Source organism: Malania oleifera, chromosome 12, assembly GCF_029873635.1.
Source record: "Malania oleifera isolate guangnan ecotype guangnan chromosome 12, ASM2987363v1, whole genome shotgun sequence".
Taxonomy (NCBI): Eukaryota; Viridiplantae; Streptophyta; class Magnoliopsida; order Santalales; family Ximeniaceae; genus Malania; species Malania oleifera.
In genome coordinates, this window is record NC_080428.1 from 77,932,807 (window position 1) to 78,047,503 (window position 114,697).

A 114,697-nucleotide genomic window follows, 5' to 3' on the forward strand; every position below is an offset into this window, starting at 1 on the left:
AAAACCTAACTGTCCCTACCAAAAACTTACCCTTCCAAAGAGGGCAAACAACTGATCTAGATCAGCGGGGCTTTTCCCGCTCTCCTATCAGGGGCTCCTGAAAAATGTATAAGATTTAGGGGTGAGACACCTCTCAGTAAGGGAAATAAACTAATACCAGTGTGTGGCAACATGAGTATTCTGTGTTCTACATATACCATACATAACATATTCAATACTGTTTATCAAATATGGGAAAACATATGCATATCAACACATAGCAGAATATACTGCATTTTCATAAACATATCTCATCTCATACACTAATAATAACATAAAACAATCCTGGTAGGTTAGCTGGCTGTTGTCATGTATTACCCCCACATAACTGGGTTGTGTGGCCCGAAGGCGGGACCTGACAATGGTTGGCCGACCACTGCCAAGTCAAACAGCAATCTGTACGTCCGATGGGTCTACCCAGACTGATCCGTACACTAGGGGCGATAACAGCACACTTCTTGAAAATAACCACATCGACCATCCAATCTCACACCACTCCGTACAGCGGCGTTAACACAGATATCATGATCACGAGGACCATGGACACATAGCAATGGTACCGTGCAAGTGCTAGCCTAGACCAAGCCAACCAGGTTCTGATATCATATACATATACTAAAACCGTGATACATAAATATCTCATATCATTTATTTTCACATCAATCATATCATTTTACATATATACGTGTATCATGAAAATCATCGGCCCGTACGCCGGTATTACACATTTTAACATAGCACGGCCCGTACGCCGGCAAATCACATAGCACAGCCCATACGCTGGCAAACCACATAGCACGGCCCGTACGCCGGCAAATCACATAGCACGGCTCGTACGCCGGCAAATCACATAGCACAGCCCGTACGCTGGCAAATCACATAGCACGGCCCGTACACCGGCAAATCTCATCCACATAGCACGGCCCATACGCCGGCAAATCACATATACATATAAAAATATCTCGGCCCGTATGCCGGTTTTCCATCATAGAAATCCATATCGTCCCCATTCCAAAAAAAAGCAGTATTTCACAACATTTTTATACTCTTGCCACACTAAACAAATTTTCTACGTATTCAACATATCATCATTTAAACAGTATTTTCCAAATGTAAATCATATATATAAATATATTTATTTTTCCTGAAACCAGATGCTATATATATATATATATATATATATATATACATTTTCTCAAAACAAAACTAGCTTAGTTTATCCCCTTACCTGATTCCTGAAAAGCCCCTAAGAAAATCTTCCCCGTACCCACAAGGTTCTCAACTCAATACCCTGAAAATGAAAACTCACAGAATTAAAGTTTAGTATTTTCGTACGTACAATATTTTCTATAACTACCACTAAGTCAAATTCGACTTAAAAAGTCTTACCTCAACTTAGGGATGATTCCCAACGTTCCCAATCAATACCCTGGAACTGAAAATTTCCAGTATTAAAGTTCAGTATTTTTACGCGTATATTACTTTCTTCAACTGTCAAAAATCCAAATATTGAATATAAAGCCTTACCTTGGATTTGGGATGAAATCCAACTTCGTTTTCCTCACGATCCGTTCCGGCAAACTTGTAGAGAACTTCGCTAGGAACGTCGTGGTGGTTTCGATTTGTCGATCCGGCGTAAAACTAGCCCGGAATCGAAGAAAGAGGGTCGTAGGAGAGAGAGAGAGAGAGAGAGAGAGAGAGAGAGAGAGAGAGAGAGAGAGCACTTCCAACAAAAAATATCCAAAATTTGATTTCCAAAGCTTCTTAAAGAAGCTTGTGCTAATTTAATAATATATATATATATATAATAAATCTTAAATAAAGTAAAGTAAAGTAAAGCTTCTTTAAGAAGCTTTCATAACTTTTATATCTATACACACACACACACACACACACACACACACACACACATATATATATATATATATATATATATATATATACATGCTTTAATATTTATATATATATATATTTGTTCCTTATCATACTGTTCATTTTACTTATTAATTTAATTAATTTATTTTATTTTATTATTTTATTATTATTATTATTATTATTATTATTATTATATATATATTTTTTCCGGTTACTACATTCCTCCCCCCTTAAAAGAATTTCGTCCTCGAAATTTACTGTTTCCATACTCGCCATCCTTTAATCAGAAAAAAGGGTCTACTCATTTTATTACCTACCCTCACTTATGGCGGAGGAATACCGTGGTTACATCTCGAGTCTTGGAAGATTACATATACAAAAGAAAAACCATTCTCTCAAAACTAAAGTACTACACTATTCAACTATTACATGTACCTACAACAGAAAACTACTTAACTATTTACATTTATTCACTCAGACTTCTTGAAATAAATGCGGATACCTCTGCTTCATCTGCTCCTCAGACTCCCAAGAAGCCTCTTCTACTGCATGATTCCTCCACAAGACTTTTACTTGAGGAATCGTCCTGTTACGTAGCTCTTGCACTTTCCTATCCAGAATCTGTACTGGTACCTCCTCATATCCCAGTGAATCACTAAGCTCCAACTCATCATAATTGATGACATGAGAAGGGTCTGGGACGTATTTCCTCAACATAGCAACATGAAATACGTTGTGAATCCTGGACAATACAGGTGGCAAAGCTAGCCTGTAGGCTACCGGTCCCACTTTATCTAGAATCTCAAATGGACCGATAAACTTAGGACTAAGTTTACCCTTCCTCCCAAATCGCATAACCCCTTTCATCGGAGCTATCTTCAAAAATACGTGATCACCTACATCAAACTCTAAATTCCTGCGGCGATGGTCGGCATAACTCTTCTGTCGGCTCTGAGCTGCACTGATCCTGTCCCTGATAAGACGAACTTTATCACATGCTTGCTGAACCAGCTCTGGCCCCACTACTCGCCGCTCACCCACTTCATCCCAAAACAAAGGAGAACGACATCTCCTACCGTACAGAGCCTCAAATGGTGCCATGCCAATGCTAGACTGATAACTATTATTATACGCAAATTCTACTAATGGCATGAACTGAGTCCAACTACCCCCAAAGTCTAGTACACACGCTCTGAGCATGTCCTCTAATATTTGTATCGTCCTCTCAGTTTGCCCGTCTGACTGAGGATGGAATGCCGTACTAAACGATAACTGAGACCCTAGAGCCTCCTGCAAACTCCTCCAAAATCGTGATGTGAATCGTGGGTCTCGATCCGATACAATAGATACAGGCACCCCATGAGAACGTACTATCTCCTGAATGTAAATCTCCGCTAAACGGCTGAGGGAGTAGCTGATCTTGATGGGAATAAAGTGGGCGGTCTTTGTCAATCGATCAACAATCACCCAGATGGCATTATGACCATGTAACTTCGTCGACAGTCCTGACACGAAGTCCATCGATATGTGATCCCACTTCCACTCCTGGATGAATAACGGCTGCAACTGCCCTGCCGGTCTCTGGTGCTCAGCCTTTACCTGCTGGCACATCAAACACTGTGCTACATACTTAGCAATCTCTCTCTTCATACCACTCCACCAGTATGACTCTCGCAGATCTCTGTACATCTTCGTACTACCGGGATGAACTGTATACAAAGATCTGTGAGCCTCCTCTAGAATAGTCTTCCTGATCTCAGTATCGGCAGGAACACATAATTTAGAACGGAACTGCAAAGCTCCATCATCTGCGATACTGAACTCCTCCCCCTGCCCACTCTGTACTCTGTCTATCACCTTCACTAGCTCTGGATCTTCCTTCTGGGCAGCTTTAATTCTCTCCTGCAGGGTAGGCTGTACCACTAGGCTGGCAATACATACTGGGAGATCACTCTCCACCAACTCTATGCCGAGTCTCTCCAGATCCATTATGATCGGATGCTGGATCCCCATAGCCGCCAACACTGGCTCCCTGGATTTCCTGCTCAACGCATCAGCTACCACGTTTGCTTTCCCTGGGTGATAACTGATGGTACAATCAAAATCCTTAATCAGCTCCAACCACCTTCTCTGCCTCATATTCAGTTCTTTCTGCGTAAAGAAATACTTCAAACTTTTATGGTCAGAGAAGATCTCACACTGCTCACCGTACAGGTAATGCCTCCAAATCTTCAGTGCGTGTACCACTGTAGCCAACTCAAGATCATGGGTAGGGTAGTTTTTCTCATATTCTTTCAATTGCCTGGATGCATACGCCACTACCCTGCCATGCTGCATTAATACACATCCAAGTCCCTTCAAGGACGCATCACTGTAAATGGTATACCCCTCACCCCCACATGGGATGATCAACACTGGTGCTGTGACTAGTCTCTGCTTCAGCTCTTGAAAACTCTGCTCACAACTATCGTCCCACTCAAATCTAACATTCTTCCTCGTCAGTCGTGTCAAGGGTCCTGACAAAGCTGAGAATCCCTCAACAAAACGACGGTAATAGCCTGCTAGCCCCAAGAAACTCCTGATCTCTTGGACATTTCTCGGTCTAGCCCAATTCACTACAGCCTCAATCTTGCTAGGATCCACAGAAATACCGCCTCCAGATACAACATGCCCCAAGAACACGACCTTCTCCAGCCAAAATTCACATTTACTGAACTTGGCGTACAACTTCTTTTCCCGAAGTGTCTGCAAAACCTGCCTCAAGTGCGTCTCATGCTCCTCATAGTTCCTAGAATAGACTAGTACATCATCAATAAAAACAACAACAAACTGGTCGAGGTATTGGTGGAAGACTCTATTCATCAAGTCCATAAATACCGCAGGAGCATTCGTCAAACCAAACGGCATCACTAGAAACTCGTAATGCCCATACCTAGTCCTGAAGGCCGTCTTTGAGACGTCTTCTGCTTTCACCTTCACCTGATGGTAGCCAGATCTGAGGTCAATCTTCGAATACACCCGTGTACCCTGGAGCTGGTCAAACAAATCATCGATACGGGGTAGAGGATACCTATTCTTGATTGTCACTTTATTTATCTCCCTATAGTCTATACACATCCTCATAGTCCCGTCTTTCTTTTTCACAAATAAAACTAGAGCTCCCCACGGAGATACACTGGGCCGTATGAAGCCCTTATCTAGCAAATCTTGCAACTGATTCTTCAATTCTGCTAACTCCACTGGCGCCATTCGATAAGGTACTTTAGAAATCGGCGCTGTACCGGGAGGTAGATCAATAGAGAAATCCACCTCACGGTTGGGTGGCAAGCCTGGTAACTCATCTGGAAAAACATCCACAAACTCCTTCACTACAAGCGTGCTAGCAAGTTTCGACTCATTCTCTGACATCTCTTTCACAACCGCCACAAACCCCTGACAACCACTTAGCAGTAATCTCCTGGCCTGAATAGCTGAAACTAGCTGAGGCGGGGATTGTACATGTGACCCTACAAACTTGAATTTTGCTTCCCCTGGGGGTCTAAATATCACCTCTCGTGCACGACAATCTATGCTGGCAAAATTAGCCGCTAGCCAATCCATGCCAAATATAACGTCAAATCCATGCATGTCTAACACTATCAAATCAACAGACAATGTTTTCCCCTGAATCTCTACTGGGCAGTTGCGGAGTGCCCTACCACACCTCACTACCGACCCAGTCGGTGTAGATACCAACAATTCAACATCTAATGATTGTGTTTCAGCCTCAAATAATTTAATACACCCCAAGGACACAAACGAGTGTGTAGCTCCTGAATCAAATAATGCAATAACTTTAAAAGAAAGCATAATGACCATACCTGTCACCACGTCACCTGACGCCTCAGCCTCACTCGGCGTCAGAGTAAACACCCTGGCTGGAGCCGTATTCCTCTGCTGGCCCCCCCGTGGTGCCTGATAACCTCCCCGGTATGGTCTAGGAGCTGGAACTGCATCTCGTGGAGTAGGGCAGTCTCGTACCATGTGCCCCGATCTATCGCAGCGATAGCACACCGGAGCTGCATCTGGCGGGGTAGGACAATCTCGCACTATATGTCCCGATCTACCGCAGCGGTAGCACACTACATCACCAGCTCGACACTCTCCCCAGTGTCTCCTACCACAAGTCTGACAAACTGGAGGACCCTGCCCTGTCTGCACCTGGAGTCCTCCCGTCTCCTGTCTCCGCCCTCTACCATGATTACCTCTCCTCCACTGACCCGGCCTGTGACCCTGCTGGTAGCTCGTAGATGCAGATCTCTTCCTCTGTCCCTGCTCATCCGCATCAAGACGCTCACCAATCTCTGCCAAGGCTGCCCTGTCGACCAACTCAGCGAAGTCCTAGATCCGCAGCACCACCACCTGCCTGAATATACTCCGCCTCAGGCCTCTCTCAAACTGCCTCGCCTTCTTTACCTCATCAGGAACAATGTATGGGGCGAATCGAGAGAGCTCGATAAAACGTGCTGCATACTGCTGGACGGATAGCTGCCCCTGCTTCAGACTCAGGAACTCTTCTACCTTAGCCTCCCTCACAGTAGCTGGAAAATATCTGTCAAAGAACAGATCTTTAAACCGGTCCCATGTCATAGCTATTGGAGTCACCCTCTGCTGCTCTAATAGTCTCACCGCAGTCCACCACCTCTCAGCCTCTCCTATCAATTTATAGGTGGCAAAGAGGACCCTTTGTTCCTCAGTACATTGCAGCACAGCCAAGATTTTCTCAATCTCCTGCATCCAGTTCTCAGCGGCTACTGGATCAACTCCACCTGTGAACGCCGGAGGATTCATCTTTGTAAATTTCTCTATAGTGCACCCATGGCCTGTAGATGGACCACTCTGCTCCCTCGAGCTCCTAGCAATCTCAGCCATAACTTGCTGAGCCACGCTACGTAATACCGCATCAGAGTCGGTCCTAGCTGCACCTAATGGTCCTGCTCCATCACTGCCACTCGCATGGGCACTATTTGCTTCTGGATCCATCCTGGAAAATAGCAGTTGCAATTTAGTAATCCTATCCTCATAATTTACCCACCTATCCTCACCACTCATCTCAACATTTCTAACTCATTGTTAATCCCCAGTCCTACATTCTAGGAACACAACCCGACAATAGCTTACTATGGTTTTCCTGAAATCGTCACCCCAGGAAAAACACAGAAACTACCACGGAAGTCCTGCTTCTAGACTGTAGAACAAAACCTCAAATCATTTCCTAAACTCTGGTATTGTTCCTGCTGCACTCTAAAGTCTACAGAACCTAGCAACCTAGGCTCTGATACCAACTGTAACGACCTGCTCTTTTTTTTCACATATTTTTTTTTATATATAAATAAATTATCATCACATCATACATCCCAACTCAGCAGGTCACAATCCACCTGGGCCCGTGGGCACCAGGGATATAACAAAACATACAGCAGAAGCCTACACAGCAGAAAGTATAAAATCATATACATCTCATCATAATGTGCATAACACATACCAGAGTCACTACAATTACTATCTCACAGTATATACATCTCAAAAATGAAATCTAGGGACAATCCCCCACAAAACCTAACTGTCCCTACCAAAAACTTACCCTTCCAAAGAGGGCAAACAACTGGTCTAGATCAGCGGGGCTTTTCCCGCTCTCCTATCAGGAGCTCCTGAAAAATGTATAAGATTTAGGGGTGAGACACTTCTCAGTAAGGGAAATAAACTAATACCAGTGTGTGGCAACATGAGTATTCTGTGTTCTACATATACCATACATAACATATTCAATACTGTTTATCAAATATGGGAAAACATATGCATATCAACACATAGCAGAATATACTGCATTTTCATAAACATATCTCATCTCATACACTAATAATAACATAAAACAATCCTGGTAGGTTAGCTGGCTGTTGTCATGTATTACCCCCACATGACTGGGTTGTGTGGCCCGAAGGCGGGACCTGACAATGGTTGGCCGACCACTGCCAAGTCAAACAGTAATCTGTAGGTCCGATGGGTCTACCCAGACTGGTCCGTACACCAGGGGTGATAACAGCACACTTCTTGAAAATAACCACATCGACCATCCAATCTCACACCACTCCGTACAGCGGCGTTAACACAGATATCATGATCACGAGGACCATGGACACATAGCAACGGTACCGTGCAAGTGCTAGCCTAGACGAAACCAACCAAGTTCTGATATCATATACATATACTAAAACCGTGATACATAAATATCTCATATCATTTATTTTCACATCAATCATATCATTTTACATATATACGTGTATCATGAAAATCATCGGCCCGTACGCCGGTATTACACATTTTAACATAGCACGGCCCGTACGCCGGCAAATCACATAGCACAGCCCGTACGCTGGCAAACCACATAGCACGGCCCGTACGCCGACAAATCACATAGCACGGCTCGTACGCCGGCAAATCACATAGCACAGCCCGTACGCTGGCAAATCACATAGCACGGCCCGTATGCCGGCAAATCTCATCCACATAGCACGGCCCATACGCCGGCAAATCACATATACATATAAAAATATCTCGGCCCGTACGTCGGTTTTCCATCATAGAAATCCATATCGTCCCCATTCCAAAAAAAACAGTATTTCACAACATTTTTATACTCATGCCACACTAAACAAATTTTCTACGTATTCAACATATCATCATTTAAACAGTATTTTCCAAATATAAATCATATATATAAATATATTTATTTTTCCTGAAACCAGATGCTATATATATATATATATATATATATATATATATATATATATATATATACATTTTCTCAAAACAAAACTAGCTTAGTTTATCCCCTTACCTGATTCCTGAAAAGCCCCTAAGAAAATCTTCCCCGTACCCACAAGGTTCTCAACTCAATACCCTGAAAATGAAAACTCACAGAATTAAAGTTTAGTATTTTCGTACGTACAATATTTTCTATAACTACCACTAAGTCAAATTCGACTTAAAAAGTCTTACCTCAACTTAGGGATGATTCCCAACGTTCCCAATCAATACCCTGGAACTGAAAATTTCCAGTATTAAAGTTCAGTATTTTTACGCGTATATTACTTTCTTCAACTGTCAAAAATCCAAATATTGAATATAAAGCCTTACCTTGGATTTGGGATGAAATCCAACTTCGTTTTCCTGACGATCCGTTCCGGCAGACTTGTAGGGAACTTCGCCAGGAGCGTCGTGGTGGTTTCGATTTGTCGATCCGGCGTAAAACTAGCCCGGAATCGAAGAGAGAGAGAGTCGTAGGAGAGAGAGAGAGCACTTCCAACAAAAAATATCCAAAATTTAATTTCCAAATCTTATTAAAGAAGCTTGTGCTAATTTAATAATATATATATATATATATATATATATATATATAATAAACCATAAATAAATTAAAGTAAAGTAAATCTTCTTTAATAAGCTTTCATAACTTTTATATATATATATATATATATATATATATATATATATATATACATGCTTTAATATTTATATATATATATATTTGTTCCTTATCATACTGTTCATTTTACTTATTAATTTAATTAATTAATTTTATTATTTTATTTTATTATTTTATTATTATTATTATTATTATATATATATTTTTTTCCGGTTACTACAATTTCTGTGTGGCTTGAGAATATGTGTATAGTAAAGAAACATGTTTTACAGTTTTCAGTACCATGATTATACAGTTTTCAGTACCATGATTATACAGTTATTAGTACCATGATTATATAGTTTCAGTACCATGACTTACAAATTACAGTTCAGTTCACAAATACAGATGATACAATTACAGTTTATTATAGTGTCATGGTTAATACAGTTATTACAGAATCATGGTAAAAAAGTTAGTTGTATATAGAAATATATTATATAGTATCAGACCCTATTGGACCATACAACAGAGCACGGTACTGTAGCTACATACAGTTTACAGAGTGCAACCACCTATTCAGATAATACGTGGTAGTAGGTCGATCGTATAGTGCCCTGACGTGGATAGGCTTCCCATCAGATATGGGTTGAGGAGGGCAAATCAAACCGAGGGAGTATAGTGGTTTACCCTAGTCGGCTAGCCAGGGTAGATCCGGCCTACGGGTCGCACAACCTTGTCATGAGGGGTTAAATCATGACACATAGTTATCCACAGGGAAGTTTTCAGTTATTATTATGTATATACAGATTTACGGAGACAAAGAATATATTTATGTACATTAGAAGTATTTTAAATAGTACCCTAAAATACTGATATGTTAAGTAACATGGAAATGGTGGTGGTTTCTATTACTTGTACTGTATTTACAGATTCAGCTATACATGATTTTATAGAAACAAATTTTCATATTATTGTAACTCATCTGCCACACACTAGCAATAACATATTTCGTCTTACTGAGCGTTGGCTCATCCTAATTATTTTAACATTTTTCAGGTGATCCAGGTAAGCGAGCAGATCAGGCTCGCAGATAAAGGAGCTTCAGTATTGCCTTGATATTAGAGTGAGTATTTTTGGGAGTATTTTTATATAACTTTAGCCAGTTGAAGATATTTCTGGGGAACAGTTATATATGTATATTTTGGGAAACAATTTACCACTCTTGTATTGTATATAATTACATATGGTTATGTTTGTTTGATTTATGATTCTCGGTGCTTAGGTTGATGATTGTGTTTAATCCAGTATGGTATCAGAGCATGTTAAATGTCATAGTATAAAAAAAAACCATTTAAATAGTAGGTCGTTACATACAAAGTTCCAGGGATAAAACACAGTTATGTATATGTATACAATTTTACAGTATATGATGAGTATAGTATGATATTAGCAGTATGAAAAGTAGAAAATACAGATGATACAGTTATATTTTAAATTGTGAAAAGAAAGATATGTCTTACAGATATACTATTGTATTACAGTTCAGTTGTTATTTGAACAGTATTCTTAACTTAGTTGCCAGACACTAGTAATAACATATTTCCACTTACTGAACGTTGACTCACCCCATGACTTTAACATTTTTCATGTGAGCCAGCTGGGTAAGCAGATCAGGCTCGTAGATAGAGAGTATATTGATTACCCTAGTTTAGAGGGTAAGTTTGTGTAGGGTTTTGTATTTTGGGGCAGATATTTTGGAGAGAGATGTATTTTATAGTTATGGTTTAGAAATACAGATTGCTGGTATTGTATGATGTGTATGAATGCATGGATTATGTTTTTGTTAGATAGGTATGATTTTATATTCAGATTTACCTCGGTGCCTTTCGAGGCTCGAGTTTCATAGTAGGGGGTATCAGAGTAGTTCATATATATAAAATGAATGATGTAAATTTTGAGGTCGTCATAGTGGATGCACCAATTTTGCGCCGGTACGATGCCATGAGAGTTGAGGACTAGCCATGTGCCGATGGTGACGTGTTTCACGGGTTGGCTATGGGCCAATGCCGTATGTCGCGGGCTGGCTTTGGGTCGAAGGGTGTGACGACACTGGGATTTCTAGATCATGTGTGCGTGCGTGTATGCACTGTTGTGAAAATAGTACTAGGACTGCATTTAACTGTATATGTGTTGCGTCATGATAACACTCAAATGCCACACACCGATATAACCTGTATTATTCTTTACTGAGAGGTGTCTCACCCCTATTGTACGTACATATTTTTTAGGTCCTTCGAGTAACCGAAACTAGCGTCCTTGTGTTGGGAGCATAGTGACCAATGTACTGCAGGTAGCGCTTAGGTAAGTGCTAGGATTTTGGTTTTGCGGGTTGCCATTTTGAGATATGTTAGGGACCCAATTGTACGTTGTTTGATGGAACCTTAATTCTGTTCTTGTATAGACTCTGGTATGGTACTGTATGTATATAGAATGACATTTTTCTGCTGCGTATATGATTATATGTGGATGCGTATTGGGTGCCTGGGAACCCCACAGGGTCGGACCCTCATCCATTGTCTTGTATCTTTGGATGGTTTGTACGATACAGGGACATGTTCGATTACATTTTCACCCTTGAGTCTCATTTTCGGGTTCGGGGCGTGACATTAGTGATGAATCCTTTGAACCGTCACTAATAGTATTAAATAAATTATTTTTCATATTTTTTAAATAAAAAAACTATTTGTGACGGTTTACAAAACCATCACTAATAATTGACTATTAGTGACAAATCCTCTGAACCGTTACTAATAGTGTTAAATAAATTATTTTTATATTTTTTAAATTAAAAATTTTTAGTGACGATTTAAAAAAAATGACACTACTAACTGGCTATTAGTGACGAATCCTCTGAACTGTCACTAATAGTACTAAATAAATTATTTTTATATTTTTAAAATAAAAAAAAACTTTTAGTGACGGTTTTATAAACCGTCACTACTAACTGACTATTAATAACAAATTTTCAAAATCGTCACTAACAGTATTAAATATATTATTTTTATTTATTAATAAATACTACTAGTGACAATTACTTAATTGTCACTAATATGTGACTTTAGTGACGGATTCAATTTGTCACTAATACCCTAATAATCATCGTTAATATTTTCTTGAGATAATTTTTGCGTGAAATTGGATTCCTACGATAGTTTGAGCGGGAAAATCGGTTTTTAGTGATGAAAGTATTAGTGACGGTTTTAAAATCGTCACTAATATCCACTTTTAGCGAAGAAATTGAAATCATCACTAATACTTTCGTCACTAAAAATTAGTTTTTTTTGTAGTGCATAGTAACCAAACACACAAAATCAAGCACACAATCACAAAGAGAACGCCAAGATTTAGGTGGAAAACTCTTTTGTGTGAAGGGAAAAACCATGAGACCGAAGTCCAATTCCAATCTTCCACTATTTTAAAATGCTATGTCACAACAGGTCTTCCCTAATTAAAACTAGAGGCATACATCAACAACAATCATCAAGAATCACAAATTCTTAACATAGAAAAATAATATGAGCTATTATCATCAAGGTAGAATCAAACTTGACTAAGAAATTGAGAGGTCTCACCCAAAATAGAGTCTACTGTCCAAGTTATGAAACCAAAGTTACAAAACTCTAAATGACAATAAAACCGAACAAAATGAAGAAGGAAGAGTCACCAACAACTTATCAAAATTTCAGCTCAAATAGATGAGAAATCACTATCCAATTGTTATGTTCAACCTGACTGCACAGACACCTTTAATCCTGAAATTTCAATAAATTATTTTTTTTTATTTCTCATTGTTTTCTTGGTAAGGGTCCACAAAGCTTCATTGCCTGCAGCAATAGCTTCCCAAATTAAGTATTTATACTTCTCCAAAAATGATCCATCATCTTTCAAAGAGAGCCACAACCACCTAATTAAAGAATCACTCCATTCCAAGAAAACAAAGTGAGATACCACACTAGTCTGCGCTCAAATATAAATTTCACTTTAAGCATTCGTCAAGACGTGGAAGATGATTATTTTACGTGGGAGGAAAACCCAACAACATTCAATGTAGGCACGTAGGAATTAGACTTTTGCCTGTAATTTTGTCCCAAGCAAGAGTGCGTTGTAAGTCTCGCAGACTTGGAGCAGCGGCAGTTGCAGCCAGCAGGCAGCAGGTGCAGGCGCCCAAAAACCAAAAGCGGCGAGGAGAGGGGGGACTTGCTTGTATCGTCGAGGCTCGTGGCAGCGTCTCCCCCTCCCCAGTCCCCATGCATCAATCTATATTCTAATCCTATTAATTTCCAAAGACAACGTGGCCCCACCCCAAGCTTAGCCCTTAGCCATCCCTACCTCCTCCATCTCCGTGCATTGCTTGGTGGGTTTGTACCCTGGCCCAGAGTGGAGTGCACATTCTAATTTTCCTTCCTTCTTCTTTCCCGGTGGATTCCTTTCTTGAGGGGTCCCGTCCTGCAGCCAATTCCCCGCCACGTCTACTCTACAAATAGTCCCACCTCCATCATTATTTATTTGTTCCCCCTTCCCTTTATTTATTTAATTATTGGATTAGGAAAAAAATGCCCGGATATAAAAACAATATGTTAATTATTGCGTACCTAATTAATTAATTAATTATATAAGTTTATGAAATATTAAGAGATCAGCAGGGTCCGCCCTCCACGACTCCACATATGCCGTCTTGGATGTAGCACTGAGCACTGTAGGGTAGTTCATGCATCCAGCTTCAATGTAACATGCCATTTCTATCCATTCGTTATATGTATATATATTTAAATTTCGTCGTTAATAAAAAGAATCTTAGATTTTGGTTTCCAATTCAGTCGTGTAATTTATTTGGATTTGTTTTAAATATAAAAAATGAATTCAGCTTTAATAATTTTTTTAATAATGTCGCCGGCTTTATTTTTTTTTTTAAATATTCTAATTATTGTGTAATATTCTTGCTCTTATTTTAATATTTTATGTTTAATTTATATTGAGTTATTGTGTAATCTATCTCTTTTCTATATCTTTAATTTTAATTCACGAATCACAAGTGTGCGCGTGAAACAAGTCATAAGCCAAAAAGAATTTAGATTTCTTATAAGCGAAAATAAGATAATAAAAGGAAAGAAAAAATACGATAATAAAATAAAGAAAAGGGAAGAAAGTCTATTTAAAGGAAAGAAAAATAATACCAATATAAGAAGGAAAAGGAAAAGAAAGTGGATTAAAAGGGAAGAAAGTAAACCTATTTCTTTTATAGTTATCTTATTAAATACTTCTTAAAAATTAAAAAAGCAAGTGCTGTTTAGTAATTTTAATTAATAGATAAATTTCTTCCTACCACCAAATTTCTCCAATTTTCAGACAACATTATTTTTAGGAGTAAAAAGAGTTATTATCATCTAAATTCATTATTTTTTAAGAAAATTTATTTTATCAAATAATAACAAAAATGTATTTCTCTATTATTTCTCCTTTCTTGCTTTATCTTAGCAAAATAAGCAAAAAAAAATTAATGTGGTAATTAAATTTTCATAATAACAGTTTGAGGAAGAAGTGATAGACAGATTAATAAAAGTTTATTCAGTCTAAAAGTGTTCTCTTGAAATCTTTTCAATATTTCTTTTTATTCAAACACTATTGTGTGAGAAAGTCCAAAGAAGCTCATTGAAGAGAGATATTATTTAGTGGAATTGAAAGGTTATCTGGTACAATTTCATATAACTTTAAAAGTTTTTATTAATTAATTCTTCTTCCGCCTCTTTTCTTTTGCTCAAATTTTCGAGTTTCGACCAGGTTCAAATTCTATCTTCTAATCCCAAAATGGAATTTTCCATTTTCACATGTGAGTAAGTGTTGCCAGCCAAACACCACAAAATATGGCACTAAAAATATCCTCCAAAATATCAAAACATAAGAAGGGCAGTTGCGAAAATTCCTACAGAAACAAGGGCATATAGTGACCATTATTTTAAATATCACGGACCCAACGCCTTCTCGCTTACCCTCCATCGTTCTTTAACCTAGGCACGTGACAGTCCCGTGTTACCGACGTTTTTGCCAGCGTGGCCGGTTTACCCATGCTTGCCGTCTCGTTATGTGATTTTACCAGCGAACGAGCCATTGGATCGGTTATAAGGCGACGGACCGCTCATTTCCTCGATACAAAAAGTTCGGCCCCGCGAGCCATCTTCTTCATTCGTGCATTCTGCGTTTCCTGAAAGTTGAATCGAGGTATCTCCGCGAGTTCGATTGGTGTTCTTTAGTTGTGTGATCAGTTCAATTCAATGAGGATTTGCTTGGTGCTGAGGATTTAGCTTGCTTTGGCTGTACTGCAGCTTAGATTCGAACTAAGTTTTTTACATGTCTTTGTTCTCCGAAACGTTGGGGCCTCTCCGCAAATTTTTAGATTTCAGTTTTGTGTTCATTCCAAACGAGCTTGAAATTAATGAAATCTAGCGTTTAGTTTTCTTGGCTACTAGACGGACAGTTTGGCTTTGTGATGATGGCTTATATGTCTGGTCCAGTTTCACTGTTCGCACTCTTTAGAATCTTCAATGCCGACACGAAGTCTATAAAATTTGCTGTGGCTTTGTATTTTGGTTATTTGACATGATTCTTGAATTTTTTTTTTTGTTCGGATTGCAGGAGTGACTGATCGGAGAACATGAGCAACTCCATCGGCCATAATTTACTTCACCATCAGAGTTTGCGTCGGCCTACTGCTCCAGAGCATCAAGTTCTATTCAATTCTTCTGGAATCACTGCGAGCGGTTCGATTCAAGCTCAAACAGCGAAGCAAACTCGGAAGTTACCCATATCCACCAAATTTTGGGGAAACAATTTAAATGCGCCGAAAGCAAAATTACCGACGGGAACAAGTCGCCCGAATTTTGTCAGTCCTCAGGCCGTATTAGCCATGGATCCGGCACCACAGGTATTTTTATTCTTTAAAAAGGAAAACATTGCCTTCTGAGTTTATGGTCTATATAATTACTCCATATGGGTATGCCTATGGTTTTTCTATTGAGTGACGAGACAGAAATTCAGGGTGCAATTGTACTGTAGCCACGATTTTCTTTTCCCCACCTTTTGTTCTGGTTGCTACGACTAGTACCGAGTTTAATCGTGTGGAGTTGGACTTTGTTTGGAATTTCGATTTTGACATTAAAATCTAGTTCTTTATGTCATTAGACTTTTACTCTGCGGAATTTATACCCGATTCCAACTCTAATGGAATGTCACAAAACCATAGAACTAGAAATCCAAGCTTGGGGAATTCAACTTCCGGGGATTGTTGGTTTTCTCAAGCGCAGAAAAATCACAGAAGTGATGTTGGCAAATTACTTTTTTTTTTTTGCCCCTTTCCATGCACGGGAAATTTTGCTACTTTCACTTTCTTGTCTTGAATTCAATGAATGCATTTTCAAAGATTTTACAGAGAACAACTACTATTTTCTCAGTTAAATTCCCCAAAGGCATATTTGTTACTTGTAAAGCTGCTCACTACTAATATCTCTATCTCACAGTGAAGTCTCTACTTAAGGACAACTTGTCATCAATGGAGTCTCTTCATCTCAATTTTCCCCATTCTATGGATTTTTGAGTAATTTCATTCATTAATATCCATTCTAAAGTTCACTAATGGTTTTCAATGTTTTCATTTTTATCGTCACTATTGTCGTCATCATCATCATGATATCTTTCAAATACCTGTATTCTGTTGCAGAATGCTATTTTGGATCCAATATTCCAACTATATTCACCTTTTTTAGATGATGCATAGTTCCTTGGAAAGTGATATTAATGACCCTTTTTGAAATTAAATATCTATACTGTGTGTCTATTTAGTTTTGTTTTTCAGCAAATGATAGTGAATGCAAATTCTCTTCTTCATCAAGATTGTATGGAAAGTTTAAATAGTATTGCCTATTTCCAATTTTTAATTTTATTCTCTCCTTGTCTTTGAAAAAGAGTTTCACTTGGTCCTTTGATAAGCTTGCTTTTAGCGTTTCTAGACATCTGTATATAAGGCCTTTCTCATAAGATCTGTATTGAGCATTAGCTGGATAATGCTTGATTTGGTACAACTTTGCGCTTGGAATCATGTTCATATGAGTTGATTTTTGGAAAGCTCGTCAAAGTGGTGTGTATGTGAGTAATCGGTTTATATGTGTTTGTTTTGAATATTTCTTGTTTTGGCAGCTTGCAGGGAAATTCAACCTTGATGAAAATAGAGAATTGCGGGTAAGTCTATCTTAGATGTTAGACTTTGAGCCAAACAAGATATTTGGAATTAGGCTTTATTCAGTTGAGTTGAGGTACTCATAGACTCTTAGTTTGTTCTAAGGCTGAATCTAACATCGAAAAGATACATATTGACATAAGCTTCATCCGTAGGTTGATGTTAGTCCTTCGACTCCAGGCTCTATTTCACAAGTAGATATTCAGGTCACTAATAGTAGTGGCCGTTTGCTTCTGCACTGGGGTGGGATACATGATAAAAAAGAGTATGTTTGCCTTTTGTATAAATAATTTCAATTGGTTCTCTGGCTTTCACTTCTTTGATTTCTGGTAACTTCTTCCATTGTGCTGTTTTATTTTTAGGAACTGGGTGATCCCTTCTCGACGCCCAGATGGAACCATTGTATACAAGAACAAAGCTCTTAGAACTCCCTTTGTCAAGGTAAGTTCTGAAGGCAATAAATGTCATTCGTGGGTGTTTGTCATTTGAATGGCAGAATTCTATTGATATTTCAGTTGTTTTTTAGGCTGGCAGCAATTCCTTCTTGAAAATAGAGATTGATGATCCTGCAATGCAAGCTATAGAGTTTCTCATACTTGATGAAGCACAGAATAAATGGTATGCTTCCATTAGTTTTTCATTTTTATTAAGTTTGTAATTGTTTACACATTGTCTTCTGAAAATCACTATATTCTTTTTTAAAAAAATTGTTGGTAGGTTTAAAAATAAGGGTGAGAACTTCCATGTTAAGTTGCCAAAGAAAGAGAAGCAGGCTTTGAGTGCTGAAGTTCCCGAAGATCTTGTACAAATCCAAGCATATTTAAGGTGGGAAAGAAAAGGCAAGCAGATGTATACTCCAGAACAAGAGAAGGCAAGTGATTGGTGCTTTATAAATTAGTTACAATATAGTTAAACAATGTGGATCATCTGAAGCCTAATGTAACCGGGTATACTATTTTAACAACTTTCTTGTCCTTTACCCCATTTTTGTGCAAATCCATGCTCTAGGGCCCTAGGCCTCTTTGGTGTAGTGTTTAGTTGTAAAACGTATAACTAATTATTTGAATTCAAATGGTATGTTAATGCGTTTGCTTTCATGTTGTCTGTCTTCTGGAAAATATATGTAAAAATCTAGCAAGTGTTAAAAAAAAGAAAAGAAAAGAAAAGAAAAGAAAAAGGGTACTTCGGAACATACTTCTTATGCCACTAGAGGCACTTTGAATGCGTATGCAATTAACTTATTGGTGTTATTCATATATATATTTTTATTTTTTTATTTTTTTTAAAAATAAAATCCATTAGTCAAATACATCTTGGAATAGACATCATTGATACATGATCAGAAATAAAACTATGAAGGGGTTGAGGGAAAACAATATTCCAGAAATGGTACCCAAAACTGGAATGGCCCTAATTACCTAAATAATATGCTGTCCTGTATTCCTCTATAAATATGAGAAACTTCAACTGCTCTAAAATGAGATAAGTATTTTCCTAATGTCCTACAATGGAGTCCACAACGTTCAGCAGCCTTGACTCATTAATCAGGCAGTCCACAATCAGTTTAGAATTCTCTTCAATATGAACACCTGAAATTCCTTTTTCTGTAGCTACAGTTAACCCATCTTGCAAAGCCTTACATTCTGCAATATGAAAGTGTCTAATAAGGTTACCAGGAAAGTCCTCTTAACAGTAATCCCTGTTGCAGTGCTAGACAAAGAATACAATCTAGACCCATCGAAATTCAACTTTGGGAAAGGATGATTATGTGGTGAGCGGTGACTACTTTGTTAGGGATGAAGGGATCACTAGATGAAGAAAAGAGTGGAAAGAAATAAGACTAAAACCAAAAAGAAGGATCTTGTGTTTGTAAAATTTCAAGGATTTTGCATATTGTAATAGTCAAATAGGAATAGATACTTTTTTCTTTATATCATTCCTTATTGTGGTTAGCATGCCATTGGAGCTTTGGTTTTCTACAGATATCCAGTTGAAAACCTGTTCCCTCATATATCTTTTGTTATTCGTGTCGTTGTTTGTTTATCTTCACCTCCATGTAGAAAAAGACTACACATGAAGGGGAAAGGGTTGGATGTTGACCGAATATAAGTTGTTGGCCCATTCTCAATAAGTGTATGCTTTTGGTTTTGGGGCCAAACGGTTGATCAACAACAACAAAGCAAGACCTTTTCTCTGTGCACTCGGTTCTTTTGTAGATGCATTTCTGAGGACCCTTGTTGTACTAGGAAGTCTCTTCTATATCTTGGAGACCTTTCCCTTGTACGTGGGTACCTGTATCTCTTTCTTGAGAACTGTCTTTGGTCAGGAGAAGGTTGTGTAATTTTCTCCTTGGTGATTTTTGTACCTTATGGGGGACATTCCTACCCCTTCTTTTATTTCAATATTTCATTGTTGTTCTCTGTCTCATTCTGTTGAGGCTTGACCCTTTTTTACAGTCTGTTCATATGGGGGGTTGGGGGAATTTTCTTGTCAAAGGCCAGTCATTACCCTGTTCCTAGCTGTGGTTCAACACCACTTTTTCAGCTACTGAATCTTGATGGATGAATGATGATGTGAACTTATGGCTGCAAATAATAGATCTCTTGAACCCTTGTCTGATTAGGAGTTTTAATTATTTAATTTTGACAATTTATATTTCTTGTTATTTTCTTTGATTTGAGAAATTTAGACCAGAAAAAAAATATGAATACATAATAAAATCTAAAACATGAAACCAATTTTTTTTTTCTCCTTGGAATAAATTTTAATATTTTATTGGAAAAAATAATTTCGATTATAATTTAAATCATGGTGCATGCACAACAATGGGCCAATAGGCAGTCTGCACAAATTGCAACTCAGCTTAGCCTGATTGGAAGAGGCATCACAGGATTAATCTAGGATTCATTTTATTTGAGTCTTCTGCTATTTGGATGCATGCTAAAAATTTTCCACTCTGTGTAGACCTTCGGAGCATTAATGGTTCTGATTCCTAGCATTAATTCCAAGTAAATATTATTCCAAATATTGCTGTCATTTGAAATGACAGTTTTGTCTTCGGTAGACTTGTCACTTAAGCTAATTACTTCTTTTTCACTATAGTATAATTTACTTGTTGCAGAAGGAATATGAAGCAGCTCGAACTGAGCTCTTGGAGGAAGTTGCTAGAGGTACTTCCATACAGGATCTTCGAGCAAGGCTAGCAAACAAAAATGAGAAAAGTGAAATAAAAGAACCGCTTCTTTCTGAAAGCAAGAGCAGGGTGTCTGATGATCTGGTTCAAATACAAGCTTATATACGATGGGAGAAAGCAGGGAAACCCAACTATTCTCCTGAACAACAACTTGTATATCTCCAATCTCATAGGCTTTTGGTTCTTGAAGGCTGTCTTTTTCTTAATCCTTAGTACTGTTGTGGAATTAATGGGCATTAGCCACCTGTTGTTTATATGTCACTGCTAATAGTAAATTTTAACTTGAAAGTGATGTCTCATAAACAGAGGGAATTTGAGGAGGCCAGAAAAGAGTTGCAAATTGAATTGGATAAGGGCACTTCTCTTGATGAAATTCGGAAGAAGATTACCAAAGGGGAGATAAAAACCAAAGTTACAAAGCAATTGCAAAGTAAAACATACTTTACTGTTCAAAGGATTCAGCGCAAGAAGAGGGACTTCATGCAGCTTATCAGTAAGTATGCTGCTGAACCCATTGGGAAAAATATTTCAATTAAACCAAAAGCCTTGTCAGAAGTGGAGCATTTTGCCAAGGAAAGGGAAGAACAAGAGGGTGGTCCTATTTTGAACAAGAAAATCTTCAAGCTTTCTGATAAAGAACTTCTGGTGAGACATGGTATTGATGTTTCCCATTCCTCTGGCAAGAAATCCATGTTGCTCAGATTATTTTAATTTTTTGTCCATATTCCCATTTTCAAGGTACTTGTATCCAAGCCTGCTGGTAAGACAAAAGTTCATCTGGCAACTGATCTTAAAGAGGCAGTTACCCTTCACTGGGCATTATCAAAAAAAGCTGGAGAGTGGCTGGTGAGATTTGAGCATCTTTACATTGTGTAGGAGAGAGGTCGTTTGAATGGATAATATTGTTGATTTTTAATGTCTTTTTTTACTACGTTTCTGTTCATCAGTTGTGTGATGTATGCATACCTTGCAGGCACCACCTGCAAGCAAACTGCCTGTGGGTTCAGTTTCTCTAGATGGAGCAGTTGACACACAATTTGCTAGTACATCTTCTGTTAATCCTCCATACCGGGTGTGCTGAGAGAAATTTGATTTGGTCCTATGTGACTTCCTTGTTAGGTTTATATGAGAATTAACATAAGATCACTTTGAATAAAAAATCTTCTCGTTCTCAACTCAAATTGCAGGTCCAATCCTTAGAAATAGAGATTGAAGAGGATGATTTTGTTGGGATGCCATTTGTCCTTGTTTCTGGTGAAAAATGGATAAAGAACAAGGGCTCAGACTTTTATATTGAATTTGCTGGAGGATCCAAGCGGGTCCCAAAGGTTGCTTCCTTTTATTTCCTACATGGGCATCTGGTTCCGGTCTATATTTTTTTGGTTATTATTGTACTTCATTTAACATGACATTCCGGATTTATTGATTGGACCTTTTTCCCTTGAAAGGATGCTGGTGATGGCAAAGGGACTGCTAAGGCTCTGTTGGACAGAATAGCTCAGATGGAAAGTGAAGCACAGAAGTCCTTTATGCATCGGTAAATACTATCTCACATATTTCACTGGGGAGCTTAGTTAACCTAATGAAACTTTCTCTTCCATTTATTTGATTTACTTGTAATTCACATTTTGCTGGTAAATTTTTGGTTTGTCTTGTGGATCTGTAAACTTAATATTGTTGTTACTTTTAGTGAAATGAGTGGTCTGAAGAAATGATGCTGGGGCTTTAATTAACGTTTCTGGATGGTGACAGTTCCCAACTACATGCTTATCTAGTGTTTGTTTTTCATTTGCATGTAATTTTTTAAAAACCAGTTGAATAAGCTTCTGCTTAATCTTGTCATTTAGATTGTTTGCTGTCCTGTCACAATTCAATGGGGCTTAAAGCAAGATCAACATAGGAGACATTGATGGTATGCGTAGAACAATAAGGCTAGTGGCATGCTATTATGTGTTAAGTTTTATGGAGTGAAAAAGAAAGCCCTCTAATCGATTGACTCTCTTCTTTGTTGTCCAATTTTCCTTTCATCTAACTTTTCACTATTATTGTTTCCATGAACTTACTCATTCTTCCATGCTAAGGGAGGGATTGGGCAACTATAATTCCCTTTTAACCAAACCATTATGGATAGATTTCTATTTCCTAGCTACATAGTTTAAATTTACTGTGAAAAAAACTTATGCTTTAATATGTAAGGTTGCTTTGCATTTCAAGATATATTTTGCTTAATTGCTTGTTTAACATCTAGGTTTCTCTGGATCTTTTTGATTTTGGTCGCTGTTCTTTAAGTGATGACATTTCTTTTTCTCAGCTTTAATATTGCAGCAGACTTGCTAGAGCAAGCCAAAGATTCTGGATTATTGGGTTTTGCTGGGATTCTGGTGTGGATGAGGTTTATGGCTACAAGGCAGCTCATATGGAATAAAAACTACAATGTGAAACCACGGTATAACTCTCATGAGACAAATAGACTAGGCATCAGGATGGTTATTGTCTCGTTTGGGCTTCAATGACTTCCACCTATAAACTTTTTCACCTAGATCCTCACGTGCCCACAGCATTATAACCATGAATATGTATATTCTGATTGCGATCATTATTCTTTTCCTCCCATGGGTTTGGTGCAGTGAGATAAGTAAAGCTCAGGATAGGCTTACGGACTTGCTCCAGAATATTTACATAAGTGATCCACATTATCGAGAACTTTTGAGGATGATAATGTCTACTGTTGGTCGTGGAGGTGAAGGGGATGTGGGACAACGGATTCGGGATGAAATCCTGGTTATACAAGTACTCGACCACCTTTTCTAATTTCATTTTTACTTGCCATTTTGCATGCTTCGTCTCTCCCTTTGCATGTAAAACAGTTGTTGCAGTTAACCAGAAAAATACATATATTATTTTTGGTTGCTTGTAGAGAAATAATGATTGCAAGGGTGGAATGATGGAGGAATGGCATCAGAAGCTACACAATAACACCAGTCCTGATGATATTGTAATCTGTCAGGTATTGCTGGTGTCAATTTAGGTGAACTTCCCTTTTCTTTTTCTCATTTTTTTTTTTTTAAATTATAACTTCTCTCATAACCAATATTATTGTAGGCATTAATTGATTATATTAAGAGTGACTTTGACATCAGTATTTACTGGAAAACCCTGAAAGCAAATGGAATAACAAAAGAACGCCTTCTCAGTTATGATCGTGCTATACATTCTGAACCAAATTTTAGGAGAGAGCAGAAGGATGGCCTTTTGCGAGATCTTGGAAATTACATGAGAACTTTGAAGGTTAGTTCCATAAACCTTCCTGGTTGAACTTTTGAAGCATCATATTTTTCTTTGGGTAGCCTCTAATGATATGATAGCTGTATCCTGGTTATAAGTTAAACCATACTTGAAATTATGAAGTTCTAACTTTTTTTTTGCAAATGGTAAGATGATTATATTAATTAAGGGAAACCAATAAAAAACTGTTCTAGCAACCAAAACCATAACAGCCCGTCGGCTAAACAGACTGTAACAAAACAACAAACTGAGAAATTGGTGCAAACTACTAAAATAAGAAAAACTATCTTAGTCTTTCATATTTGATAAAACTTCCTGCTAGACTTTACTTACAATAGCCTCCAGATCAAAAGCAGTGCAGACTCTATCTGCCAAATTTGATGTTAAAAATAACTTATTTTGGATTTTTGACCCCATAAGCCTCCAAATCAAATGCAATCTGATCGTAAAGAAAAGCATTTCTTGCTCTCCAAATTTGGTAGATAATAGCAGACAATGACAGCTTCAAGCAATCATTTTTCTCTCCTTTCCCATTGAAGAGATCCATCTCAACTCTTCATTACATGATTCATTACTTCTCCTGATGCTAAATCTGGCATAAGTTTCAGTATATACTTAATATGAAGCTTCACAGCTGAAAAAAACATATTCTTTGTCTTCTATGAAGTTTCCACAAATTCTGCACATTGAATAGTTAATTATACCCCATTTATGCAATCTATCCAGAGTATGAAGACTCTTCAAAATTGCCAGCCAGGCAATAAAAGAGTGTCTTGGAATATTCCTCTTAAACTATATCACTAAACTCCAAGAATTTGGAGGATGCTTTTTCTTTATTAGATTCCAAGATTAGTTGAATGAGAAGTCTCTTGAGGATGTGTGAAGTGTGAACCCACATATATTTATCATCAGTTTCAGAAAGACGCCTGACAGGTTATTTTTTATTTGCTCAGCATTTTGTGATAATCTACTTGGCAAATCCCAACTCCCATTTTTGTAAAAATCAGCAACTTTTGCATCCCTTTGCATGCTCAACTCATATGATCATTGAATTTAGCAATGATACGAGACAAAGGCATCCATTTGTCAAAGAAGAAAGTTTTCTTCCCAGTATCAAGCTTTATTTTGAATCATCTGTATGATGACTATCTAATCTTCAATTTTTTTTCCCAGGTACTTGTGCTATTCAAATTTGACTTTACAGCCCAGATGCTCTGCTTCTTTAACTTGTAGGTGTAAATCAAAACAGTCCACAGGAAACCTTTCCCTGAAAAAATGTACCAGAGGAGCTTTATTGCTGCTATATGCCTCCAATCAGATAAGGATTTTATGCCAACTCCACCTTCCTCCTCCAGACAACATATATCTTTCCATTTGACCTTACTTCCCATTGAGTTCCAATCATTAGCTTTCCAAAGAAAATAATTTTAAAATTCTTTCTAATTCCTGCATTACAGCACTAGGGAGAAAGAAGACTGCAGCCCAATAAGCTTGAATATTTTGTAAGATTAGACTTGATCAATTATAAGAAGGAAATTTATGAGACAATGAGTATATTTTAGCTGTTATTTTCTTCTCTAGAATATCACAGCCCATTTTCCTGAACTCTTTTTTTTACCAAGGGAAGACAAGATATTTAACAGGAAGAGATCCTTTTTTTATTCCAAGGCACTTATTATTTGTTGCACAGTTTCCTTAGATCACCTGAATAGAACATCTCTGACTTTAAATTTCTAACTTGTAATATTGTAAATTTCCTGTGATTTATAAAAATCATCATTGACTACTTGACACACTGTTACAGTCCATAAACTCTGATGTAATTTTAATATAGTTTCATATATATATATTTTGCATTCAGTCACAATCATATTTGAAGTATTTAGTGATAGTGCTTAATCATGATATACCCCCCTTGTATTTTTTATGGGCATGGGGCTCATTGTTTTCCCTGTGAATTATGGTATCACATATAACTCCACTCCATTTTAATTAATATGCAGGCAGTCCATTCAGGTGCAGATCTTGAATCTGCTATTTCAAATTGCATGGGTTATCGAGCTGAGGTAATATCCGTTATCCATTGTTCTCTTTAGATTGTTGTCTTGTTCTTAGTGTGAGCTGAAATTTTATTTCTCTTCAGGGCCAAGGTTTCATGGTTGGAGTGCAGATAAATCCTATATCAGGCCTTCCATCTGGATTTCCTGTAATATCTCGACAATTCTTTCCATGGTGCCATCTATAATATCACATAATGAAAACTAACTGTGTATATGCTTGACTAAACCTTTAATCAGGAACTTCTACAGTTTGTTCTAGAACATGTTGAAGATAAAAATGTAGAAGCCCTTCTTGAGGTGTCAGAATTTTGGTTTCCACAATTTTTTTTTATTGTTTCCTTAATATTTCAACCCTGCCTCTCTAGGTTGACTTTTTAAATTGGGGTTATTGCATGCAGGGTTTGCTAGAGGCTCGTGAAGAGCTTCAACCATTGCTTTTCAAAAATAATGATCGGTTGAAGGATCTTTTATTTTTAGACCTTGCTCTTGATTCTACTGTTAGGACAGCCATTGAAAGGGGATATGAGGAGCTGAATAATGCTGGGCCAGAGGTATATCGTGTTGGCAGCATGTATTCATTTTTTTTTTTTTTTGTTTGCTATAAAAATATTTCAATTTTCTAGCCCTTATTTTAACAAGTGTCTAAGTTTTTCAATTGTCTTGAGTTATTATTATAACTTATAAGCACTTTGAAACATGTTATTGATCAGCCTGCCTACGCATTATGCAGAAAATTATGCACTTCATCGCGCTGGTTCTTGAAAATCTTGCACTTTCATCAGATGATAATGAGGATTTCATCTATTGCTTAAAGGTAAGATAAGAATCAGTCCTTTTACTTTTAGAAAATATACTGAATTGGAAAGACCTGATTTGAAAAATTTTCTGTGGTGGGTGACATACGAGAAGAATAAATGCCAAATAGAAACTAAAAAATTGAGGTGTACTCGAAGTTGTTTTCCTGTCATGCTATGCATTTTTATTGAAATTATGATTACCTTGTCCAAGAAATGCAGCTCACCTGGCATACTTAATATTTTTTGTTTATTATCAAGGGATGGAATCACACGTTAGGCATGTCAAAAAGTAGAGATGATCATTGGGCATTGTATGCAAAGTCAGTTCTTGACAGGACCCGTCTTGCACTAGCAAGCAAGGCAGAGTGGTACCACCAAATTTTGCAACCATCTGCAGAGCACCTTGGGTTGCAGCTTGGAGTGGATCAATGGGCTGTATGTTCTGAATTGTATTAACATTCATGATTCCACTCTTCCCCACAAAAAAGTGTTGCAGATAGCTAATGCCTTAAATTTGTCCTTATAACCACCTGAGCAGGTGAACATATTCACTGAAGAAATTATTCGTGCTGGATCAGCTGCATCTTTGTCCTCTCTTCTTAATCGACTTGATCCTGTTCTTCGCCAGACTGCTAATCTGGGAAGGTTGGTTTAAATGTCATTAGCTACACAAACTTAATCCTCTTGAAACCTCCAAGAAGTTAGAAACATTAATTCAACTGTATTTTTTTGAATTACTTCTGATGCAAATTTATTCCCCAAAAAGGTTTGATTCTGATGACTAGTTTCTTAAAAATGAAGTTCATAGTGCCATTTTCACTGCATGCTATGGAATTGGTTAACCTCCTAATTCAAAATTTTCTGGTCTGAAACAGTTGGCAGGTTATCAGCCCAGTTGAAGCTACTGGATACGTTGTTGTTGTAGATGAGTTGCTTGCCGTTCAAAATGAATCTTACAAAAGGCCTACAGTTTTGGTTGCAAAATGTGTAAAAGGAGAGGAAGAAATTCCAGACGGTACAGTTGCTGTTCTGACGCCTGACATGCCAGATGTATTGTCTCATGTTTCTGTGCGAGCAAGAAATGGCAAGGTAAGTGTCTTTCATATTGCCTTTTTCCTTAACTCAGTGACTAGCACGTGATAGTTGACCATGTTATTTCCATATTGGCAGGTTTGCTTTGCTACATGCTTTGATTCTAATGTTCTGGCTGACCTTCAAGCAAATGAGGGGAAGTTGTTGCACATAAAACCTACATCTGCAGATATAGTTTATAGGTAGCATTATCCACATTTTAAATTTAATGTTGGAAATGTTTATATGACATCATTTATGTGTTAATAACAAAATGATGATTCAATTTTTGTTCATTTATAAATTCCGTTGTTTCCTAATATTTGTACTTCAGAGAATTCATTTCTCCAAGTTGTATACCAAGAAATGGAAGTTAAACTTTCTCTTCCTTTGTGTTTAATCTCAGCGAGGTAGAGGATGGTGAGCTAACAATTGCAAATTCAACCAACGTGAATAAAGATAGTTCTCTCCCACCTTTAACTTTAGTCAAAAAGCAGTTTGGTGGTAGATATGCTATATCATCTGAAGAGTTTACAAATGAACTGGTTAGCATTGCAAAATCTCCTTTGCTTTTTATTTTTTTATTTTTATTTTTAAGAAAGGAACACTATACAACTTTCAAGTTGTATCCACATTGAGTTCATGTTTACAGGTTGTTTGTGCTTTTCCTAGGTTGGAGCTAAATCACGTAATATATCATATCTGAAGGGAAAAGTACCATCTTGGGTTGGGATTCCTACTTCAGTTGCCCTACCGTTTGGAGTTTTTGAGAAGGTTCTTTCCCATGGTTCAAATCAGGTATTCTTCAGCTTGGACATGCATTTCATGCGTCCATGTATGTGCATATAAAATATTCTAATTTCCCTTAATTAACAACTTGTAGTGTTCAACTAAGTTAAGTAGGTAATAAACATATACTGTACTAGGAGCAGTAATTTGTTGACTTGTAATCAAATTTATTCTAATGGACCGAGGATTCACTCAGGGCGCTTTCCACCTCCTCTTCTGCCATGTTTCTATGTGAGAGGATCTCACTTTTCCACTAAATTCTCTCTCTTTCCCTTAAATATCCTTGGGACTAATCCTACTATGTCAGATTTCTAATCTGATGGACTAGCTATTTCCACCATACAAGCTGCGTCGAAGTGTTATTAGAGCAAGTTCCTTTCTTGGGTTCGCTACTAGTTCTTGCTGCATTCTTTTAGATTTCATTTGCTGCATTCTAGAAAACCGTTGGGGGTATTTGGTTTGCGACATCTTTCAACATCCTTGGGAATGACATCACATTCTCATGTTTGTTGGATATGTGAATCCTATGTGGCAGGCATCTTGACATTCTTGGAAATGAAAGATTCCCACAAAACATGGGCATCTCATTCTCTGACTCCTCCATAGGTAAGTTTCATGGGAATCTGATTTCCGTGGGAATCCATTTTTTTTGGTCCAAACCGCTCATGTTGCTTTGGCAAGTTGGATAACAATGCCCCTATAACCTAGTACCATGACACTCTACTATTTTATATTATATTTAAAATAATAAATTATTAATAAAGTGAAAGTAATTTTATTATTGTGTTTATTAATGCCTAAAGCTAAGGCAGTGCAGAGCTCACTTCATTCACTTGTTGATTCCAATTCAATCAGAATTTTCATTTGATCATTAAATTTGTGTGGGCTGAGGATTCATCCAGTGTCACCTTCTATATTCTCTATCATTGTGTTTTTGTGCTGAGGGATCTCACGTTGTCACTTTGTCACTAATTTCTCCCAAATTCTCTTTAACATCCCAGAGACTAATCCTACTCTGTTGAATTTTTAATCTGACATATCTTACTATTTCCATCATGCACAGTTCGTCATTAGCCATCAAAAAAAGAGAATAAAATTAAGAGGAGAGAGAATATATTAAAGGGAAAAGAGAACTTGAATCTCTACATTTGAAGGGATAATTTTCTTGTCTTTCTTTCTTTGTTTATTGCTCTCCTACTCCGCTTCTTCTAAGCTCAAGACTTTTGGTTACACAATTTCATGATAAGAGTACCTAACAAGATATTTTAATGCATGCACTTGTGTGATCACAGGATTTTTTTAATTTTTATTATTAATGAAATAAACTTGCAATTTCTTGCTGTTTTGGAGAAAAAAGTCAACAATTCACTGCCTAAGAGGATTTTTTTTTGTATCCCTTGACATAATGATCATGTGAATCGGAAGTAAATTCTTTAAAGCACTAGAACATGGTAAAGTGAAACAAATTGCCTCCTTTCCTCAATTTCAAGGAAGAGTGCTCTTCAACCTTGAAAAAAAAAAACAAGTAGTTTGGGGTATCCTTAACATGCCATCTCATGGGTATGGAATTTGTCATCATGGAGTTGTGAAAGGAAGCAACATGAGTAAAATTTTATAAGATGTCCACAAAAAATACAAGCTTGTCTTGTAAAAGTGGTATTTTTGATTGTGTCATTTAATGGTATTGCATTTGGGTTTAAGTTAGTTTTGATGGATCTAGCTGTGCACTTTGGTCTATTTTGTGTAGGAAATTATTTCTGCTGAGCCAAAAGGTGCAAATTGGAATAGTGCATGAAAACCCCTAGTTTAATCAGAATTTGACCTTACACCATTTCCTAATTTTAGTAGTTTGGCACATGCATATTTAGAGTTTCAGAACTAAAGTTACAATCGATTTCCTTCAGGACTACACCTTTTTGGGACAGTTTGGAGACCCAACTTTATGCCTATAGTTTGAGCTCATCTGTTTGAACCACATGACCTACCTCCTGTGATTTTGAAGCCCATGAGTCTAGTTTCTGAGGGAGAAACTTCTGGCTCAATTAGCTTTTGTTGGAGGAAATTATTGAGCATTTTGTACAAGTTGCTCCTATAGTGTTTGTAAAGGTTATGCCTTTTCCTTGACTAAGGTTTGGACTTCCATTTTTGAATCGTGGGGGCATGAAAACATATTTTAAAGACCATATGAAACCAAATTTAGTATCAAAAGGGATTCAGGAGATGATCCTCTTCTATTGGATTTAGGTTACCACAAACAAACCTTCACTTTGTTTCACATTTCTCTTAATTTGTAGTACAAAGTAATCTCTCTTTTTTTATTTTTTTATAATTTTGTTGCTGCTGCTGTTACTACTACTACAATGACCATATGAAACCAAATTTAGTACCGAGAGGGGATTCAGGAGATAATCCTCTTCTATTGGATTTAGGTTACCTTGAACAAACCTTCACTTTGTTTTACATTTGTCTTAATTTGCTTTATTGTTGTACTATTAGTACTACTACTACTACTACTACTACAACTACTACTGCTACTACTAGGTGGGGTTGATTATATGAATCCTTTTCAGCACCAATCTTACTCCTATTCCTACTACTACTACTACTTTTTTAGACAAAAGGGGCGAATTCAAAGCGAACTTTTGTAAGTCTTCTCTTGAAATGTTTACCAAGCACAAAAACACTCCTAAGCACAGTAGCACAGTTCTTAGCACCAATCTTACAACTATTATTATTATGATTATTATTCAATAAATAAATATGAAAAATTTTGACCCCACATTGCCTAGATGGACCATGAAGTATGACATAACTTTTTAATATTTCAAAACAAAAAAGGGCAAATCCAAAACAAACTTTAAGGCTTTTCTTGAAATGTTGACCAAGCACAAAAACACTCCTAAGCCAGTTCTCAGCCCGAGTCTTAGATCCTTTTCCCCCTCCCAATATACCTTGTTTGATTCATTTACCCACATATTCGCAGCCCTTGCCTTCCTATCCTCTGTATGACAAAACCCCCCCAAAATAGAGTAATGGAACTTTCCTGACTACCATCTTCATGAAACCAAAAGAAGAAACACTGCCTTTTCAAGAGGGTCAGCTAAAACACCTGTCATGATCATCTACCATATGCTTGGTCTGCCCATGCTTGTTCCAACATTTATCAATCGTAGGCTTGTCTTGCCTCAGTAAATGCACTTCCTTACATCTTCAATGCTTGCACATGTACCATCACCATGGCTTTTGCCTCTACAACCACCTGTTCATCTTGTAGATCCACCTGAGAAAGAAGTTGATACCACAGCAGAACTTTCTTTGGTTATGTGGAACTACTAGAAGGCAATGTTGCCCACTACACTTTAGCTCAGGTGCTGCTAAAGGAGGGCAATGTATCACCTGTTCACCCCTAAGAATCCGCCTATGAATGCCTTGATGCTCAAGATTGAGCCCACCTAAGAATTGGTTCCACATAGAATCTAGCTGCTGCTTCTACTGTTCAAATATCACTCTTAGCAAGATGGTCGACGTTTAACTCCTCCAGTGTACCCCATAGAGCACCATACTACTTGCTATTAATCCTGTAATCTTGATGCAAGTTAAAAATATTTTCATACTACTGGTGAACCCAGGTTACGTTCTTATCTGGTGAATATTGCACTCTTATTACCTCCATGCTCCTTTAACAACCTTATAGAACATGAAATTGGCACCAACTTGAGGATTCCATATTGTCCCATAGTGTCACGGTCCGACTTTTTCACACCGTTGTGAAGGGCCGTGCGGCGCTAGCTAAAGCACTCTTGCTTAACTAGCCAGCCTATTGTTTACCAACATTCATCCACAAAGCACTTTCATTAACATTCAATCAGATAGCAGCGGAAATAATAATCAATTCATGAAAGCCGTGGCAACCAAGCAGTAAATATTGAAGCAAACGTAATTTATTAACAAATCCTCCGTTGACATGTTGTACTTAGTGAGGGAGGCAAGTAGGCTAAGCACGTTGACAATTGCTAGTGAGTTTTACAATGACTGAAGAACACTCACCCTCCTCTAAAGAGCTTTCTAAGCCATTCTCACTCTGGCACTAGGAAACATCAAAGTGACCGAGGAGTCATACTGCCTTATTTGGCTTACAATGAAATAAATACTAGAAAATAACCCTACATTAGTATTTACATGATGGAAATCCATCCCAAACACACGAGATAAGCAGTCATAGGCAAGCATAATGCCCTGAACAAGCTTAGCCCGTGACATTCTCCCCCACTTATGCGGTCGACGTCCTCGTAGACTTTTGGTGATAGGTACACTTCAACTTTGTCCACGAATGGCTTCAAATCTTCCACGGAAATCCTGCTGATTTCTTTATCATCAAGGCACTTCCACTTCACTAGGAACTTCTGCCGCTTCTTCCTTCAAGATAGGAACTTTCTGTCTGCAAGGATCTCTTCAACATCATGTCTGTCAGGTTGCACTGTCTTCAACTCTGCGCTGTTTGACTGACTTCTGCTCAGGTTGTTGGTGTTGGCGTTGAATGGCTTGAGGCATCTGACATGAAACTGCGGTCTTCTCCCCTTATCTGCCCACTTCTTCATCTGCTTAGAAGCTTTCTCCAGATAGGCTTGGGCAAACTTTGCATTTAGTCTCCATTTTCTGGTGAATATGTACGCCCTGGGACTCTTTCGTCTGTACGGCTCGCCCACTGTGTGAGGTAACAGTGGCAGCTGGCTTGTAACAAGCACAAAAGGGCTCTTGTTGGTTGTTGAGCGCCTTTGGGCGTTGTCACAGAATGGAGCCACATCAAGTAGTTGCACGCCATTCTTCTGGTTGTCGTTGACAAAATGGCACAAGTACTCATCTAGCAGCTCTCTGAATCTCTTCATTTGTTCGTCTGTCTGTCGATGATAACTCGAAGAGATGTCAAGGTGTGACCTGAATATCTTGAAAAACTCTATCAAGAAGTTGTCAGTGAACATTAAATCTTGGTCACAAAGAATAACTTGGGGAAAACCCCAATGTTTCACAACAGTCACAAGGAACAATTGTGTCGTCCCCTCTGCCGAACAGTACTTTGGTGCGGCCATGAAAGTACCATACTTCTTCCGCTCCCCTTTGTCTTGTTGGCAAGTGAGGCAAGTTTTGGTATAATCAACCACATCATCCCGCGTGTGTAGCCAATAATACCTCCCCAGTAGTCCTGTTATTGGAGTCATTCTCCCCAAATACCCCTCAACGAACTTCCTGCAGTATCTAGTAAGGCCAAGAAAGGAACGCAACTCCTTCACTGTCGTGGGGATCTTCCGTTCTTGAATCATCCTTACCTTCTCCATACCCCTCCGGATACGACCTTGTTCAACGACTTGACCAAGGAATTTGTTGCTCCGCCGAGCGAAAGAGAAATTCTCCTTCTTCACATTCAGACTGTTTCCCTTCAGCCTGTCGAACACCTTCCGTAGATGCTCTTCATGTTTCCTCTGAAACGACACCAATGCTCCCAATGGTGTTTTGGAAGGGCGAACACATCCCGCTTCCACTTCATCAAGTTGCTTCCCCAACTCTACTATCTCAAGAGGCACAATCCGACATGGCCCTTTAGCAGGTGGTTTCACTCCTGATAACAACTCGATCTCTTGCTCCACAGTCCGTCGTGAAGGCAAATTATGAGGCAGCTTATCCAGCAACACCTCCTTATACTCATCCAACACCGCTTGGATGGTCGTAGGCTCCAGCTCTTGGCCTACTTCTCTGTCTACCACCACCGTGGCTAGACGTGTCTGCTCACCCTGACCCAATCCTTCATTGAGTTGTATGGCTGAAAGGGACTTCCCGTTGTCTCCTTTTGTTGCAACGACTTGCACCATGCACGAGTGATCTCCCATCAGACACAGGGAACCAGCCGAAGGCATCAGCACTGCCCTCGTCCCTATTAGGAACTCCATTCCTAGAATGACTGGATAGTCATCCAATGGCACCGCTGTAAAATTCGCATGACCTTCCCACTGGCTAAGCTTTATAACCACTTGCTTGGCTACTCCCAGAGTAGGCTGGGCTACAGAGTTAACTGCTTTCACGCGTCCTGTATCCTTCTCTAAGGATAAGTTGAGTCTCCCTGCTTTCAACTGCGAAACAAAATTATGAATAGCTCCCGTATCCACCATAGCGCGAGTACTCTTCCCATTTATCCTCAAGTCCACAAACATTAACCCTTTTGCTCGTGTAACTTTCGGTGTTTTTGCTTGCTTTTCCAATGCGTTCACTAACCGCACTGAACCCACCCTCGGGGCATCATCCTCTTCCCCATCGTCTTCCACTGCCTGTTCTACAATGGAAGCCTGTAAGGCATTAAGTGATGCTTTGTGAGGGCACTCAAAAATTCTATGAGGACCTCGACACAAGAAACACTCAATTTTACTCTTCCCCTTTCCATTGGGTGTGTTGAACCCTTGAGACGACGAAACTTCCTGTGAGGTTGATGATTTAGAGTCGGCTCCCCCACTCTTGGGTTTGCCATTCTTGAAAGACTTTCCACTGTTTCCCTCTCCGCCAAACCGTTTGGACGAAGCGGTCTCATCACCAGCATAGTCTGTCAAGCGCTCTGCAGCCGCTTGTGCAGTTGACAAGTCTTGAACCCTTTGCCTATGAAGTTCAGTTCTTGCCCACGGTTTCATCCCCTCTAGAAAATAGAACAACTTGTCCTTCTCCGACATATCCCGAATATCCAACATTAAAGCAGAAAATTGTTTCACATATTCACTGATTGACCCTGTATGCTTGAGATCTCTCAGTTTTCTCCTTGCATTATACTCAACGTTCTTAGGAAAGAATTGGGCCTTGAGCTCTCTCCTCAAGTCTGCCCAACTATCAATCACACAGTTTCCATTTTCAATTTCTCTGTACTTGGTACGCCACCACTGTTTGGCATCACTAACCAAGTACATGGTTGCAGTATCCACCTTTGCCTGTTCTGAGGCCATCCTCACAACGCGAAAGTACTGCTCCATATCAAACAAGAAGTTCTCTAATTCCTTGGCATCTCGGGCACCCCCATATGTCCTGGGTTCTGGCACATTGGTTTTGCTAACTCCCGGGAGTGTTGGAGTTCCCCATAGCAAGAACCATCACATTTACCTTTGCATCCAGATCTGCCATCCGGGCTTGCAAAGTTTCCACAGTGTGGCAAAAGTCCTCTGACATGTCACCTATCAAACCTGCTTGATGTTTTTGTGATCCCCTCACTTCATCAACAAGTTCTCTCATCTGGGCCACCTCCGCGGCCATAGTGTTGGTTGTTTCCTCAACCTGTGCTTCCAGCACGCTGATCCTCTCAGCATTGTTTGGTGCCATGGTCACTTACCAAAACTTTCCAAACCCAACAACGAAGGCAATCGAATTCACGTAGCAACTCAACCTTGGGCTCTCACCAAGTGTCACCGACTTGGCTCTAATACCAAATGTCACGGTCCGACTTTTTCACACCGTTGTGAAGGGCCGTGCGGCGCTAGCTAAAGCACTCTTGCTTAACTAGCCAGCCTATTGTTTACCAACATTTATCCACGAAGCACTTTCATTAACATTCAATCAGATAGCAGCGAAAATAATAATCAATTCATGAAAGCCGTGGCAACCAAGCAGTAAATATTGAAGCAAACGTAATTCATTAACAAATCCTCCGTTGACATGTTGTACTTAGCGAGGGAGGCAAGTAGGCTAAGCACGTTGACAATTGCTAGTGAGTTTTACAATGACTGATGAACACTCACCCTCCCCTAAAGAGCTTTCTAGGCCATTCTCACTCTGGCACTAGGAAACATCAAAGTGACCGAGGAGTCATACTGCCTTATTTGGCTTACAATGAAATAAATACTAGAAAATAACCCTACATTAGTATTTACATGATGGAAACCCATCCCAAACACACGAGATAAGCGGTCATAGGCAAGCATAATGCCCTGAACAAGCTTAGCCCGTGACACATAGCCATGTTTTCTTGAGATTGTCACTCAAAATACTTCTCAGATGTCTTTTCCTCAAAGAAAACTGCTATATTGTGCAACCAGATAAAAGAATTCTCTTGTTTGGCATTACAGTAGTTATCTGAATAGTTGAAATCAGGAAGAACTTGGAAGGGACACCTTGGTATTACTTGATGTATATTTACATCAGTTTACTGTTGGCCAGCTGAGCCATACACGCAACAAGAAAGAAGAGCAACCACACGACCAACAGGAATAGACACATCATAGGCAGAAACAGGACAGACCAGAACAGGCCAGACATCGACCAAACAATTGATGAAAGGACCACGAACTGATCAAAATGATCTTCTAGTCACGCAATTGATAAAAAAATGTTCAGCCTGCAGTCACTGAGTCACACAGGTTCTGCCTGTTGTATTGATCACTGCAGTACTGCTAGTGACATGCCATCATAGAGCAGCAATATATCATGGAAACCTATCAATCTCTTCCATATGTAAGAACCCATTAAAGAGGGAAGGAACACAGAAAAAGCCTTCAATCTTGATCAAAAACTGTTCTTCAACGATCATTTCGTCTGGCTAAGAGTAGAAGCCAAACATACTGCTGCATAGTCACAATAACTGCTGCATAGCCACCGTAAGAAAAGAAAGGGGGAAATTCTAATTGAGTCTCAAATCCTAGATGAGAAGAAACTGTGAGAGAAAGGAGAAAGATGAAAAGGACAAAATCAAATAGGTGTGCCAGTTAATACCATGCTCTGTGTGTGTGTGTGTGTGTGAGAGAGAGAGAGAGAGAGAGAGAGAGAGAGTATATTGGAGCAACCACTAAGAATCTAAAAATTATGTGATGAATTCTAATATTTCTTCACAAATAAACCTGTCAAGAGATAATATTAAGACTCTTAACAGCTTTGGAGGCTCTTGAGTTGCAAACTAAGAGAAGGGAATGTAAATAAACATTCTGAAGACAGTTTTTACACTGTGGGATGGCGTGGTGTTGTGCCTTTTAGCTTGGGAGAGAGAGAGAGAGAGAGAGTAGATTGGAGCAACCAATAAGAATCTAAAAATTATGTAATGGCATCTAATATTTCTTCACAAAATAAACCAGTCAAGAGAAAATATTAAGACTCTCAACAGCTTGGGAGGGCTCTCAAGTTGCAAACTAAGAGAAGGGAATGTAAATAAACTTTCAGGAGACAGCTTTTACACCTTGGAATGACGTGGTGTTATGCCTTTTAGCTTTAGTGAACTCAAATAGTCTTCAAATAGTTGGGTAGGAAACTAGAGGAAAGTGTATGCGGTTGAAATGCATCTATTGGTAAATTATAGTTGGTCCTCAGGATTACTTGGGTTACTTTCTGATATGCAGGATTTATGCACCTCTACTGTGGGAAGCTTAAATGTGAAAAGAGGAAGATAGCTTTAAGGTTGCATTTGGGAGCATGGATTTTGGGCTTTGGATTTGGATTTATAAGAATTTGGACAAAACTGAATGCAATTTTGTACTACATTTTGTCCAAAACCACACAAATCAAAATCGAAGGCCTGAAATCTTAGCTCTCAAACACATAGTAAGTGGTGAGTTATAGTTTATAGAAGAATTGAATACATTTTCAAAAGAATGTGAAAAAGCTAAGCCTATACTCCATTGCAATGATCCGTTGTAGTCAACATCTGAATCCATGGGCTGGTCACTCACAGAATTATATTATGTGGTCTTTGCTGCATTGCCTAGGTGTTTTAAGAGGAATGAGAGAAGGTTCCATCTTCTTTGCATGCATGATTTATGGTGTCTTAAAATCAACGCAATTTCTGCTTTCAATAGCAATGTTTTAAAAGGCGAAAGCATAAGGTGAGGTATTTTACCCTCCGCAAGGCGAGGCGTAAGCCTTAAGGCATTGAGGTGTAAGCATTTTGGGACTGTGTTTTTCTAAATAATTAATAAATAAAATCAATTTATATATAGTAAAAAAATTAGAAATAATGGAGAAAAAAATAAAAACATAATTTTAAATATCATGTAGGCCAAGACATTACAAAAAAAAAAAACCAAATTAAAGCATCACAATGTGATTCTAACTTCTAAGAATCAAAAGCAGCTGCAGCGAACAAAACTGGAGAGAGCAAGAGTTGAATAGTCGTAGCAGAGAGGTTGTAGGGGGTCGCTGAGAGAGACGAGAGGGGTTAGAGGATCACTGGAGAGAGACAAGAGGCTAGAGGAGTCTTCAAAGCCAGACCCTAGCTTGTAAAGAGACGAGAGCTCCGAAGGGATCGTCTGAGAGAGACTATCCCTCGGAAGCAGTCAACGACTAGTCGGAGAGAGGCGAGAAGTTGGAGGAGTCTTCAAAGCCAAACCCTAACTTGGAAAGAGGTGAGAGCTCTGAAGGGGTCGTCAGATAGAGACGATACCTCGGAATCAGTTGACGACTCGTCGGAGAGAGGTGAGAAGCTGGAGGAGTCTTCGAAGCCGGACCCTAGCTTGGAAAGAGATAAGAGCTCCGAAGGGGTCGTCAGAGAGAGATGATACCTCGGAAGCAGTCGACGACTCTTCGAATAGAGACGAGAAGGTGGAGGTGTTGTCGGAGAGATACGAAGCTTTGGAAGAAATAAGCTTCGTGGAGAGAGAGGGGTTTTGACGCTCGTCAAAGCCCTATCAGCCTGTTAGTTGCTTTTCTTTTTTTTTTTGGTATATATAACTCAGGTGCTCCCAAAAGGCGTATGCCTTCCCAGTTGAGGCGTAAAAGGCGCAATTTTTTCCCTGAGGTATGCGCCTTCTCCACTGAGGCGTACGCATTTGAGGCTTTACGCCTTAGGGCGTTTTATACTCAAAATGCCTCAAGAGGCGCACCTCACCTATGCCTTTTAGAACATTGTTCAAAAGTAAGATAGTTATTTTGAAAACCAAACAGGACATATTTTAGCTATTGTTCTGTTCCAGTTCTGCAGATCCTATGTTCTACTGCTGTGCATCTGTAATTCTTGTATTTTATTAAAAAAAAAAGACCTGATGAATATAAATATATATATATATATTTTAGTCCACACATGCTTCATATTATTAAACTTGTTGCTTCTAATTTGGCAGAATAACCTCCCTTTCTCCTTCACACACGCGTGCTCTTATTTTTATTGGCAGGCTGTCGCTAAAAAGGTGAACATACTGAAGAGAAAGCTAGGGAAAGAAGAGTTTAGTGCACTTGGGGAAATCCGTGAAGCAGTTCTACAGCTTGCAGCACCACCCCAGTTGGTGAGTCCTTTTGCACCCCTGATCAGTGAGAGAATACTGGTAGGGCTAGTTTGTATTTTTCTAAGAACATAATATAATATTGTTGGTGTTGGGTTTTATAAAGTAAATATTGTTAGTGTTGGTAAAAATCATGTGCACCATACAAGCATAAGCAAACAGAGGTTTAGGAAAAATTATCAGCAAGAATCCACCATATACATGATATTTATTGTGGTTGATCTGTTTCACCTTCTCCACATCCTTGGATTGAGAGAAGCTTCACTAACATATGCAGAATTAAGGTTACGATCTACAAAGGATTATTCAGTCAAAGCTCGCTCTCTTGGTTTGGTACTGTCCAACCCACACACAAACCCTCACATCTTTGCCTTTGGCTCTATCGGCTTCTCTCCTCATAATCTCACAAGTCACAACCTCACATGGTAAAGCACCACATTTGCAGTTTAGTGGCATGTCAAACAATACCCTAATGGTTCCTTTCCAGGTGCAGTTTTACATCATGCCAGATGCTTCCTATGCATCATAACCTAATGGGACCTTTCCAGGGACAACCCCCCACCTTTCCAGGGACAACCCCCCACACTTGATCTGAAGCCATCTTCCATCTTGAAGCAGTCTCCTATTTTTGAAGATCAGCCTATCTTGTCTCCAAGTATCCTGCTCCAACAGGGAAAATTGGGAAGAGAGCCCTACCAGCTGTCATAGCCTTTACTTATCTGTATGTTGGTTTGTTTGCTTGAAGAAATTTGGTTAAAAAATCACTTCAAAAGGAAACGTGAAACTATGTTCTATCCTTCAAATTGGAAACTTCAAAAAACTAGTCAAACAAGGAATTTGAGGCATGTTCTAACATCACGAGACACGTATAGTTCTTGCCATGTTTTATTTAGGATCATATCAGAAAGGCATGTAACCAAGACACTCCCCCCCCCCCCCCCGCCCCGGCGCGAAAAAAATAAAAAATAAAAAAAAATAAAAAGAAAAATCAGGTGGGGGTACTGAAGGCTCTAGATGAGAGAAGAAAAAGAAAGTCTTACCATCCAATGAAATTTGATAGTTGGACCATAGTTTAAATATTGTTCTCATTCATTTGCAAGTATATTGATGTTTAGTTTATAAGCTTTGTGTTCTTAATCCTTTTGTTGCTTTGTGTCATGGTGAACATAAACTGGAGATTATCAAAGTGGTGGTATTTCAATCAAAAGAGTAACTCTAATGGCCTGTAGGCATGATGTTAATATGAGCCAATAGCTTATGGGAAGAGTTTTTTCAGGTGCAAGAGCTGAAGAGCAAGATGCTAAGTTCTGGAATGCCTTGGCCTGGTGATGAAAGTGAGCAGCGATGGGAACAAGCGTGGATGGCTATAAAGAAGGTTAGAGTGGTTCTCCTTGTAGGTAGGATTTGCAAATGGCTTGTTTTTGAGTGCAATAAAAGTCTTTTTTATTCCAATTGCAATCTATTGCTTTAATCTAGAGTGAGAATTTGTCCTAAAATTCAACCCTATGCCTTTAATTTCCTATTCTTCATTTGATGTTGAGAGGATTGCATTTGTCCTTGTTTCTAGGGGTGATTAAAATTGGCATTATTTCCTCACAAATATGCTTTTTTTTTTTTTTTTAAATTTCCGTATAACTAACTGGTTTATGCTACATGCATGCATGCATTAACAGTTTGTGTATATTACATTTAAGATTCAACTTCATGGAGCAATTTTTCTCCTAGTAATTATAATTTGTTGCTTTCCTTTTAAATTTTGTATGTGTCCTTTTCCTTGAACAGTTCCCAACAGATCAAATTCTGATGTTCCTTAATTAGTAACTACGGGCACTAAGGAATTCTAATATCTTGAAGCATACAACTGATTTGTTCAATAACAGGTCTGGGCTTCAAAGTGGAATGAGAGAGCATACTTTAGCACAAGAAAAGTTAAATTAGATCATGATTATCTTTGCATGGCAGTCTTAGTTCAGGAAATAATTAATGCTGACTATGCATTTGTCATCCACACTACGAATCCATCCTCTGGGGACTCATCGGAGATATATGCTGAGGTAAAATATTTGTACTTCTATTTTTTGTTCACAAGTTGAAGAAAAAATATGTTTATCTATGTTTCCATCTGGCATAGGTGGTGAACGGTCTTGGAGAAACTTTAGTTGGAGCTTATCCAGGTCGTGCTATGAGTTTCATCTGCAAGAAAAATGATCTCAACTCTCCTCAGGTCATTTGTTTCTCTCATTAGGATTTTCAGGTGAAATACAAAGGAATGTTGATGATAACTAAATGCTACAATTATCGGAGCTAACTATTGATAGTACTAACCATGGGAACTACATGCATGGTATAGTTGGCCATTGTGTGTGTACACATTGACAAACCTAATAGAATATATGAATGTATGCCTGTTCATTTAATTGTCAATGTTTTTGTTCATGAATCTGAAAAAATTTCAGGTATTGGGTTACCCAAGCAAGCCTATTGGCCTTTTCATAAGGCAGTCTATTATCTTCCGATCTGATTCCAATGGTGAAGATCTGGAAGGTTACGCTGGTGCAGGCCTTTATGATAGGTAAAGTTCTGCAAACCTCTATTCCACTGATACATCTACTATTCCACTGATACATCAACCTTGCAGGCAGAAATATTATTATTGGCATTTCATTGTTTATGGTTGCTACAATTTTTTTGAACTGGAATTATAGTATCAACGATGTAGATTTTGTTATTTTTCTCCCCACCAAAGGACTCTCCAGTTTGAATGTGATTCACAACCGTTTCTTGAATCTTGCTCGCTTTGCTAGCCTTCCATTTTACCCATTTTTAGAAAATGTCTCTCAACTATATACTTCTCAATTACCGTCATGGGCTCTGTAACCTTTCGTGTATGGATTTAGACTCCTTGTAATCAAAATGTCCTTGTTTTGTCGCCAATTTGAGCTGCTTCTAGAATTTTGGCCCCACTTTTTTCTTCGTGAGTGCTTGTTTCCTTGGTTACTTCATAAATTTTCGTTTGGGGATCATAACTGGTATTACTTGTGCTAACTGGGGAGATGATGTATGAGGAGTTGATATACCATGGAGCACTATTGCCAAGGCCATTTGCCTGCTTCTGTTTTTGACTTGTTTCCAGTGAAACATTTTTTCAGCTGTTGTAACTAGCCATGGATGTTTAATCAGCTTTGGCTATTATCCTTTCAAAAATAATTCATTTGGCCACAGGAAATGCCCCTCTGAACAGATGGCTTTTTAAACTGCATTCTTTCATGTGATGATGGGAGTTTTGAAAACATTTTATCTAGTGGATTCCAGTTGGCAAGTCTTTCTTTCTTTCTTTTCTTTTTCTCTTTTTATTTATTTATTTATTTATATTTTGGGGTGAGCTAGGATTTTGAGGCTTCAAGGTTTATTTCATGATATTTTCATCTTATTATATATGTATGATTAGTTTATTTCCTTTGAAATTCACATATGCTGATGAATGCAAAACCACCTTCTGCACAGCGTACCAGTGGATGAAGAAGAGAAAGTTGTACTCGACTATTCATCTGATCCATTAATCGTCGATGGTAACTTTCGACAATCTATCCTTTCCAGCATTGCTCGTGCAGGAAGTGCCATTGAAGAACTGTATGGATCTCCACAAGACATTGAAGGTGTGGTCAGTGATGGGAAAATATATGTCGTCCAGACTAGACCACAGATGTGATTTCGATTCTCTCCCTGTTGGGTTTTCATAAAACGCATAGAAATGGGTATTTCCAAAAGTGAGACGGTGATAAACTTTGTTGTCGATCACTAGATCACTACCTTTATTGTCCCTGCAACTGGGAGATATTGCTGCATGGAAATCACCCAAACGTCAGATATTTGCAGATCTCTATACCGGCCTGCAGGTGCGTGCAAGATTATGAGTTAAGATGATTGTATTCCAGTACTGTTATTCTGTAAGGTCAGCAGGCTCTGTTGTGGTTGGACCTTTTACTTATAAAGAATGGTCAATCCAATAATAAAATTTACAGGCAGTTTGCTGTTGTCTAAAAAAAAGAACTGTTGTAGTGCAAATCTGAGAAAGCTGCTTACTCGATTTCTTTATTGCTCCTAAATTGGGCATAAATTTTAATTTTACAGGGCTAAATCTAGTCTAAGGATCTTCTATTTCATTCAAAGAGAAGGAAAGCTTGACTTGAAATTCTCATAGGTACGATTCATGCTAGGCCTTGGTAAGAGCATGTCTTGACTAGGATGTCACAGCAATAGCATTTTGTGTGGATTTTTTTTTTTTTTTTATCTATATGCTGCAAACATGAACGGATTCTAATATCATCACTAGTTTTTATTGAGGAACTGCTTGAATTGGTGTTGATAATATCTTTTCGTGAGTAATGTAATATGGGGGAAAAAGAAAAAAGAAAAAAAAATGCAGGTTTGTATATATGGAGGGATTAGTGAAGCTTTTGGGTCATGATGTTCGTTCTTGAAGCCTACACAACAAGAGCCCTCTGACTGCTTGCAAGTAGTCTTAGAGCAGATTGTCCTTACTTCTACAGTGTTACTGAATAAAGGCTTTAGTCTTTCGAATCGTCTCACCCATGATTAGGAAATGTAAATGAGTACCCTCTTATCCGTTATTAGGAAATGTAAATGAGTACCCTATATATGGATGGCCCAAAGTGACTTGAGCATTGGATCATTTTTGTCCTAACGTGTGCCAAACGTGTCTGGAAGGACACTCTCAATGCTAAGTAAATGTACACAATACCCTTCTTTTTTTTTTTGGAAAAAGAGGTTTCATTTCCTATCTTTATTAGAAAACTCTTCACTTATGACGGAAAAATATCATAGTTCCAACTTTGATACTTGGGAAAAACAAAATCAAACCCTAAGAATCTAAAATTGACTTAACCAACTTATTCAAAATCAATAAATCAATGACCAACAACCAAATAAATAAATAAGAACTAAACAACTATAAGTGGAAAACAAACAAAACTTCGGATGATCTTGAGGAATAAACCAACCACTCCAACCTTCATAACCACCAGCAAAAAGCATCACGAGCACAAGGAAGGAAATTCCAACAAATCCAATCGAATCATTCTCCTGATTTGCTGTGAAAGCTCATCCTGACAACTATTTAATCGAGATATACCAGATTCACCCTACTTAGTAAAGAAATTCACACTTTGACTTGCCTCCCTGTAAACACGTTCCACTTTTTAATGTATGTCTCTTAATGCTTACACAAGCTCTTCCCACAATTCCTATAAGTTCCAAGTCGAACACTTCCTAGAATTAATCCACTGAACCAACAAAGCAAAGTCACAGGCAATCCTCATTTGATCAAATCCGAGATCTTTGCACAGATTAATCCTTATAATAATAAACGCTTTCAATTCAGCCATATTATTGGTTCCATGACCCAGTAATGAGGAAAAAAACTGCTTTAAATAATCTTCTTTCATCTTTTATCACGCCTCCACCACTACAATTACCTAGGTTACCTCTACAGCTTCCATCCACATTCAACTTAACCCAACATATCCCAAGTTTACACCATCTGACTACACGAGGAAGACGAACCCTCACATTTTTTACTTGAATATCCAAAGCACAAAAGGCTGTAATATCCGTGCAAGAAACAGGTCCACATTTAGTTAAATTGTCTGAAATGGATCTCAACCAATATTTAATATCAAGTCACACAGTTCTCATCGAATCATGAATTGATTTCATCCTGGCTCTACATTGACAAGTTCAAAGTCTCCAAATGATGAGACTTGGTATGAGACCTACCCAAATGTCTAACTATGAGGCCCGTCTTGTACAACTAAACCAAAAATTAACTCTGGCTTTCCATGTATTCGTTGCCATACAACTAACACCCAACGCCACTGCTGCTTGTCTCCAAACCTCTTGAGCAAAAGATCCTGTGCAAAACACATGATTTAGAGATTCAATATTGACATTTGAACAACAATCACACCGAGAGGCCATCTGAACACTTACTTCTTGAATACAAGTATCAACCAGAAAACAAGCGAACCAAAACTTTCACATACAAATTGACACCTGTTTTGGCAACATAGGATGTCAGATCCATTTTGAAATTAAGAATTCCTCTTTATGCTCCCTTATATTTCCCAAACACTTGTTGTGGTAAATTTCCCATCTGTTGAAGGTTCCCAAATTACTGTATCTAGACCCTCCTTGCAAGAAATAGTAGAGTTTAGAGTTCATGACTTTCTCAGCCTGTTCTTCACCCAACAAATCCACTAATAAATCAACATTCCACCAATATCTATCCCAACAATCTCGTGTTCGTAGCTTATGGTTTCTGATTTTTTGAACCTTAGCACGAAGGGGACTAGAGGCTAACCATTGATCAAACCAGAAAAAGGCCAACCCTTCTTTAATTTGAACACGAACATGCTCTAATACTTCAGGTTTCACACGAGCAATCAATCTCTAAAATTTGGTTCCTTTATTCGACTTTATTTCTCTCAAGTGGTGTCTATTATTCAAATAATTGGCTTTAAAGAATTGAGTCCATAGATTATCCATAGTTAACAATCTCCACACAAACTTTATATGTAATGATTTTTTTTACTTCCTCAAAATCCCTAATACCCAAACCACCCTCACAAACAGACTTACATATATTAGGCCTGGAGTACCATTTCCTTTTTCTTTTATCATTTACTCCACTTCAAAAAAAATTCTATAACATAGAATTTAACTTTGTGAAGACAATATTAGGAATGTCAATTACCGACAATTGATGAATCGTCATTAATGATAATACATGCTTAATTAAAACTAAGCGGCCCCTTTGAGATAAAAGTTTAAATTTTCAACTCGCTATCTTTTTTCTCAATTTAGTAACTAGAGGCTTTAAACTATGGGCCGTAAGACGACTCGATACCAAAGGAACACCCAAGTATGTAGCAGGGAACCCTCCTTCCGCAAAGCCAGTCATCCTTAGCAAGGATCGCTTCCGAGCATAAGCAATTCTCTTTGACAAAAAAAATACTTGATTTGTCTTTATTTATCATTTGGTCAGATCAATCCTCATATTTCTTAAGATTCTTGATAAGCATTTGAATGAAACTTCTCTTACTATTGGCAAAAATAAGAATGTCATCCGCATAGAATAAGTGAGATACCAAAGGCGCCCCACAAGGATGATAGCAAGCCCTTATCTTATTCTCCATAAATTTTTTCTTTAGAAGTCGAGAAAGAACTTCCTGTAACATAATAAATAGATAAGAAGATAGAGGGTCTCCTTGGCGAAGTCCTCGAGAAGGTTTAAAGAAACCTTTAAGTGTTATTTGTCATAATGGAGAATCAAGGAGAGGAAACACATTCTGCCACTAAACCACAGAATCTCTGGGAGAATCCAAAACTTTTCAGAACCAAGTTTAAAAAATCTCAATCGACCCTATCACAAGTCTTAGCCATGTCTACTTTGATCATTATATTTCCACCATTAGACTTTTTATGCAAAGAATGAACCATTTCTTGTGCCAATGTAATATTTTCAAATATACTTCCATTGGGAATAAAAGCTCTCTGCTCCGAAGAAATTAATGCAAACAATAAACCTGTCACCCTTGTAACAATAATTTTTGAAAAAATTTTGTAGATAACTTGTCAAAATATTACATTGGCACTAATAGGCCCGAACTTGTCAAAATTCTGAAGATTCTGACTTTTGGGATTAGAATAATGTAAGATGCAGAATAAAATATAAGAAGAGGAGACCCAATAAAAAAAATCTCTAACTGCATCGATCACCTCTTTTTTTACAATTTCCAACAATCATGAAAACAAGCCGAACCAAAACCATCCGGACCTAGCCTATTATTTCTCGGGATAGAAAGAATAGCATTCCTTATCTCCACCTCGGACGGAGCACAACAAAGAGCAATATTCTCCTCTTCAGAAATCATAGGAGATATAATATCATATTACCCAAATCAGCTCTCTTATTTTTCTTTTTTTAACTTAATAATAGGGTTTGGAAACGAGGAAGTTGCTCAGCAAAAGGGAATGTACACAATACCCATTACCCAAATCAGCTCTCTTGTTTTTCATTTTTCACTTGATGATAGGATTTGGAAACAAGGAAGTTGCTCAGCAAAAGCATATACGAATGGCACAATGACCCCAACAAAGCGCCCAAGGCAAATCGAATCCCCGTTCCTTTTTGGAGTGTCTGGCTGTGGTCATGAGCCTGCTCTTTCGGGGTGTGCCTTGTACAGGTGCACCAGGAAAAAACTTGGGAGCACCTGGTGAGGAGCTTAAAAGAAAAATAAATAAAATAAAAGCAGTAGTTTGGAGGGAACCTGGGGAGTCAAAAGACGCGAAACACTGATAGGTTGGTACGGGTTCGGGGGCTCTGGGGAGAAGTATGATGAAAGGGGTGGAGGAGCAGAGCACAGTGATGGTTATGGTGCTTATGGATGCCTAATTAGTCAATTCCCACTTCTTCTGGTCAACCCTAGTATGCTCACTCTGCCCCTCCTTCCACCAAATCATCCAGGCTTGTTTGGATGTGCTTTCCTTCCTCTTTCCCACTTTCAGCTGCAATGATTTTAGTCATTGAATTGAATCAGCAGACAAAAAACAGACTGGGCAAATACCAATTCTGTTCCCCTGTTTCTTGTCTTCCCATGCTTCCACTCTTTTCACTTCAATGCCCTCCAAAGTTAGAAGTTTGATAGAATTACAAAGGCCAACCACGTAACGTGAAATTCTCGGTGAATTTATTAGTAGGGTAAACAGAAATTTGGCTCGTTTAGTTTGAACCTTATATGCCCATTGATAATACGTTTGGTTAATCCTAATGTAAATGTATGTTTGATCCAATACGAAACTAAAAATGAAAGTGACCGTCTCGAATAATATCTTTTTCATTGCTTTTTAAATCGTTAATTTCAATACATGTACCAAAATCATTTTGACATAAGTCCGACCTTTGAGTTGTGGGTAGGTCTGTAAGTACGTGAATGGTTTAGAAGGGGGTATTGAGGATTATTCAATAAGAAAAGTACTGAAGAGTGTCATTTCTGCGACAATTACATTGCATCTATCATACTGTGAGAAATATTTTTTTTATAAAAAAGGTAAATTACACAATTAGTCTTTGCAACTTTACTTGACTGCACTTCAAAGCCTAATTTTTCTTTATATATGTTTTCTTTGAGTTCCCAAGCATAATGCAAAGATTATTACCTCTAACAGTCAAAATTGGCTAATAGACATCCGTGCATTAGATAAGAGATTGAAGTGCAACTAGCAAAACATCAAAGGAATAATTAAGCAATTTAGCCTTTTAAATTTATTTTGACAAGCACTACGAACTAGGTAGGCCTTAGAATTGTATACAATAATAGCAACTATATATAATTTCTAGCATGCATGTTTGACAACAATTTGATTTAAGAACGTAAGTAGTTAGGTTGTAAGTCAACAATTAATGGTTATATCAAGTTTTAGTTGAAGAAAATATGGTTCCTTTTGTGTATGCCGAACTCCATTTGTAGCACATAAGCAAAACTTGCTTTTATATATATAAACTCCATTTAATGACATAAGCAAAACTAGCTTTTATATACATAAAAAGCAGCGACAAAGATTTTCAAACACATTAAATAACTATTTGACTTAAAAGATTTTAAGTTTTTAAATTATGACTAGCTGTGCATATCAAAACCTTGAGAAATTATGTATAAGGAAAAAAGAAATGGCACTTTGATTTTCTTATCCCTTTTCCGCAACACATCACCCAACTAGGTCTTAGACTCATCGACACTTGCAACAATAGTTTTAAGCATGTCAATTTGATAGTTTACATTATAGACCAACAAGGCATATCAATTCTTGATATGTAGTTTTCCTTTCTAAGCCCTAATACTACAATGGCCCTAAATGTGATTCATCAGATAAAATCCAATGTCACCAAATCTAATATGGTCTCTTTAGTCTTTACCCTGAATCACCTTTGATATACCCCTCTCGGATCAAAGTTTTGAACCCTGAAAAACTCAAATATGAAAGTCTTCCATCAGCTGTAACTGGGCGGCGGGTTAACGTGGGTATTAATTACTTCATGGGCACATTGTATCACAATCAACCATTATGGACAAGGAAAGACGTTATTGATCAAATTAAGATTATAAATCAAATGCAAAACTGAACTATCGTGGTGTGTCCTCCCCTCACCCAGCAATGTGAAGGGAATCCGGTTTATCCTGTACTTGACATGAGCAGCATCATCATGATGCACATGATCACTCTCTCTCTCTCTCTCTATACATATATATATATATATATATATATATATATATATATAGCAGTAGGATTGGCCCATGAGATGATGCCCCAAGCATGCCATTCACCCAATTCCACCAAAAAAAAAAGGGAAAAAGAGAAAAGAAAAGAGAAGTGGGTAGCTAGGTAGCCAGCTAGCGAGAAATTCAGAATTAAAACAATTCCCTTTTTCCAGGCTTCCGGCAATTCCAAATTAATTTGCCACCCTCACAAATGATGGGTTTAGGCATATGATCCCCACTTGGACGGTGGGGGCTCTCACCCAACATCTTCCACACCTTATGTCTCCTCTCTCTAAATTAATTTGCTATCCCTTTTTGGGATTTAATTACTATTTGCACCCTCACACATATATTTTCCCTCATAGACACAATCATTGCTAGCTTAACATCCACCACGCATTCCTCTCTCTCTCTCTCTCTCTGTCAACCACACACACACACACACACTCACACACGCATGAAAAGTAACATCAAACCATTCCATGTGTTCAGAATTAAGCTTGCCTTTTATTGATACCTTCCTTTTCCCACTTTCAAGAGCCTTTTGCATTTATATATATATATATTACATTCTTACATATTAAAAAAATTGAACAGCAAGTGATCGAGTACTGCAGAAACCCCACATAAACTAATTAATGTAGAATCAATTATATATATATATATATATATATATATATGCTTATTGTTGAATGAGGTAAATAGTAAGATATACTTGATGAATTAATTAACAAATATACACTTTCTGATCAGCAAGGTCGATGTTGTTGGTGTGCGTCCATTCAATTAATTTGAACGTACGAGCTACATATGGGCACAGCCACTCTTTCTCATGATTCTATTCTCTTCTTTTCATGAGGATCGTCTATAGCTAATGCTGTTCCCTGTGTATTCCTACCTCTTTTTAACTATTCCAAAGTGCATTGGATAGATATATGCTGCCTTTGATGTTATTCCAACAACTAAAAAAAGTGCAATTTGGCTGCAGCAGCAGGTTTATCTTTTAATTTGATCCCACGGAGGTGGTTCCTTTAATCTTTCTTTCAGTTTAATTTCACTTTATGCCTTGTTCCTTAATTTCATTGGTTGCATGCCCTGATGATAGAAGGAATATATAAAAAGAGACAATGAAATTCAACAATTAGGCATGATTCCCATTTAAGATATATACCTTCCTCGTATATGTATATATAATATTGGATACTTGCTCATTTCTCAAGGTTAAAAAATTTAGAACCTTAAACCTTCAAGGATGCGAACTTTGACTATCACAATTAATGTCTCGTAACCCTTCATTTGGTTATGCAAAGTGAAGTGAAGATAAGAGGGAAAAGAATAAAAAAAAAAGAAGTAAATCTTCTCTGTTTCTTTTTTTACATTGGTTTAAGTTACATAATGGAAGAGGTAATCCATTTCGCATCTTATATCTTTCTCATCCCTTATGTTATGAACTTTAACCAACAAGATGTCCCCTCCTTTTCGATAAAATATAAATATATATATATATATATATATATATATATATAGAGAGAGAGAGAGAGAGAGAGATGGAAAAAAAAAAAGGATAAAAAGGGCTCACTTTGTTTCTCTTTTAATTGGAGGGAGTAGAAAGAAATTAAGAGAAAATTTTGAAGCATTCAATTGATTTTTTTTTCTACCTTATTAAATGAAATTAACAAAGTAAAAAGAAACTAATTTCTTTATCTTTTCTCTTGTCTCCAACCAAACGCATCCTCAAAACATTGTTTATAACTTCTTTTATTTTTCCAATATTAATGCAACTGGTAAGAGCATAAGATCCCAAATTCCAATCACATCAACCTACAGTATGTGTCCTTCCATATGTGCCTGGTATGAGAGACAATTATGGCAAAGTTAGAGAGGGAATCCTTTAGAAGTTTGAATGGAAGCCCACTAGCTACCTCTGAAAGTTGACCAAAACCAAAACCATCATCATAATAATTATCTCATGCATGCATATTTTAATTTCCTTTCTTTTGAACTTTAACCCACTAAGTCTAGTGTTGAACCTCTCTCTCTCTCTCTCTCTCTCTCTCATCTGTTGCTGAATTACTGTACTCTCAAGTTTCAAGGGGCTTCTAAATTACCAATGAAAGAGGGTCAAACATGAGTCCTCAAAAAGCCAAGCTTTGGTTCTTGCAGGGGCTTTCAACATCAAACACACATGAAAAATGGGCCTTCATGGTCAAACTCAAACCCAAATTAAAGCTGCCCCTCTGGGCTTTCTAAAAAAAATAATTATTTATAATCCTGTCAACTGACTTCTATAAAACCGCTGAAAAAAGTAAAACTGGTCGCTCAATTGGTCAATGCAATTTTCACTTTTTGCCTTTGGTGGGCTCAGATTTGGGCCTTGGTAGGGCCCGTGCTCATTTCAAATCGTTGGAGACGGCGTCTCATGGCCCGGCCCGGCCCACGAGATTTCTACGGGATATTGCGCGAGTATAAAGTGCAGGCTGCGCGCCTGCGCCGCCCCCACGCCAACGCCGATCTTTGCTCCTTAAACATTAATCACGGTGATAATATATTTTTACATTTCTTATGTGTGTGTGTGTGTGTGTGTGTGTGTGAGAGAGAGAGAGAGAATTTATGAGTAATTTTTTTTGTTGTTGTTTATAATTCTTTATGGTCAAACATTTTAATATGTGGATATTTATTTTTTTAAAAGTGGAATTTGGTGTCGATATTTCGAGGATTTAAGAAGTTTGACCATTCAATCTAGTTGTATAGCATTGTTGTAATTATTTTTTGATAAAATATCATTGAAGGGCACAGCATATAACACCTACGGAAAAATGGATGACGTGAAAAAATAGCATCACAACAGCATATTTTTCTATAATTTGACTTTTAAAAGTATTTCATTAATTACGAAAGTAAAACTTACTATCGCAAGTAATATATATATATATATGTATGTATATATATATATATATATATATTATAAAAGTTTAATTCAAACTATTCATGCCTTCAATAAAAAAAGGAGCATGATTATGTTTTCTTGACCAAAAGTATTTTAAATGTCTAAATCACACAATCCGTGTCTTAAATTTTAAAAAAATATATTTAAAAAATAATTTTGCTCCCATCAAACGAGTTAATTGTATCACTCATTTTTAATTATACATTCATGATTCATGTCATCTTCATCACAAAACATTAGTTCTCTCTGCAAATTAATGGAAATATTTTCAATGTTTTTTCGAAGCACACATGCACGCTTGACTGTACGCGTATGCAAAGTTGAATCATTTGATGATGAAATTATCATATAAACTCCCTCAAACCAATGGAACAACAAAACTATGGGTCCCAAAAATGTTGGATTGTCGTGACTCCACTGGCAATAAATTTTTATTTTGAATACTTTTTAATTAATTATACAGTGTTCTAATTATAAGCCATGTTTTTTTATGTTTTTTTTTTACAAGTATTTATATGTTATTACCCTTTGTTGAACAATATTATTTTGGATCTATGCATGTTCATCTAAAAGCAAAATAATAATAATAATAATAATAATAATAATAATAATAATAATAATAATAATAAAACAACCATAAAACCATGTGAAGGATATTTATTCAACCATGACCCTTTCACATTTCACTTGTGTGCGAAATAAGGTAAATAATCATTAAATATTGTTTATTGTTATATTTGTTTTAATGAACTAATATTTATTTTAGTATTTAAATTAAAATTTAGGATATAGAATTACCTAAATTTATCTAACAATATAAGGATTAGACATTGTCATAGAAAATTGACCTTCTACATTTTGCAAAATAAGTTATTGTTTTTTCTCTAAGAGAAATTAATTAATTTCTTACAAAAATTAATTGAATATTAATAATATAATGAAAATTAAAATATTTTTGGGATGGAATAACATCTTAGTGAAAATATTTTTTCCCCAAATTAATGAAATTTAAATGTATCACTTATATTTTCAATAATGGGCAACACATTGCCTTGAATCGAAACATGCAAGTTGAATATTTTGATCGTAAAATTATTATATAAAATTCACTTTGGTTAGTATAGGTGAGTTTCAGCCAGTCCAAAAAGGGTTCCAATCAGGATTGTGGACCTAAGAATGTTGGATTGTCCTTACTCCATTGATTAGATAGCTTTGTATTTTAATTATTTTTAAATGTGGGGTTTTCTCACATGCTTTTTTTTTTTTTTTTTGTAATTATTTTGTTGTTCCCCTTTATCGAACATTAATATAATTTGTAACACAATTTTTTTTTTTTCTTTAGAAAGAAGATCCTAAATGTACTTTAAAATCGATCACACGCTCTTACCAATGTTAGAGAGAATTGTTGTGGAATAAAAATATCAAATGACCTCCGATGAATTTTCTGATCTCGATCACCTAAAAAAGAATGAAAGAAGAGTGGCTTGGAGGACCCAAGGTATATTCCGGAGAATTACTCTAATGCCTAAGTAAGGAATTGCTCCAGAGAGGTTGTTAGCAATAGTAAATTTGGATTGAAATAAGATATCTTAGCCTTTTCTCTGAGTCCCTATTTATAGTGAAAGAATTTGACCCGAGAATGAAATGTCATTTATTGGCGAATTATGGTGCAGGCGTGAATCGCTCCGACTATTACCCCGTTGGCGTGGATTGCTTGGTCATTATAAGGTGGGCGTCAATTGCTTTGGCCAGGCGATTGACTTGGACAGTAACTGCCCTCATTAATGTTGTACTCTAGTTTCCTCTAAGTAGGTGATATATTTGGGGTATATCAGTTGCCCCACCTTTAGTTTCAAATTTTGAAGTTTGTTTCCATAGTTTGAAAGTTGTTCCCGTTAGGCTTTATGGAGCATAGTTGTGTTTGATTCGGATGATGACCCAATATGAAATGTTGCGTGGTTTTTTAATGAGAGATTTCTTACTCACGCTTAGTCCATGAGTGCTACAGTTTGGGCCGAATTTTTTTTCTTTTTTTCTTTTTCTTTTTTTTTTTTACACCCTATTTGGTTGCTTCTTTATCTATGGCTTGCCAAGCCAGGTTTGGGGTGTGCTCGAATTACCTAAGCTGATCCTGTGGAGCTTTTGGCTTTACCAAGCCGAACTCAAAGGGGCGTCGGCTGGTCCGAGCCGATAAGGAGGCTTGTTAGGCTTATTTGAGCAGATCTTGCGGCGCTTCTGGCTTTACTGAGTCGAAATCGATGGGACGTTGGCTGGTCTGAGCCGATGTGAAGGGTTGTTCGACTTATCTGAGTCAATCTTGCGACGCTTCTGGCTTTGCTGAGTCGAACTCAATGGGGCGTCGGTTGGTCCGAGCCGATGTGGAGTCTTGTTCAGCTTATCCGAGTCGATCTTGCGGTGCTTCTAGCTTTGCCAAGCCGAACTTGATGGAGCGTTAGCTGGTCCAAATCGATGATGCCGAGCAGGTCTTCGTGGGGCGTTTTGTGCGGAACAGGTATCTGTAAGGCATTTGTACTGAGCCACTTTTTGCAAGGCATTTCTACCTAGCAGCTCTTCGGGAGGCATTTGCGTTGAGCATCTATTCGTGAAGCATTTGCTCCAAGCAGCTTTCCGTGAGGAATTTGTGCCGAGCAACTCTTCGTAAGACATTTGCACCAAGCAACTTTTAGTGAAGTATTTGCGCTGAGCAGCTCTCTGTGAGGCATTTTGTGCCAAGCAGCTCTTCATGGGGCTTTTGTTTTGAGCCTCTTTTTGCAAAGCATTTGTGCCAAGCAGCTCTTCGGGTGACATTTGTGTCGAACATCTTTTTGCAAGGCTTTTTGTGCCAAGCTGCTCTTTGCAAGGCATTTGTGCCGAGCAGCTCTTTGGGTGGCATTTGTGCCGAGCAGCTCTTCGTGAGGCATTTGTGCCGAGCAACTTTTTTCAAAACTTTTGGTACCAAGCAGCTCTTTGCAAGGCATTTGTACTGAGCAGCTCTTCGGGTGACATTTGTGCCGAGCAACTCTTCGTGAGGCATTTATGCCAAGAAGCTTTTTGCAAGGCTTTTTGTGCCAAGCAGCTCTTCAGGTGGCATTTGTGTTGAGCAGCTCTTCAGGTAACATTTGTATCGAGCACCTCTTCGTGAGGCATTTATGCCAAACAACTCTTTTTTGTCTTCAAGTCTTATAAGCGTTGCTCATTAGTTATTTATTGCCTAATGAGACGTGCTCATCTTTTGGGCTATCTTCAGGCCTTATAAGCGTTTCTCATCAGTTTGGCCGATCTTCTTTATCTGATGAGCCGTGCTCATCTTGAGGGCATCTTCAAGCCTTGTGAGCATTACTCATCAGTTGGGCCGGTCTTCACTGCCTAATAAGCCATGCTCATCTTCTAGGCATCTTCAGAGTTCAGGCCTCATGAGCGTTGCACATCAGTTGGGTCGGTCTTCGTTGTCTAATGAGTTGTGCTTATCTTTTAGACTTTCTTCAGGCCTCATGAGCATTACTCATTAGTTGGGCTAGTTTTTCTTTACCTAATGAGTTGTGTTCATCTTTTGGGCTGTCTCTAGGTCTTGTGAGTGTTGCTTATCAATTGGGCCGATTCTCTTTTACCTAATGAGTTGTGCTCATCTTTTGGGTTGAAATCAAGTAGCGCGACAGAGAATGAACTTATAGATATGTATGCAAAGTTTGATAATTTAATAGAGGCATACAAAATGTTCAAAAATATAATTGACAAAAATGCTATTTTATGGAACAATCTCCTTTCTGGGTATGCTAGATTGGGTCAAAATCCTGTTGACTTTTTGAGTTTGATTCTTATTTTGATACTGACAAAACACATGTATCTTATGTGTGCATTTAGTGTATAAATAAGTTTTCATTTCAACACGAACATAGGATATAAGAAAATGGAAGATAGTAGGGACATAAAACTCACACACTCCTGGTGAATTCCATGGAAAATGAAAAGCAAAAGAAGAAGATATTTTGATGTTATTTGTATTGCATTTAATTTTTTATTAATTGGTCTGTAATAATGCATGTGTAACAACTCGAAAAATTTTAACTATTTAAAATAATAAGAAGGATAATAAAGAAAAAAGGGAAATAGAAGAAAAGGGAAAAGAAATTTTAAAGGGTAATAGCAAGTGCTCGTCGACGAGCTAGTTTTCCTCATCAACGAGAAAACTACAGAGCCTCGTCGTTGAGTATGCATGTCTTATTGACGAGAATTTACCAAGAGAGGTTTTCACATTCTGAATTTTATCGACGAGATCATGGTCTCGTCCACGAGTGGTGTTCTCGGGCTCATCGGGCGCCGGCTTGACCATAAGGCCATTGAGCACCTTGCCTAGGGCCCCAATTTCTTTTTTTAATATTAAAATTATTTATGATGTCATCTCTTCTCATACATTGATTTTCCTACTATCTCAAAAGTTGGGGCTCCCAATTTTTTTTTTTTTTATATTAACATTATTTATAATGTCATTTCTTCCCTTGACTTTCCTACTATCTCAAAAGTAAATGAAATTATATTTTGAAAAGTAAATTAAATATAATTTAATTTTTTCTTTTTCAAGTCTAAATGTAATCTTTAATATATAGGGATTTTGCATCTCAAAAAGTTAGAAAAATTAATTTTAAATAAAAATAAAAATTAAACAAAATATTAAGGTCTCTTAATTAAATCATTCGTCTAGGACCCCATATTATAACGAGTCGATCCTAACCGAGACTACTGATTCTTTGGCTTTACGATTAGTCTAAAGACTAATCAACAAGTAGTAATTAGGTGAACTAACCACACCTAGGTACACAAAAGGTCAGTGGCGATTTCATCGAACTTTCAAGATTATTATTTCTCGATATTTTTAGATGTTGTGATATTTTTTAAATGATTTGAAATGAAATAGCATTTTCATTATTTTCGCATGGCCTGATTAATGACTAAATTAGGCTTTCCATTAGTGTAGAAAGAAATTAACTTGAAAAAATAAAAAAATAGGACAGTTGCCAGTTTGGGAAGTGGGCTGTTCCCTAAAAATAAAATCTCTCTCTCTCTCTCTCTCTCTCTCTCTGCGCGTGCAGGAAACCCAAGTATGGAATCCAAATTGAGATGCGATTGCATCGGAGTATATGAGTGAAATAATCACTGAGTTTCAGTTAATTAAGAAAATATATTAACTCTAATACATATTAAGAGAACTCTAAGCAATTTTTTAAAGCCTCCATTAATGAATAAAAATTAAGAAACATATATTGAGTGAAAAAATTATACAAAATTAAATAATTATATTTTGTTCTAAATTTTGGAAAATCAAATAGTTAGGAAGAAGGCTTTTTTTTTTTTTTCAAGAACATAATAAATACAATTCAACATTAACATATTCATTGTAAATTTTGAAAAATAATTTAATCAGAAATTCATTGAGTATTTTAACTATGGATCACAGTACAAAATAAAGAATTCTTTTATCTCATAATTTTCTAGAACTTAAATATAAGAAAATATTTGTAGGTAAACTGTATTCTATTATTATTTTTTCTTAATATTGACTCAATCAATTAATTAGGAAATATATTTATTATTTTTAAAAATTATTTAATATCAAAATTAATTATCAAAAAATTAAGAAACATGTTAGTTAAGCTTATGTTTGATTTCAGTATACCGATACTAATTATAAAATATTTTACACTAATAATTTTTTATATAAAAGACCTCGTATCATAATTATAAGGCTAATCATATACATTACCGATCTCCAAATGAATAATTAAATCAAAGTTGAAAAAGCATTTGTTGGGTTAGGATATAAATAAATTAAAAATATTTTATTCAAATAAATAATTAACTAAATATGTTTATTATATTGGTTCATACAACTAAGACACTATTTATTGGACTTTTTACACATTAAAAACACATTCATTAGACATTTAAATGTGCGATTCACGTATAAATTAATTGCATATTTTGTTTAAAAGATATCTTAACTCGGTCAACATGAAATTTTATTGTTCATTCAAAATCTGTCCATGTGAAAGGAAATAACTTTTGAGGATATCTTAAATTGGAGTTCGACTCATGACAACTAATATACATATCATACTTGTCTATATTTATCCTTCAATTTTATTTGTTTGCATTCAAAAGTGCTATGAAAAAACTTAAGGGGCTGCTCGGTATTATTGTCAAAATTTTTTAAAATGTAAAATAAAAAATTAGAATAGAAACAAAAATAAAAATCGAAGACTAGTAACATACTTGGTTAATATTTTTAAAACTAAAATAAATTAAAAACTTGATTAAACATATGCTTATTTTTCTCCTTGAATAAAAATAATTTTAAAATATGATTAAAATAATAAAAATAATAGACAACAACAAACTAAAATATCATGATAAAAAAAAGCATAATTAGCATAATTAATTTACTTGATTATTATATTTCATCTTATTCTGCACGACAATTGAAAAAATAGTAAAAACACCGATCAGTTCGGATTGAGCCAATTCGGGGAGAAGCTAGCTCTAATTGAGCAGGTCATGTTGCTATATTTTAAATTAAAAATATATGCATGAATTATTTTATCCAAAAAAAGTTAATTTTAAATATTAAGATATTACAGAAATAGTTTTTAAAATAATTTAAAATTGTAAAAAATTGATTTTCATTTTATTTATAACGGACTAAAATTGACAATATAGCAAAAAATTATAAACAGAAAGAAACCCATTTTGATAATCTATTTCTTAAAAATTAGAAAAAATTTAAATAAACAATTTGTAAAAATTTGTGTACAAATTTATAGAAGTTCAAATTTTATAATTTTTAATAAAAAATAATCCTATAATTTAATGATTATATTTTAATCACATTTGTGAAATTATGACATAAGAGTGATGTCATTCATTTGCATTGGATGAGCTGTCGGGGGTTCAATGTAAACGCGCTCTTGATTTGAGGAAATAGGAGTAATAGTGATGTCAACGTTAGCAATATATAAATGTTTGAAAATAAATTCCATGCGCTTTGCTTCTACCGCCCTTCATTATTTTAATTCCGTTTGAAAAATATCCTTTCATTTTTTTTAAATTTGTTCCTAAGTTTGGTGGCTGACACAATCCATAAACAGGAAATTAGGAATATGAAATTCCTTCCCAATTAATATAAAGGAATAGAAAATCCAATTCAATCCCATTGAAAAGTGATTTTATATTATAAATGGGACATTTTCTTTATCAAGTGCATGAATCATTCAAATCCGATTAGATGACACCAAATTAAGAGAGTGTCACTGATTCCACAATTCTCTCCTCATAAATTAAAAATTGAATTTCGTATGAAATTTAAATGCTATCTCTTTTCATTAAAATACATTTAGTCAATCTTTTAAAAATTGAAGGAGTGTCTGTCTCTCTATATAAGGAGATAATGTCATACAAGAAAACATACATACACAGTATCATCTCCTCTATTCTAAGCGTTTCGCTTTGTCTGTCTGTCTATCAACATGCTGAAGAGCGAGACTGTTACGAGTGATGTTGAGTTTTATCTTGGAAATGACGTTTGTTAATATCACCCGTACATAGGGAAGTTGCACCATCTTTAAGACAACAGTTATCTAGTGACTGATAGGCTACTCTAATTAAAAAATAATTTTAAATTCAAATTTATTTTTTAAACTCTAAGAATAGACTTATTAAACAACTAATTACTCAAGATAGGTTTTACCAAATTTATTATACAAAATATACGTTTGGAGTTGGAAATTGGTTTCACTTTGGGATTAAAATTTAAGTTTTCTCTAAAGCTTATTTAAAAAAGAAGATTATTTTAAAAGTTAAACATTTTAAATTTACTTTAAAGCTATCCCAAAAGCCATAAGTTTTCAAAGGATAATTAAAATGAAAATTTTGGTGCGAAATCACTTATAATTTTATTATAGATAGCTCAATCAATCATACTTTTACTGTTTTATTTTCTGGTAAACAAGAGATGGAAAACTTTACAATTAAGTTAGAGATTTGAATAAAAATGGATTGTAATTTTGCTTATAAACTTGACGAGCAAATTACTCAATTCTTTTTTTCTTTTTCATTTTCTATCTTTTTCTTTTCCCTTTTATTTGGATAAAACTTGTTTTGTTTAAAGGTAAAGATTACCGAATAGAAAAAGTTTATGAATTTATCAAATAAACTTTCAAAATAATTAATTTTTGTATTAGACAAATTTAAAGTAAAAGTAGTTTCATAATATAAGATTACTTCTAAGATAATGCTTGACAGCATAATTAATTAGAAGTACGCTCACAAATGCATTTTAATATTATAGTTTTTATGACAATTAGTGAATATATTTGAGGAAAAGAAATGTATCTTCAAGAGAAATATATATATTTATAATTAATTATGTCATGATATATGAATTGTATTAATTACATAACGTGTTCACCATTGATTAACCATTTCTATTATGTTTTACTAACTTTGCTCACCTAGAAAATAAACAAATAAGTAATGTAACTCTTAAAAAGGTATTTAGCGTATAATGTTGAATTCTTCCATGAGTGCAGAATCTAGGAGTCATACGATTCAATTTGTATGTTGTATCTTTGGGGAGATAAGTCAAGTGTTGTTCTGCTACACCAATTCATTTAACTAAACTTAAATTGCGGAAGAGTTGACTCTCTAAATAGAGTGAAATTTTTATGTCTTACATAATTGCAGTTCTATTTATATTCTATTAGTTTTTTTTTCTTGCTTATTTCTATATATATACTAAATATCCAAGATCCCTTTAAATAAAATTGACAAACAAAAAAAAAAAAACTTAAAAGAAGGCTTAATTGTGGAAAATAAAATTTATTTTTAATTTTCCAAAGATTTACAAAAAAAACAAACTTTTTTTTTAAAAAAAAATCTTAGTACTTATATAAAAACACAAAAATAATTTTTTTTATTTCTTATATCTCTTTTAAAAAAATAGATGTAAAGAGTGTTTTTTGTAATTGTTTGAAAATCTAAAATGAAATATGAATACAAATCTTTAAAACCTAATTTCACGTTTTTAAAAAATAGAATTAGAAAAGAATTTATTTTCCACAAATAAATAGAGCCTTACTTTCTTTTTTTTTTCTCTACTTATTTAGGTTCAAAATTAAATTTCAACCCAAAAAATATAACTTCAATACAACTCTTACACTAATATAATTTATTATATAAAGAGTAAACTTATATTTAATTAAGAAATTTCTAAAGGAGACATCTAGAATATGTGAAATAACTCAGTCAATACTTATAAAACAAGATTGCATATAACAAGCAATTTTTTTTACTTGTAAGTTATTTTGCTTGTACGTCAATAATGAAAATCTCATTAATCTTTAATTTCAAAGCACTCATAAAATTCAATTTTTTTAAAAAAATTATAATTAAGAATTTAAGAAATTAATGTCCTCAACGCCTACTCTAAGAAAAATCTTACCCATAACTTTGAACAATCTTAATGTATAGTTAAGACGGGCAATCTAGTAGGAGCATCGAGTCCTGGTTGGTGCAATCAGTTGATGCTCCCAATTGATGCAGTGCGGCTGTGTTCTAGGGTACGTGTCATAGGAGAAGAGTTGACCGAACGTCTAACCTGATTGTAAATAGGTTGTGTCTGCATCCGATTAACTGGAGGACGAACCAAGGGAAGGCCGCCACCCTCGTGGGTTTGGTGTCGTATCGAAGGGTCCGAAGGGCTCGTTGATGGCAGGAGTTCCCACATGAATAAAAAAATAATTTTTAAATTTTTATATAAAATATCCAAACATGCTCTTGATACTTTACTAATTTCTTATCGAGCATTTAACAATTTCGGAATTCATGTAAAACAGAATGTGAATAATATCTTATTTTTATTTTTTGTTTTCGATCCGAAAATGACATGACTACGAATGTCTAATATCGGGAATAAATTTATTAGAAAAACATTAATTTAGAGGACATTTTGAATTTCTTGACCTAGATGACACCCGGAAGCACAAATTTGCAGAACATAATGCTCAACCAAAAAAGAACAAAACATGGAAATGAGAAAGCAGGGGCATTGGCATTGGCATGTAGGGGGTGTGTCCAAAATGCGCATATGACAAGCCAGCTGCGCGTGCCATCCAAGAAAACAAAAACTTAGGCTTGCCTGCTGGCTGGCCTCATTGAAAACGACGGCGTCAAAAGGCGTGAGATTGCATGGAATAGGTTAGCAGAAAATTCTCCGTCTTCCGCCATTTCTTAGTCACACACAGAATTAGAACCTTCTAATGATGGGGGTGCCCTACCGCAGGGCACATCTCCACCCTTTGACCACCAACATTGCTGTAGTCTTGTCCACACCCAATCATTCTTCTCCCAAATTTCCCAAATCAGTTCACAAAATTATTTAAAAAAATTTCAACCTCCATCAAAATGAAAAAAATTAGGTCATTGCAGAGTTAGTGTGAACCCCTTCTATTAGATCTTTTCAATTACTAATATCAATTCAAACATAACTTGTGGATTGAGGAGATATGATGGAAAGACTATATTGTTAGTCCGAAAAAATTTAATTTCCTTTCCGCATGATACTTCGATAAAATTTGAGATTTTTATATTATAAGTATTAAGTGTCAATATTTTTAAAATGATGAAAAGGGATACAAAATGGAAGATGGATTATATGCTGGTGTATACTTAAAGTTAAAATGAGCTTTTAGTGGTAAGAAAAGATTTTTTTATTTTAAATATAGGTAAAGATTTAAGGAAAATTGAAATGAAAGTGGGTTGGCTTTATTTAGGTGATTAATTGAGTAATTAATAGAATTAACTTGGTTTTTAAATTAAGTTCAATGGATAAAAACAGGTGGGGGGGGATAGCTGACACAAGGAACATCTAGGGAAGTGAGAAAGGAGAACACCCAAAGCAAAGAACTTTGGAAGCCCATCATCCAGTGTAATTCCTATCTGTCTTCAGACCCCAAAGTAAAGAATAACCAGATTTCAGTCCCCCATTTTGCCCTATATAACTACTAGCACAAAAGCTAAAGTTTCAGTCTTTGTATTGGAGACTGGAAACACCTCTCTCTCTCTCTCTCCCCCCTTTTAATATTTTTAAAAGAATTCGCCATGATTTGATCACTACCCAGTATTTATTTCCCCCAACCTCAGATGGTCAGAAAGTTAAAACTCTGAGAAGCCCAAACCCATTTGTGTGTTTTTTTAATAAGCTCGTGCCTTATAGTTGTAGTTCTATTCTATTCTAGGTGTCAGAACATAAACCCAAGGCATTAGAAGCTGGGAGAGAGCAACGGTGAATACATTGAAGATATTATCTTATGTTATTCTGGTTTTGAACTGTGTGTGTGTGTGTGTGTGTGAGAGAGAGAGAGAGATCATTAAGTCAATTTCGGTTTTGAAGCTTTGGAAATGGTGAGGCAGTGAAGTGGCAAGTGGGTTTCCTTAGTGGGATGGATCCGGTGGGAGCTGTTTTTTCAGAAACAAAGAACAAGTGGAAGGCTTATTCCGATTTCAGAAGAAGACAACACCAATGCACAGATTCAGCAGAGGACACAACACAGAGCAATTCCTCAAACATGGGTTCTCCCTGTAGATGCTGCAAGATCTCCCCAATCATTCCCATTTTTGTTTGCTTCCTCCTTGTCGCTTCCTCTGTTTGTCCAGTCCTCTCTTCGGATCAACTCCCAGCGAATCAAACAATGAGGCCACGGGAGGAGTTAGAGAAGCTGAAAATAATAAAAGCCCGTCTCAAGAAGATCAATAAGCCTGCCGTCAAGACTATTCAGGCATTCTTCTTTCGTCTCTAGTGTTTTTCTTCCTTGCCCTGTTTTAATTTCCTCCGTTATGGCCTAAAATGTTTGTGGGTTTATACCGTTAATTGCTGCAGAGTCCTGATGGTGATCTAATAGATTGTGTACTCTCTCATCAGCAACCAGCTTTCGATCATCCCAAATTGAAAGGACAGAAACCATTGGTAGGACAATTATTCTACACATCAGATTGAATCCTTTTCTGGGTTTTTGTTATCGTGTTCTTTATTTCGGAGCTAAACGAGCTTTTGTTGCGATCATGAACTGCAGGATCCACCGGAGAGACCGGAAGGCCACAATCCGACGGGTTCTGTATCAGAAGATTTTCAGATGTGGAGCGTTTCCGGGGAATCGTGTCCGGAAGGAACAATCCCAATTAGAAGAACAACCGAAGCAGATTTCCTAAGAGCTAGCTCCGTCAAAAGATTCGGAAGGAAAGGGCCAAGACGTGTGAGAAGAGACACATCCAGCAATGGCCATGAGGTTAGTTAATCTGCGAGCAGAAATCCATCGAATAAGAAAAACCCAGAATTCTCTATGTACTGAAATTAACCAAACAACTCAAAGAAGCCATCAAAGCGGAAAGAAAGGAATTTAATATCTTCTCACTTCCCTACAACTCGTGCAGATTTTTGCTACAGCTGCAAATGGGTTTGAACTTCGAATGAATTAAATCGAACTATTTCAGTTCAATCTCTTCAATTTCCACCAAATCAAACCATTTTAATTCAGATTTTTTTTTTTTTTTTCATTTCTTTTTGGGTGGGAGGGAGCCAGGGAGAGGAAAGTGAGTCAGCCCTCATAGCATGCCCAATAAAGCATGCGTATGCTATGTTCATTCCATGACAAAACATTTCTTTTTAGAGACAAAATGAGTGACTTTGGTCGCTCTTTGTTCTTTATGTATTGAAAATTGAAGTGTATATATATATAAAGAGTTATATTTATGTATTAACAGCGAAATTAAATGTTGTGAATGGCAGCATGCAGTTGGGTATGTAGCGGGAGATGAGTATTATGGAGCAAAAGCCAGCATAAATGTATGGGCACCCCGTGTTGATAACCAGAACGAATTCAGCCTTTCCCAGATTTGGGTTACCTCTGGTTCTTTTGGTGATGACCTTAACACCATTGAAGCTGGTTGGCAGGCAGGTTCCCTTCTCCCTCTCCGTCTTACTACTTCTTTTCTCCCCAAAATACAATATTATATCCTTTGAATTTCAATTTTATTAGTGCTTAATTAATTAAATTATTCTCCAACATTGAGGTTACTCTGGCGGTGTAGCCCAACTCCAATAAATCAATAATAATAATAATAATAATAATAATAATAATAATAGTGAGTATTTATTGGGAGGGATGAATTTTAAGCATTTCAGAAAATAAAATTGGATTTTTTTTTGTATAGCTGAACTGTGCTGGCCTGTTGCAGTTAATATGGTTCAACTAACTTTCAGAATAATTAATTTTATTTAATTTATTTATTTTTCAGATTAGTCCGAATTTGTACGGCGACAACTCACCTAGGTTCTTTACATACTGGACGGTGAGAATTATTTATTTTTATTCAATGATAATGAAATTTTGAAATATTTTTTAATGAAATTAAAAAATAAATTATATATATATATATATATATATATGTGCGTACTAATATTTTATTTTGTTTTATTTTAAATAAAACAGTCGGATGCATATCAAGCAACGGGGTGCTACAATCTGCTGTGCTCAGGCTTTGTTCAAACCAACACCAAGATTGTGATTGGGGCAGCCATCTCTCCAACTTCTTCCTACAAGGGCGGCCAATTTGACATCAGCTTGCTCGTTTGGAAGGTAATTTTCATTTTTCAAAAACTTTATTTTAATTTTATTTTATTTTTTCTCGTACAATCCTGATTTCTGAACACACATAATATTAACTTCGTGTTATAAATATTCACTTAAATACAAGTAAAAAATTAAATGAGGTCTTAAATTATCTCCATCTCAACTTTATAATTAATTCACTTAAAAGAATTAGCCCATATTATTCTTGAGAAATATCATTTTAATTTTTTTTTATTTGTTAAAATAAGATGAAAAAAGAGAGAAGAATTTTAGGATATAAATAAAATCTTTTTCATAAATAAATGTAAAATAATTCTAATATATAGTTTCTCTCTTCTTCTTTTTCTTCTTAATTTGCAAAGCTTCATAATTTTGAAGTTGGCAGTTTTTACGGTTATTTGGTGAAGTTAAGTAAACTAGGGTGAAAGACAAATTTACCCTTCGTACGTTACGCACGCGAGGTTATAATATTGGATCCCACCAAAAAGAAAGCGACCCTAGTAAAGAAACTGGTATGATGACCCTGGGCCGCCCGATCCTCAAAAAGGTGGACCCCAAAGGTCTCCAAATCCAATGGTTAGTTGTTAGTGGGGACCGTATCCGACGGCTGAGGAAAGCCCTTCTGAAAGCGATTATCTTATATTCCATCCTAGGCCCAGAACTCTGAGAAATATCATTAATAGCCCAACTTGGACTTAAGGCGTGACCCCCATTTTTGCAAAATGCCCCACTTTGATTCCTAACACTAACAGCAGCTGTCTCTGGGATGGTAATTTCTTGGAAGGACAGTCATTCCCTGCTTGTTCCTTACACTTTCTTGCTTTTTGCAAGATGCTCCTCCTTTCCGACCAAATTAAAGACTCCCCCACTCTTTTACCTTTTTTGTGTTTATTCCCATATACACACACAGATTAATTAATGCAATAGATTTGATTTGACGGTGCAGGATCCGAAACATGGGAACTGGTGGCTTGAATTCGGATCCGGAGTCCTGGTCGGGTACTGGCCATCCTTGTTGTTTAGTCACCTAAGGGACCACGCCACCATGATCCAATACGGAGGAGAAGTGGTGAATACCAGCCCATCGGGTTTCCACACCTCGACCCAAATGGGAAGTGGGCATTTTGCAGGAGAGGGCTTCGGCAAAGCTTCCTATTTTAGGAATTTGCAAGTTGTGGACTGGGACAACAGCTTGATCCCACCTAGGAACCTCCGCGTTGTGGCTGACCATCCCAGCTGCTACGACATTCAAGGAGGCATTAATAATGTTTGGGGCAATTATTTTTATTACGGAGGACCCGGAAGAAACGCTAAGTGCCCCTAGGGGCTTTCCAGCAACTGGAGTTTCCCAAAATGGGGAGGCATTACATGCGATGGTGGACTTTTTTTTTTTTTTTATTTTCTATTTTGGGGCGTGATTTAAGTTTCATTTGGAGATTCGATTAATCGGGTTTGGGTCAATATTCTTGTATTTAGCTTCTTTCCGACTTCATTTTTTTCTTTAGTCTAACAGGAGGTCATCCATTAATTATACCATTTTTAGCGAGTTATGTAAATTGGGAAAAGGAAATTAATATAGTGAATACACCGTGGTTTGTGATTTTTACTTTTCTACCTCCTCAGTTATGAGTTTTTTTTTTTAAATCGAACAAATATAGATCTCGAATAGTCATTTACACACGCATGAAGTATAATTTTAATCGACGTAAGTAAAATTATTAGGACATGAAATTAATGCCCAGCCCTAAGGCGAAGTGATGGACTTGTAAATGTATAATGTACCTGCATAAATTAATGGCTGAACTTGAAAAATGGAACCTTTGGGTCCCATATAATAATGTACAACACAATGTATTAATTTCGATATGGTTGAGGAAGTAATTGTGTGAAAAAGAAAATGGGCGTAAATGAGGAATGCATTAATGTCAACTCTATCTTCTGCTTAACGTCTAAGCTAGCTAAGGCTGTACATGTTCATAATCCAACGGTTTAAAAAAAAAGGAAAAGAAAAAAAGGTATCTGTATTATCATGGAAACTGAGCTTTGCCAATAAGTGGCTTCTGCCACACTCATTCATCATGGGCATGCGCTTTGTGGGAAGCAAGAATATGATTCACAGTGTGAGTTTAGGGCAAGTTGGACAAAATTATATGAATGGAAAAATTTTAGAGAATTTTTTTAAGAGAGTTTCTTTTTCCATGCTTGGTTTGTCTTATTTTATTTTATTTTATTTTTTATAATCTGGAGAATCCAGTTACCATCGTGCCACTTAAATACTATGGTACGACACCAAATTCAGGGATAAAAGCTGCCCACTCATTGACGCACTCCTGATAATTTATCGGGATAAACTCTCATGTTTAGTTTGTTGTAGAAACTAAATTATATGGTGGGGGGTATGTGGGATTTCTTAAAATTTAACATGCCCACAAAATATTAAAAAAATATATAGCTTGTCTCTTTTTTTAATAATAGCATTTTATTTTAGGAGTAGAATTTGTAGGTATATGGTCTTTGCATAGTTAAAAGTGCAAATAATTAATATAATATTTACATGCATGAGCCAACAAAGTAAAAAGTTTGATTTTATTCTATGCCAATTAAGGATGCTTATTAGTAGTGGATCATAAAACAAATTAGAGATGATTAAAATGGTAATTGGTATTTGCTTATCATGTACCTTACATGACTAGTTTATTCCATCATTCTTTCTTATCATGCAAGTCACATTAGAAAAATCCTTAAAACTAGAAAATAAATTATTTGAAAGGACAATTTTACATCGATTAATTTTACGAGAATACGGGATTATTTCTTGACCGGGAAAGTTTTCCTACTTTTGGTTGAATTTATTCATATTTAAAAATAGGCATAAGACATTTTTTTTTATACGAAAGAAATTATTTTTAAGTATGTAGGGCCTTTTATTCAATTCATTGAGAGGGCAACAAGAGTTGCTGAATTCTGAATGACTTTCTAATTCTTACTTGTTCAAGAAATTAAGAGACAAACAAAATTTGACTATCTAAATCAATATAATATGTGTAGCATATCTAACATTTATATAATGGAATAACTTCTAACCCATTTAGAAAATCCTTTTTTATATTGGTGATCAAAGTCAACATTGGAACATAATTTGGAAACCATTTCTAACTTCAATTTTTCGCAAACTTTTTTCAAGAAAACTAAATTATCATGTACTTGACATTGCAAAGTTTTTTTGTTTATTAATTTTGAAGATATAGTAGAAATTCCTCTATCGCGAAAGCAAATTATGCATATTCAATATTACTAGGACATATTCAAATAGTCAACATTTTTTATAGGCTTTAGATCCTCTCTCTCTCTCTCTCTCCATTTTCATTTTTATTTTTTATAGCACTTCTCAAATGTATCTTGTCTTGCCATGTTTTGATCCCTTTTAAATCTCCTATTATTTTGTATAAATAGGAACCGACACGACTATTATTTTTTGTTAAAATATGGCTTGCAACTTTGCTTAATTTTACTTTTATAATAGCTGACCATTATTTACCTGTAATGAGAGTCAAACTTTTTACCAAACAAATATAGAAGCCAACTATTTATTACATACAACGAGAGTCAATTTTTTTTGCCAAAAGAACATTAATCTTGCATTTGGAAGTATACATTTTAAACTTTAGATTTTTATTCATGTAAATTTAAACAAAACACATTACAAAATTATATTAAATCCCATTTAAAATGGTACAAATTTAAACTCATGTTTTCAAACACTAATTAAAGCCAATTAATTGTTTTTTGACCAAGTTGTAAAACATAAGGTAATTTAAAAAATAAGTTATACATATTCATAAATACAACAATCGCACGACAACATGACTTTGGTGTTAAGAGATGTCCTTTCTAAACTCTGTGCCTAACTTAAACTTATCTAAAATAAAGGATTTGATTTCTTCGTAGTGGCTGACCAAACACAACAGAGTTAGTGTCTGTGTTTTCTCTTGAAAACACAATAATAACAAACTAAACCTTAAGTCCTACTAAGTGGGATTGATTACATGAATTCTTTTTCGTCAATTTATGCGATTTTAAAAAAACACATATGAAACAAGAAAATTTGAGACCATAAAAAAGAGGAAAAAAAAAAAAGAATAAAAGGGTTGTCATGGAGAAAAAGGAAGAAGAGGGGGAGGGTGGCGTCGCATAAGCTGCAAACCCTAGTTGACAGGAGGCAGGTATAATTCAAAGACCAAAGTGGGGAGGAGTTCAGAGTTGGAGGCCAAGGGAGTGGTTGGCTGAGAAGTAGACCCGATGGGAGGAGGAGGTGACGGTGAAGATATATGCATTTCCTAACTTGGGGCACAATCAATCCAACAGGCAGAAGCTAGGCGACCCAATTGACAATAATAAGCGTTGAAGTGAAATGAAATGATGGAGCCAACTAATTGTATTAACTATTGAACTCTACAAACATACATATACATACGTAGAGAGAGAGAGAGAGAGTGCTGGTGGTGGTGGTGGCTGTGGCGGCCATGGTCATAGGCATTAATTAAAAGATGGGGGAGATAGGGAGAGGTGGAGTCTGCTGTAATTGTCCAAGCGTGGGAGCATATATGGGAAGAAGAAGAAGAAGTTGATGCAATAAATGTGTGGCCATTATTATTCCATGTCATTCCATGATTTGTCCTTTCATAAGCCCATTTCCATTTATACTTTATTTTAATTTTGTTCCTATATTTAATCTATTTTAAATTTATTAAAAAATAAAAATATATTATAAAGAGGCAATTTTGTTCATATAATAAAAAAATTGATATTATTTATTTATGCAAATAATTTTACATTTTAAATTATTATAAAAAATGACACCTTACTAATTTTTATATATATGAAAGTTAGAAAAGGGAGAGAGAGAAAGAGGCCAAGAGGCCCCGCTGGGGGAGGGGGCTGCCGGGCTAGGGGAAGGGAGTCTTGCTTTTTATATGGAAATTAATATTTGAAAAGTTAATTTGAGTTTAAATTTTTTTTTTTTTTCTGTTAAAATCAACTATTGAAAATTTGATTCAGTTTATTTTCGTAATTTTTTATCTAACTATCTTATAATTGCATTAATTTTATTTTAATTTAAATATTTTTATTAAAAAAAAAAAAAAAAGCTTCACATTAAAGTATGGTAAAATATGCATTTTGGGTCCGAGTCTTCTGGCTTGACGCCCCCACCCTCCTAGGCCCATGCTCAATGGTCGCCTTGGATACTTAATTCTGACGGAAACATAAAATTTTGATTTGCATAAATTGTACAAATATAAAATGATATTATAGTAAATTTCTATCAAGTTCATCCTCCAAACCAAATTCATACTTCCAAACTTTAATTTACAATTATTAATATATAAAAATTTCACAATTAACTAATTATTAATTAATAATTTTAAATATTTCTCTACTAATTACCATTTAGCATCTTAAGATACACTTGCATCAACCATGCACTACAGAAATTACTAATTAACAATTTCAAACATTTCTTTACTGATTACCATTTAGCATCTTAAAACATCCCTCCTAAGGAAAAAAAATTTCAGTCCAACAACAACTTAAAATGTTTCATAGTTAGATGAGGAGTATAGTTAAGAGACACAAATATTCAATTAAATTACCAAAACAGAGAGAGAGAGAGAGAGAGAGAGAGAGAGAGAGAGAGAGAGAGAGAGAGAGAGAGAGAATTTATTTAATTATATTTAAAAAAAAAAACATATCATATATTCGCCTGCCTATATGCAATAACTAACATGTATCAAATTGAACAACAAATTGCCCTTATTGGTAAATCCCGTTTGGTAGTTTCCTTTCATGAACTCAATTTGCTGTACTCTGCATCTATGACATTAAAGATGTAATTACTTCAAAAGAAAAAAATTATTGATTGATAGTAATATATAATATACATTGCTCTCAAGAGATATTCCAATAATTAGATTATGAGAACCCCCAAATAACTTAAAACAGGAACGTTTGCTATCATTGTTAAAAATTAGAAGCTAAAAACTAAAAAACTAGCAATTTATTTGGTCAACATTTATAAAACTAATACAAATTAAAAACTTAATTAAAAAACATTCATTTGTATTTAAATTAAATAATATTATAAAAATATGATTAACAAAATAAGAGTAAAAATAATACACATTAAAAAATTACTATGATAAAATAAAATTTATTATAATTATTTTACTTTCAAATTATATTTTACAATAAAATTTTATTAAACTTGATAATTAAAAAATAATAAAATATTTTGGGATTGATTTTATTTTTTTTTTTTGAATTTATATGTATTTTTCTTTTAATTATATTTAAATTCATATGATCAATTAATTTTAATTTTAATTTCAAAAGTGTACAAAATGAATATTAAAATTTCTAGCAACAAATTGCGAAAACAATTGAAAATCATATATAAAAAAAACTGATTTTTAATTTTTTGGAAAATAACTAAAAACCATCAACATAAGTAAAAAACTAACAACATAAACAAATGCATGTTTATAATATGATTCTTCACAGCAGAAAAATAGAAACAAAAAACAGCAATGATACAAAATAGGCCTATGAAAGAGGCAAAAAGGAAGAATCTAAACTGTTTTAAATAATTTCTCCAGGCAATCCTGTACCCCGTCTCTCGTCAAGATTTGAACTTACAAAGCCTCCAAACTCGGGAACTATGTGACCTCTCTTTCAAGATTTAAACTTTAAACTTCTGGCATGAACACAACTCATTCGCAAATTGTTAAAGCATCCACTTGAAACTTCTTTCTAACATAATGCTAGAGCCTATTTAGGAATAGAAATCTGAATTGTGGCACAATTTGGCCCTCATACCTAAACTAACAGTCTGCTCTATTCCTGATAGACAATGCAATCCGAAGCTTCCAACCCACTCAGTTGGCAGAAAGTATTGTTTTAGTTGTGGATCAAGGAGAACCAGCATTCAAAGTCCAAACTACAAACTAACATCAAAGATGCACTACAGAAATTTTGATCATATAAGGAAGGTTAAGCACTCCTTCATGAGAAGCAAAAGACCCAATGGCCAAACAAAATTGGACAAGGACTTCTACATTTAATATCTAAGCTACTTAGGAGTACTATCATGTGGGTAAATCCTACTCAGGTATATGTACGTCCAGAAAAGCAATACTTCACCAGATCTAGGCCAAGCTTTTATCTCGTTTGGCAGCACAGCAGGCATATAGCACATGTTAACCAAGCACTGCTTTTAAATTTTATGCAGCAACCAAGCATTCCACCAAAAGAGCCTAGGTTTTATCCAGATCCCATGCCTTGCAATACAAGGAGCCACTGATTAAGCCTAAACCCCCAGACAGATAACCTATAGGCAGTCAAAGCATATTTATGAAAAATGTACCCGTACAAACTAAGCAGCACGAGGAATGGTCTTCTAGAGGTAACATGCTTGTCAACTCAAGACCCAAAAAAGTACAAATGGGAGGCATAATAGGGCAGGATCAAAACTTGCATTAAAAAACCACTTTTAACACGAGAACTTTGAGAAAAAATGAGCAGTGAATAATTTTCACCCACTCCATGCTTACTACCTCAAACAATCTGTGAACTTCCTCACTGACTTCTACATTCTCCATCTTCAGCCTGCGACGCATTATGGGGCCTGTCTGGTGAATAATTTTCACTCCATGCACACCATATCAAGCAATTTGTCAACTTCCTCACTGACCTCTACATTCTCCATCTTCAGCCTGCGACGCATTATGGGGCTTGTCCTCCCAGCGGCAGCATATGTTCTTATCAGCGATTCAAAAACTTCCACCTCTAGGATGTCCATAACTGTTTTCAAATTCTCCACAAAACCTTCTGCACCCTCCACGTCCTTCTCTTGTTCAAAATGCTTCATCAGAGTCTCAATAATCTCAGGTGATGGTACCCACTTTCCACCATCTGAGGTGCCACAAGAGATTGCATTTGCAACACAATCAACTGCCGAATTAATTTCTTCATTTCTCAAATGATAATCCAAAAAGATCTCCCAAGTTTTAGCATTAGGCTTGGCCCCACTCCTCCGGGCCTGCTCCCTCAGCTTCTCAGCCATCTCTAACAAACCGTCTTTTGCATAAGCTCCAATGAGGACATTGACAATCCGAATATCATATGTTGAGTACCCAGATAGCCATTCCCTGAAACATTTCTCAGCACCTGGTAAATCCTTCAAGTTAACCAACACCTGGATCATATTCAAATAGCTTATGTTTGCAGTTTTAGGGAAAGCCAGCCTCAAAGAACGCCATACTCGATAAACTTCAAGCAAATTCCCTGTTCGCCCATACAACGTAATTAGGAACTGGAAAGCAGAAAGATCACAGCATGCATTTTTCTTCTCCAGTTCCTTGAGTGCCTTTTCTGCCTTCTCAAACAAGCCAGCATCAACATAAATTGATGCTAAATTACTGTACGTTGTCCAATCCCCAGCAACTCGGCCATCCCTCTTCATCTCTTCAATAACCCTCTCAACTCCAGAAATATCATTGACGGCGGCAAGAGACCTCATCCAGATATTGTAAGTGAAGGTGTCCAGCATGACATCACATGCTTTCATTTCTTGTATGACAGATGGGATCCTCTCTGGCTGGCCAATTTTTGTGTAGAGGGTCATGAGGCTGTTATAAGGCATGGAGCTTAAAGCAAGCTTGAGTTCTTTCATCTTTTCCATTACAGCTTCTGCTTTTTCAGTCATTAATTCTTTGCAATAGCAGTTGAGAAGTGCCCCATACGTGAGATGGTTCTTTGATGTTTCAGGAAGATCAATAAAGTAATTTTCTGAATCAACGATTCCTCGAGTTTTTGCAACAAGGTCAAGATGAATTGCTTGGTCACTGACTGTCTTGTTCATGCCTCTTCTTCCCATTGCTTCTGAAAGCTGTATACCAACAAACTTAGTATAGAAAATTACAGTATAGATTAATTTACCCACTAAAATAGAAAAAAAAAAAAAAAAAGTAAAACTTTACAAGGGGAACTGCCATCATAAGAAAGCATCAGGAAAAAAGCTAGAGAAAGGCTGAATGAGCAACCCAACTTCACTAAAAAATTAGAAACTAAGCCTAGTTTAGAAGAACCGCATTAGAGTCCGAAGGTTTTAGGATAAGCAGGAATAAGAAAAAATAAATAAAATGCAATTTCAGTTACATAAGGAGTAATGGAGAGAAGATTGAACTGATAACCAAGAAATTATTAGCAAAAATAGATTTCAATATCTTGGATATATTATGCAAGCGGAAGGAGAAATTGAAGATGTAATACACAGAATTAAAGTAGGTAAGGTAAAATGGAGGAGTGCGTTAGGCATGTTGTGTGCTCATAGAATACCCTTTTAAATTAAAATAAAAGTTTTATAAGACAACTCTAAGGCCAGCTATGTTTTACAGTTCAGAATGTTAGACAACTAAAAACACATACAACAAATAAAAGTTGTCAAAATGTGAGTGTTAAGGTGGATGAATAGTATAACATTAAAAGATAACCAAACGAACATATATGCAATGTTTAAGCATAGCACCAGACGAAGACATGATAAGGAAAGGGGGGGGGGGGGTGTTAACTTAGATGGATTGGGCATTTGAAATGCGAGCCTAAAATAGAGCACCTATGAGGAGGAGTGAGTGAGTTATTGTTTCTATCATGAAAAGGGGTAGGATATATCTAAAATAACTTAGAATGAGATAGTGAGAAAGGATTTAATAGACAGCCTTAACCCAGTACAAGAAAATGTTCTCGATCGGGTGAATTGAAGAAAAAGAATTCATGTAGCCGACTCCACCTAGTGGGATTTAAAACTTATTGTTTTCGTAGATTTCAATATCTTGGATATATTATGCAAGCGAAGGAGAAATTGAAGATGTAATACACAAAATTAAAGCAGGTAAGGTAAAATGGAGGAGTGCGTTAGGCATGTTGTATGCTCATAGAATACCCTTTTAAATTAAAATAAAAGTTTTATAAGACAACTCTAAGGCCAGCTATGTTTTATAGTTTAGAATGTTAGACAACTAAAAACATGTACAACCATAAAAGTTGTCAAAATGTGAGTGTTAAGGTGGATGAGTAGTATAACATTAAAAGATAACCTAAGGAACGAACGTATATGCAATGTTTAGGCATAGCACCAAATGAAGACAAGATAAAAGAGGGGGGGGGTGACTTAGATGGTTTGGGCATTTGAAATGCGGGCCTAGTAGAGCACCTATGAGGAGTGCGTGAGTGAGTTATTGTTTCTTTCATGAAAAAGGGTAGGATAGATCTAAAATAACTTAGAATGAGGTAGTGAGAAAGGATTTAATAGCCAGCCCTTAACCCAGTACAAGAAAATACTCTCGACCGAGTGAATTGAAGAAAAAGAATTCATGTAGCCGACTCCACCTAGTGGGATTTAAGGCTTATTGTTTTTATAGATTTCAATATCTTGGATATATTATGTAAGCGGAAGGAGAAATTGAAGATGTAACACATAGAATTAAAGCAGGTAAGGTAAAATGGAGGAGTGTGTTAGGCATGTTGTATGCTCATAGAATACCCTTTTAAATTAAAATAAAAGTTTTATAAGACAACTCTAAGGCCAGCTATGTTTTATAGTTTAGAATGTTAGACAACTAAAAACATGTACAACAAATAAAAGTTGTCAAAATGTGAGTGTTAAGGTGGATGAGTAGTATAACATTAAAAGATAACCTAAGGAACAAACATATATGCAATGTTTAGGCATAGCACCAGATGAAGACAAGATAAAAGGCGGGGGGGGGTTGACTTAGATGGTTTGGGCATTTGAAATGCGGGCCTAATAGAGCACCTATGAGGAGTGAGTGAGTGAGTTATTGTCTCTATCATGAAATGGGGTAGGATAGATCTAAAATAACTTAGAATGAGGTAGTGAGAAAGGATTTAATATCCAGCCCTTAACCCTGTACAGGAAAATGCTCTCGACCGGGTGAATTGAAGAAAAAGAATTCATGTAGCTGACTCCACCTAGTGGGATTTAAGGCTCATTGTTTTCGTAGATTTCAATATCTTGGATATATTATGCAAGTGGAAGGAGAAATTGAAGATGTAATACATAGAATTAAAGCAGGTAAGGTAAAATGGAGGAGTGTGTTAGGCATGTTGTATGCTCATAGAATACTCTTTTAAATTAAAATAAAAGTTTTATAAGACAACTCTAAGGCCAGCTATGTTTTATAGTTTAGAATGTTAGACAACTAAAAACATGTACAACAAATAAAAGTTATCAAAATGTGAGTGTTAAGGAGGATGAATAGTATAACACTAAAAGATAACCTAAGGAACGAACATATATGCAATGTTTAGGCATAGCACCCGATGAAGACAAGATAAGAGAGGGGGGGGGGGTTGGGTTGACTTAGATGGTTTGGGCATTTGAAATGCGGGCCTAGTAGAGCACCTATGAGGAGTGAGTGAGTTATTGTTTCTATCATGAAAAAGGGTAGGATAGATCTAAAATAACTTAGAATGAGGTAGTGAGAAAGGATTTAATAGTCAGCCCTTAACCTAGTACAGGAAAATGTTCTCGACCGGGTGAATTGAAGAAAAAAAATTCATGTAGCCGACTCCATCTAGTGGGATTTAAGGCTTATTGTTTTCGTTGTTTGTTGTTGGTTCACACAAATCAATGATCATTGCAAAGTAGATGACGTCCAAATTAACTGCAATCCATTGATATTGATATGCAAGTGGAAGGAGAAATTGAAGATGTAATACATAGAATTAAAGCAGGTAAGGTAAAATGGAGGAGTGTGTTAGGCATGTTGTACGCTCATAGAATACTCTTTTAAATTAAAATAAAAGTTTTATAAGACAACTCTAAGGCCAGCTATGTTTTATAGTTTAGAATGTTAGACAACTAAAAACATGTACAACAAATAAAAGTTATCAAAATGTGAGTGTTAAGGAGGATGAATAGTATAACACTAAAAGATAACCTAAGGAACGAACATATATGCAATGTTTAGGCATAGCACCCGATGAAGACAAGATAAGAGAGGGGGGGGGGGGTTGGGTTGACTTAGATGGTTTGGGCATTTGAAATGCGGGCCTAGTAGAGCACCTATGAGGAGTGAGTGAGTTATTGTTTCTATCATGAAAAAGGGTAGGATAGATCTAAAATAACTTAGAATGAGGTAATGAGAAAGGATTTAATAGTCAGCCCTTAACCTAGTACAGGAAAATGTTCTCGACTGGGTGAATTGAAGAAAAAAAATTCATGTAGCCGACTCCATCTAGTGGGATTTAAGGCTTATTATTTTCGTTGTTTGTTGTTGGTTCACACAAATCAATGATCATTGCAAAGTAGATGACGTCCAAATTAACTGCAATCCATTGATATTGATATGCAAGTGGAAGGAGAAATTGAAGATGTAATACATAGAATTAAAGCAGGTAAGGTAAAATGGAGGAGTGTGTTAGGCATGTTGTATGCTCATAGAATACTCTTTTAAATTAAAATGAAAGTTTTATAAGACAACTCTAAGGCCAGCTATGTTTTATAGTTTAGAATGTTAGACAACTAAAAACATGTACAACAAATAAAAGTTATCAAAATGTGAGTGTTAAGGAGGATGAATAGTATAACACTAAAAGATAACCTAAGGAACGAACATATATGCAATGTTTAGGCATAGCACCCGATGAAGACAAGATAAGAGAGGGGGGGGGGGGGGTTGGGTTGACGTAGATGGTTTGGGCATTTGAAATGCGGGCCTAGTAGAGCACCTATGAGGAGTGAGTGAGTTATTGTTTCTATCATGAAAAAGGGTAGGATAGATCTAAAATAACTTAGAATGAGGTAGTGAGAAAGGATTTAATAGTCAGCCCTTAACCTAGTACAGGAAAATGTTCTCGACGGGGTGAATTGAAGAAAAAAAATTCATGTAGCCGACTCCATCTAGTGGGATTTAAGGCTTATTGTTTTCGTTGTTTGTTGTTGGTTCACACAACTCAATGATCATTGCAAAGTAGATGACGTCCAAATTAACTGCAATCCATTGATATTGAAGAGTACATGTTGATCATGGAATGAAATAGTTGTTTGTTGTTGGTTCATACAAATCAATGATCATTGCAAAGTAGATGACGTCCAAATTAACTGCAATCCATTGATATTGAATAGTATATGTTGATCATGGAATTAAATAACAATCTTAAAATGCTTGGTTTTTCAATGTGGCTAAAACCAAACAGGCTTACAAATCCCAAATAACTTTAAGATATGACCAGCAACTCCCTCATATTTAGTTGTATCGCTATATAACAAAAATAGAGAAGACCTAGAACCAACATGCGATGAACTCAGAACCAAAAGCATTTTATTAGGTAATGACACATCTAGTTTGCCCATAGAACCCTTTCATAAATGCAATCTCCATTCACAATGTAGTTCAAATCTATTTGATGCATTCAATTATAGACCCCATGCACAATGTCAAATGATTTAATGCCTTCAATTCTACACCCCATGCACAATGTCAAATGATGCCAATATAAAACGAACTGCAATTACTCTACAAAGCGCAAAGGGAACTAACAAACTCAACAGAGCCCAAAGGATAGAACACAGGAACATCAAGACAGACAAACAGCAATAGAATTTTAGTGATACTGTGTTAGATGATGTGCATCAGTTTGTTTAATGCGGTCAAAACAAAAATGTAAGCTAAAAAATATTTGTTACAGATTAAAGTAATCATTATGTATTATTGTATCCAACAATAATTAATTGTGATGCAGGCTTTACATCTCTCATTTGATTGGATTTTTTTTTTTGACTCCCAAATGGCTGAAGTAGGCAGTGAAACCATTTCCAGTCACTCATGCACTTGCTTTTTCCATGTGAAAAACACTTACTGAGTACATTTCATTGTGCAACCTGCCTAAAAACCCACTAAACTATGCATTAGAGTGCAATTTTCTCAAGAGGAATTTTTGTCGTAAAAAATATACAGGAAATGCAAACATTAACATTAGTGTTAGATTTCATTGCCCAGAGGTTTTTCAACATACTTCAGAAGCGACAGAGTACTCACTATGATACAACCACCATATTGAACATATTCAATTAACATAAATGAAATTCACAAATTAGCTAATAATAGTTATCATGCAAATATAATTAATTCAGATATTAAATGCAAAAAAAATTATTGCAGCTAATATCTTAGTTGAAATTTGCAAAAAATCTCAACAGTACAAAAATTATCATTCATAACTATCTTGTAAGAATCTTTATCTTCATAAAGGAAGGGAGATCTATCTATTAAGAGAAATTTCAATTTGAGTTTTGAATCTCAAATTCCAATTTCAAGGAAAATTTGTTCCATAGTCAAAAAAATATTCTGAAAATTTGAGATTCTAGTAAATTTTGATAACCATTTAGTGGAAATTTTGCAAGAAAAAATTGATGGCCATTCTGATTTCCTGGGTCAGAAAGTGAAAGTTTTGACAATTACATGGAAATTTAAGAACATGAAACATAGTATAAACCATTACACATTGCGTCAATACAAGGCACCATTGCACCAATGTAGAAAGCAATAACTGGAGATGTGCAGCATCACAACAGAACTAGATGAACAGGATGGGATGGGCTACGGTATGATGCTGAAAATAATTATGAGGTAAGGAAGATGCATTTTGGAGGGAGGCACTTTATGATGACAATGACATGTTTGACGCCAATGTCAATGCCAATCAAAGGGAAGAAGCTGGGCAATGTATTACAAGACTTACAAGTAGGGGTGGCAAAACGGGTTCAAGGGCCGGGTCCGAGCAGGTCGTAAACAGGTCGGGTCATAAACGGGTCGAGATTAACCTGGTCACAACCAGGTAAACCCTAACCCACCCGTTTATTAAACAATCGGGTCACGGGTTACCCATTTAAAAATATAATTTATTTATTTTCAAAAATTTTAAACATTTCATATTTTTTTTAAAAAAAAAGAACCCATCTGAAGAAGCACCCAATCAAATCAAATCAAGCGGCAGAGATCTACTGCTTCAACACTCAATAGAGCCATCAACAAATCAAGCAGCCGAGATCTACTGCTTGACACTCAACAGAACCATCAAGGAGACCGCAACTCGAGTATACCTACAATCCTACATCTAAAAAAAACAAATCAATCACAGATCTACTACTTCAACAAAACCATCAAGGAGACCAAGAGTGACGCGCCGATGGCAGCTCCAGAGATCGCCGTGGAGTACGCGGATCCAGTCTCTATCGACGGCGTCAAGGCCAAAGTTGGAGCATCAATGTCTTGCACCGACGCTATAGTCGCTAAGATTAGAACAGCTGCGGAGAAGAGAACAGCAACGACCTTCATTGTGTTTCTCTGATTGGACATCTAGGCGGAGAATAAGGAAATTCGAGGACGGCGTCGAGGCCGTAGTCAGAGCATCGATGTCTTGCACCGACGCTACAGCAGCGAAGATTAGAACAACTGCGACGAAGAGAATGGCGATGGCCTTCATTGTGCTTCTCTGATCGGAGATCTAGGCGGAGAAGGAAATTCGGAGGGTTGGGGGAAATATTAGAGTTCGAGAGTTGCAGAGAAGGGGAAGCAATGGGAATTTAGAAATTATTGGATTCAAGTGACCCAACCCGAACCCGAGTTGACCCGTTTATAAACGGGAGCATCACAGGTTGACCCGTTTATAAACGGGTTGACTTGCCTAAACCCAAACCCGTTTTAAATGGAAGGGTCACGGGTCACCCGTTGGGTTTCGACCCATTTCCCCACCCCTACTTACAAGGTTACAACTACTAAGGTACCAATAGAATAGGTAAAGGTGAACAACTTTCAAACTATGCTAGGAGAACTGAGTTAGTATAGCCTATGGTCTGCTCAGATGAAGAAAATCATGGCCAATGAGGTAATTGGTTTGAAGAGTGTGTAGATAAAAAAAAGACGTGCAAAACCTCATTCTACTGAATGGACTAAAGTTTCCATCAGTGCATTTGTTTGAGAAGGCACTAACGGAGTACAAAATTAATCAAGGCAAGGATATCAAATGGATGAATAACAACAGCGATACAATGATAGTTTTTTAAAAAAAAATACGAAAAAGTTGGTTGGACAGCATATGGTAGGAAACTCAATGTTGAGAACATCTTTTAGAGAAAGTCTTATAATCTTAAGTTCCTAACCATCAATACGCTAAAGCACATACGAAAACTTGAGTTAAATCTAGCAGGTTGGTAGATAAGTTGATGAAGAGGTTTAGATATAATCCAAGAGAGCTACTGAAGTCAATCGAGCAACATGGCAATAGTCAGTAGAAGATTGATGCATCCAAAGACTAAGTATATAGAGCTACAAAGTCGACAATTACCGAGTCTTTTCACAACTACAAAGAGCACCGAGGGTGTGCATCCTGTAGGACTATGCTAAGACACAGACCAATATCACCTAGAAAGTGGAACATTCTTGTTCATGGAATGGTAACCGGAGCATGCAGTAATGGCATATGCTCTAAAATGTGGGATGTTAGGGGCATACTTATTTAGATATATTGGTGAAAAAGGTGTAATGGCACTTCTATATTGTGGAGAGGATGTTGAGCTGTTTCTAAATCTAGAAGAGATTTTCTGTCATGGAATAGGTTAATAATGACAGAAATAGAATTAAAATGAGATGACTCCCCACTTTTACTAGTAAAAAGTTCAGTTATGTGAAAGACATTGAAATAAAGCTTTGGATCATTAGATTTAGCATTCTAGAACAAAATTATACCATGTTTTGGAATGTTTGTATCAATACATAGTTTGCCAGGGTGTTAGTGTTTGCTGGTAACTATGACACAGAATAATAGGCATAGTTGCATCATTATTAAGGTACATGGGTTAGTACCAAACAGTCATGCAGTCTTCAAAGAATGTACCTCTAATCCACAGCCATGACTAAAGCGAGTATGGAGGGCTCTAGACCCCTAGCAGGTTTGATTGCTCTTTCCTCAAGGGGCCTTTTAAAGATATTTTTTATTTGCAATGTGATTGACAACATGTATCCACTGCTTTTTCTGTAGTTGAAGAAACTAAGGATACATGGAAATAACAACAAACCAAGTCTTAAGTACCACTAGGTGAGAACCCTTTTCTACCAATTTACAAAATCATGGGCAATTTCCTTCGAGAAAGAGAATGTACAATCAGAGCAAGGATACTAAATCCTCAAAAAGAAAGAAAAAAAAATCAATGAACAAAAAGGAAAAAAATAAAAATAAAAATAAAATAAAATAAGAAATTATCCAAGAAAGCACCTCTTTAAACAGAAATTATTCTCACTGGTACACTATTTAACATTTGTTGCTCATGCTCAAACCATTTGAGTCACCCCTCCATATCTTCTAGAGGAGCTGTACGTAACTTACTACAACTATGTTCATTTCTTAATTTATCTTTTAACGTTATATCACTCATCGACCTTAGTATTCTCATCTCAACATCTTTCACTTTTGGGATATGTTATTTCTTAGTTGCCCAACATTCTGATCTATATTACATAGCTGGTCTTACAGCCACAATATCAAACTTCCCTTTAGATTTTAAGGGTATTATACGATCACATACCACACCCGAAACACTTCTCCATTTTACACAACCTGCTTTAACTCTCCTTTAGTTGCATTATAGATCCAAGATATTGAAATCTACTAGTGTTGTTGATTACTTGACCATCAAGTTTAATCTTAATCTTTTCTCCAATATTCATCCTACTATGACTAAAATTACATTTCATATATTATTTCTTAATTCTACTAATCTTAAAACCTCTAGATTCTAAAGTTTCTCTCCATAATTTTAACTTAGATTCTACTTCACCCCAAGTTTCATCAATCAAGACATTATCATCTACAAACAACATACATCACAAAATCTACTTTTGGATGCTCATAGTAAGTTCATCCATCACTAGAGCAAAAAGATAAGGGCTCAAAGCAAATCCTTGATGTAAACCTATTATGATTGGAAATGCCCTAGCTTCTCCACCTATAGTCCTACATAGGGTGCAAATATCTAAATTTGATATTTTTAGATACTTTTCAGACCTTTTGCCAATACTAAGTAGCAGTCAAAAATTTCTAGTCATTACTCCGTCATATATACCCTTAATGACATCGGTACACCTATTACATACGCTTTTTTTTTCCCCTAAAACCCACCATAGAACTTTCCTAGGTACCGTATCATATACTTTCTCTAAGATAATAAAAATCATATGCAAGTCCCTCTTCTTTTCACTAAACTTTTCCATTAATCTTCTTAAATGACATACAAATTCTATAATAGATCTCCCAAGCATAAAATCAAATTGATTTTCTAAGACTCGTTTTTAACCCTACGGCTCGTTTGGTTCAGCATAATAGTCATTCATTGGAATAAGATGGAATATAGTTTAAAATTTAGAAATCAAGGGAATAGTTATTCCTTGTATATTCCCAATCATTTCATTCAACATGAAATATGAAAGGAATAGACATCCCCCTGATGAAATTTGGGAATAGTTATTCCTTATCTATTCCTTATTATGGACTCATAAAATATTTCACATTATTATTTTCTTTATAATAACGACATAATTTCTTGTATAACTAATTATAACTAACCTAGTAAAACTAATCTATTCCTGGAAATACATATTCTGCAAATTAAACATAATCTTAATCTTTGCTCAACTACACTTTCCACAGTTTTATTGCATGACTCATAAGCTTAATCCCATGATATTTATTAAAATTTTGACAAAAAAGTGTATAGATACCCTTTTTTAAGAAAGTGTGGATGGTTTATGGTTGATTATGGATGTGTAACGTGGGTGACAGGGATCGTTATGCCAGTTCCCATTAGAGACTTAAGAGGTAATCGGATAGATATCTTCTTTCAAAAGGAATACGCTAATGAAATAAGGGGATTTAGAAGAAGGGAATCGTAGAATGAGAGAGAAGAGAGACAAGTGAAAATACGTAGATTAGAAGATGGTAGATTAAAGACAAAGGAAGATAAAGTAAGAGAAGAAGAGAGGGATAAAAGGCAATGTACATATTTAGCATTGGGCTTGTATTATATGTTAATTTGATTGAAAGGTCCTTTATATGATAGTTTGCACACCATTTTATGCCCATATCCTAGTCAACTCCAAGGGTTACGAAACCGTCCCTATAATTACTCCAAAATCTTTGCTAAACTAAACAATCATACGCTTGAAAGTCTACCTAACAATAAAAGGCCCTTACCTTTTTAATGTTGAATTTATTGTAGTTGACAATCCATAACTCTTCATCAAGGACTCCTTCCTTCTAGAAGCTTTGAATTGATCAAAATCCTATGCTTAGGTATGTCAATTGAGGTCATGCAAGTTTTCTCCTAGGACAACCCTTTCTATCCTAACGACATTTGGCTTGCCAAAAAATAGACAATTCCACATTTTAATTCCTCAAGCTACTAACTTGCCTGGTCAATATTTGACTTGTGATCACCTGCTAATGTTTGACTTGTGATTCATTTTGGCGATCCTCCAATTAGCCACTAGGGCAACTAGGCAACAAATGGTTCACTTCACCTAGGTGGCAAATGGTTTGCATTGCTTGGGCAATTGCCTTATGCCCAGGCAATGTTCGTCATGTGCCTTGTCTAGGCGATTTCCCTTGTCGCTTCGATTATAATCATATTCCAAAAGGGTGCACAAACATTGCGCAAACATTTCACATATCTATACTCCCCTAGCCTCCCAAACATGGAGTTACAAGAAATCCTATAGTTAACGGGTAATCCAAACTAAAATGGAATTCCCTGATTCAGGCTCTTTATTACAGTTGAATTTTGATTATTTTCTTCATTCTTGGGTGAGCTTTATTTGGTAAAATCTCTATGCCAACTTCATTGGCAACCTAATTGACAAATTAAGACGAGAATGCATGGCTCGCCTTAGTTTTTCATTGTTCCCATAAATCTTTATTAAGCTTTTGAATTGAGACGACCCTTTGTAAGCGAATGTGGTCTAGGTGTATGAACTCGAATAAGGTGAGGGATTCCTTAGGTCACCTATTTTTACTTTTAAGTCCTCCTTTTAGGACTTAAAAAGATTCGTCTTATAAAAGAGTGAATCAAGAATGATAAGAGAAGAACAGGAAGGGTTTAAATAGAACAATGACGCAAAAATTAAGAGCATACCAAAAACTTCAATGCTTTAAACTCTAAAAATCACAAAGGACGTGACTCGTGAGCACAATAGACATAGCGCATGGCATGTTGCTTTGAGTCAAGGGATTAGGTGGCCAATCTGGACACATACTAGAACCATGGCCACAAGATTTAAGTAATGCATAAGCAAAAAAGGCGGTTATTGGGGCATTGATTTGCGCAATCTTAGTGTGCTACCCCATAAAGATGCAAAGTTTCTTGAAAAAGAAAAATAAATGGTAGGTTCCCTCACCTAAGCCCCATCTGCTCAAGCAAGGATCACCCATAAAGTAGAAAAAAACACAAAGATGGCAAGAAGAGTGGGCAGCTGAAGGAGTCCCTCACCTTGTTTGAGTTTGTACAGCTAGGCTGCATTCACTTACAAAGGTTCACCTTGGTCTAGAAGTCAAATAAAGACTTTTGGAAACAACAAGAAACTGAGGCAAGCCATGCATTAATCGCCTTAAACTGTCACTTAGGTTGCCTATGAATTTGACCTAGAGATTTACCAAATCAGGCTCACTCAAGAAAGAAGGAAATAATTGAAAGATGTTGTAACAAAGAATCCGAATCGAGGAATTCCATTTTAATTTGGATTATCTGTTAACTACAGGGTAATTTAATAATTTGCTGCATTTAAGAGCTAATATCGGGGGATTTCTTGTAACTCCAGGTTTGAATTGGAAGATAGAGGGCATACTTACGAAAATGTTTATGCAATCTTCATGCACCCTCTCAAAATATGATCATAAACCAAGCGACAAAGGAAGTTGTCCAAGTAAGGCACATGATGAACATCACACAATTGCCCAAGTGATGGGAACCACTTGTCGCCTAGTTGCCCAAGTGAGGCAAACCATTTGTTATCTAGTTGCCCTAGCAACTAAATGAATGGTTGCATGAACGAGGCGCAAGTCAAGCATCAGCAAGCAAGGCACAAGTCAAATATCGACTAGGCAAGGTAGTCATTTGAGGAATTAAAATGTGGAATCACCTAGGTTTTGCAAGCCAAATGTCGCCAAGATAGATAGGGTTGACCTAGGAGAAAACTTGCATAACCTTAATTGATAATCCTAAGCATGGTTTTCTTATTAATTCAAAGCTTCTAGAAGGAAGGAGTCATTGATGAAGAATTATGCATAATCAACAACAACTACTACCAACATTTTATTAGTAGGGAGTCTTTCAAGCATATGATTGACGATTGTTTAGTTCAGCAAAGAGTTTGGAGTAATTATGGAACTGTTTTGTAACTCTTCAAGTTGACTGGGAGATGGGTATAAATATATGCGCCTTGTAAAGGGCATTTCGATCAATTTACATGTCATACAATAGCCCATTGCTAAACAAGTCCAATGCCTTTTATCCTTCTCTTCTTCTCTTGCTTTATCTCTCTCTTTCTTTAATCTACCCTCTTTTGTCCTTTTCTCCCTTATTTTAATTTAAGTCCTTTCACCCCCCTTTCTATTCCCTCCTACGATTTTCTACAATTTCTATGATTCTCTTCTCCCAGTCTTCTTATTTCGTTAAGGTATTGCTTCTGAAATAAGATATCTATCCCAAAACCTCTTATGGGCACTAGCATAACATTCCCTTTCATCCACATTATACATCCATAATCAACCACAAACCATCCACACCATTTTAAAAGGGATTTTGTAAACATTTCTGATGTTGGTCCTAACCAAAAGCACAATTGTTGTCTCTTTTCTAATAGGCAAAGGGACGTAGTGCTTGATTTTGATGAGTTGATGGTTGTCCACTTCATTATGATTTGAATTTTTAAATTTTATGAACTGTAGGCTATGTTTGTTGACAAACTAGCGTAGCCCTTGAAATGCTTTATTATCCATTGACTAAGCTCCATTCATCCTAAAAGTTTACTTCGCAGCATCTGAGCAGCTTTCTTACTCTCCTGTGTTTTCTCCCATCTATAGAGAGATCAGGCTGTGTCATCAACTATCCGGTCTCTCTTCCGCATGAGTTCTTATTATTTTGACATTTGTATTTTTTCTGTTGTTTAGATTCATTTGATTGGGTCTCTACAAGTCTTCTCATTTTTGGAAATTCACAGTGATTTTGGACAATCTAAGATATTTGTATTTGATATGCACCTATTGACTTCAGATGACAGATTTGGACTATTCTGCATAAGAAGTTTATTTCTGCTTTAGTCCACCAAGCCTGTTAGGTGGGGCCCAATTGGTGGGTGTAACAATGCATCACACTATTCTGGACACACAGAACATTAAAAAAAAACAAAAGACAAAGCTTTGTTTGACCACCTCAGTTCTCACCTATAAAATCATTAGTGTTAATCCAGTTATGGATCATAAACTAGGTAAAGGCCTTGATTTTAGAAGGAATCTTTGGAAAATGATCACAACTAAACAGATGAGTTAAATAAATTTTTTTTTTTATTTTAAAGATCTCCAAGAAAAAAAATCCTAAAGCATCCAAGGTTGAAAAGACTCCAAACCTTTCAAATGTCTCCAAAAGAAGAAATTTCAAGAACTTTCATTCCCATTAAAGTGAAAAACCCCATAGACGAGCATTGACACAATTTCCCAATTCATGAAGAAAATCCCAATTTCAACCCATTTCCCAAATGAAACATACCAAAGGAATGAAAAGATGTATGAACTTGAGAAATGCATTTCCAAGCCCTTGCATAAGTGTCAGTGGTGACATTTGTAGCATCCAAACCATTGGGAAGGACTTCATAGTCCATACATAATGTGGATCACCCAATGCAAAGGGACTCCTCAAGACTTCAAAGGAGGAGAACATTTACCACCAATGCATTGTTTTAAAAGGCTAAGGCATAAGGTGAGGCATTTTAGACCTTATGAGTGGGGGCATAAGCCTTAAGGCATTGAGGTGCAACCCTTTGAGAATTCAATTTTTAGATAAAAAAATATGTACATAAATTACACATTTTTAAAACAAATAAAAAATTAAAAAAATTACAAATAAAATGTACAAAATCATTATAATCTACAAACTATCTTTTGGCCATTCAAAAATTCTAACTTGAATTCATTAAACAATCATATCAAGAAACAGTTATAAAATTATAAAGATCAAATTATTTTCAAGATCCATGATGCATCAATCGACTATTTTGCAAATGTTGAGTCTCAAGACTTAAAGAGGTCAGCTCATAATAGGACATTCCTTTCACATAAACATGTGGTTAAAATATTTTAGCCAAATATAACTTAAGATTCACAAACCAAAATGCATAATCCTCACCTAAAAAGGCACAAAAAGCATGCCTTCTGTACAAATGTGAAAGCCTTAGTGTATAATGTGTTCGGCTTTTTCGGATTTGGTATTCTAAACTGACTTTCAAGGAGTATTAGCCATTCATCATCTTGAGGGAAGCCTCAAATAGAGCCTTTTAAAATACACCACCAAAGCAATATATTTATCGCCTATATTTCTCAATTCCAACCCCCCTCACCAAATTTGACTCTTAAGGGGACATTTACTAAAATTAAGAACACTGAATTCATTTACGATTCTGAACCAATTTTTAATTTCAACTTCATCCCGTCACTAAATGTGAATACTGATTTGTTTTAACTGTTTGGCATATAATTTTTGAATATGTGCTATTTTCCAATTTATAATCTAAACTGCACAGAGTAAAATAAAAATAATACATAATTGCACAAATCAAAGTATTTGATTTAATATAAATAATATTTTTCAAGAAAAATATTTATTTAATAATTGAAATTCTGAATAAAAAAATACAATTTTTTGTTAAAAATATATATTTATTTTAGTTTCAACAAAATTTCAAGTAATGTATCATCACTAACAGATGTTATATTGTCATAACTCTAGCCTACACAAACACACATTAGGTTTTATGAATTTTGAAATAGAAAGGTCAAAGCTGCTAATTAATTTCTTTATTTATCTAATTATTTTTTGCAGTTAAGAAGCAGCTCATATTCCTAATTAGGTTGTGATGAGGATTGATGGTGGCTAGTCTGACAATGGATGGCGAGCTATTTTTACAATGGGAAGTTGTTAGAAAAACTAATTAAAAATTCAATACGCCACAAACGGTAGCGACAATGGATGGTGCACTATTTTTGCAATGGGAAGTTGTTAGAAAACCTAATTAAAAATTCAATATGCCACAAACAGTAGCGACAATGGATAATGCACTATTTTTACAATGGGAAGTTGTTAGAAAAACTAAATAAAAATTCAATATGCCACAATTAAGAAGAAGCAATGCACATACCAAAAAGGGAAGCTAGTGCACATTGTCAGGGAGGAAACAGCTGGAGAGAGTGCTGGATGGGCAGCAGCTGTGGCCTTTCAGCAGTGTGAATTGTGGAAGGGAGATTGGGTTCCATTTGAGTGTTGGACATTTTGCCATTTTTAATTTTACAAGGGCAAAAATGGAAAAGTGGCCTCTGAATTTTTCTTTTGTTGAATTAGACATTGGTGGAAAAGGATTCATGCAGCCAACCCCACCTAGTGGGGCTTAACGCTTGGTTTGTTGTTGTTGTGTTGAATCAGACATTCGAATAAGTCTGATTTGGTCAAACCAATTCAAAAAAACTTATGATATGCCACCAAATGCCTTTGATATCTAACCAGTTCATTAAATAAGTGAACCAATTTAGACACCCCTCCAGTCAGAAGCAATTCAAATCAAATAGACGCCCTCTCAGCGTCTCCCACCTCCCATCTCCAACCACAAAAAATACCAACAACCAGCACAGAATATTAAATAAAAACAAAGATAATCTTAAGGAACTAAAGACAAACAAGCCTGAAGTAAGCTAATAAAAATTATAAAATCCCCGCCCAAAAAAAAACACTCTAAACAACTAGATCCCTAAAAGACAACACTTGAGGGTTAAAATCTTAACAGAAAACGTATGCAAGAGGACACTTTTGGACCACACAACTGACCATCATAAAAAATCAGATAAAACAGCCTCATTTAAACTAATACCCACCAATCCACTCTTGATAAGCTAATCATAGACCCTAAAATCCTCTAAATACTTGATTGAAAAACAAAAGGGACAGTGTATCACTACATCTAAAACACCCCAATAAGCTCTACACCAGGACTTCAAAAAGCAAAGGCCACTGAAGGTTCACACATGAACTGACCCCAAGACCCCCACTCAACCTATTAGAAAGCACCTTAACCAGAAACTAGCAAACACCAATCACTATAATCTTGCATCTTGTCACCAGAAATCACCTTAGCCAGAATCCAGTAAATGCTAGTTACTAGAATCTCAAAACGCTTTTTGCCATAAAGAATCCATTTTATTTATCAGAAGTGTGAAATATGATCATCAGCATAGTATTTTTTTTTTTTTTTTGTGGGAAGCATATCAACTTTAAATTATTGAAATCTTGCTATAAATTATACCATTGATAGTTCTGTATTCAATTTTTTAAATTGGAATACATATCAATTTTAAATTTGTAGAACTGTCGGGCCATTGAGTACTATGGATCCATAACATCAGTAAAATCAAGAAGACACTCGCTGTCACTGGTAACACCATTACTGCCAATCAGGGATATCACAGCCAAATTGGACTCGGAGATATCACACCCAAATTGGACTCTGAGGCACAAGATTTTTTATAAAGTCTTATTTGTTATCATTTTCCATAAAACTTAATATCAACACAGAGAAAATCAATGAAGAGCCTAGTTCGTCCGAATTGGGTATGATAAATTTTTCTTATGGTCGCATTTTAGCATAAACAATTGCAACTTGCTGAGTTTGTACAGTGGGTTCAAAAATGAGAACTAAAACAAGTATCAAACAAGTACTGAGCCAATGCCATACTCTGAACAAGCACCTAACACGCCCAGTGTATACGAACAGACAACCGTCTTTATGGTCAAATGCCGGAAGTAGCTTATTCCCATTTCCTAAAGCATTTCAAAACAAGAATGAATGCAAAAAATAACACACTTGAGTCTGCATCCATATCAAGATATGAGCAAATAGAACAGTCGAAGCATAAAAGAATCTACAGCTGTACCTGACCTTAAGAGCAGGGTAAAATCTGTTGCGCTGGCGAAGCTTCTTGATGGAGTCGCCAACCTCCCATTTGTAGACTCTTTTGGAGCTTTTGAGAAAGTCATTCAACTGCCGTCGAACGCTCACCTCTGAACTTCCTTCCTTGAAGAGCTTCTTGTACAAGGCTTCTTCCAAATACTTCTTCGAGCGTTTCGCGACGCTCTTGCTACGCCCCCACTGCTCCATCACCGCCATGCTAGATAACAGTTCCAATTAGGGTCCCTATTTGACTGTTAGAATCTGGAAGATCCGAAAAGAAACCAAATGCTGTTGATTTAGAAGAAGAAGACGATGATTAAGCAGGATTAACACACATTTGAAACCCTAGGAGGCTGTATTCGAGGGAAAATGAAAAGAAATGAACCGGGCATACGAGTTTCAGAGTTTGAGACCGTATGCGAGTCGGTTGAACCGGTTTCTGCAAGCAGAGCTCTAAAGATGGGCCGTTCTGTTAGTAAAGGCTACTGAATTGCCATTGGCCCACGGCTCACAAAGGAAAAAGCCTGAGCCCTTTGGGCCAATTAAACTGGATCTACATAAGCAGCCCATTTTTACACGCATCCATTCTAGTTCTCCTTGCATGTGCATCCCAATATTTGAGTTTAAAATCTCCAATATAATTATCTCATAAATAAGTACTCAAATTCATGAACATTGAGATCTAATATAGTAAATAAGAATTTCTTTTTACTTTCTGAATTTGAATTTATATAATTTTTTTAAAAAATATTATACTATGTGTTATTTAATTTTAAATAAATTTAAAATCTAAGATCTAAAAATCATCCCTAAATATAAGGTTAGATAATATATTCTTTGTTGTTAGCTTGGGAGTTTAGAGGGTACATAAGGGTCCTTTAATTATGAAAACAAAAATTATTTTGTTTTAATTTTAAAAAAATTATAAAAAAATTTCAACTTATTTTAAAATTTTTTAATATTTTAATTGAAAATGAAAATAAAAAATTTGTTTATACATTTGGAGTCATGAATTTTTGGCTTAAGTTTATATTTGTATGAATTTGAAACAAATCTATACATAATCAGTACAAATTAAAATCTAAGATCTGAATTTCATGTTCCCACATGCAAAACAAAAGTTAAAAATCTGGAAAAAAAAAATAATAATGAAAAGATGTTTCTCAAACTTTCTCTATAAATTTAAAAAATTAGAAAATAAATTAGCATTTTTGTAATTATAAAAAAATATGTTTTCACAAACAAATATTATCAAAGCTATTTATTAATGTTCATTACTTTCATACAAACGTTATAAAAATAAAAAAATAATAATAATTTTTTTGTAATTTTTTTAAAAACCTACAATAAAAAAATTAAAATTATTTCCCACAACTAAATAAGTCTTAAAATAATTTTATTAAATTATACACACAAAATATTAGAAGTCTAATAGTATATTAAATTTATAGTGAAAATCAATAAAGATATATGTATACTATACACGTATTGTGTGCATGTGGCCAGTTGATATACCTAGAAAAATAGTTTTGATATCCACTTTTTATTTGTCAAAACACTATTTAAATTATTTTTGATTCGCAAAGTGTCTTTTTTAAATAATAATTTAAAGAATATAACAATTTAGGGAAAAAAAAATATTGTAAAAGCAAATGGTGACGTAAAGTATTGGAATCATTTTTTCTTGAATCGTATGAGGAGAAAACTTCTCATATGCTTCTTGGGGGGGTATTGTTCATCTATCCCAATGAGCTGTCTATCAAATTATTGCAATTGATGTTCGATCCTGAAAGGAAGGAAAAGATCTTTGCAAAGTAGGTTTTTATGACCCAATAAAGAATCGAACTTATTTAAATATTTCTGGCATTTTATATTTCCAGGGCAAAGGCGCTCAACCTTCTGGAACTGTTCATGATATTATAAAAAATGCGGAAGTTTTTAAGTAACGTTGACTTAATTTAAATTCAATTAATGAAATAGAAGAGAGTTAGGGTGACTCATATATAACTTTGTATAACCTTTTTTTTTCTACTATTCCCCCATCTTTCTCTTGTCATATTTCTTTCTTTCTTTTTTTAATTGTTTCCATAGAACCTCATGTTTTGTTCTATAAAGACAAAAATAAATTTGATTGATATAAGATGGATTGAAAAAATAACTATACATTAATATATTTTGTAAACAAAACAAACCCTAAACTATTTATAAAACATAATTTACACATATATTTAATTAAATCGCGTTTAAAAACATATTCTAGCATACGGAGACAAAAAAACAAAAATACACAATGCATGGGATCGATATTGTAACGCTTTAGAAAATAATATGCATATAAGTATATATAAACATTATTAGTATACGTGAATGTCTAAAATTAACTAGATAACGTTTAAAATTAATTCCCTTTAATGAGAAGCATTATATATATTGCAGGAAAAAAAGATAGTAAGATGTAGTGATCCTAAAAAAAATAAAATTAATATAATTAATTAATATAATAATATATTAATATAATATAATTACAAAGAATAATATATATATATATATATATATATATATATATGTACATATAAACTTAGGAAGTCTCGAGAGACTTCTTGAGATTTCATTGCAATTGAAATCAAAGAACCCCGCCAAGTGTCGCTCTCATCTCCCGCTCCTCTCATTAAGCTCTCTCTCTCTCTCTCTTTAATTTCTTGGCATTTCTCAATCGAATTGAAAAACGAATATCATATCCGGGTCCTAACTCCACTCCTGAACATTTTAACTAGAGTGGATTTGTCGTTTGGATGTTGTAAGCACCACTCCAGGACTAAGGTAAGGGGAATAGATTATGTCAGATTTGTTTTAAAAATATTTTTTGATTAAATTTGAGTACGTAAATTTAATTAGATTTATGTTATTTAATATATGCCCGATTTAAATTGAGTATGTGAAATTAAATATATCTATGATCTGATTTTATTTTAAAAAATATGTCTGAGTTAAATTAAACTGCAGAGATTTGATTAAATTAGATTTTTGGGAATAATTTGAAATTAAACTGAATTGCGGAGATTTGATTAAATCAGATTTTTGGGAATATTTTGAAATTAAATTAAACTACAGGAATTTGATTAAATCAAAATTTTGAGAATATTTTGGAATTAAATTAAACTGCAGGAATTTGATTAAATCAAATTTTTGGGAATAATTTGAAATTAAATTAAATAGGTGAAATTAATCATATCCTAATTTTCAACAAAATATATAATTTTCCCGGATAGTTTATTATAGTATGATTCATTAACCAAATAGTGTGGTATAAGAACAATTATTTTTGTATGATTAAACATGATGATTTTTATATAATTATGAAATGACAGTTCAACCGGCTTTATGCTGAGTTATGAAATGATAGTTCAACTGGCTTTATGCCGAGTTCAGTATGAAATGACAGTTGAGTAGGCTTTATGCCGAATTTAAATGGCTTTATGCCAAGTTATGAAATGACAGTTTTATACAAACTTATGAAAATGAGAACCCTAATGTATTAATTATGTTCAGAGCACGGTACCGTTGCTAGTATGATACGTCAGTGCAATCACACTATAGCAAGAGTGTTGGTCATTAGATAGTAATTGAGCTCAGAGGAGTGTAGAGTACTCCCTGGCAGTTCAGACTAGGTTAGGTAGGTCGATCGTACTTACAGACGCTTATAGTTTGACTTAACTTGATAGGTCAGCCAATGCTAAGTTTAACTATGACGACCTGCTTAATTTCCATATTTTTTTTTTTAATAAAAACAACATCACAAAACTCGGCAGATCATAATCCACCTACACCTGTGGGTACTAGGGATACATCAGAAATACATCACGGAAGCCTATGTAGTAGGAAACATAAATCATAAACACCTCATTATACTATACATCACAATATCAGAATTGCTACAATCCTTGTATATATATATATATATATATATATATATATATATATATTGTAACGACCCGAAGAATAATGGTATTTAAATAATAAAAAAAAGGGAAATGTAACATTGCATTTTGGAAGAAATAACCGAGGGGAATTATCAAGGCTTCGTCGAAGAATATAAGGAATTCGTCGACGAGGGTATAAGAGGACCTCGTCGACAAAGGCAAGATTCGTTGACGAGGAAATACCAAGAAAGGTTTTAGGTAGTCTGAATTTCGTCGACGAGGAGTGGGATTCGTCGACGAAATTATTAAAGGACTCGTCGACGAGATAACGTGGCTCGTTGACGAATCCAGCCCTATAAATAGTGAAAAACTCATATTTTTTATGGAAATCTTGCGTAGAAACCCTCTCTCTCTCATCCTTCGGTTCTTCCCTCTTCTCTCTTCGATTTCGGGCCGTATTTCCGCCGGTTTGAGGATCTAAAGCCACCACGATGCTCCAGGGAAAGTTCTCTGCAAGTCTGCCGAAGCGAATCGTCGATGGGGCTGAGTTGGAAACCATCTCAAATCCATGGTAAGACTTTCTACTCAGTATTTGGTTATTTGACAGTTGTAGGAAGTGTTATACGCGTAGAAATACTGAACTTTAGTTCTAGGGAATGTTGTTTCCAAGGTGTTGAGTTGGGAACCCTGCGAGTGCGGGACAGATTTTCTTAGGGGCTTTTCAGGAATCAGGTAAAGGGATAAACTAAACTAGTTCTTTTAAGAAAATGTATGTATATATATAACATTTGATTTCAGAAAAATAAATATATTCATATATGATTTATATTTGGGAAAATACTGTTGAAAATGATGATATGTTAAATATGCGGAAAACTTGTTAGTGTGGCATGAGTAGAAATTGTTATGAAATACTATTTTATGGGAATGTGTTAATGACACGGATTTTTATAATGAAAAATTGGCATACGGGCCGAGATTTTATATGTTTTTCTGGCGTATGGGCCATTTGATGTGTATGATTTGTCAATGTATGGGCTGAGTTATGGATATATTTTGTCGACGTACGGACCGTGCTATGGATGTGATTTGCTAGCATATGGGCTGTGCTATGATATGATTTGTTAGCGTACGGGACGAGCTATGGATGTGATTTGTCAGCATACGGGCTGTGCTATGATATGATTTGCCGGTGGACGGGTCGATCTATGATAAAATGTGTAATACCGGCATTCGGACTGATGATTTTCATGATATACATATATATGCAAAATAATATGAATGATTTGATAATTAATGATATGAAATATCCATGTATCACAATTTTAGTATATGTTATATGATATCAAAACCTAGTTGGCTTGATCTAGGCTAGCACTTGCACAGTACCATTGTTATGTGTCCATGGTTTTCGTGATCATGATATCTGTGTTAACGCCGTTGTACAGAGTGGTGTGAGATTGGATGGTCGATGTGAATTTAAGAAGTGTGTGAGTGCCCCTGGTGTACGAACCAGGTCTGGCAGACCCATCAGATTTTTAGACTGTACTTTTGACTTGGCAGTGGTTGGTCAACCATTGTCAGGTCCCGCTTTCGGGCCACACAACTTAGTCATGTGGGGGTAATACATGACAACAACCAATTAACCTACAAGGAATGTTTTTGTATTATTATTATATGAGATAAAATATGTTTATGAAAATGCAGTATGTTATGCCATGTTTTGATGATATATATATATATATATATATATGTTTTCCCAGATTCGACAAAACAGTTACTGAATATGTTCTCTATGATATGGTATATGTATAACACAGAATACTCATGTTGCCACACACTGGTATTAGTTTATTTTCCTTACTTGAGAGGTGTCTTATCCCGAATTTCATAAATATTTCAGGAGCCCCTGATAAGAGAGCGGGTAAAGCCCCGTTGATCTAGTACGGTAAATCTGCCCTTCCAAAAGGGTAAGTTTTAGTAGGGACAGTTGGATTTTGTGGGAAGTGTCCCTAGATCTTGTTTTTGGGATGTATATACTGAAATACAGTGGATATAGCGACTTTGGTATTTGTGGTAATGTGATGGATATTTTCGTATTTATAATATTGTGATGTATTATATAATAAGATGTTTATGATTGTATGTTTCCTGCTGCTTAGGCTTCCGTTATGTTTTCTGATGAATCCCTAGTACCCATGGGTCCAGGTGGATTATGATCTGCTAAGCTGGGATTTGTAATATTGATTTTATTTATAAAAAAATGTGGAAATTAAGCAGGTTGCCACATATATACTCAATACACAACCCAAAAGATGTCTCAGAGCCATTTCCACAAAATACATCCGACTCTATCAAAACACTTACCCTTTTGGAAGGGCAGATCAACCGTATTAGATCAGCGGGGCTTTACCCGCTCTCCTATCAGGGGCTCCTAAAATGTTTATGAAATTTGGGGTGAGACACCTCTCAGTAAAGGAAATAAACTAATACTAGTGTGTGACAATATGAGTATTCCGTATTATACATATATCATATAGAAACATATTTAGTAAATTGTCATATCATATTTGGGAAAACGTATATATTATCATAGCATGACAGAACATACTGCATTTTCATAATCATATTTCATTTCATAAAATATAATACAAAAACATTCCCGGTAGGTTAGCTGGTTGTTGTCATATATTACCCCTACATGACTGGGTTGTGTGACTCGAAGGCGAGACCTGACAATGGTTGGCCGACCACTATCAAGTCAAAAGTATAGTCTGTAAGTCTGACGGGTCTGCCAAACCTGGTCCGTACACCAGGGGCGCTCACACACTTCTTAAAAACCACATCGACCATCCAATCTCACACCACTCTGTATAGCGGCGTTAACACAAATATCATGATCATGATGTCCATGGACACATAGTAATGGTATCGTGCAAATGCTAACCTAGACTATGCCAACCAGGTTCTGATATCATAAAACATATACTAAAACTGTGATACATGGATATTTCATATCATTAATTATCAAATCAATCATATCATTTTGCATATGTACATATATCATGAAAATCAGTGGCCCGTACGCCGATATTTCACATTTTACCATAACTTGGCCGATACGCCGGCAAATCATATCTATAACACAGCTCGTACGCTGGCAAATCATTTCCATAGCTCGACCCGTACGCCGGCAAATCATATCCATAGCACATCCCGTACGCTGACATATCATTTCCATAGCTCGGCCCGTATGCTGGCAAACAAATAAAAACATCTCGGCCTGTACGCCGATTTTCATTATAAAAATCTATATCATTAGCACATTCCTAGAAAACAGTATTTCATAACAATTTCTACTCATGTCATACTAAATAAGTTTTTCGTATATTTAACATACCATCATTTTCAACAGTATTTTCCTAAATATAAATCGTATATAGGAATATATTTATTTCCCTGAAATCAAATACTATAATATTATGCATACTTTTTGTAAAATACTAGTTTAGTTTATTCCTTTACCTGATTCCTGAAAAGCCCCTAAAACAAACAGCCCCGCGCCTGCAGGGTTCCCCGTTCAACACCCCGAAAACAACATTTCTTAAAACTAAAGTTCAGTATTTCTACGCATACTACACTTTCTACAACTGTCAAATAGCCAAATACTGAGTAGAAAACCTTATCCGAGATTTGGGATGTTTTCCAACTCAGCCCCACCGACGATCCATTTCGGCAGACTTGCAGAAAACTTTCCCAAAAGCGTCACAGTGGCTTCAGATTGTCGAACATGCACGAAATTGGCCTGAGATCTTAGAGAGAAGGGTAGGGAACCGAAGGATGAGAGAGAGAGAGGTTCTACGCAGAAAATGAACTAAAAAATCACTCTTAACCCTATTTATACTGCGGGATTCGTCAACGAGTTACATCACCCCGTCGACAAGTCCTGTAGAAAGTTTGTCGCCAATCCTCAACCATCATCGACGAATTTCAGGCTTCCAAAAATCCTTTCTCGATATCTTCTCGTTGACGAGACGGAACTTCGTTGACGAGATCCTAAAGAACCCTTGTCGATGAAACCCCTGTGTTTGTCGACGAGGCCTGAAAAATTTCTTGGGATTATCCCATCCAAAATGCAACGTCGTCGACTGCCTTCTTCTATTCTTGTTTCCAATTCCCTTTCTTTTTATTATTTAAATATCATTATTCTTCGGGTCGTTACACTGACCTTCGGGCCGCACAACCCGATCATGTGGGGTTATTACATGATGGTTATATGATTGTCCATTCAGAGAGGTTCTTCATGATTAAATATGTTGATTTATGAACACAGAGAAATTTTTTAAGTCAAAAGCATGTTTTTAAGAAAAGTATGTATTATCAAATATATATATATATATATAGGTGTGAGTATATTTTTACATGATTTGTCAAGTTAAAATTAATTATTTAATGGATGTGTTTTTGATACACTAAAACTCATGTTGTCACGCATTGATAATAATCTATTCCGTCTTACTAAGAGGTGTCTCACTCTATGATTATCCAATATTTTTTTCAGATGTCATGTAAAGTATAGTAGTAATTAGAGTAGCGCAGTGAAGCTTGGGTGGGATAGAAGGTCGTGTTTAGAATTATATTATTTTATTTATGTTGTAATGAATTCAGATTTTTATTGTGATAATGGGATTGATATTGTTATATTGGTATAGTTCAGTACTCTAGCAATTTGTATTTAAGGTCTTCTACTATCTGTTTCAGTGATTATTATAATATGAAATATTCAAGTTATTACAAGTAGTATAAGAGCAATTGGATGAAATTTTTTTTCCCTGGCCATCACAGATATATTCGAAAGGTTAAATTATTTATGAGTAGTGCTACATTTACTGACTTACCTACTTAATATTACACTTTTTCTTACCCATTACTTGAAATAATTGTACCATATATATATATATAGAGTATAATTAGGGGTGACAAAATGGGTTAGCGGTTCGGATTTAGATGGGTCATAAATGCATAGGAGTTAAACGGGTTTAGGTTCAGATTGACCCATTTACTAATGGATGACTAACATATAAATTCAAACCCGTTCGTTTAATAAATAGGTCATAAACGGGTACACGTTAAGAACTCGTTTAAATAATATAATTTATTTTTAAAAAAACATATTATATTGTTGCTACTATGAATCGTACGACCTTTGTTAAATCATCTTTCGACCGTGACCACCTGAAAAAAAACAAAAAATAATGGCTTGGTGGACCCGGAGTGTACTCCGGGGGATCACTTTGATGCCTAAGTTAGGGAATATGAGGTTCAGATTGCAACAATAAATGAAGAATAATGAGTGAGAATAAGATACTTACCTCCTCCTAAAATTCCCTTTATATAATAGTGAAGACACACTCTCATTAAGCTTGGCATTTACAAGCGTGCTTATGCTTAGGGGGATTATGGGTGACTCAAGGCAGTTATGCATGACATCAATAGAAGCTTTTGTAACCGCATCGGGAGTTATGGATAACCTGAAGATGATTATGCAAGACATCAAATGCTATATAATGTTGACCTTACAATTATCCGTCCATATGGGCATACCTGTCAATTTTGAGTGTATCAATTGCCCCCCCTAATACTCTCGAATATTTGAAATAAATTTCTCTTATTCGAGAGTAGTAACTTGAACCGGTCCCCGATTGACTTAGAAAGCTAGTTATAGGGCTTCCTACTTAAGCCATGCTGGTGTGGACCTACCTGGTGGTCCAAATGGGCCATTCAGGTAAGCCATGCTCACTCCTCTATGCCTCATGAACCGTGCTCATCAAGTGGGCGGGTCTATGGGGCCTCATGAGCTATGCTCATCAGATGGGCCAATACAGGTGAGTCATGCTCACTACTCTATGCCTCATGAGTCGTGCTCATCAAATGGGTAAGTTTTTAGGGCATCATGAGTTGTGCTCATCAAATGGGTCATTATGAGTGAATCGTGCCCACTCTTTTGTGCCTCATAAGCTATGCTCATCAAGTGGGAAAGTTTTCAAGGCCTTATGAGTTATGCTCATCAGATGAGCTATTATGGGTGAGTCATGTCCACTCCTTTGTGCCTCATAAGTTGTGCTCATCATATGAGTCATTCTGGGTGAGATGTACTTACTCCTTTATTGCCTTATGAACTATGCTTATTAGATGAGCTATTATGGGTGAGTCGTACTCACTCATTTATTGCCTCATGAGCAATGCTCATTATATGGACCATTATGGGTGAGTTGTACATACTCCTTTGTTGCCTCATGGACTATGCTCATCAAATAGGCCATAATGGGTGAGTCGTGCTCACTTATTTGTTGTCTTATGAGTAGTGCTCATCAAGTTGGCAAGTTTTCAGAACCTCATAAGTTTTTCTCATCAGATGGGCTATTGCAGGTGAGCCGCACTCATTCCTTCCTTACCTCATGAGCTATGCTCATCAATTGGGCATATTTTCAGGGTCTCATGAGTGGTGCTCATCAGATGGGTCGTTATTGGTCTAGACATGTTGATCCGCGCCATTGGAATTCATGTCATAGGGATTCGCGCCACTAGGGTTCGCGCTCCGTGAGTCTATAAGTTGCCCACACTATTTGCATCATCTACCTTATTTACTAGATCTGAGGCCTTCACAACAAGTTCTTATGGGGCAACTGCCTTCTCATCAGACACTGCTTCGGTTAGCCTACGGATCGTGTTCTCCATTGTATTTTTTTTATGCAAAGATCAAAGTGAGTATCTCTTCTACCCTTTTCTAAAAGGCTAGAAAGTCACTCAAATGCACACTTAGGTTATCTATTGGAGTGGAATGAATTGACTGGGGTGATTGGTTCCCCCCAACAATTTCTAACTTGGAGTTATGCGATGTGGTCATGGTCAATGACAGAAAACCTCCCAAGAGTTCCCACAAATTGTGTCAACTGTTGCTGTCAAGAATCGTACGACTTTTGTTAAATCATCCTTCGACCATGACCACCTGAAAGGAATCAAATAATAATGGCTTGGAGGACCCAGGATGTACTCCAGGGAATCACTCTGATGCCTAAGTTAAGGAATGCGAGGTTCAGAGTGTAATAGTAAATGAAAAGTGAGTGAGAATGAGATGTTTACCTCCTCCAGAAATCCCCTTTATATAGTGGTGAAGGCAGACTCTCGTTCAACTTGACATTTATGAGTGTGTCATTATACTTAGGGGGGGTTATGGGTGAATCAAGGCGGCTGTGCATGATATCAATAGTAACTATTGTAACTGCATCGGGGATTATGGATAACTTGAAGACGGTTATGCGAAACATCAAATGATGTCCAATATTGGCCTTAAAACTATCCACCCATATGGGCATACCTATCAATTTTGGGTGTATCATATATAAAGTGACATAATTTTTTTTTAAAGAAAAAATAGCACTTATTTTTTATTTATTAATATATTAACAAAAAAACATAATATGCAGAAAAGAGTACATCTCTTCAATTGATATTTTTTAAAATATAATGTATATATATATATTATCAAATTAAAAGGGTCACCTGACAGGTACCCAACCCAAACCTGCCTAATCTGTTTATTAAATGGGTCAAATTTGGATTGACTAGTTTATAAACGGGTCACCTTTTGCTAACCTCGAACCCAATTTAAACAAATCGGTTACGAGTCACCTGTCAAGTTTCACCCATCAAGACTCTTCCTAATTTACGAGTCTAATGTATCGTGTTATCTTCGTTTCGTTTTGTTACGTTTCGTTTTTATCTGTTTGTAGCTTATTTTTATTTTGATGTAATCACGGTATTCCTCTACCATAAGTGAGGGGTTTTCTAATAAAGAAAGGAGGTGCCGCTCTCTTTTACCTAAAAAATAAAGTATAATACCCACAAAATAATAGATAAATAAAAGGGTGATATTTAAAAGAAAATATAATATTTTTTATTATTCATACAATATGAGTTTATACATTTTAATTAAATCATGACATAGAACCATCAGCCGGACACTTGCAAGACTTCAAAATACAACCTTGGATATAAAGGAAAAAAAAAAAAAAAAACACATAATGGGATATGCTGAAAAGTTTAGTCGGCTTTCATATGAAGACAAAAAAATAAAATACATAATACATGGAGGCCACATATCCGAAAGGTTGGTGTTTCGAAAGATTTGGGGAAGAAAAAAAAAAACGATGCACGTATTTGGCGTATATATTATAAAATTTTGGTAGGTCAGATTTCAAAGTGGGCAAGCTACTTGCGTAGTAGTACCATTCTGTCTTTGGACTTTGGTAATTTGACCCATAAATTAAATTTTATTGGTACGGCTGCGTGGGGGCTGGGCTTGCTTCTGATGCTTCATTAAATAAGAGTTATGATCATGTACCACTTCAATTTTCGGGGTTCTTTTTTGGTGGGCTGCCTTATTTTATGAAAAATATAGTAGTCCTCCAACATATTTTGCATTTTTTTTTCCTTTTTTTTGAAGTTGTCAGGTCCGTTTGACTCTGATATGAATATTATAATACATGTGCTGAGAAAAAAAAAGAAAAGAATATTATAATATATGTTCCCTGCATGCTGAATCTGTCAAATCCTATTCTTGATTTTTTTGTTTTTTTTTTATTTTTATTTATTTTTTTTCTGTTCTTTTCTAAGTATGCTTGTTGTTTACTCCGTGCCACAGAGCTCGCGAGCAATTTTAATTTAAGGAAATTAAAAGAGAGAGAATAAATTGAAAAGAATTGCGTAGTACCCACGTCTACGATTTAACCTTTTAACAACACGTATAATATAAAGTTTACAAATAAATTTATTTATAGTTGAAAGCAAAACGTACACCATAAGGTAATATTTAAGGAAGGAATTTACCATGTATGCATCATGCATATGAGTTTTTTTAATATATGTTATAAAATTATTCAAATTTATCACTTATATTCATAATATACAAATCTCACCAAACCCCAATAAAGATATATATGGTACTCAAAATTTCACAAAATCTCAAGATCTATTATCCCACTTAACACGAGTTAGGAGTGATGATGTTAGCTTGTGTTTGCATGTTAGATGAGATTTGGTGAAATGATTCTCTAATTGGTCACGTGAAGTCATGTGACATGCATAGTCGAAGTGTCTCGATGAATATGAAGCATAATAAATGACAATCTATCTTTGTACGTATCGTAAATTCATAGAAGACATACATCATTGTAACCATGTTAAATGATACTTGTATTGTGGTGATGAATAGTAGAGTAATTAAGGAAAATGATTCTAGATTTATCCTCCTATAAAAAAATTAATAACCAAAAGAGCTCAAAGGAAATGTCAGCCAAGCTCTACTATCTGTCTTTGTGCTAAAGCCAAAAATAAATAAATATTTCTAACAACAACAACAATAGCAAAATCAAACCTTAGTTCCACTAAGTGAGGTTGGTTATATTGTGACGTCCCGATTTTTCATATCATTTTTTTTAATTATAAAAAATGATTAAATCATACACATCAAACATCACATCGGTCACGTCAACAACTCTGATACCACTCCCATGACCCGACCCGCATTGGGTACCAAGTAAACAGACATTTTATTTATATTAGCATAACAGCGAAAAACATAATATACATACCATTCAGAATATAATATCCAGAGTGTCAATATACATATACACATATTTCTATCATATCCAAAAACAACACAACCCTAGGGGAATTACACCTCCCTAGTCCAAACTCACCCTATATATCAGGGTATCCACTTCATTCTATCTCAGAGCTCTATCTCCTAGTCTATCTTTGTTCCTTGAAAAGTTTAGATCATTCGGGCGAGACACATCTCAGTAAGACGGAATAAATTATTTACAGTATGTGACAATATAAGTTCAATTATAACACATTTTACTTTTCAAATCATCAATATATATATTTATTTATTTATGTTCATAATCATATAGATATAAAACGCAAGCTTTTATAAACTTTTAACTCCATTTCCAATCTCATTCGCATGCCATCCATGTTTATCAGCGAAGTTCCCGAGAATAGGGAAGTCTACCCGCCCATACAAGTAGTTTGCCTCTGCCTTAATGCGTTATGCAGCCAGATATGACTACATTTGATACCTATCAAGACACTCATCTTACTCAGTAAGCCCTCAAGCGAAGAGTTTTACTTCGCTTAATTATTTATGTTATTAACTCACACATATTCATTTTTCAATTCCTTTATTGTTTATTTCTCATTTTCCGTTTCCATTTCACTATCCAACACATGAGTATCATTGGTATTCAATACCAACCTCGTGTCTGTAACTCATGGCTGCCCTGAGGATCTCTTTTCCATGTCATGCTTCCCCCCCATGAATAGTGTTGTGCGGCTCGAAGGCTAGATCTAACCGTGGTTGGCCTACCCGGTTAAATCAAAATGGAAATCCATCCATGCATCTGTAGTACGACTAGCCGGCCTATAGCCCTGATCCGAACTTAGGGAGCACAACAACTCTATTAAATACGGTAGTCGACTGCCCACACCACACTCTCCATAAGACCGTGTGGTTGCACTAACACCTCTAACAGCGGTACCATGCTCAATATCACAACCCATCATTAGGGTTTCCATATCCATCCATCAGGGTTATCATCATACCCACAATCATTATGTGGTATTGACATTTCATCATTTACATTCCAATGATCCTATTACAGCTTTCGCACTTTGCAATGTTCACATTTCTCCAATATTCATAATCAGTATTCTCATTTCAATAATCACATTTCAATTTCCATATTGCATTTTTCACGTAGCAATATTCTTATTTTCTTATTCTCAACTCAGCTTTTATTTTTCCATATTCACATTTTAGTATACTCATTTCAATATTTACATTTCAATATTCATGTTTCAATTCCCACATTTCAATGTTCTCATATCAATGCTCATTTCATTCACATACTAGTATATATATACACGTTTATCATTTCACACATTCTAGTATTTCTCAGAATACTCTTCAATATGCATATACACATATATCATTTTCATTATTTCTCAATAAACAATTCACATTTCGCATGCTTTAACATTTCTCAATATACTCATATCAGTATTTCATACTTTCTCATTTTCATTATTTTCTTAGAAAATACTCATCACCATATTTAATTTCCAATATACTTCACAAGCCACACAATTTTCATCTATTATTCGTATCTTAATAATTTCAAGTAAAATATCATAATTTATTTTCACATAATTTTCAACCAATAATTCTCAACAAAAACTGCTATAATTTATTTCGCTTATCTAGTTTCCTGAACTACGTCTATAGGGATCCCGGAATTATACTTGCGATGCTGACCCGAGCCCTGAATTCAATAACCTTAGGTCAATCCTAGAATGTCCAATATTTTAGCATTTCCAAATCTATAATAATTAAATAGCAATTAATCCCTAAATAACCCTCTTATCCTAATTTTGGGGCTATACCTATGACGACCCCATGAGAAATCCGCTAAGCTAGACTTGTAGAGAATCATCCCTAGATTCTCGTAGTGGTGTCCGATCATCAATTCGACTTATGATTTAAGAAAAATTAAGGTAAGAATATGAATTTACCTTACCCCAGGAGATATGCCTACATTATTCCTACGACAAATTCGCTCTGGTAGAAATGTCGATGGCAGAGAATGGAGTCTAGTAGTATTTTCTGATTTTTAATCAGGCGAATATCAGCCAAAAAATTAAGGAGAGTGGGAGAGAGAACGAAAGAGAGACGAGAGAGAGAATGTGCGAGATACATGGGGCGTGCTTGCAGGAACTGAAATTCCTTCCTGAAGCCAAGGTTAACATATATTTATATAATAATCTTATATTATATAATGTTTTATTTATATATTATTATATTATATTATATTATTAAAATAATAATAATAAATATATAATTTATTTATCATTATTTATTATTATTATTATTATTATTGAAATCACTACACTAATCTTGTATAACCATTTTTGCGGTTATTACATATATGAATCATTTTCCACCAATTTATGTGATCATGGACTATTTCTTTTGATAGATTCAAGGATATTAAATCCTTACTCATTATCTCCTCCCAAGTTATTTTAAGTTTACCCCTGCTCCTTCTACTGCCCCCATGGTAACTAAGTCACTTTTCCTCACAGGTGCACTATGTAACAACCCGACCCTTTGTACGGACCCAGATTGTTACCACTCATACATAATACATGTACCTGTTAAACATACATAAACAACCCGCCCTAAATAGGGACATACAGGTGTAACTTATACATAACCATAATGTAAATGTTGCAGAAAAACATAAATATTCATCGAGATTTCTATTAGACATATACCAGAGTTTACTAACTGCACTCTCAAAAAAACATTCATCCATACTGAAAACATAATCAGTTATTACAACCTCCAAAAAGGTACTCCAATTGAGTTTACTACACAAATAATACACTTATGTAAGCTAAAACCAAAACCACCTTCCCAGTCCCTCTAGCAACTAGGACTGATGTCCTAAAGGACTTGAAAACAAAGGTTGTATAATGGGGTGAGACACTTCTCAGTAAGGCGAAAGATATTACAATCAGTGTGTGACCACACGTGTTTATTTCAATTTAAAACTGATACGTACAACGAACATTTTCAATACTGAATTGCATCAGATATATCGACATAAATACTATAAATTTTCCCATATTAGCGTTTGAATATTTAGAACGACGATCAGCTTGGTATGACATATTACGCCTATTTACCCTGTGGCACGGGTTGTGCATTGATAACTCTAATAATGCCTTGTTCGTGCAGGCACTGTCATGTATCTATTATACAGTCCGACTGTCCCTATCTGGTCCATTGTTTCACCAGTGGTTTCATTACTCCTACAAGCTGACTATCTCTGTACCCACACTGATTCACATGTGTGGTTGCACTGTATTTTACTGGCTATGTAACCGAGCCTTTAGTAACAAGAGTATCTTTCAACCCCTATAAACTGAAGTATGTTTCAACTCCTTTACATTGAAGTATTTTCAACTCCTTTGGTAGCAAGTTGTGGTTTCATTTATCATACATACAATTTACAATAAAACATAGTAATCTGTGCATTTCCAGTATTTTCATAAACTCATACAATCATATCATAGTATAAACCGGCACATGCTCTCTTGGTTTAATTCTTTTTATGTATATAGCTCGGCATATAACCAACACCTGTTTGTCACATTTCCGTATAGCAAAGTGAAACTCTAGTTCCCATAATTCATACAAGTACTATAAAAGATCCACACGTTCCATTTCATTACATATGTCACACTTGTTTGAATGAAAACCCGCTAGATCGTATAAAATTCCATAACATCATTTAAATAGAAAATAAAGGATCCAAGCATCTCCTACGTTCATAATAATGCAAATAATAAAGTTTTGTAAAGTTTGGAGATTATACGCCAAAATCTTCATTTTTACCAAAAACTGTAAAATCGTAAAACCGACATTTTCATCCTGCGAAATTTAGCAAATAAGCAGTTAAATCATACATATAAACATAAACTAACTTTTTAGCGGTTTAGTTTTACAAAAAGACCGTTGTAAACAAATTCCCCTTACCTTAAACTCGAAAATAGAAACACGTACGAATTGGTCCAAACCAACAACCTGGGATCCTCGAAATCTAAAAACCACAGAACATTACTTTACCACAATCTCGATTACTATCCAACTACCTAATCAAAAACGAAATCAGATCCTTACCTTGATTTTTTAGAAAACCCGAAAATCTTCAAAACGACGATTCGATACACTATATTTGTAGAGCTTCCTGCTCTAATCCACGTAGGAACCTTCGTTCGTAGAAACAGACGATGAACGACAAAGATTCGTAGAGAGAGAGAGAGAGAACTCGCTGGTTCTAGAGAGAGAGAGAGAGCTTTTGAGTTTTCTTAACCTTTAAGCAACTAAAAAGGATATTTATAGGGCCCTTGACCGAGTCAAACTTGTCGACGAGGCGACGCCTTCGTCGATGAGCTAGCCACACAGCTTGTCGACGAAGCCATACCTTCGTCGACAAACCCCATCCCAGTATTTTCTTTAGCTCACTCGGTATTCCCTCATCAACGACACTCTGAATTTCGCCGATGAGGCACTGAAGGAACTTCATCGACGAACCTTCTGCCTTCGTCGACGAACCCTGCTGTAATACCCTTTTTTTTTTTATCTATTTTCTTTATTTATGGGTTCGGGTCTCTACACACTATGTGGCCTACGTTGCAAGTGTCCATACCATTTGAGTCATCCCTCCCTTATCTTATCTTGTATAGGAGTTACACCTAACTTACCACGAAAAAATAAATAAATATTTCTAACTTCATTAAAAATTGAGTGACTTGCCAAGCAAAAAGCAATATCTAGTGGTGGAGAGATAACTAATTTATGGGGTGACCAGTCCAATCTACATTTGAGTAAGATTGTAGATCAAAACCTAACTTTAAAGGAAGGAACCTAATGCACAAACTAGCTTATGAGAGAAACTAAACAAATAATGTTAGGGTGAGTAACTGTTAATTAGACCAAGCTCACAATGAATTGCCCATAACGAGTGACATTTATGAGAAGGCACCATTTTTTGCCAAATGTTTAGTGTTGATCTCAAAGGACTATCAATCATCTTATCATCAGTCAAATCAACATGAGAAAGAAGTTAAAAAACACTTAACTTGTGTTTGGTATAATATTGTCCATTTAATTTGACCATGACCTCCAAACCCAAAAAATAACAACATACACTTGAGTCTTTCATCTCAAAGTTTAGTGTTGATCTCAAAGGACTATCAATCATCTTATCATCAGTCAAATCAACATGAGAAAGAAGTTCAAAAACACTTAACTTGTGTTTGATATAATATCGTCCATTTAATTTGACCATGACCTCCAAACCCAAAAAATAACAACATACCCTTGAGTCTTTCATCTAAAATTGTTGGTCAAGAAAAATCAATAAATTATGAATTATGGAAATATCATCTCTAATAGTATGCATGTCATAAACATAAAGGAGAAGATGGATGGTACTAGAAATTAGAACGTCAAATTAAAAAGCATAATCAAGCCACTAGATGAGAAGCCCAATTAAGAAAGAATAGAGCTAAACTTAGAGAACCAAGCTTGAGGTGGTTGTTTAAGCCTATATAATGTATGTCAAAGGCAACAAACATTTTCTAGTGAAGGCTTCATGTAGAATTCCTTAAGCAAATTACCATTAAGAAATGTAATTTTGACATTCATAAGTCTAGACAACTATCAACCTCAAGTAGTCTATGAGACCAACTAATGGGGAAAATATTTTCTCATAATTGATCTTATTATACACATGCATGAAACCTTCATCATGCAAGGAAATCAAGTCACTTTATTAGAAGGAAAAAACAATTTGTTTTCCCAGAAACAAGACAAAACGATCAAAATTCTTATAATTAATTGAAACTAAATGGTCGTTGGAAGCTAAAAGTTGAACACAAGATAAAAGGCATGTCGAATATAAGAATCCCAAGAACTAGATGGTGCGTAGCAATAAAAATGAAAGACGTGGAAGAGGGGAGTGAGGTGAGCTCAAACATATGCTCATTCTAGGACACCCTAAGAAGTTGACTCATTTGAAATCCTAAACATCATTACCATGGTTAAAAAACTTAACTACCATATCTAGTTCATCAAGTTGGTGCCAGCCAAAAGAAGATAGAGAGGCAGACTAAGGGCAAGATGTGTATCTAAAATAGACAAGGAAAATGTGGAAATATTTCTAATAGACTAATTGCCATATTTGAACCAGTGGTGGTATACATAAAAAAAAGGCACGAGAAAGAAATTTTTTATGAAAACAATTGAAAATAATTATAATAGGAAAAATCAATATCATGAATGGCCCCTTGATGTGATGGATAGGGCAGTAGTAGGATAGGACAAACCTGGTTAAGAATCTCTTAGATGTCAATTGTCAAGTTCAAGATAAATAGAGAGTCTAAGTTTCTAAGGGTCTCGAATGGATGATGCATTAATTAAAAGCTATAATAATAGTCTGATTTGGAGTCACCTCGTATATGAGATGAACCATGCATCTTTCCATCTTTGGTGTACTTAATTAGCCTTCTTTTGTGGATTGGTCTTGACAGAATGCCCATCTTCCTTATATAAAAACATCTGATAAAGAAAGGAGGATCAGTAGTAGAAACGACACAATGTTAAAGGCTCTCAAGCGACTGTAGTAGTTAACAATAACCATATCTAAGGAAACACTATACGAATATTCTTTTAATGAGTTTCTTAACAAAGAAGCTTAGTAAAAGCATCTTGTAGCGATGGTAGAGGTGCAATGCATGCAAGACATATGTACTAGTGTGCATGCTCGAAACTTTAAAAATAAAATAAAATAATTGTTGTAGATCCTAATACTTAGCGAAGAGGTCCACAAATGTATTGGTAGAAATGGTAAGATTAACATTGGAATGTTGATCTTAACACTGCTAACTTGAGAATAAAACTTAGTACTGGTTATCGTTTATGACTTAAGGTTGGTGTTGGATCCTATTGGCATGGTTGCCAAGGAAGACAATCAAAGGTTTAGTAATGCTCAAAGCAGTGACTATAGTTAGGGGACTATCACACTCTAATTGGCTCTAATATCATGGAAAAATAGAAAAGTTATACTTACTTTTTAATTATTGAACTTTTATTACTCACAACTTTATGCATATTGCTCTTTGTGTATGGTTTAATTTAGATGATTACTTTGATAATTTACAAAGTACAAGAAGGGTCATTACACGATGGAGTCGTCCTAAAAATAAAAGGAAATGAAATCACAATGATAATAAATGCCACACAAAATCTCATCACTAATATTGTGTTTAAAGTGTATCATATTAATAATTGTGTGAGAAGTAATATATAGAATGTCCACCTCTCTTAAGCTCTATTTAATACGTGTAAATGGAATCCCCATCCCACTCTTTCCTTTCATTTTTCTCATCTTTGGATGGACCTTATTAAATGAGAATGTCCATTCCAATACTAAATGTTATCCCACATACGGTGAGACCATGTTTGGAGAGGTGTTTGATTTGGAGCTGTATTATATTTAGATAAGATGATGTATAAAATTATATTGAAATTTGTTCAAATCTACCCAAATCCAAATCCAAGATTCGAAATTCATGCTCTCAGACACTACCTCAAAGTACTCAAAGAACACCTACCTCTCTCAGACTCCCAGGTCCTAGGATCATTTGATAATTTGAGATATAACTTACATAAAAAAACCTAATTAGAAATTATTCATCAATGAGGGGAAAAATTCAGTAT

General features: G+C 35.9%; 3 protein-coding genes across 4 annotated transcripts; 2 read left to right on the forward strand and 1 right to left on the reverse strand.

Moving 5' to 3' along the window:
* The first annotated feature begins 15,520 nt into the window (after positions 1–15,520).
* Positions 15,521–44,266, forward strand: LOC131144293 (alpha-glucan water dikinase, chloroplastic). Its single transcript, XM_058092846.1, has 34 exons — positions 15,521–15,637; positions 16,052–16,340; positions 17,609–17,650; positions 17,804–17,913; positions 18,011–18,089; positions 18,175–18,266; positions 18,366–18,519; positions 20,770–20,994; positions 21,148–21,486; positions 21,580–21,687; positions 21,815–21,913; positions 22,029–22,169; positions 22,290–22,378; positions 23,153–23,287; positions 23,469–23,631; positions 23,759–23,848; positions 23,944–24,129; positions 26,130–26,192; positions 26,270–26,332; positions 26,424–26,483; positions 26,585–26,737; positions 26,917–27,000; positions 27,242–27,418; positions 27,522–27,628; positions 27,859–28,072; positions 28,154–28,257; positions 28,461–28,599; positions 28,727–28,852; positions 39,961–40,071; positions 41,345–41,443; positions 41,949–42,122; positions 42,200–42,292; positions 42,525–42,640; positions 43,573–44,266. Exons 2-34 carry the CDS (start codon positions 16,071–16,073, stop codon positions 43,775–43,777), a joined length of 4,410 nt encoding a protein of 1,469 aa, XP_057948829.1. The 5' UTR covers positions 15,521–15,637; positions 16,052–16,070; the 3' UTR covers positions 43,778–44,266.
* A 20,159-nt stretch (positions 44,267–64,425) lies between these two features.
* LOC131144438 (protein neprosin-like) lies at positions 64,426–68,640 on the forward strand. Its single transcript, XM_058093096.1, has 7 exons — positions 64,426–65,177; positions 65,279–65,365; positions 65,472–65,684; positions 66,185–66,349; positions 66,694–66,747; positions 66,888–67,034; positions 67,975–68,640. Exons 1-7 carry the CDS (start codon positions 64,842–64,844, stop codon positions 68,350–68,352), a joined length of 1,380 nt encoding a protein of 459 aa, XP_057949079.1. The 5' UTR covers positions 64,426–64,841; the 3' UTR covers positions 68,353–68,640.
* Positions 68,641–74,415: 5,775 nt separating this feature from the next.
* On the reverse strand, positions 74,416–93,780 carry LOC131145028 (large ribosomal subunit protein mL101 (rPPR4)). 2 transcript variants are annotated; one of them, XM_058094054.1, is made up of 2 exons: positions 93,353–93,780; positions 74,416–75,972 (listed from the first exon to the last, which is right to left on the reverse strand). In XM_058094054.1, the coding sequence occupies exons 1-2, from the start codon at positions 93,578–93,580 to the stop codon at positions 74,728–74,730; spliced, it is 1,473 nt and encodes a 490-aa protein (XP_057950037.1). In that variant the 5' UTR covers positions 93,581–93,780; the 3' UTR covers positions 74,416–74,727. The 2 variants fall into 2 exon arrangements, with proteins under 2 accessions (XP_057950037.1, XP_057950038.1); XM_058094055.1 differs by having other exon boundaries at positions 74,416–75,965; positions 93,348–93,777.
* Between the last annotated feature and the right edge of the window lie 20,917 nt (positions 93,781–114,697).

What these genes read in the sequence shown, in the direction of transcription:
- LOC131144438 (XM_058093096.1), top strand. Translation starts at nt 64,842, where the DNA reads ATGGATCCGGTGGGAGCTGTTTTTTCAGAAACAAAGAACAAGTGGAAG. An exon ending in TGAAAGGACAGAAACCATTG is followed by an intron (nt 65,366 to 65,471) that starts GTAGGACAATTA and finishes CATGAACTGCAG; the next exon opens with GATCCACCGGAGAGACCGGA. An exon ending in TCAGCTTGCTCGTTTGGAAG is followed by an intron (nt 67,035 to 67,974) that starts GTAATTTTCATT and finishes TTGACGGTGCAG; the next exon opens with GATCCGAAACATGGGAACTG.
- LOC131144293 (XM_058092846.1), top strand. Translation starts at nt 16,071, where the DNA reads ATGAGCAACTCCATCGGCCATAATTTACTTCACCATCAGAGTTTGCGT. An exon ending in ATGAAAATAGAGAATTGCGG is followed by an intron (nt 17,651 to 17,803) that starts GTAAGTCTATCT and finishes CTTCATCCGTAG; the next exon opens with GTTGATGTTAGTCCTTCGAC. An exon ending in GCATGGGTTATCGAGCTGAG is followed by an intron (nt 26,193 to 26,269) that starts GTAATATCCGTT and finishes ATTTCTCTTCAG; the next exon opens with GGCCAAGGTTTCATGGTTGG.
- LOC131145028 (XM_058094054.1), bottom strand. Translation starts at nt 93,580, where the DNA reads ATGGCGGTGATGGAGCAGTGGGGGCGTAGCAAGAGCGTCGCGAAACGC. An exon ending in GATTTTACCCTGCTCTTAAG is followed by an intron (nt 75,973 to 93,352) that starts GTCAGGTACAGC and finishes GTTGGTATACAG; the next exon opens with CTTTCAGAAGCAATGGGAAG.